The sequence below is a fragment of the Felis catus genome, chromosome A1, assembly GCF_018350175.1.
Source record: "Felis catus isolate Fca126 chromosome A1, F.catus_Fca126_mat1.0, whole genome shotgun sequence".
Lineage (NCBI taxonomy): Eukaryota > Metazoa > Chordata > Mammalia > Carnivora > Felidae > Felis > Felis catus.
This window is the reverse complement of record NC_058368.1, coordinates 137,664,333-137,797,941: the sequence shown is the minus strand read 5'-3', so window position 1 is coordinate 137,797,941 and position 133,609 is coordinate 137,664,333. Positions and strand designations below refer to the sequence as shown.

The following is a 133,609-nucleotide window of genomic DNA, read 5'->3' as shown; positions in this document are numbered from 1 at the left end:
CGCGGTGTGGCTCATCTCCCCCTACCTCCCAGGTGGGGCTTCCGGGACCTTTACCTTCCTTGTTCAATCTCAGTCAAGTTCATAGGTTGCTAATGTTGCATTAGCAATATACTTGTTGCATTTGTAGTTTGTTTTCTTCCCCCCATTGTTGTGCAACCATCATCACCATCCATCGCCAGCACTTTTTTCCTTTTGCAAAACTGAAACTCTCTACATACCCATTAAACAATAATTCCCCATTCCTCTCTCCCCCAGCCCCTAGCAGCTACCATTCTACTTTCTATCCCTGTGGATTTGACTGTTCTCCATACCTCATATAAATGGAATCATATAGTGTGTATCTCTTTGTGACGGGCTTATTTCAGCATAATGTCCTCAAGGGTCATCCATGCTGTAGCAAATGTCAGAATTCCTTCCTTTTTAAGGCTGAATAATAATAATATGTAGATACCACATTTTGCTTGTCCATTACCCACTGATGGGCACTTGGGTTGCTTCCATGGCTTGGTCATTGTTCATAATGCTGCTACGAACATGAATTTACGAATATTGATTTGAGACCCTGCTTTAAATTCTTTTGGGTATATACCCAGAAATGGGATTGCTGGATCCTATGGTAGTTCCATTTTTAATTATTTGAGGAAACACCAGACTGTTTTCCACAGCGGCCTCACCACGTGCAAGCGTTTCAGTTTCTCCACATCCTTGTCAACATTTGTTATTTTCTGTTGTTTTGATAGTGGCTATCCCAGTGGGTATGAGGTAGTATCTTGTAGTTTTGTTTAGCATTTCCCTAATGATTAATGGTGTTGAGCATCTTTTCATGTGCTTCTTGGCCGTCTGTATATATCTTCTTTGGAGAAAAGTCTATTCATGTCCTTGGCCTGTTTTTGAATTAGGTTGTTTATTTGTATTGTTGAATTTTAGGAGTTCTCTGTATATCCTGGACACTATTCCCTTATCAGATATGTGATTTGCAAATATGTTCTCCCTCTTATGATTTTTAATGATAAAATATTTAACCCCTGCCAGAACAAAAATACTATTGATAACTAACATTAAGCCTTTACCATGTGCCTGATCCTGCCAAGTGCTTTATACAAATTCTATTATTTCATCCTTCATACAAGGCTATACAATTATCCCCAGTTTACAGACTTGAAGACAGTAGTAAACTAAGTAAATGCTGGGGTTTCAAACTCAGGTCTGTTGCTTTAAATTCTGAACATAAGTTCTACACTAGGCTGCTTCAAAGGGTTGTGTGTGGCCCAGGGGCTTGATGTAGTAGTAAACATGTTCTAGACCCAGGTTCTGGTCTTGACTCTGCCATTGACCGAGGGGCTGTAGTGGGCTGAATGGCGGCCCCCTGCAAAAGGTATGTCATGTCCTAATCCTCATAACCTGTGAAAATTACCTTATATAGTAGAAGAATGGATATTACCTTATATAGGAAAAGATGTGATTAGTGATTTTGAGAGGAGGAACTTACCTTGGTGTATCCGGATGGGACCTGCATGCCATCACGAATGTCCTTATAAGAAAGACACAAAAGGAGGAAAGACAGATGGCAGAGGAGAACACAGAGAGCCTCACAGGGGAGGAGACCATGGGAAGACAGGGCAGAGAGAGAGGCAGCCACCGTCAAGAAATGCTAACAGCCACCAGGAGCTGGAAGGCACAGGGAAGGAGCCTTCCTGCAGCTTGCAGAGGGAGCATAGCCTTGCCATCACCTTGATTTTGAACTTCTTGCCAAAATCTGGGAGAATAAATTTGTGTTGTTTAAGTCACCAGCTCGCGGCGTTAGTTACAGCAGCCACAGGAAACTAATACAGGGACCGCAGACACACGAGTTACTCTTCCATGAAGTAAGCGTGTGGGTGAGACCACTGTGTGGCTTAGTTGTTGCCCTGGAATCTCCTCCATCGGACTCGCCAAACCTTAGAAACGTTTCGAGGTTTGAGCCTTACCCCAAAGTAACTCCAGTAGAACGGCTTGGGGGTGGGCTCGGAAAACCGCAACGGTGAAAGCTCTTCATTCCGGGGATCCAGCCCCCCTCGTGTCTGTGTCTGCACCCTTAGGGCTCTGAGTCTGTGATTCTCACAGAACAGATCTCTGCATCGTCTGCCCTCGTCTTCCTCCAAAGTCTCCAGAAATCGGCGTGAACTTCCAAGCAGGAGAGAATCAGGACTTTCCAGAATAGAAATGCGCTTCAAGGGAGTCCTCCCCGCACAGCTGAGGGAGATGGAGAACTTAGGGAGAAAGAGAAGAGGCCAGCAGGGCAGCGGGTGGAAATGAAAACGCCTGGGAGGTCTGGGGAGCCTTCAATAACATTGCGTTGGACAACGGAGGGGGCTGTGGGGCCAGGGGGCGGCACCTGTGAAAATAGCAAATACTTGAGCCAGAGACGGTACATCCTGCCCGGCCTCCTTCAGGTTCCCCACAGAGGCAGGGATCACAGGGCGAGGGTGATGTGTCTCCCACGATGTCAGCATCCCTGAGGGCCTGTCAGGAATTTGACAGGGGAACTAGTTCAGGGGCTGCAGTGACATCTGAGAAAGGCATATGAGAGAGATAGAGGGAGCGATAGTCAGATCATCATCCCCAAAGATATGGCTTTAACCTCCGCCCCCTCCTGCCCGCCAGCTCTGGGAGATCCTGACAAGCCAAGAAACTTCTCTACGAGGGGTGGGGGTGGGTGTGGGTTGGGGGAGGGCCTCTGCCAGGCGCCATCATCTCCCCTCCACCACACAGCTGACAGACACTTGAGAACTTTCCTTCCCAAGCCTGTATCCTGCTGGTTCAGGGCAAAGTGTGCAGCTTTCCCACCAGGATCAGTGAGGAAATGGCCCGGTTTGGACTCAAACAGGCTGATTTGTTTTCCCAACATGGCCTCAGCCCAGTTCAGGGAGCCCCAGTAATGCCCATTTTTTTCCAGGGTGCCTCTCCCTCCCTGCCTTCCTCTCCCTGCTCTGAGAACACATCACCTAATGTCTGTCAGGCTTCTGCTTCTTGTTTGACATCCCTTATTTACAAAGCAAACAGAATATTCCTTTTAACACACATCATGCTAAGTTTATTAATGCAGAAAACAATCCCAGGGGGCCGACCCAGGGGACCCTTGAAACCTGCCAGCGCAAACTCTTCAAACGCTCAGTGCGTCAGATCCCCAGGACAATATTTCACACAATGGAGTAAAAATAATATTTTTCTTTGGGCCTTTCCAGCCGCTTTTGTGGCGAGCAGACAGAAATTATTTTCCTACTCTGCCCCCAGAGCAGAAATCTGGACGAAGCTACGTTTATTTGTTTAACACAATGATTTCATCCTAAATGTCTCGACAGCAAATAGCTGGTGGTTTAATAAAGGGCCTTTGAAAGGAGGCCAGAGCTGGGAGATGTGAGGCATGAGGCTGTCGAGGCCGAGTGGCCACAGGCCATGACGATGGAGGCAGAGGAGGACTGGGTGCCCCCCTCAGGCTGCTGGGGGGAGGGGCGGGGGGCCCTGGGGTCATGCCATGTTATTGCTCCTTGATCAGAACAATTTGTGCTGCTTCTAGCCTGGAGCAGGAAGGAGACTGACCTTTTGGTCACAAGTGCCAGGCCTTCCCCAAGACCAGCTCTGCCAACTACAGACAGCAGACAGACACAGACCCAAAAGCAGACACTCAAACATGCTTGGAGGAAAGAGAGGCCTCTTGGAGGAGAGGCCTTGTTGTTTTGTTTTGTTTTTTAAATATAATTTATGGTCTAATTGGTTTCCATATAACACCCAGTGCTCATCCCAACAAGTGCCCTCTTCCCTGCCCATCACCCACTTTGCCCACTCCCCCAGCCCCCATCTACCCTTAGTTTGTTCTCAGTCCTTAAGTCTCTTATGATTTGCCTCCCTCCCTCTCTGTAACTTTTTTTCTTTCTCTCCCTTCCCCTCCCCCATGGTCTTCTGTTCAGTTTCTCAGGATCCACATATGAGTGAAAACATATGGTAGCTGTCTCTCTCTTCTGACTTCTTGCACTTAGCATAACACCCTCCAGTTCCATCCACGTTGCTGCAAATGGCCAGGCTTCATTCTTTCTCATTGCCAAGTAGTATTCCATTGTATATATAAACCACCTCTTCTTTATCCATTTGTCAGTTGATGGACATTTGGACTCTTTCCATAATTTGGCTATTGTTGAAAGTGCTGCTATAAACATTGGGGTGCAAGTGCCCCTAGGCATCAGCACTCCTGTATCCTTTGGGTGGATTCCTAGCAGTGCTATTGCTGGCTCATAGACGAGAGGCCTTTTGTGTTCATGCTTGCCTTTCCCTGACTAACAGTGTGTCCCACGTGAACCAAATGTGGGTTGCCCTTCTGATGCCAGGGCTCTGACTGTGGGGCGAGAGTGGGAGCAGGGCCGGCTCCTACTTATTGACCTGCCCAACAAGCAGAGCCCTCCGCTCTAGCCAACCAGGTCTTCCAACCTGCAAATGCAGGTGTCAAGAAACGCTCAACAAGCCTCTTCTGCGCTTTGCTTCTTTTCCTGGGGAAGAACTGTTAGGGGGAGTGAAATGGAACACATATGCATAGAGGGGAAAGCTAGGAAAAGGTGGTAAATGGTATAAAAACTGTCCAGGTGGTCCCAGATCCCCAGATCCCCAGAGTCCAGCTTCTTCATTTGAGGGAGGAGGAGGGGAGCCCAGAGATGGGCAGTGATGTACCTAAGGATGCACAGCTGTTTGGAGAGACCTGTGACTAGAACCCAGGCATCCGACTTCCAGGAGAAAGGGGAGCAAGTCCAATGTAGCCTGCAGCTGACAAAATCAAGAAGCTGAGTTATGGGTTTCATTTTTGCCAACTGGGACTTGGATGGAACGTCTGATTCAGTTCCTGATGATTTGGTTCCTGGAACAACTGATTTGGATCTAAATCAGTTCCTGAAAGGGATGCAAGAACCAACAAAGAAGAGAATATCCATGTATACACGCACAGATGTATTTCCAATTATAAAAGCCATACGAGTTTATTGAAGGTTATGTGGAAAATATACAAGTATAAATAAGACAAGAAGATTCTTTATCATTATTATGACTATTTGTAATAATGTATTACTGTTAACTTATTGGTATACGTCCTTTCAGTGTTTTTTCCTTGCTTCCACATGCTTTTATCTATTCATTTGTTTTTATTAAAATTAAGATTCTAATTGCCTTATTTTTTAAAAGATTTAATTTGTTCTTAATCATCTCCTTATGTCATTCACAGTCTCCCTGAAGCATGACCTTTGAAATGTGGTATTCCATCATATTATATGACTGTCGTAATTCCTTTTCCCAATACCCCGAAACTGGTCATAGGATAGACCAGTATCTTTGAGCAGGTCTTCAGCCATAGCCACTGAAAGACAGTCAGGCTGTGTGGGAATCAGCCCTTATTCTTGAAGCAATTGAAACCTCCAGCTCAGAGCGGCTTCGGATTGCTTTCAAATCCAAGCACCCCACCCCCAGCTCCCTTTCATCCTTCCCATTTCTTCTCCCTTTTTGCTACTTCCTTCTCAGACCCGAAACAGGCAGATATTAATTCCTTACATCTGCATGGTATTTTACAACCTCAAAGAGTTTTTATAGGAATGGCCTTATTTGATCTTCATAAAAACCCTACAACATGGCCAAGGCAAAATGATCCCAATTGACGTTCAGCAAATGTGGTTCGAGTGCCAACTATTTGTACTTTGGTAGTCACTGAAGGAGGGACACAAATAAGTAAGTCCTTATCTCAAGGATTTTGTAGTCTAGTGGGAGCGCTTTTGAGGCATTCGGTAGGTGATGGCTGCTGTTACTTTTGGCTTAAATGACTTACTTTCCATCACATGGCTACTTAATAGCTCAGGGAAGTGACCCAACACCTCCTCCACTTTCTGTACTCTATCCCCGCTGCCAAACCACAGATTCAGAGTTGGGAGTGGTCAGGGCAGGTGGATGATGGGAAGCCTTTAGAGTTCCCTCCATCCCTTCATTTCAAGCCCTGGTGACAGGTCCTGACATTTGAGGTGCCAAATTTCCCCAAGAGAAGTCCATGGATTGAAGCTCTTTGTGTATTAGAGGTAGATATCTCTGTAATTTATCTTTTAATGAACAAGTGATTATTTGCGAATGAACTACTTCTACATCCCTTAAAGGATTAAGAAAGAGAAAGGAAATAATAGTGCCGAAGCATTTCTGTATATTATTTCATTTAAATCAGAACACACAAGAAGTATTATTCATTTCTGTATTACACGGGATCTAGTGCAATCCTTGACACGCAATAAGCATCGAATAAATGCTACATGGATGCATGTATACCTATATTATAGATAAGAACATGGAGGTTCTGAAATTAGGCAACCAGCACTATTTCCCATAGCTAGGAAGTAATGAATTGGGATTCAAAAGCAGTCTGCCTGCCTCTAGAGCTGTGCTTAACCCACCACTCCACCTTCTCTCCCTTGGCAAGTGGTAAATGCTGTAGGCCATGGAGGGAATATTCAGTTATCATGTGTGATGGTGTGGAGATCCGGTTCACTGTGCATAGATTGCCGTCTGGCTCCTTTTTGCCTCCTTCTACACACTTACCGGCACACGCAGGGGGTGCCTGGGTGGCTCAGTCCGGTGAGCATCTGACTTCGGCTCAGGTCACGATCTTGCCGTTCCCGAGTTCCAGCCCCGCGTCGGGCTCTGTGCTGACAGCTTGGAGCCCGGAGCCTGCTTCAGATTCTGTGTCTCCTTTGCTCTCTCTGCCTCTCCCCCGCTCGTGCTCTCTCTCTCTCTCTCAAAAATAAACAAACATTAAAAAAAATTAAAATACAAAAACGGCACATGCTGTTGTGTTTGCCCATCGACTGTTCTCTTCCTCTAAGTCTTATTGGATGCCCCTTCCTTGTATCATCGCTCACATTGGGAGTCCGCTCTTTGAGAGTAGAAAGCGTGTTATTTTACATACTGTAGTGTTTTTACGCTCTCATCAGAAACTTGAAGAACACTGGCCTCCCTTTGAAGAAGGTATAGCAAAACATAAAGTCAAGTGTTGCACATATCCCCGGGATGTGGTCCTGTCCCATTACTAGAGACCTGTTTGGCAAGGATAGGAAGACTGCTGAAGGGGCTGCCCTTTGAATCTCGGAATGTCAGTGTTTGCATTTGCTTGGACTGCTCGACCCTGGCCAGGGAGCTACTTGTTAGGAAAGGATCTTGCTACCAAGACTACCCACTTGGCCCACTTGGTGTGCATATCTTTAAACCCATTGTTTGTGCCATTGGGTAGGTGTATGGGAACTGACAATCCACACACCGATGTTTTCCTGCACTGCCAAGATGCAGCATTTCATAAGATTTGGAAACTAGCGCCTTATGAAATAAAATCGGAGCCAGCTGCTCGGAGGGTGAACAGCACTTTATTTTTTTCTGAGCAAGTGAGGTCTTTGCCGGTAATATGCATATTGACATAAGAAAACAATGATCTCTAAAGGGTTATAAGCACTCTCTGGGAATATCTAGTTGATGCTAAAACGCTCTGTCAGGACTGTTTGGGGAGGAAAATCGATGTGTGTCAAGGAGAGTTGCTGTCAACTCTGGCGGAACGCACTTTGGGTTGCTTTTTCATTTTCCTTCCCCTTCCCCTGTCCCAGGACTCACACCCTTTGCTCAAGTACACAGGGCCCTTGGACCAGAACAGCACCAGCAAAATATTGACTGGAGCAGTGAGATTTCTTCGTCGTCATCATCCGAGTCTGAGTTTCACCCCGGCAGTCCCGGAGGGCTTTTTTTTTTTTTTTTTTTAAGGTGGGGAGGGGGCCTTTCCAACAGAGACGGTTTAATTTTTGCAACCTTCAGAAAGCAATTGGATCTTTTCTGAAATATTTGTGGGAATCCCAGAATGGAAACTGAACCTCCTGATCATCGCTTTCTCTTCATGGAACTATCTTGGGGGTTCGTTAAGCTATCTAGTCAGCTGTTTGTCTCTAACCCAAGCCAGATGGAAGCCGTTCCATGTCAGGGTGACCTAGGGAACTTTATCCCCCCACTCTTTGAGACTGGCAGTGTTTATTCCTGACACGCACACATGTCAATGACCTAATTGATTGGGGATATGAAGCAGACCACTCAGATGGAGTGTGCCTGGCCTAGAATAACCTACCTTCTGACTCGAAGCATCCAGGCAATAGAATCCTAAAACCTCAAAGTACTCCAAAATATAATAAAACCTCCTTTACTTATATCATCAGATCATCTAAAGCACAGTGATGACCCGGCCCTTTTAATATTTTTTTTATGACATGTCATATCTATCACAGGTCAAAAGTGGTCCCCCAAACAAAACAATAACATTGCGTGAAAACTTACATAGAGTCTCTCTCTGTTAGAAAAGTTAGTTTTGGCCCCCAAACACCAGTTTTATGGGTTCTCATAAAGTCATGACTATTTCTTAGCAGTTGGATTTTCCAAGCCTTGAAATGAAATTCTTTTTTTTTATTTAAAAATTTTCAATGTTTATTTATTTTTGAGAGAGAGAGAGAGAGAGAGAGCCAGAGTGCAAGCATGGGAGGGGCAGAGAGAAGACAGAGAGAGACACAGAATCCAAAGCAGGCTCCAGGCTCTGAGCTGTCAGCCTGGAGCCCGACCCAGGGTTCGAATTCATGAATCGCGAGATCATGACCTAAGCCAAAGTCAGACGCTTAGCCGACTAAGCCATCCAGGTACCCTTGAAATGAAACTCTTAATTTTACTAGTTACTTTAAAATGACAACTGAATGACTTGGATATCAGGAAAGATAGAACAGATGCATTTTTTCCTGTTCCTGATACTAAATGCAACGAAAACCCTGGCATTCTATATGAAACAAGCACAAAGAGACTATGAAAGGTGGAGGAGAAAAGGCAGACCAGCTAGGGACACGAGGACCCAGGAATGACACAGAAGTGAGTTAGCTCAGTTTTCTTATTCCCTTATACATCCTAGACTTGGGGCACCAAAGAAATGCCAATGGGTGCGGACATAAAAGACTCCAACAAACTCCTGCTCTGTCTAGCCAAAGGACCAGGAAAGGTGCAGCCTAGCAAAAGAGAAAACTTGGATAGTAACCACCCGACTCTAGCCAAACAACACAGAAAAAACCGGGGCCCTACCCTACCCAAAGGCCTACACTCCCACTCTTACAAGGCTATATTGAGGCATCCCCCAAACCCTCTTGGATGGAGTCAGAGGAGGCCAAATAGGGAGCTAGGACTTTAATCTCCACCCCTGTGGTGTCAGTGGAGACCACATAGGGAGCTTGGACTTTTACCCCATCTGGCAGTAATGAGACATCCCCCCCTCCTTCCCACTGGGGTGGGGTCAGAGGAGGCCTAGTAGAGAGTGGAGAGTCAGGACCTTCACAATTGCTACAGGCAACGTGGTCAACCCCACTTCAGTGTTTGTAGAGACCACATGGGGACCCAGAATCCCCATTCCCACACAGCAGTGAAGAAGAGGCCTTTCCCCATGTCACTAGAGTCCACATGAGGAACCTGGACTCCTACCTCTATCTGTAAGTAACAGGGCGATGTACCCTCACCTCCTTTACCTGCTGGAATAGTGTTTAAAAAGGCGGGGGTGGGGGTAAGGGGTAGATAGAGAAGAAGGTATCAATGAGACCCAATCTCATAATATAATACAAAAACATCCAAGTTTCCATTGAAAATCATTTGGCATATAAGAGCCAGGAAGATCTCAGACTGAATGAAGAAAGACAAGCAAAAGACGCCAACACTGAGATGACAGAGATGTTAGAATTATCTGGCAACAGCTTCAACTCAGCCATGACAAAAATGCATCTGTGGTAGATATTTGAGGTGAATTTGCCAAAATCTCACAGCTCTAGACACACCAAGTTTCCATCTCAGGTCTAAGTTCTTTCTACAATAGCATAGTGATAGTGATGCCCGAGACTCCTTAAATTTAAGCTTCATAGAGTACTCTGCATTTTAGCCTGCAAGTCCTGCATATGCTTTGCTAAATTTGCATCTAAGTATCTTTTAATATCCAAGCCCTCTTGTTACTGTTCATTATTTTCCTTCCTTTTTTATAGCAACTTGTTCTTGTTTTGTGCTTACAATGACTTCTCAAGTTTCTCTAAACATATGAATATGCAGTTGTAGACGTCCTGTTATTTCCTGCATTTTGTCTGTTCCCTCTGTGTAGATTATTCTATTTGCTCCTTTTGTTCCTCTTTTGTGCCATTGATTTTTTTTCTCCCAAAGATCAGTTGGTTCTTGATGGTCTGTTCATATTTAACGATGAAGGACTAGGTTAATAATATGGGAGAAGAGTGTGAATCTTTCCTGCTGATGAGTAGGCTTGCTGAGAGCTCTTTGTCACCATTTTTTCTTTGACATCTTTATTCATCAAATTGAAAAGTGGGATTTGCCTGTCTCCATGATTTTGGCAATTCATATACTCCATGGTGGTTCAAAGATTACCAACAACCCCGCATGCAAACTGCAAAATGAAGTCAGGAAGAGGTCAGAAATAAAGAAAACATTTTTTAAAGGATAACAAGCAAAAGGATATGCTTAGGAAGAGGTGATAGGAGTAAAGCCTTGCCTCAGATGTCTAAAGTCTTTATTTCTATTGATTATCACGGGAACACAGGCACGGTGGATGGTGCATAAATATTTTTGAACTTGATTATCTCTTCCTAATTATTCCCTTCCATTAAATACGAAACAATGAAGAATATCCACAAGTACTTTGAAATGTATTTAAGTGAAAGATTATTTGAACCTGTTTAGTGTGCGTGTCATCTGGGAGAGTCATTACTCCATGCCAGGCATTGTCCTAAGAACTTTACATGTTTATTTTATTAAATCACGATAACAGCCCTATGAGGTAGGATAGCAGATGCTGCTGGTGCCCTGATCATATCTGCTGTCATTCTCCCCTATCCTGCAGACTATTGCTGCATGCACCTGAAATTCTTTGCTTAAATAATCTTTGTTTCCCCTGGTTTGGGGAGCACACTTAACTCACACGCAAGACTCTGGGGATGCTGAGAGTTAAGATCCTCAGAAACAGCCTTCAACCAATGACCGATGGACTTTTGGTGGATAAACACTCTAGCTTCCTTGCCTATTTATTTGTTTGTTTATCTTGAGAGACGGGGAGAAAGAGTGCAAATGGGGGGAGGGGCAGAGAGAGGGAGAGAGAGAATCCCAAGCAGGCTCCGTGCCGTCAGCAGGGAGCTCGAGCTCACGAATTGTGAGACCATGACCTGAGCTGAAATCAAGAGTCGGACGCTTAACTGACTGAGCCACCCAGGCGCCCCAAGCTTCCTTGACCTTTGGTTGGGAATATCTGGGGTGACGTTCTACACTCTCCCATCTCCCCAGTGCTAAGAAGCTCCAGCTGACCACAGAGGTAACCCTTTGCTAGTTTCCTTTCCTTTCGTGTTTCACTTCTCTATTTCCCTACCAGTGTTCCCTAGAAGCACCTCCCAAATAAACTCCTTGCTCTCAAATCATGGTCTAAGAGCTTCTGGAGACACCCAAACTAAGAGTATTAGGTAGTATTACTGTCCCTGTCTTGCGAAGAAAGAAACTGAGGCAGTGAGAGGGTGGTTACTTGACCATGGTTAGTAAGTCAGTGAGGGGAAGAGCCAGGCTCCTAAGTCCAAGCTCTTAACCACCAAAATGCCTCTGAGTGCCAACTAGATGCCAGACACGGTGCTAGTGTTTCAAACTATTTATTTCACAGGGTATAACGTAAGCTCAGATAGGTTACGTGACATATCCAAGGTCATAAGGTGGTAAGCGGCAGAATGAGGATTTAAACTCAGGTCTATGATCTCAACCAGCCTGCCATGCTGCCCCATGCAGGCCTGCACTGTTGAGCTGCCTTTCACCTAGATGGCTCTCCGGTGGAGGTAAGCAGAGCCTGGGGCTCTCAGACGCAATTCCCAGTCCCCAAATGGGCTGCGTTCCTTGTCCCAAATCTTTGTGCCCTTTCTTCGGTGTGAGGTCCAGAGTCTCCAGGCAGTTATCTTTCCTCTACGAATGCTTCCCAGTGCTTACTTTCTTCTCAGGAGTGTTTCTGGATGCTGGTCTTATCCCTGAGGAATGGATGGGGCGGGGGGGGGGGGGCAGCAGGATGAGGTAGGGCAGCCAATGATGACTGGGCTTTGCATAAGTGACATCATTTAATCCTCTTAGAAATGCCTTAAAGGAATTGCTCTTTTCCCCATTAAAAAAACCAGGAAACAGGGTTAAGAGAGGCTAAGTAATTTGCTCAAGGAATTCATCCAAGGTTAAATAACTCAAAATCCAACTCTTTTGGATTCTAAAGCAGTCCTTTCTCCACTGAGCCAGGTGAGAGTCTGGCAAGTCAGGGATAAGTAGAAAGCTGCCAGCAACTTCCACGGTACTTCTTGTCTAGCACCTGCTGAGAGATGCCAGATAATTTCTGATTATGATGCTTCTGGCCTAAAATCCCTGGTTAGATCACAGTTGGCTGGGATTAGTGCCCATTGTAGGGGCAGATCCGTCATTACCCAGAAAATAAGCCTGTGCACAAAGATCATTCAAATCTTAAACACATTTGTCTTTCCACATAGAAGCTTTCTCCAGGCGTTGGGTTCTGGGCTGTTACAAGATGGGGTGAGAGAGCCGAGGTAAAGCCCTGGTTTCCATTTAGGAGAAGCCTAATGCCTGGTTTGGGAAATGACCACATTTTGATGAGACCGCTAAATACACAGGTGACACTCATACATTAGCTACTTCTGTGATCAGACCAGGAAACAGTTGGGTTGGTCAGTGTGAATTCTAACCCCCTTTCTGCACACTCCTGACTAATCTGTCATACCCAGTTTGGGATCCCACAGCTTGAACAAGATGGGAAAAATTGGAAAGGAGCCAGAATAAATGTGCAATGTGAATTGTGTCATGGCACTCGAATGATAAGAAATGTCACATTTATTTCTCTAAATCAAAATAAACCTGCTATGCACGCACCCACTTGACCGGATGTGGAGAATCCCAGGGCCAGTTGTCAGGGTTCTGTGTCTCCTCCCCCGCACCCCCTCCCCCTCCTTAGGTCAGAACCCTTGGGCTTGTGAGACAGGAGGATGTATCTTCATCTGTCAGTCAGCATTCAAAGGAGGGTGGTTCTTCTTGAAGATGCTTCCCTTTATGCCAGGTTTGGCCTCAGGGACCGTCGTATAGGGTTCCAGAGTCACAGGAATCAGTGTCTATTTCCATAGGCACTGGGCATCCTGATTCTTCCACCTTGGGGTCTGAGTATGTGAGTGGGTTCAGCCTCTACCCACCCTGGATGCTGTTTGTACCGACCCCTTCCAGATCTTGGGAGACAGTCCTGGGCAGAGGGCCCTTTTCTCTTAACCTCAAACTCACAGTCCCTATTACCTCCCTACTGCTAGGCCATCATGCCAAATTGCCTCTCTGGCCTCCATCTTTGAAACCAAAGGCCTGACTATGGGTGATCTCTCGGGCAAGTCTCTGAACCACTCTACACAGAACAAAACAAAACAAAACACAAAACAAGAAGTTGTTTATCACCTCTCTCCATCACACACACGCACACACACACACACACACACACACACACACACACACACCATGAGCAAACCAAATCCTTTGCAAATGAAAGGCTATTGCTTGCCCATAAAGGGCTTTTACAAACCCACATATTGTAGAGGCTGAGAGCATGGCCTGCTTCATTTCATGTCCTAGCCCTGCCATTTTTTAGCTGACTAATCTTGGGCAGATTGCTTAACCTCTCTGTTTTCTGATGTGCAAAGTGGGGATAATAACCACAGCACCGGATGTTGAGTTAAGGCATTTATTTAGCCCAGAGCTTAACAAGCACACACAGGGCAGAAGCGCTAGAACTCACTCCAGCTCTGATGTGAGTGGGGCGGAGCCTTCTCCTGAGGTCTAGGCGAAGGTAGAGGGAATGCCTCTGAGCACCATCAGGGCATTTTAAGCCAAACCCCATCTGTCGTAGGCTGAACTGTGCCTCACACCCAAGTTCATATGTTACCATCCTAACTTTCAGTACTTCAGAAAGTGACCATATTTGGAAATAGGGTCTTCAAAGAGATGATCGAAATGAAGCCATTAGAGCGACCCTAATCCAATCTGGTGTCCTTCTTGTAAGAAGAGGAGATTAGGACAAGCAGACAGAAACTGGGGATGTGCAAGAACAACGGGCTAACTTGGTAAAGGGCAGCAAGAGGGCAGCCGTCTGCAAGCTGAGGAGAGACACCTGGAGCAGGTCTTGCCCTCATGGCCCTTCGAGAAAGCCACTTGATCTCTGCCCTGCAGCCTCCAGAACTGTGGACAAGTACCTTTCTGTGCTGTAAGCCGCCCAGTCTGTGGTGTTTTGCTATAGCCAGCGAATACACCATCCCAGAGATAAAGGAGTGTCAATGTCTCCAAAATGCATCCTTGCCAGTCTTTGACCCTCCCTCAGGGAGGAGGGCGCCCCATGGCTGCAGTCACGGAGGACTTGGGATGCACCACCCAAACCATGGTTGTTTCCAGTTACTCCCCTCCCACAGCACCAAAAGGCTAAAAGAACTCCAAAACAGTAGACGGGCAGAAATTCCCAGAAGGCACTCATGGAAAGGATTTAGTGCCGTCAGCTCAGGAGGCAAAAATAATGCTTCTGGAAATTGACTCAAAAGTTCACGCATTGGTGAGGGCATGGAACCCTATGGAGGTACTCTCTCCACAACCCAAGAAGTTTTAAAAAGTCACTTCAGGGGCACCTGGGTGGCTCAGTCAGTTAGGCGTCCAACTTTGGCTCAGGTAACGATCTCACGGTTTGTGGGTTTGAGCCCCATGTCGTGCTCTGTGCTGATAGCTCAGAGCCTGGAGCCTGTTTTGGATTCTGTGTCTCACTCTCTTTACCCCTCCCCTGCTCTCTCTCTCTCTCTCAAAAATGATAAACATTAAAAAAAAAAAAATTAAGTCGTTTAAGTACTCTATAAGCCCAGTGCCTAGGGCTTTTCAAGCAAAATGTTTCAGAATGAGTGATTAAATTGATTTCAAAATAAGAAAATAAAATGGCCAAGTAAAAATTAAAAAAGGGCGCCTGGGTGGCTCAGTTGTTTAAGCTTCCCACTTCGGCTCAGGTCATGATCTCGCAGTCCGTGGGCTTGAGCCCTGCATCGGGCTCTGTGCTGACAGCTCAGAGCCCGGAGCCTGCTTCGGCTTCTGTGTCTCCTTCTCTCTCTGCCCCTCCCCCACTCGTGTTCTGTCCCTCTCTGTTTCTCAAAAATAAATAAACATTAAAATTTAAAAAATTAAAAAAATGATTTCAAAAGAAAACTTATAAAATTACCTTCAGAATGTTTTTAATGGCATTTATATTTAAGATGGGTTGTGGAAACATTTTAATATAGTTGCTGTCATTGAAGTGGTACCTGTAGAAGTTACATGTCTTAGGACCTACAAAGGACTTAAAGGTTCTGTTCTCTCTCCACACCCCAGAGCCTCATACCAGGCTGGTCTGGGTTTAGAAGAAGGCAGTGACATGGAACTGTGGTCCGTGGTATAGGGTGGAGGTAGGGGAGAGCCTGAGGGTCCCTGAGAAAGGCTGTTATGCCATACAGGAAAGTGGTCAAGGATCCAGCTTAAACCTAGGTTCAAATCTTAACTCTGCCCCTGTGTGATCCTGGGCGACTCGCTAAACTTCTCTGAGTCTCAGTGTCGTCGCTGGCACAAAGGAGACAAGAATGCCTCGCTCATGGGGTTTTCTTGAGAATCAGGTGAGAGGAAGAGTATCACGTGCTTAGCTCTGTGCCTGGGAAATAGTAAGTGCTCAATAAATGTAATTGTGAGCCTCAGCAGTTTCTCACAGGCGAGGGAGAGGGGGGAGTCTTGATCACTAAGGCTTTTACTCAGCTTGAGCACCAGAGAAAATATTTAGTGAGTGGATGTTGAGTGGCTGCATTTTTGTTCTCACAGTTGAAGAAAAACAGCAGTGCAGAGAGGTTATGTGACTGGCTGGCTCACAGGTCCCAGGCGAGGATTATGAGGGGGTAGTGCTGGCCAGGGTGCGGTGGGGCTCCAGGAGGAGCTTTGCATAGGAGCCTCTGTGCAAAGCCCGAGGGACTGACGCCATTCCCAGGGTGCTGTGGGCTCAGGCGCCTCTTCTGCAGCTCCAGGACAGGGGGGAGCAGAAATTGCCAGCTGGCATCCCAGGAATGTGGACTGTTTTGGAAAGCTTGCTGGTGATGGGGGACCAATTTTATCTACTCTGCCAGGAATAGACAGATACGGGACAAAATCCCCGAGGGCTCCAGTCCGGTCACACACCGCTGTCAGAGGCAAAGCCACGGCCAGGACAAAATGAACTCAGGGTTTTGGTTCATAAACTTACAGCAAGGGAACCTTTCTGCGGGTCGCTTTTGTTTCAGCAGGGGTTGAAAGGTAGTAGGAAAGGACAGTTGCTTTACAGAGTAGAAAGAGGAGATACTGAGACAGTCTCTGATTGGCAAGTGTTCTGTTAAGGTGGGAATTTTGGAAGCAAGGGGACTTTCTTCATTTTTTTTAATCTTTATTTATTTTTGAGACAGAGAAAGAGACAGAGCGTGAGCAGGGGAGGGGCAGGGAGAGAGCGAGACACGGAATCCAAAGCAGGCTTCCGGCTCCGAACTGTCAGCACAGAGCCCGATGTGAGGCTCAAACTCACGGACCGTGAGATCATGACCTGAGCCAAAGCCAGACACTTAAGCAACAGAGCCACCCAGGCGACCCTCAAGGAGACTTTCTAATTGGTCTTCAGGTATATGTGGTGGACCTTCATTGGCTCACTTGCTGCAGGGTAGCAAGTGAGCTGTGGGATATTAAAAAAAAAAAAAAAAAAAAAGATTGTTTCAAGTTAGAGGCAGAGGGTTTTTTGAGGCTGGCCATTTGCAGAAAGAGGTTGGTAGGGTGCATTTTTGCTATCAAATTGCAATCCTGACCCTTATGGGGGAGTGGAGGAGGCGGGCCTGCCATCAGGGCAGTTTTCTCTGCAGAGATTCGAACCAGAAGGGCACCAGCCAGGGAGCCAGGAAACCTGGGTTCTGAGGCCAGCTCATCACTGACTGAATGAGTTGTCTCCCCAGACCTGTTTATTATCTGTACATCAAAGGGGTGTGACCACCCAAGAATATCAAGTTGCTGACCCTTGGGACAAATCCAACCTGCAACTGTGTTTATTTTGACCTGTAATTTGTTTATTAAGATTGTTTTGTATGCTATTAGAAAGGGTATGCATTCTCCAATCCATAGCCCCCCCTCTGCTCCAGGCTGTATCAGACCTGCCAAGTTCCTGCTTTTCGGTGACCTACTCTGTCACTGTGGGCGTCTGTATCCGTGGCTCCTGAACTAGGTGACTTCTGCTGCCTTCCTGGTCCCTGGCCTTCCGTGGGTCTGCCATTCTCAATGGGGCCTTCTCACTTTTGCTGCCTCCCACAGTCACCTCACGTCGCCCTCCACAAATATTTGACACTCCGGCTTCTTGAGTCAATTATTCCCTTCAGAAAACTGCCGAGAGAAATGATGTAATTAACTACCCGAGAGAACATGAACAGAGCAACGAGCTGTAACTACGGAGACCCACAATGGAGGCTGAACCCCAGGGCCCCCCTCGACCTTGTCCTGCTAAGAGTGGTCTTGATGTCTCCCTGGTTGGAGGGGACCAGTCTGGCCAAGCCTGGTTCATGCTTAGAGCCGCAGCCTTCCCACAGCAGGGCAAGAAGCTGTCTCAGCTGCCTCTAGGCTCCAGGACCAGCAGACAAGGAAGCAATACCTTCCACCCCTCTCCTACAGCTAGCAGGATCAGGATCAGCACCCCGAAAGGGAAAATCCTTTCCTCACACACTATGCCCAGGAAATGGTTGCTCTGTCCCTAATTTGAGGCCCGGACACTGTTGTGTTGTTGGAGCCTTCCACCCATCCTCAAACCACGGACCAGATAAATCGAGTTGAACCGACTTCAAAGCAAACACTGAGCAGAGCCATCTGCGATTCATTCCTGTGCAGGCCCTTTTCTAGTTATGTAACCAGAGAGATCCAGACAGAAAGACATAGATTGCAAGAACTCTTTCTTTTTTTTTTTTTTAAAACCCCAAACCTTTACAGTATTGGGATAATTATGGCTTTCCTAGCGTTGATTGCTTTAAGCTGTCAGTAATTTGAGTCGTTTTCAGAGTCGATGACCAACTTTTTATAATTGCATTATATCTTCCTACTTCCATCCTTACATAAAGAAAACAGAATCCTGAGTTAACAGGGCTTCCTTCGGAGCACCTCACCCTGGGCACTTTGTCGTTGGAATGCCACAAGGACTCTTGTGGTCTCATGACGCACTTGTTTCCCATTCCACTGTCTCATTGGAGAATGTCCCTTAGTCCCCTACCTGAAAGAAGAGGAAATGTGAACATGCATGGGCCAGGAGTTTTCAATGAGTCGTTCATACATCACCCAAAGTATTGTAGCTTATGGATAAAAGGCAATGAAAAAAATGCTAGAGGCTTTAAGATTATATTTCCTCCCTTCCTTCCTTCCTTCCTTCCTTCCTTCCTTCCTTCCTTCCTTCTTTCTTTCTTTCTTTCTTTCTTTCTTTCTTTCGCAATCTTTACTACATTTGCAATTTTTAAACATTTTGTTTTCTTGGCATAAAAACTAATACCTATTAAAGTGAGAATTCTAGGGGCACCTGGGTGGCACAGTCGGTTAAGCGTCCGACTTCGGCCAGGTCACGATCTCGCGGTCCGGGAGTTCAAGCCCCGCGTCGGGCTCTGGGATGATGATGGCTCAGAGCCTGGAGCCTGTTTCCGATTCTGTGTCTCCCTCTCTCTCTCTGCCCCTCCCCCGTTCATGCTCTGTCTCTCTCTGTCCCAGAAATAAATAAACGTTGAAAAAAAATTTTTTAAAAAAATAAATAAAAATAAAAAAAAATAAAGTGAGAATTCTAAAAGTATAAAGATGAAAATAATTATCCCAAATCCTTGCCTGGATGGAGTATTCAAACAGTAGGTGATGATAATATTTTAGCACATTTCTTTCCAGTCTTTTATCTATATTTATATTTATTTATATTTTTGAGAGAGAGAGAGAGAGAGCACATGAGCATGCATGAGTGGTGGAGGGGCAGAGAGAGAGAGAGGGAGAGAGAGAATCTTAAGCAGTCTCCATGCCCAGCTCGGAACCTGATGCCAGGGCGCGATCTTATGACTGTGAGATCATGACCTGAAATCAAGAGTCAGACACTTACCCAATGGAGCCACCCAGACGCCCCTATGTTTACATTTTTAGACTTGAAAGTATATTGCATTTCTAATTTTGTATCCCGCCTTTCTACTTAAACATTGGCCCACATACTAAAAAACTATATAAGCTTACTTTTTAATAATAACACAATTTCAAATGAAGTGGACGTACCATAATTTAAAAAAAAAAGCAAATCCTCTAATACAGGACAAAGGCTGTGTCTACTGTTCTGCTACTATAAATGCTTCAGGAAACATCTTTAGCTATACGTTTCAGATTGCTTTCCTAAGATCTAGTTCTGGAAGTATAACCAACTCTGCATCAAAGAGCATGAAAAGTTTTGAATATCCTTAGTACATTTCAGAAAAGTTGAACCACCTTTTCACCATGAAGTATGAATATTTTTTTAAGCCTTACTTTCCTGATAAGTAAAAAAGTAGAGTCTCGTGTTAGCACGAATCTACTTCGGTAACCAGTTAAAATAGCTGGGTTTTTTTCAAATCTTTTAAGCAATTTGCATTTGATTCCATCTGAAACATTCAAGGCCAGGGACTGAGGCTCAAAAATTTTGAGATTTTTGGTACAAAGATGCTCCCACCTCAGTATAGACCATCCTATGGCAAGAGCAGCGAGGCAGAGAGGAGAGTTAGTTGACTAGGACCTCCAGAGGAGGAGTAAGTCAGGAGTTGTCTCCATTCCTGGTTATATTAATTATCTATTGCTGCTTAACAAATTGCCCTCAGAACTTGATGGCTTGGGGTGTCTGGGTGGCTCAGTCAGTTGAGTATCTGACTCTTGGCTTCGGCTCAGGTCATGGTCTCACAGTCATGGGACTCAGCCCCGATCTGGGCTCTGAGCTGGGCATGGAGCCCCACTGGGAATTTCTCTCTCTCTCTCTGTCCCACTCCCCAACTCTCAAAATAAATAAGCTTGTAAAAAACTTAATGGCTTAACAACGAACGGTTATTATCTCACAGTTTCTGTAGGTCAGAAATTCAATAGCAGGTTAGCTGGTGTTTCTGGCTTGCAGTCAGGTCATTGACTGGGGCTGGAGGAGCGGCTTGCAAGGTGGCTCACTCCCATGGCTATTCGCTGGTGGCCTCAGTTCCTCGTCACATGGGTTTCTCTACGGAGTATCCTCACAACATGGCGATGGCTTTCCCCAGAGTGAATGATTCAAGAGAGAGATTAAAATGGAAGCCTCTGTACCTTTTATAACCTCGTAGTGAAAATGATATGTCACCTCCTCTGCCATGTTCCGTTGGTCATACAGACTCACACTGTTAGAGTGTGGAAGGAAACAGTAGAAGAGTGTGAAGACCAGGAGGTAAGGATCATTGGAGGCCATCTTGAAAGCTGGCTACCACACTGGCTATGGGCTTTTGCCAGCTTCCTTTGTGAGGAGAGGAATCAGTAGCAGGACCCTTCTCTATGATTGTTCGCAGTGTGTTCACGTTCATCACACATAATTTCGTTTTCATCATGAGGCTTAGTATTCGCCAATTCATTTTGTCTCAGTGAAATCTGTGATTAAAAAACTCTTTGCTTATAGTTACAGATAGAAATCTGGACTGAGTGACCCGTGCACTTAAGAGCCTGGTGTCTGGTTGGGGTTGGGGTGGTGGTAGTTGTAAATCCAAGCAAACACTGCCATGCAGAAGCTGTCTGAGTCTGGCACTCTGGTGTTTGGTCACTCAAAGCCCAGCGGTGTGACTGGTGGCAGAGGCAGAGGGTGCAAGAAGAGAAGGGAACAGGTGGACAACTGCTCAAGTCAGTCACAAGGTGGGATGAGAATCACAGGCAAGATTTAAAAAAAAATTTTTTAATGTTTATTTACTTTTGAGAGAGACAGAGACAGAGCTTGAGTGAGGGAGGGGCAGAGAGCGAGGGAGACACAGAATCCGAAGAGGCTCCAGGCTCTGAGCTGTCAACACAGAGCCCAACGCGGGGCTTGAACCCATGAACCGTGAGATCATGACCTGAGCTGAAGTCAGATGCTCAACCGACTGAGCCACCCAGGCACCCCACAGGCAAGATTTTTAAAGTGGGAGTGGGTAAGCGAAACACAGGGAACCTGTGTCCTGGCAGACGGATGGGAGCTAGAAGGAGACAGGAAATAAGGTGTCATGGCTAAGGAATATGACCTGAACCTGAAAACATGTGTCATTGGCTGTGATCATTAAAGTGTATGAATATTACCCCAAAATGTTCTTGACCATCAATCTAGAATTAAGATGCTGAAGAATTAACCAGATCAGGTCTCTTTTCTCCCTACAGCCTTTCCTCTGGCAGCTTCATCAATCTTATACCTTCATCTACTTCTATTCCGTGGTTGGCTCCTATACATATTTCTTTTTTTTTTTTTTAATTTTTTTTAACGTTTATTTATTCTTTTTTTTTTTTCAACGTTTTTTTATTTATTTTGGGACAGAGAGAGACAGAGCATGAACGGGGGAGGGGCAGAGAGAGAGGGAGACACAGAATCGGAAACAGGCTCCAGGCTCCGAGCCATCAGCCCAGAGCCCGACGCGGGGCTCGAACTCACGGACCGCGAGATCGTGACCTGGCTGAAGTCGGACGCTTAACCGACTGCGCCACCCAGGCGCCCCAATTTATTCTTGAGACAGAGAGAGACAGAGCATGAACGGGGGAGGGGCAGAGAGAGAGGGAGACACAGAATCGGAAGCAGGCTCCAGGCTCCGAGCCATCAGCCCAGAGCCTGACGCGGGGCTCGAACTCACAGACCGCGAGATCGTGACCCGGGCTGAAGTCGGATGCTCAACCGACTGAGCCACCCAGGCGCCCCAGCCTATACATATTTCTAACCTTGCCATGTTTCTCTGCCACATTTCCAACTTCCTATTTGACATTTCAACCTGGTTGACTTAACAGCACTTCAAACTCAGTAAGTGCAAAACACAACCTAGTTTCCTTCAAAACCCTCTCCTTCTTCCCTGTTGTCTATTCTGATCAAGGCACCACCAGGCACCGCACGTTGAGACCTAAGGCTGGGGAAGCAGAGACGTCACATAGATAAGGGGTTTTCTGCGGTGAGTCATTTTAAAACTTTATGTATGAGTAGACATCGACAGTTGGCAACGAGCAAGTTGAACAAATGCGTTCATTGAACAAATATTTATTACACACTTACCATGTTCCTGAAGATACAGTTCGAGGCATGGGGGCTGATTGGTAAACGAATCAAGCAAGGTTCTCTGCCCTCGTGGATCTTCATTTGATATGTACCAGGCCTCTGAGTTTGGCTCAGCTGACGCTTTTACCAGATCATCGACTAAAGCCCGGCAGGAAAGATTCCCCTGCTTTGTCTTGAGTGTGTGCTGCCTATCAGCACTGAGTTCTGGAGTATTAGGCAGGGAGTAACATTCTAGAGAATGGCAAGAAGTAGCAAGATCCCCCGGGAGACGACAAGGCAATTGTATTGGCCTGAATAATGGCCCTCAAAAGATGTCCATATCATAATCCTCGGAATTTGTGAATATGTTCCCTTACATGGCAAAGGGAGTTTTGCAGATGTGATTAAGGATCTTGAGATGGCGATATTATCCTGTATTATCTGGGTGGGCTCGATATCATCACAAGGGTGCCTATGAAATGGAGGCAAGATCAAGGAAGCAGAAAAAGGGATGTTAGAAGCAGAAGTCAGAGTAATGTACTTTGAAGATGGAGGAAGGGGCCCTGAGCCAAGGAAGACAGGTAGCTTCTGGAAACTGGAAGGAACAAGAGAACAGATTCTCTCCTGGAGACTTCAGAAAGAAGGTAGGCTTGCTGACACCTTGATTTTAGCCCTGTAGGATTCATTTCAGATTTCTGATCTCCAGCGCTGTAAGATAATAAATTTGTGTTACCACTGTATTTGTGGTAATTTGTTACAGCAGCAACAGAAGACTAATACAGCAAGCAAGTAGGCTGGCTTGCTACAACTCCATAGGTACTGCAAGTAGATAGGGAGACTCAAGTCAGTTTATCACTGACAACACGCAAACAGCAAGATCTGCAGGGAGTGACTTTCATGGAGCAGATTCCCTACCCCTCGGTCCCCTGGGGAGATGTGATGGTCCCAGAAGGTAGCTACGCATGTAGCCACAGTGAAGGAACCCAGGGCCAGGAGCTCAGCACATTTTACATCGAGCAGTAAGCAAGCCACTCCCCGCTCCACCAGGGAGCAAGTGGACAATACACTAGCCACCCTACGGTCACCTTGACCTACATAATTGTCTACGTGACTAGCTACAGCTACAGAAGTGGCACAAGGTCGGACGACTGTTAGCCTAGCAGTTTGGCACGTTCGGCAAGGACATGCAGGGAAGCGCCGGGCCCATGCTGGACTGCCTCTCTCCAATACAGAGCACCCTCCCTCTCCCCACAGACTGCTCGCCGAAACCTCAGCCCAGCCTTACCAGGGCTGAGAAAATTGCCGTGATTTACTGAGGAAACGTTCATTTTCAGTCTCCAGAAAATGCCCCTTTGTCCTCCAGGCAGTCCATTTCGGCTGCCAGGACTCAAAAAGTTCTTGCTCAAGACTGAGAGTTGGGCAGAGGTGTTCCCACTTGGGACTGCACGAATGCCCGCACAGTTCACAGTGGGCCAAGCAAGGCCAGCGGGCAGTTAGAAATGCTGCCCTGACAAGGCCCGCAACCTGACCAGAGCTGAGCTTCAATAGGACCTCTGTGCAGGGGAGCCAGTTGACTCTGGGCCCCCATGAGGGACCTGGGAGACGGATTAACAGAGCCGGCAGCCTCCGGGGAGGGACTGAGTCTCGGCCTCGTCTCACAGCCAATCACGTGTAGGAGGGACAAGTAGCGTTAAGAGATGCCCTCTAAAATATTTTCCTTACTACAGGGTTTGCATTTCCTCCTGAGAGAACGCTACTGGGGCCTGGACAGTGATTAGCTCATGCTGACTCAAGGATTCCAAGAGTTTACACTCTAGCCTATCGCGGGTTTAAGTGTGTGCACAGGCATGTGCACGCGTGCACACGGTTTTTTCCCTTTGTCATGGAAACATGTGCAACAAGGAAATCCAGAAGGCATTTGTTCTTTTTCTCTAAAACATCATACTCGAACATTCCCATTTCAGCATGTTATCTAAGCCAGCACCGCAGGGCTCTTCGGTGGATGAGAACAGGCATGCTTCCTGCTGTGGATTGTTTTTTCTTGTGGTTGGTGATATGATTTAGGCATAACTTGGCGGTAGGAGGGGATTCCCAACCCCCCTTACAGAACTGCAGCTACACCGTACTGCATGTCAACATCCAATCCCCAAACAAAATATATTCATTAAAAAAAATTTTTTTTAACGCTTACTTATTTTTAAGAGAGAGAGAAAGAGAGTGCGCAAATGGGGGAGGGGCAGAGAGAGAGGGAGACACAGAATCCGAAGCAGGCTTCAGACTCCAAGCCGTCAGCACAGAGCCTGTTGCGGGGCTCAAACTCACGAACCGTGAGATCATGACCCTAGCCAAAGTTGGACGCTTAACTGACTGGGCCACCCAGGAGCCCCAAATAACAAAATATATTCTAAACTCCAAGATAAAGATACTGCTTGATTTCAGTGAAATTCTAAAAAATGTGTGTGATAAAATCCTATTAGCTAATATAAGTGGTTTAATTAAATTTTAGAACTTAACCTACAGTACCCCCAAAGAAGGTTTGTAATCACATGCTTCAGCTAGTAACCAAAATGTGTGTTCCCAAAGGTTCAAGAAGTAGTTAACAACTATTCACATTGAGACACCTGAGTACTGACCCAGGGAAGGCAGCCACAGGGCAGGGACCCTTGCTGTGTGCCTCAAGCCCAGAATAGTACCAGGCACACAGTGAAGCCTCAGTTAGTGTTTGTTGAATTGATTAATGAATGAAAGATTTTTTTTTTTCCTTTGAAAGCTGGCCTGGACTCTGTTTTATCACATGAACTTAGAAAAAATCTCACTAAGATAAAAGCAACCTGAAAAATAGTATGTGTGGTCTGATCCATTTTTTTAACTTCTAATTAAAGAAAAACACTGCATTTAGAAGAGCATAGAAGAGGGGCGCATGGGTGGCTTTGTTGGTTGGGTGACCAACTTCAGCTCAGGTCATGATCTCATGGTCTGTGGGTTCGAGCCCTGCTTCGGGCTCTGTGCTGACATCTCAGAGTCTGGAGCCTGCTTTAGATTATGTGTCTCCCTCTCTCTCTTCTTCTCCTCCCAATCCCCCCCCCCACAGCCCCCCCCCCCTGCCCTTGTGCTCTATCAAAAATAAATAAACATTAAAAAAAAAAAAAAAAGAGCAGACAGAGAAGAGCCAGCCTGGCTGGCTCAGTCAGTGGAGCACGTGACTCTTGATCATAAGTTCGTGATTTCATACCCCACGTTGGGTGTAGAGCTCACTTAGAACTAAAATCTTGTGGGGGCTTGGGTGGCTCAGTTGGTTAAGTGTCTGACTTCAGCTCAGGTCATGATCTCACAGTTCATGAGTTCAAGCCCTTCATCAGGCTCGCTGCTGTCAGCTCAGAGCCCACTTTGGATCCTCTGTACCCCTTTCTGCCTTTCCCCTGATTGTGCTGTCTCTGTCTCTCTCTCAAAAATGAATAAACATTTAAAACATAAATAAATACAATCTTTTAAAGAAGGATCTTCTTAGAAAGAAACTACTGAGAGATTAAACTTTGCACTGCTTGCGATGGCTACCTCTGAGGACCAAGGCTACCAGATTTTGCATAATTTTGGTATTTCCGTACTGTTCTGCCTAGTGAGGATTGCTGTGCTACATTTTTGGGTTAGAAAATAAGAATTTGTAAAAGACCTCTTTTAAAAAACCGTAAAATGTTTAAAACACGTGACCCAATGGAAAAATGTTAACTTGAGAAACCAAAATTTCAGAAGGTTCATCACCTCCAAAGGTCATGATAATTTCCTAGCTTCTCATCAAATGATCTCTAACCCCCAGGAGAGTGGTAAGTTTTGTTTGGTTTGGTTTGGTTTTGTTTAAAGAATGCTATAAAAAAAAGTTAGTAGAATGTTATGAACTCCATCAGGTTCAACATTTATTTATTCAACAAGTTTTTATTGAGTGCTGTGCTTACTCTATGAGCCAGTAAGTACAGCGGGAACTGTGGTACAAAGAATAATCTGGTGGAAAGAAGTCAGGGTTCTAGATGGATTTTTTTTTCAACGTTTATGTATTTTTGGGACAGAGAGAGACAGAGCATGAACGGGGGAGGGGCAGAGAGAGAGGGAGACACAGAATCGGAAGCAGGCTCCAGGCTCCGAGCCATCAGCCCAGAGCCTGACGCGGGGCTTGAACTCACGGACCGCGAGATCGTGACCTGGCTGAAGTCGGACGCTTAACCGACTGCGCCACCCAGGTGCCCCGGATTTTTTTTTTTTAAATCACCTAAAGTCCCTGCAGAATCAGGACCCGAGACTGTGGCATTTCCTCTGTTGAGGTTGGCTATTGCCTATTCTCCATCTTAATACTTTATTCCTACTTATCATCATGTGTAGAATGCCCAGTTAACACAATATGGTCATATGTTGTTTGTCCTGTAAATTTATCATAATTGCAATAGAAGATACATAACAATCTATACATTCAAAGAAAATAAACCTTCTAATGAGGACTCAAGTTAACCACTTTAGGGAATTGCTCTTTTTGATTGTACTTTAAGGCCATTAAAATATTTATTTAGTGATTTATTCATCCTGTAGACAGATGTAGAGATCGGTCTATTTTTCACACTACAGTGGCGTTTTCTTTTTCAATATTCTCTTTAGCCTTGTGGTCAAATGTGCATATGATACTTCCTCATAGTGACACATGCAAAAGCGTCATTCATCAAATGGTATTCTCAGGCATACTTTTCATTACTCTTGCAAATATTTAAACATAAGGAAGCCCTATACTCTTTGTGCAATATAGAAAAAAATCAAAGATGTGATACAATCCGTCACCAGTGTGGACTTGGGTTTTAAGGACAGGGTCACCGTATTTCACATAAAGTTCCCTCTTGTTCTTTTTCCTTCTCCTCCCTCCCCCATACCAAATCCATAACTGTACATGGTCTGATGCTAAATCAAGGTAAATGAGACGTGACCTATTAAAAAGGAAATGAATAATTCAAAAGAGAGGAAAATTGCATTCCTGGCTAGAAGCATGGACGTCATTGCTTGAATGTATGGGTTTATTCTCCCACTTCACTAGATGATTTTGCCTTTTGGGTGGCATGTCTTCCATCATCCAAATTACCTCATGAAGTCAGCAAAGTAAGTCAAACCATGCTTTGCTGCTATCTACTTTGTACTTTTTTCAAGGTTCTTTTTAATGAGTTCTTTTTAATTAATGGATGTATATATAGCAGACCTGTCCCTGACAGGTCTCTGAAAATAGTTCTTATTAAATTCCCTAAAACTTGAACTAAATCAGGAATTAAATAATCTGTGCAAGCAGGCACACAGGTCAGTGTTCCATGGGCAAAATTATTAGTAGAATCTCCCATGTTTTCTCCCTCCTCCACTTCCTCCTCCTCCTCCTCCTCCTCCTCCTCCTCCTCCTCCTCCTCCTCTTCTTCTTCTTCTTCTTCTTCTTCTTCTTCTTCTTCTTCTTCTTCTTCATTTACTTTAATATAATTTATTATCAAATTGGCTTCTATACAACACCCAGTGCTCATCCCATGTTTTTTAAGTACCAGTGGAGCCAGCCTTGTGTCCCATGGTGGACTGCAGGTGAAGAGGTGGGGTGGACTCAGGAAATGGTCCCGGGCAGTTCCTTCACGTCCTTCGGGTTAGCCTGAGTGGGACAGGACTCATCCAAGAAGGCTGGGTCTGTACCAGTAGAGCAGAGTCAGAGGGCAGACATGCTTTGGCTGCAGGGCCAACAAAATATTGTCTGTGATGCTCTCTATTACATGTCAGTGACCAACCATAAAACAGACTCTTAACTAGAGAGAACAAACTTGAGGGTTGCTGGAGGGGAGGTGGGGGCGATGGGCTGGATGGGTGATGGGTATTAAGGAAGGCACTTGGTTTGAGCACTGGGTGCTGTATGTAAGTGATGAACCACTAAATTCTACTCCTGAAATTAATATTACACCATATGTTAAGTAACTGGAATGTAAGTGAAAACTTGAATGAATGAATGAATGAATGAATGAATGAATAAATAAATGTCAGTGACCAATGTGATTTTGATCAGACAACTCGCATAGGAACCAAAGAGAATTTGATAACCTACTGTGGTGGCCAGTTCTTTTAGGCTCTGTGTCCTTTGTCACTGTCTTGCAAATTGCTGCATCTGGTTGTTGCATAGCTTTTCGCTTTCTTTCTTTCTTTCTCTTTTTACTTATAACAAGGGGGAGCAGTGGAGAAAAAGTGTTTTCACACGTTATAATCATCGATATTTTCTCCTTATGAGATGAACAGCTTCTGGTATTTCTAGCCAATCAAGATCGGTGTTGAGAGTAAGAATAAGTAAATCTTACTATGATTGAAGCAATTATTAGAAAACAGACTTGATCATGGAATTTTTTTTTTGTTCATTTCTTTAAAGTGGTGGGGGGTGCAGGCTGGGGGGATGCTGTAGCGGGCATCAGAACACAGCTTGGAAAGCTGCTATTCAGTAAATGCTCTTCTTGATAAGGAATCCGTAGGGCTCTTCCTTCTAAATTACGTAAAGAATGAAATCAAGACAGGAGATGTGTTTGCAGATGTCTTACAAAACCTGCAGTGGAAACACGGGCAGTGAACTGCCTGGGATGGCCAAAGGCACGGTTCAGGTGAACTTTTGAGTTTGTGGTTTTGCAACTGCAGACCATAGTGTAAAGTTTCGGGCAAAGCCAGCTCTCTTCGCAAAAGGACTCAGTGCCACCGAAGGACTCAGTTGTACTCGATTTACTAAGCGTGAACTGATCGCAGTGAAGTTGGTTCTAAAATAAGAGCTGAAAACATCGACAGCAACAGCTTGGTCCTAGAGTATTTATTTGGATCCTTGGAAGCGTCTGTGATCTGGAAGGATAACCACCAAACTGTTAGTCACAGCTACTCCTGGGGGTATGATGTGGGGAAGCCGAATGAGAGGACGGCATTTTGTTTTGTTTTGTTTTGTTTTGTTTACTTTGCGCCCTTCTTGTCAGTAGGTATTGCACTAAGAAGAAGAAGAAAGAAAAGAAAGGAAAAGATTACAGTGCACTGAGAGAAGCCTCTGCTTGTTCTTACTGAGCTTCCCCTTACCGTATGGGTGCAGCTCTGGGTGGGGCTGTCGTGTGGCTAAATTAACATCAGACCGCAGCCTTGCAAGGGGGCAAGCTTCTGTAAGACTGCCCAGTGTGGAGGCGGCAGGCTCGTTCTCAGGGTCTCGAGGTGTGCTTATGGGGGCACAGTTCCCCCCGGGCAGAAAATAATAGGGGGCCAGCCACATAGCTGCAGGAACAGCTGGGGGCGAGGGTGTGCCAGCCCCACAGGGACAGGTGTGTAAAAATGGTAGGTTCGAGGCCTTGGTGCTTCCGAAAGAGTCTCACCGCTTTTATAGAGATTCTGTGTTCCCACCCTTCACACCTACCTCCTGGCTTTTAGAATTTCTTTTTTTTTTTTTTTTTAATTTTTTTTTTCAACGTTTACTTATTTTTGGGACAGAGAGAGACAGAGCATGAACGGGGGAGGGGCAGAGAGAGAGGGAGACACAGAATCGGAAACAGGCTCCAGGCTCTGAGCCATCAGCCCAGAGCCTGACGCGGGGCTCGAACTCCCGGACCGCGAGATCGTGACCTGGCTGAAGTCGGACGCTTAACCGACTGCGCCACCCAGGCGCCCCTAGAATTTCTTTTAATCATGATGGCCTGTCTCAGCTGGGTTCAGAGGAACAAAGCAACTATTTTTGGTGTTTCATTTGTTTTTTCACTGAGTTTCAGAGAAAAGGAGATCCGACTTTCCTTGATAGCCAGACTTTGAGGTGGCCAAAGGCATAAAAAGGAGGAACAAAAAGCCAATGCTGCTTTAAACAGAAACCCCTCCATCCCCCAGAAGGTCGTCTTCGAGGATTTTCTCTGAAAATCCTGGGAAGTGGGGTGGGGAGAGGGTGCTTGGTTATAATAACATATATAATCATTTAAAGATTAGCTTGCACTGTAATGCGCCTTTCCATGTGACAACAAACAAGGTTGGCGGGGCCCCCGTTTGCCAGGCTGATTTCGAGAAGCCTTTGAACACCGACCCTTGTGGTCCGGTAGAGGCCTCTGACTCACTGACCTGTCTGTGTACGGTCCACTTGGGAAACAGAAACTTCCCCGGTGGCATGGGAAAGAAAACACCAACCTAATCCTGAAAAGGGAACTTTAAACCAAAGCCCAACCAAGAGAGAGAGTGGGAGAGAGACTGCCAGCTGAGCCAGGCCAGGAAGAAAAGTCCCATTGTCCTAGCACAGACTGGCCGGGAGGCACACGCTCCCGCCTCGCTTGGCTGGCTCTACACGCCGACACTTCCAGGACCCCAGAGCACGCATTCCAGAGGCGGGCAGCCTTCATCCAGAACTCCGCAGCTGGAGGGAAATCACGCCGGAGGCCTGCGGGTGTCAGGAATGGGGAGGTTATGACATGAAGAGTCATTAAACACTGATGGGGCTAACCTCAAACCTACCAGAAAACAGGAATGCTGCGTCTGGGAGTGTTGGGTCCATGGGAGGAGAGGAGGGGGTGCGTCAAGAATAGGGCAGGTGGGGAAGGGGAACAGTCCCGGCTCGGCTAGAGGTGAGCCTGGAGAGCCCGCTGCAGGAGTCAGTCCAGGTTCTACAAGATGTTAGCTGTCTTCAGGGCCCTAGCAGCTGCTGCTGAGAAGGAGATCCACTTGCCAGAGCAAGGCAGGCACTCGCCCTGGAGGACAGGGGCTGGTGGGGATCTGCTTAAAAACGACAAGCCGGAAGCATAAAAAGCCCCAAGATAAAGATTTTAAAGTAAGCGTGGAGAGATCATTGACAGAACGACAAAGTGGGAAGAGGCTGGGGTAAAAGTCAGGAGGCATGGATTTCAGCCTGTGACCCTGGTTAAGTCACCTGCCGGCTCTGGGCCCGAGGTCAGTTAGAGTGAAAGGGTTGGGCCCCGGCATCAGCCATCCCTTCTCTGCCCGGCGCTCTGAGATCCTCTGAGCACGTACCTCCCGAGTTCAAAGAAAGAGGCTTCCTTACCTGCCTCCTCCTCCTCTCTTGTCATCCCGTCCTTAGGACTGCTCTCACGAGATCTCCAAGGCCTCCCCCAGTGGGAAGTCTCCCCACTCTGTGACTAAAATGGTTCACACCAGAAGTCTCAGCCCCTCAAACCAGACCAAGATGGAGGAGCGCGGCTTGGAGAACTTAAGGGGTCTGAAACCTGGGGAGGGAAGATGCTGTCACCACTGGTGACAAGGGCCTGAGAAGGGGAGTCTGGGCACGCAGAAGACAGCCTACAGGACTCTGAGCTTCCTACCCTGGTCCTCTTTCCTCCTCTTCTACCTGGAAGAGGAAAAATGAAAACTATTTCCAGAATTTAAGAACATTTTATTTTATTTTATTTTATTTTTATTTAAAAAAAATTTTTTTTTCAACATTTATTTATTTTTGGGACAGAGAGAGACAGAGCATGAACGGGGGAGGGGCAGAGAGAGAGGGAGACACAGAATCGGAAACAGGCTCCAGGCTCTGAGCCATCAGCCCAGAGCCCGACGCGGGGCTCGAACTCACGGACCGCGAGATCGTGACCTGGCTGAAGTCGGACGCTTAACCGACTGCGCCACCCAGGCGCCCCAAGAACATTTTAAAATATGTCCTTTGTTATAAATGGGTGGCATTTCCAGATTCTTGTTGATCTAGGTGTGACTGTGAGAAGTGCCTGGGCTTAGATGCAAGCCTGGGGTTGGCCTCAGCTCCGACTCTATTTCTGTAGCCTTGGTGAAATCAGAGTACCTCTCCAGGCCTCAGCTTCCTCACCTGGAAAGCAAGGGACTGTCCACAGCTCCAGGGTGAGCCCTGAGGACACCCAGAAGGACTACAACACTTAGTTAAGGTGAAGGACAAATCCATGGGTGGCTCCTTTCACCTGTAGTCAAATGTGGTCTGAGCGAAGGAGTGCCTTGATGAGGAACTCAGAATCCAGGCCCAGGAGGACAGAGGGTAGGGGCAGATACCCAAAATGTGAGCATTTATCTCTTCCAACCTCACCCCACCCGGCCACCTTTAGTTATTAAACAACAACAACAAAAGTGAAGGGCTGGCTAAGTGACACGACCCCTGATGTCCTTGCAGACGTTTGCTCGTGTTGTGAGCACGAACCACCTTTGGCACGCTCTCCTCTGCCATCCTCTCCAGCTTTTCCATCCTTGTCCACTTGTAGCGGCAGGACCGGCAGGACCCTGAGCTCACACGAGTGACAGTGGTGCAGCGTCCCTGGGGGAGCCGCCTAAAAGCACAGCAGTCTCTGCCCAAACGTATGCCCTTCCCCAACAGCACAGACAGGTGAAGCGGAGGCCAGGTCTGGTTTTATGGAAGGGCCCCATGCTTGGCTTAATGCTCTGGTGTCAGCATCTTGAAAAAATTTTTTTTTAATTTTTTTTTTTAACGTTTTATTTATTTTTGAGACAGAGAGAGACAGAGCATGAACGGGGGAGGGGCAGAGAGAGAGGGAGACACAGAATCAGAAGCAGGCTCCAGGCTCCGAGCCATCAGCCCAGAGCCTGACGCGGGGCTCGAACTCACGGACCGCGAGATTGTGACCTGAGCTGAAGTCGGCCGCTTAACCGACTGAGCCACCCAGGCGCCCCAGCATCTTGAAAATTTTAATGATTTTTTTTTAACATGGGGCCTTGCATTTCTGTTTTGCGTGGATGCCACAAATTGTGGAGCCAGTCCTAACAGGACACCTTGCCACTGGGCAGCTTCTGGAACAGAAGCTAGTGGGGACAGAACTGGTAGAACACCCTGGCCGCAGACTAAAGGGCAAGAGTTGACGGGGTATGTGGACATGGCTAAATATACACGTGTGCAAGCACAGAACAGTGAAAATACACTTGTAACTCTCAGCTAGAAGGATTTTTTTTTCCACCGGAAGCACAAACAAATGCATGTGTCCAATGTGGGTAGATATACACATGTGTGTGTATATATATATGTACATACATACCTACACAAGTGTATACACAGAAATCCTTAAAATGGCCAGGGAGACCTTGAGCAATTTAAGGTCGAGAGCAAATCAAATGTCAACTTGCATGTGGTTTTGCAACAAGCAAATTTTTCTAAATCAGCTCATTCAAAAACGCTTGTAAAACATCTAGAGTTGGAGACTTTACGGGAGTGGCTTTTAAACACAATATGGTGGAGGAGTCAGGGCATAAATCTGGTTCCGGACGGTCACTTGGCCAGAAGTTTATGTCTTGTTCACGCTCAGATCAGAGGGCGTTTACGTGGTCACTAATAAGGAGGGAGATGCCACGTACACTGTTTGGCTACGCACAGACCCTTGAGAATGAGACCTTCATTGGATTCATCTTTGTGTCGTTCACAGAGCCTAGCAGTGTGGCCGCACAGAATCTGTTAAATCCACACTCGCCTCTCGAACGAACCCTCACCTCCACGTGGATGGGATTGTTTTCTTACCACCCACCACACATTTGATGAGGGTGGAGGAATGTGTGTTTAGCTGGGTAAAAATATCACGGATCAGTAGAACATTTAACAACACAAGACCCGTGACTCTTATCTAGTCCGACTCTCTCATTTTAGAGATTGGAAACCGAGGCTCAACCAGTCTCAGTAAGTTATCTGAGGTCATACAGCTAATCTGTACCGGAACCTAGCTCTTCTGACATCTAACCGAGTGAATTTTCCCACTAACTCACTCCGCCTTAAGAATCAGGAAGCATAAATAGTCTTAGGTGTTTACTCACCACTTATATATAGTCTTTGTAACCCTTCATTATGGAGGATAAAGGGCTCAACTGTTTTCATTGCTGCCTGCAAAAAAACTTCACAGCCCGCTGCCGTTGCTTTTTGGCCAGCCCCTGTGGAAGATAATTTGAGATCTAAGGCAAAATGAGAAGGAAGGAAGGTCTAATAAAAGCTTTTTATTTGTAGATGGGCATTAAGTACTCTGTGCCCAGACTGTTGGCTTCCTCTTGACTTCACGGTTGCCGCTTTAACGCTTCAACGAGCAGAAAATTGAAGAGTAAGAGCGTCAATCACTCGGTCCTGCCAAGCGACACCCCCTCAAACCTAAGCGAAATGTGATATTTTGCTTGCTCAGAACAACTCCAAAACCACCTCAGCTCCATTCATACCACGGGCTTGGAGGAAGCTGCAATATTTTATGTCACCAGGGAGCATCCACCCCTTGATGGGAGTCCGTAAAGCTGAATTTCTAAAAAGGATCATCCCAGTCCCGAGGGGCCAATCAGATGCTGTCCCGAAGCCCCAGAGAGCAAAGTGTGGGGGCAGGACAGACATCAGGTCGCTGCTTTTGGGGAGGGTGGAGCAGTGAGCAGACAACATTAAGCTTTAGCCAGGAAATTAGCGAGGTGCAAATTGCATGGTGGTGGCTGCAGGGCAAGAGGAAAATTGTAGGCCATCGCCTGGAGGGAGAGAGAAATAGCAGGGTGGTATTTTGGGGCCTGGCAACAGTGGGCCACTGGGCATGCTCCTCGCTGCCTTCAAACACACACCTACAACAACAACAACATTTCACTGAAGTGCAATATGCAAACAGAAAAGTGCACAAATCATGAAACGCGGTGAACTTTTGAAACCCTAACAGGTAACCTACACCGGGGTCAAGAAAGAGAACAGCCCCTTCTATCCCTTTCCCGTCGCCACCCCCCTCCCAAAGGGGAGCTGCTGTTCCGATTGGGCCTCATCTTTTACATGTAAGCCAAGTGGCAACTGAGGAGGAGACAGTGTGGTGGAGTTGGTCCAGACTCTTCCCACAACTCCATGCTGCAGGCCCGGCCCGGCAGCCTGCTGGGTCCTAGCTAGCTCAGAAGCCTCTCTGGATCTTGACAGGGTCAGGCTGGGAGAGGAAGAGCGGGCAGGGCCTTGAGAGGAGGAGGCCTGAAGACACAAGTTGCAGCAAAGGAGGGGACCAGAAGGCAGGCTGCCCGCACCCCTTGCCGCCTGGCTTCAGACCTGGGCTCTGCCCTGCCTGAGACCGATAAGGGTAATTCTCCAGTCTCTTCGTGGCGTCCAGGTTCTTGGTCTTACTTGACAGCGTTGGGCCATTCATACAAGGCTTCTCTGTCTTTTTTGGTGTTTTGGGGGGTTTTCTCTCATTGTAGGCTCTCTGGGTTGCCTTATCGGGGTCAGCCATGCTGGAGAGGATATCGGCTGTTTTGCTCTCCCGGCTTCCTGTCAGGCAGCAGAGTCAGGCCTCCATGGTGGGCAGCTTCCACACTGATTCTTGTGGCCCGGAGCCGTGGCTGGTTTTGCTTGTTTTGCCCCCTGGCTGCCGCGGACTATGGTTAGACACTGGCTCTGAAGAGAACCAAGCATGTTTTAAACAGGTTCTATGTTCTGGCTCCGAGTTTTGGCTCAGCTTTCGTCTGGCGTGTGGTAAGTACTCTTGGTGCTTGAGGAGGAGTTTATACCTGTGGGAGAGAAACCCATTTCAATTCGGGCTTCAAAAATCACAGCTAGATTCTTCTTCTATTTTCAGTGGAGTGGTGAAGATACCCTTGCACTCTCAAGGAGGAGATCTGTGGCAATCCTCACTGAATCCTTGGCTTGGGGAAAGGAGTTTCCTTGTCTCTCTTGGCGCATCTCCAGATACTTCTCAGTGAACCGCAGTTCAGCTTGCCTGGCCTCACTTCATTTCTCTTCTTGCTCAGGCCACCTGGGACTTCTCAGGGGTCAAGTCCAATGAAGCCTTTCCAGTCCTAATCTTAAATTAGCCTGGTGTACTGTTGACCTCCCTGTCCACCACGACATTCTCTTCTCCCTTCATGCCTCCAGGTGTTTCTCCTGCATCTCACGTTCCTCCAAGCAATCTCTTGGATAATATCCTCTTCCATTGTTGATGCTGAGCTTTCCTAAGGTGTTGTCTTCAGCTCTTTCAGACTCTGCACTCTTTTCCTGAGCAATCGCATACGCCCACCTGGCTTCAGCCTTAGATGTAGATCTCCAAACAGACTTGTTTCCTTAAAGTTCTGTGCTGACCATTGGCCTCTTCATGGATGCTCTATAAACATCTATCACAATTGCTTTCAACTCTGGCTGGATATTAGAGTCATAGTTGCTTTAAAGAAAAAAAAAAAAAAAACATGTGTGAACTTGACCACCTTAGCTATTGATTTAGTTGATCTGATTGAGACCTGGACATGATTATTTTTAAATCCTCCCAGGTGAGTCTGATGAGCCATCAGAAATTAGGAGACTAAGGTGCACCTGAGTAGCTCAGTTGGTTGAGCATCTGACTCTTGATTTCTGTTCAGGTCATGATCCCAGGGTCGTGGGATCAAGCCCAGCATTGGGCTTCATGCTGAGTGTGGAGCCTGCTTGGGATTCTCTCTCTTTCTCTCTCTGTCTCTCTCACATACTCTCTCTCTAAAATGAAATAAAATAAAATAAAATAAAAATAAAGACTTTAGGACCCTGAGGTACAAGGCATATATGTAGAGAGCTGGAGTGCTATGGACTTTTGCCTCTCCACACTAGGCCTTCCTCAAGGAAAATAAGTCACATCTCTGGCTCTTAGACTTTTCAAACATCTTCACAGCCGTTAACGGATGAATCTGTGGCTCCAGTGAGAGTTACAAGTGATCCTTGGGCTATAGATGAAAAAAATTGAGGCTGAGAGAAAGGACTGATTCAGAAGACCAGTTTCTCCACCCCTCCACCCCTTTCCCAACATAAAACCTCCTGTGACCCTGCTTGAATTCTGGGGCAATGTTGGTGTTTTGAAGGCCTCAAGCTCAATTTGCCATTCTGCCAATGCCCCGAGGCTCTCTGACTACAGAATGACCAAGAAGACATGAGCAGAGGGCCTAACAGGAGATGTGTTTCTAGGCATAGTATCAGAAACCACTAGAGAAAGCAGTATAACCCTGAGCCTCATTCAGTTTCCCCGACAAAATGGGGGTAGCAGTTTTTGCTGTCAAAGAAGGTGTGAGAAAGCAAATGAGAGACGGTGAAGAAGCTAAAATCCTGTCATTTGTATTCTAATGTAATCCAGAATTGAGTTTATTCATGGGGGAGGGGGTCTTAAATAACCATAAAGTGTATGTGCAGTAAGCAACTTTAGAGATAATTCTGTCCAACCACTGTGTTTTACAGGAGAGGAAACAGATCCAGTGGTTAAGGGATTCCGCCGCCGCCGGAGGTAACACTGCCAGCCAGGTGTCAGGTTTCCTAGTTGAGTGCTCACTTCCCCCAGACTTCCCCAGGAGTCTATACTGCGCCCTTGTGGTTGGGTTTGAACCTTCACCCATCATCTTTCTGAACAGGGCACTCTGTGGCGCATCTGGTGACCTACCCTTTCCAAAGAACACCAATGCCATTTTTACCCCATTCTGCCCATTGGGCTTCCCTCTCTACTCAAGATTCTGAATATAGGCGGTCTGAGGTTCTTTGCCTAAGGCTTTGCAATGTCCATGGCCTTCCAACCTCTGCCTGCTGTGACTTGAGGATATCTCCTCAGTGAGGTAAAATTTGGGGGCCAGGGAGGTGTTAAAGTTAGAAGGGACTCTAAGAGGCTGGATACCTGCTGTCTGGCAGCAGAGAAATCTATGTTTGACTCTGGGCTGACCTCGGACCATATATAGATTCTCTTTAAGCCTCAGCTTTCTCACCAATGAAATGGGCATCATCATGGTATCTACCTTGTGGGGGTTGTTGTGAGAATCGAAGGAGAGAATTTCCCTAAAGCAGCAGTACTCAGTTATGACTGCGCTTCGGAACTACCTGGGGAGCTTAAAACACACATATGCGCTGATGGCCGGCTCCCACCCCTAGTAATTGTGAATTAATTGCTCCAGGCATCTGGATTTTTAAAATTCCCCCAAGCGATTCCAACTGTGCAGCCAAGATGGAAAACATGGCTGTCTGTAAAGGGCTCGGCGTAGCACTGAGCAAGTGATTAGCGCTCAAGTAATTCGCTTCTCATATGAGTACAACACTGATGATCATTCAAATCTCCCTTCCCTACTAGACCCTCACAGCCCTCTGGAAGGAAGACATTCTTCCTTTTGGATTTTCTGGAAAGGCTCTTTCTCCCCCCCCCCCCCCCCTCCGTCCCCAGTTCTGCCCAGAAATCCCATCCTGAGTTTTCCTGAAACACTGCCGCTGGGGAAGTGAAAGGCGTTCTGATGTCAGGTGACCGTTCACAGATACATTCCCATCCCTGGCGCCTCCTGGCTGTATCTACCGGGAAAGATTGTTTAACCTCTCAGTGCCTTCCTCCTATAAAATAGGGGGAAACTGTCATGTATTAAGTCCCCAGAGGGGCTGGGCACTCTGCTAAGCAGTTAGGACAGTATCTTGTCTAACTTCTGTGTTGAAAATTATTAGCTGTGAGGAGGAAATGAGACAAAAAAGTCTCCAGACACACCCGACCCTCAGGCTGCGCCGGTAGAATGGGACTAGTGGTCTCAGAAGGTAATCTCCGTGGCGCAGAGTCTGTAGTCACTGCCTGGAGCACCTGGCAGAGATGGGGAAGGCTTCGGAAGGCGGAGGCGACTCTCCCCCGCCCGCTGGCTTTACCAAGGCACAAACACCATCTCCAATCCGCCCCCTCCTGGCCCATTTCCGGCCCCTCTTTCCACCCCAGCCCTGGTGGGCCGTGCTCGGACTTGAGTTCGAGTCCCCGGCGCTGGAAGCGAAGGCCGCTGCGAAGTTCCCCGGCCCTGACCCTGTGGGACGTGGTGCGCCTCCCCGGGGTGCGCGCCGCGCGTCAGCGAGAGGCGCACGCCGCAGCCCCCGGGCCACGTCGTGTGGCTGGAGCGCGGTCGGGTCCCCCAGGGAAGTGCCAGCTGAGCCCCTCGCGCGCGCAAAGGCAGCTGCGCGCCCACCCCTGGGCGGCGGGCAGGGCGCCCCCGGCCAGCTGTGGGCAGGCCCCTCCGCTCTTCTCTCAATCTAGCAGGCCAGAGCCCCGTGCCCCCCGCTCCTCGCGCTCGGGGGCGGTCGCGCCGGGGTCCAGGCGGACGGCCCTTCCTTGAGGTTCCCCAGCTGTGTCTCTGAGAAAACAAACTGCTGCCCAGGCCGCGGAGGATCGGGCGGCGCAGGAAATCGCTCAGTGCCCGGCGGGCCACATCACCCTTGGCCCTGGCTCCCGGGCGGAGCACTCGGGCCACGGGCAGGCGCTGTGGGTTCAAGAGCGATTCACTGTCCTCGGCGCACTGCTTGGGGTTCCGTGCCCCCTTTGGGGGTGGGGGCCCAACCGAAATCCCTGTTCGCCGCGACTTGGCTTCCAATCTCGGCTCCTCAGGAGTCTTCGCTGGAACTTCAGCTAAAGCCTCAGTTTCTCCCCGCCCGGTCCCTCTTTACGTGGTGTCGATTTCCAAGTCTGGGTTCCAATCCTTACCTTGCCATTTATGGCCCTGTGAGCTGGGACGGTTTACACGATCTCTGTTTGCCCCAATTCCTCAACTGTAAAATGGGGATCACATTCCTATCCGAATGGGGTTGTTGGGAGGAATAAATGAATGAATGTAAAACACCACAGTGCTAGGCACATAACCACTGTATAAGTATTAGATAGTATTAATAAAGTAGGAATTATAACCAACGTTGCTATATTATATATAATATGGAGTGTTGCTTTATTAAATGAGATAACGTGCGTAACTTGCCAGTATTAAGCAAGAGGCGGATAAATAATGCATATGAGTGTTACTGTTACTCCCTGGGAATCAGATTTCTCCTCCTCCTCCTTCTTCTTCTCCTTCCTCCTCCTCCTCCTCCTCCTCCTCCTCCTCCTCCTCCTCCTCCTCCTCCTCTTCTTCTTTTTCCTCTTCTTCTTCCTTTTCAAATAGAAATATCTTGGCGTCGTCACGTGTTCATCTGGGGTTAAGAACTGCACGCATTGGCGCTACAGGCTCTATATAAAATGGACCCTGAATTCGTGCCCAGTTTTAATTTCCTTGGGTGTTTTGAAAAGGGCTCATCAACCTTGCCAGGCCAGTGCCGCGCTTTTGTTTGCAAGAGGGCAGTGAGTAAATTATATCCTGGGCTGAGTAAAGCAAGAAATAAACACATTCACAGTAGGACTCTTCGGATGAACTATTTTATTTCTCTTTTGTGTTTGTTCTTGGTCGTTGATGGTCTGCTGCAGACTAATGCGAGGCTGATGTGTCTTAATATTAATGGTTTGGAGCTGAAGACAGCCATTCTCCTCACGCCTTCGGGCTCCCCCGGCAGGGCTGGGAGCCGCCAGGAGGCCCAACCTCCGGCAAGGCAAGGTTCTTTTTGCCACTTTCTCCCTCTTGCCCAACACGTCATGTCTAAGTTCCTGGGGAAGCCTCTTCTGGGTTGCGAGTGAATTTAAACATTTCTTATTCTGTGATCATCATTTTCTGCCTGACCGAAAAGCGGGCGTGCCCCTCGCGTGCTGGGGTGCCTCTCTCCGCCTCGGTTGGGAGTATTTAACCCTTTTTTATCCGGGAAGGTTGCCTGGGCCAGCACCCACATTCCAAACCACCATTCCATTCCCCCACTCAGGGCACCTGCTGTGAAGTATGAAAGGCGAGCACAGGCAGTCCTTGGCTGGAACGTTGGTGAAGGCAGTCTCGTAAAATCCAGCCAGGGCGGGTGAGGAGGTCCACATCTGGGGCTGCCCTCTTCCTTACTCCCTGGGGCGCTGCTGGCCTGACAAAACACCGACGGTAAAAGTAGGTGCCACTGAAAAAAAAGATAGTCACCAGCCTCTACCTGTGCAATTCAGTCGGAGATTTCTGTCCCTAGCATGGTTCCAAATTCATTAGGGACTTCGTGTCCAGGCCCAAACCTTCCTCCACGGGTTTTCAGTGAAGGGCACCCGATCAGGATCTGAACAGGAGAAGGACTAGCGTCCAGGGCTGGGTTCCAGCATCTTGGGCTGTGTTGAAGTTCTGGGGACAGAGGGAAGCTGAGGAGAGAGAGAGAGAGATGCCCCAGGGTGAGCTCTAGGTGGAACCAAGTTGCTGCCTTCTAAAGGAAGACCTGCCTCCACCTCGGCCTCACCGGAAAGACAAACCCCAAATTAAGCTTCATCCGGGCAGCTTTCGGGAAGGGGGGGCCTCGGACGAAAAAGCGGATGCTAGGCAGAGTGTGCGTCCCGGGAACCAGGCGCACCCGGAGCTGTTCGCGGGCGCGCTGGGTTGCCCGCGCCACCGACGCGCGGTTGTTTATAAACTCGTTGCGCCCGCGAGGACGCGGTCGGTGCTGGATGCCTTTCCTCGTGGAATGGAAGGGCGAAAAAAACCAACAACAACAAAAAAAAACAAAACAAAAAACCAATCTTTCGCAACGCTCAACCTCCCCCTGGCATTCCGATACCTGACGGTTTTCAACGTACACGAATTTCTTAAATGCCACAGCAACGACTCTGTTTATTTGTTTTGGTGTAGGAAGGTTAGCAAAAGCACCAGAGCCGTCTTTCCGGCTTCTCTTTGATTCTGTCTCAGATTTACGGGTTTCTCCTCGGCGACACGGTCCGGGCCACCCGCCTGCCCACCCACCCTCCCTCAGACTGGGCAGCGCGAGCACCAGGCCCCGGTCACAACCGAAGCCCAGAGGAAGGCGATTGCAAGATTTATCAAACCCCCTCCCCAGGACCTCAGATTTCATCTCTTTCTTTTCCCCCTGCATGTTCAGTTTGTTTTCTCAAGACCTAAGCAATTTTTAATGTACTCTATACTTCCCGCTTAATCCTCATCGTTTATTGTATAATTATAGTTTCAAAGTGATTATGTAATTAAAATCATGTCTCGTTGCAGCAGGACTTCAAAAGGGCGGCAGACCCCCGCTCTGGCATTATTTTCTGGTGATGTAATAATTTCCCTGTGATATTTAAAATAAACACATTAGTTCAAGAATTCTAAACATGTCTCAAAGTATATAGTAGGCTTGATTGGCACGAGGCTGGGTTGTAAAGAAATGGTAAAACCTATCACTAGTTTAATATATTTCTATGCTCCCATGCAGGGTAAATTATAGGATAATGGGGCGCAGGCGATGGTAAGCTCTGTTTATATAATCCATTTCTTCACACGAGTTCCCATTGCTTTCCCTTCCCTTTGCTGTATGTGGTGGTTCTCTGATCCCCTGACCTCAGCCATGTGTTTTCACTTTTTCTTCTGATCTCAATTCCATGACCAGCGGGGAATAAAATACAAATTGAATAGTAACCATTCACAGGCCGCTCTTTTCAAACTGTTGTTAAAACCTCTTTGTCTTGTCTAGCGGTTGATAGATAAATGTGTTGTATTTCGCCTTTTTTCCCCCCTTCTTCCTCTTTTTTCCCCCTTGGTCAGCGAAAAAATAACCCTCCTCAGCCCAATTATGCTCTTTAAAAATTAAAACCCACACCTCCTTTCAGGCCCTCTCCTGCGCGCCCTGCTCTCCCCGGGTCGGCCCATTGGTTCCTCGGCGGTAGGAGCCGCGCGGGATTCACCACGTGGAATAAAGAAGCCGCGGGAGCTGAGCGCGGCTGGGGGAAGGCGCGGTGCCCCCGTGTGAGGTCCAGGCCATTGTGCCGCCGCCTGAAGGTTCATTTAGCATCGAACCTGTATTGCCTCTGATCTCTGAGCGGCGCTCCCAGAATCGGCTCCGGGGACTGGGGGACGCCCCTCCTAGAAACCGGAGGGGGGCTGGGGTGAAGGAGCCCGGGAGAGGGAAGTTACGGGGGTCTGAAAAATAAACCTCCTCCTTCGCCCGCCTTTTTCTTTTCACGGTCGAACCTGCTTTGAGGGCGAGGTGGACAAGTGACCGAGCTGTTAGACAGTTTTTCTCCCAAACGAGAAACAGTGGCTCCTGATTTCTGGGCCTGGCTTTTTCTAGTTCTCTCTCCCTCCTACCTCCTCGGCTTCTTTTCGGGAACGTAAAGGCAACGTTTAAAAAAAAAAAAAGTAAGACACGTCTCCCCTACGCCTACCCTCTTCCTGCATCAGAGATTGTTCGGCGTCAGCGGCGCGGCAGCGTCTTTGTTACTCCCCTGCTACCCACCGGGGGCGAGAGGGGAGGCAGAGAGACCGTCTGTGCGCGCGGAACCCACTGTTTTATGTCTGCATCTCCAAACTGCAAAGTGCTCCTCACTCAGGGTTATTTTAAAGCGAGCTAACGCCGCCCTTCCCGGGAGGGAAGAGCGCCACCGCAGGGTGGCTTGGCGCGCACCGCGCCCTAGGCGCACGGCTCTGCTGCCGGGCTTTGCTGGCCGAGCGCCCTGGGCCCGGCTGGGCGCCTAGTGGCCGAGCGGGAAGCTCGCAGCCGCCCGCGCCGCCAGGCTGCTCGCGGCGCCCGGGTAGGGTTTCCCGGGAGGCGCAAAGCAACCCGAAATCCACGAGGCCGCTTGACAGCGCTCCTCGGCGTCGGCCCGCGTACCTGTAAGCTGAGCCCCGCTCACATGCTTCATATTAAACCTTCGTGCCCGGTGCCTTTTCTCTTTTTTTTTTCTCCGAGAGGGTTCTTATAAACTTCCCTTCGTTTATTTAGCCTGGTTTTCATTGCTCCAGTTTTGCATGGGTTGCCTTTGTTTAGTTTATTAACCCACGGGGTTACTTTAACTAAACATTTGGACTGAATACTTCGGGGTTGAATTTCAACGTTTTCTAACGAAATTACCGAGTTTTTTGAAGCCGCACAGAGAACGCTGTGTTGAGTTTATTAGTCAATTTAACAGACTATAAGGGAGGGGAAAAAAATGAATTTAGGACAGCCCGGGTTCGTACCCACTGGGCGGAAGCAGCTCGCGAACCCTCGGGGTTAGGGCTTCAATAGCGCGAACGGTGCGCGGGGACGGTCGGGGCGCGCTTCCCGCTACAGCACAGCGTGCGTCCTGGGCCCCGGGATCTTCTCCGCCCGCGGGCCAGGCTCCAGAGGAGAGGGTCCCAGCTGGCCGCACAGCTTCCTATTCTGTCTGGCTCCGGGCCGGGCCGCGCCAGAACCACCAGCACAAGAAGAACTGGGGACAAGGGAGGGGGCGGGGCCCTGATACTGGGCTGCGCGTCCCCAGAGGGGCCTCTCGGGCGCTTTCTTCAGGTTCTTGCCCGCCAGATGAGTTTTATTTGTTGGCAGCGGAGGGTGAGCTCTGTGGCCCCCCTGGTGAAGGTCAAGGGGGAAAAGGCTGTAGTGGAATCTGCCAGAAATACTAGAGGTGAGTGGGCGACCGTGCAGAGCGGGACGCGGAGCAGAATGGCAGCTCCATCCTCGGGTCGGGTGCACCCCACAGGCCACTTGGAGACTTTGAGGGTTTGGTTCCAGGCTCAGGAAAGCTTGGGAGAGCCACGGGAGCTGGACACACGGGGAGGTGCGACCTATCCTCTGCCAGGCGGCAGTCTGGGGACAGAACCTTTCTCCATCCACCTCCCGCTTGGCCTAAGTGAGCAGGCATGCTGAAGAGGGAGGTACTGACGCTGCTTTCCGGGTCGCCCAAACTGGGGCAAGGGCAGGGACCTCTCCCCGCCAGCTTTTTTCCTAACCACCCACCTCCCCCACTTCTCACACACTCATCTTCTGCCAGATTTTGGTACAGTGATGATCTAGCTAAAGCGCCCTTGACCCCCTAGGCTTCTGAGACGAAACTGAGATCTTTTCATATCTTCGGTGAAGATAATGAAGTGGAAGCCCAAACACAGGAAGAAGGGGAAAAAAAAACAAAAAACAAAAAACAAAAAAACCTTCCACTAGCTTAGGGGAGATAGGATGAAGGGTAGGGAGGGATGAAACACTGAGATTCCCTAATTGGTACACCGGGCTGGTGGAAAACAAAACAAAACAAAACAAAACAAAACAAAACAAAACAAAACAAAACAAAACACGATGAAAGGCAGGGTTTCTTTACTGTAGCACACAGCCGCCAGGCCCTGGATCCCCACGTTTTCAAATTGAATTATGATGGGTAGGACGTACCAGAAGTTCAAAATTCGAAAGATACCAAAGGGTGTAACAGGCAAAGGCTCCCATCTCTCTGGGCCTCCCAGTTCGCCTCCTGAGAGGCAACCACTTGTTAGTAGATGCTTGCGAACTGTCCTGGAGAAACTCCCAAGCTTTTGAAAAGCCCCACTCACTTCCTTCCTTGCTCTGCTTCCCGGCCCTGACACTCCCTGTGCACTTCGGATGCTCAAAGGCTCTGAGAAGGCCAGCCCGCCTCAGCAGGTGTTACCTGTCACCCGCCCTTTCCCTGGCATGGCTCAACTCATCTGCCTCGAGTTCTACTAGTCTGTCCTACTTGGAATTCACTTCTGTCTCCTGCACACAAAGGCGAAGCCCAGTCATCTCTCTCGCTCCTCTCCAAGTCCTGGCTTTTCTGCTTCTGCAGCATGATTTTGGCCTTTTCTTTCCATTTCCTCTGTTCTGTTCCAGAACAGGCCCTTATTTCTCCTAGTTTGGACCATTGGGACTGCCTGCCAGCCAGCTTCCTGTTCTTTCCCACCTTCCCTCCAACCCATTGTACACTCATCACCACGTCAGTTGCCTAAGGCCAAACTCGATGTCCCTTATCTGATGAGAAGTCTCCATGGCTTTCCACTGCCAGGCTGCAGACTGCTGCTAGAACAGGAACCCATCAGATCCGTTCCAGAGAGTCACATCCTTGGCTTGTCTGACTCAGACCCCTGCTCTCCCCACTGCCCTCCTGCCACCCCTCCCCTGACAGCTTTTGTCCCACCCTTTCCCAGCAGCCAGATCCCTCCAGCTCTCCTGTCCCTGGACCTTTTCTCAAACCTTCTAATACTTGGCAGACCCTTGTCCCATCTCCACTGATCAAAATCCTTCAGTCTTGCTCAAAACCTGCTCAGTCTCCAGCCATTCACAAGCATTCCCTCCCCTGACCCTCAAGGTAATTTGTTTTGGTACCACTTATAGAGATGTACTGAATAGTCATTTGGATGGGGCACCCGAGTGGCTCAGTCTTAAGCCTCCAGCTTCAGCTCAGGTCATGATCTCACAGTATGTGAGTATGAGCCCAGCGTCAGGCGCTGGCTGGTGGTGCAGCGCCTACTTAGGGCTCTCTCTCTCTCTCCCTCTCTCTCTGCCCCTCCCCTGTACACATTCTCTCTCTCCCTCTCAAAAGTAAATAAACTTAAAAAAATTCTTTTAAACAGTCATCTGGGGGGCACCTGGGTGGATCAGTCAGTTAAGGGTCCGACTTCGGCTCAGGTCATGATCTCACAGTTCATGAGTTTGAGCCCCGCGTCAGGCTCTGTGCCGACAGCTCAGAGCCTGGAGCCTGCTTCGGATTCTGTGTCTCCCTCTCTCTTTGCCCCTCCCCTACTTGCAGTCTGTCTGTCTCTCTTGCTCTCAAAAATAAATAAACAATGAACAAATTTTTTAAAAAGCCACTTGGATGTTTGTCCTAGTTCCTCTTCTAGATTATACACTGTTAATTCCTAGTACATACAAAACAATGATTTTCTTTTTTTAAAAAAATTTTTTTTAACGTTTTTATTTATTTTTGAGACAGAGAGAGACAGAGCATGAACAGGGGAGGGGCAGAGAGAGAGGGAGACACAGAATCGGAAGCAGGCTCCAGGCTCCGAGCCATCAGCCCAGAGCCCGACGTGGGGCTCGAACTCACGGACCGTGAGATCGTGACCTGGCTGAAGTCGGACGCTTAACCGACTGCGCCACCCGGGCGCCCCTAAAACAATGATTTTCTTTAAGTTGATAACAACTCCTTCACTATTCCTCCTTTCTCTCCCCTGCTAAAAAAGAAGAAAGGACACTGCAAGTAAACATTAAAATACCTTTCTCTTTCTTACATACCCATTATTGTTAGCTGTTAGATTATCTTGTTGAAGTAAATCTCACTGAGGTATGACTAATTTACAAAATTAACCCTTCTAGAATACGTATGCATTTTAAGAGAACCGGTTATTACCGTGAATCTCCACATTAGTCAGGGAGGCCGAGTGGCCACATTGGGCCACTGTTTGTCACAGAAGAACAGTGAATGATAACTTAGGGGTCTACTTCTGGAGGGCCATAGAATACTTGGTGAAGGTGCTCTCACGGAAGAATGTGTAAACATCATAACTTCTGCATCAAGGTGTCTAGCTAGATTAAATTTCACAGATGTTTCTCCTCATGCTCTCTGCTCTTCAGGGGTAGGAAGGCTGACTCCTGGAAGTGGGAGGGAAATCTTTCCCAAGTTCCCCGCATCTTTTTGGTCACTCGACCTCAGACTCCCATCAGCACAACCCTGGTTTGTTTCTGAGCCAGTAGGGTGCCAGGCAGACGGAGAAGAAGGGAAGTTCGAGCCTCCCCTCCTCCCTTCCCCATAGACTCCATCAGGAACCCTGAAAGAGAATGTGATAGAAATACAACTGTGTTGGCTGTGGCCTCCATCCCTAAGCCCCAGCACCTTGCCCTTCAGCCAGATTGCTGTGCTTAAGCTCCTTGGAGAGCTGAGCTGCCTCTTGTGCGACTAGTTTTAATGCTTGACGGCTCTGCTTTGCACAGAGAGTCTATGAAGTGCGCCCTTCCTCTACCCCCACCCCCACCACAGTAGGAGGCATGGCAAAGGGGAATTCATTACTCAGGACGTATTTGCTGCCCACCCGCTATCATGCCTGCCAAGCAGGTGCTGGGGCTACCTTGGCGAGCAAGATAGACACAGGCCCTGCTCTTTGTCTTACCTTTCTATTGGAGAGACTACAGCAAAGGGATTTGGGGCTTAACCCCATGGAACCCAGCCTTAGTTGATGGAAAGAACACAGAGCTGGGAGTCAGCCTTGGGTTCCATCAGTGCTGTTTATGTCCCGAGAATGATGAGCTCCTGGATCAGTTTCTCACTTCTAGACTTGGAAGGCTTTGTTAAATTGACCAAATCAATAGACATTCAAATCCTCTAGACACAAAGTATTCGTATGATCGGATCTGGAAGTTTAATTGTGATTATAAAAGGAAATCTGATCGGTTCTGTGTAATAGCAAAAACAGACATACACTCCTCTCCCACTCCCCACCCCTAAGGAAAAAAAAAAAAAAAAAAACAAACACCCTGGAAAGAGTCTGAAGTTAAAATAAAAAGCAGCTGGCAATAGGCCCATCGTGTGTGATGATAATTAGACAAACATTTTCCAAGTATGGGATGATCTTGTGAAGACAATGGCTTGTGGGGGTGGGAGGGCAGAAAACTTAGGAAAGGGAATTTAGTAAAGAAGTGATTTCTGCCTGCCTACAAAGAGGATGTCCCACACTCTCCAGTTTGGTACCTTTTATTTTGTTTTCATGCATCCTGGAAAACATGTCTTCAGCTAAGAGAGTGAAGAAAAACTTGAGGCTTTGATTTACAAAAATTAAAGCCATGACTAGGCTTTGGATCAAGGTTGTGTCCTGGGCCTGGAAAGCCTCATCCTTCATTGTCTCCAACCTTTCCTGCCCTGAGGAAAAAGAGCTGAGTCTTAAGCTGAAGCAGCTCTTTTGCCATCTGGGGCTCTGACTTGGTTGACCCTCTCCCAAATTATTGTAATCCTGGGTCTGGAATGGATATAGATCTGGTCTGGGTGACGGCAGCTGCCTTCTGCTTCTGGGTGGCTTGGGATCTTCTGCGTAGGCCCGGGAGGAGGCTGGGCCTGCAGGGGAGGGAACACAGGTACCGTCAGCAACTTGGCCAGCTCGGGGCGAGATCTGGGCCTCTCGTTCCCGATCCCCATCTCCCAACGAAATCTGTCTCTTCAGAAATTACATTAGACACTTACACCTCAGTGTGAATATTGAGGTAACGCGTTAAGTCACCGAGGGTCACTCCCATTGGAAGCTTGGGCTTTCATTGTAGAAAAAAGTCATTTCTGCCCATTAAAAGAATTTCACGTATGTGAATGTGTGGAGGAGGCTCTTGGTGGGAAAGGAAGTTGAGGAAGAAATAAGAAACTCTACTAAGCTAGCTTGTCCAGCATTGGGGGAGAGCGTAGTGGAAACCCCTCGCCCCGAGTAAAAGAGCGATAGCACTGTGGGAGGCATGCTAGATTAGGGGCAGAAGAAAGACAAATGGTAGAAAGATTGCTTTCCTTTAATAAACGGACCCGCCTGCTCTCTGCTTCAAAGGGAAGAGGAACAGATCGCCTGAAATTTCTACAGCATTTACCTGGAACTCTCAGAGACTCGGACCTCCCCCCCTTTGCCCACTCTGATTTTACCATGGGCTTGTGTTGTGTGTTGCATGAAGGACGGTGGCTCCTGTGTTCAGAACCAGCCCTGGAAAAGCTCACAAACCGAGGCAATTGCAAAGCGTATTAGAGGCACGCGGCGTACGTTATGTCCCCGGTTGATAGCCTTTGGCACCTGGTCATTTGCTTCTAGGGAAAGTTAAAAGCAGGTTATAATTTTACTTTTAGTGAAGGAGGGGTTTTTAAAAAATGAAAATCATTTTCTTATATCAAATCCTACAGATGCTGTGTAAAAATCCAAATAAATTCAGAAAAGTATAAAGAAGTGGAAAAAAATAAAAGCAACCTTAAAATCTGACCTAAAGGTAAGCGTTGTTAACATTTATGAGGAAGTAATTCTCTATGCATATAGGTCCTTACAGCTTGATATCCACACAAGTCAAATATACCACATGAGCTTTACCTCCCTATAACAGGGTCTGCACATCTTTCCACATTCCATGTCAATAAATGTAGGTCAGTCTCACTCTTCTTTTTCCTTCTTTTTTCTTCTTGGTGTTTAACGTGAGCACAGAAAAGTGCACAAATCCTATGTCTGCAGTGCCACAAATTCTCACAAAGTGAACATACCTATGTAGCCAATAGCCAAAGCAAGAAACAGAACATCTCCGGCATTCCAGAAACCTCTCTTGCCCCTCTCCTAGTCACCACTCCTTCCCGAGATAACCACTGTCCCGACTGCCCGGGATTAGCTATGCCTCCTTCGAACATCACGTAAATAGTATCATACAGTGTGATTCTTCCTTTTCAGCTTTCACTCAACATTATGTTTGTGAGATGCATCCATATCATTGTGTTTATTGTTCACCCACCCCCATGGCTATATGGCGTTCTTACTGAATGCCTGTAACCACATTTTACTTACCCAGCCTCCTTTTGACAGACATTTGGGTAGGTTCCCGTCTGGGACCGTTATGAATAGCGCTGCTGTGAACATTCTTCTGCACGTTTGTGGTGAATATATATACACGTTCCTGTTGGGTATGTACACAGAAGTGGGATTGCTGGGTTGTAGGGTAAATGTATGTTCAACTTTCGTAGATATTGCCAGATGTATTATCATTTTTAATGGGGAGGCCACATGGGATTCCATTGTATTCATGCATCACATTTACTTATTTATGTAACCAGACTCCTACTGGTGGGCATTTACTCCGTTTACAAGTTTTTCTTTTTCTTTTTTTTTTTAATTTTTTTTCAGTATATGAAATTTATTGTCAAATTGGTTTCCATACAACACCCAGTACTCATCCCAAAAGGTGCCCTCCTCAATACCCGTCACCCACCCTCCCCTCCCTCCCCCTACAAGTTTTTCTATCACAAACAATAAAGGGACCAAAGCAGCAGAAGGCTGAGAAATAAACTGCTCTCCCCCTGCTTAACCGAGGGCTCAGACCTACCCAAGTTTGTGTAGCTTAGATGATTTTTCACCTGTCATGACATTATTCGTGAGAGAAAGAATAATTAACCTTTGTCATTCTCAGTGCAGTCATTTTAATGATTATGAAGAACAAAACCAAGTCAGGAGTCTGCCTCCAGAATTGGAAACATCACCTCGGTCCCCAGTTCTGTTCATCTGTGAATACGTGAGTATAATGTCCTCTCCCATTTGTACTCTTTACTCTAAGATGCCTCCCCCAGCTTGAATCTTTAATATCACCTGTGCCAAACTTTGGTGAGGTGATCATTGAGCTTCATGACCCAAATGGCCATCAATGAAATGCAACTCAAGCAATTTTATTTTTTCTAAGAGTTAGTTCATTCACATAGTTCAAGAATTAAAACAGTATGGAAAAGTATGCCGTGAGAAGTCTTGCTCCCATCCTGTGCCTAGCTATCCTGTTCCCCACCTCACCTGCCTCAATATGTAACCACATTTATTACCTTGGTCTGTATCTCTCCAGCGTTCACGCAAATCTAAGTAAATTCTTCTTTATTTCATCCTTTTTATGCAAAAGGTAGCATATGATTTACATTGCTCTGCACCTGCCTTTAAAAAATTTTTCTTAAGGTTTATTTATTTTTGAGACAGAGAGGGAGAGAGAGTAGGGGAGGGGCAGAGAGCAAGGGAGACACAGGATCCGCAGCAGGCTCCAGGCTCTGAGCCATCAGCACAGAGCCTGATGCAGGGCTCAAAATCACGAGCTGTGAGATGATGGCCTAAGCCAAAGTTGGGCATTTAACCAACCAAGCCACCCAGGTGCCCCTGCACCTGCCTTTTTCATTTAACTCTATATTCTGGAGCCCCGTCCATAGTAGTACACAAGTTGCAACAGGGATTGACTGTTGTGTTAGTGAAGACACGGGACAGCTGCCACATGGCAGAGAACTTGAAGATACTGGAGCACATGCTCACTACTTTTTAGTTCTTCCCTTCATTAATGTTTTCCAGTTTCACACCTGTACACAATCTTACTGGAAGCAACACTGGCTTGAGCTAATTACCCCCAAATTGGACTTAAAGAGTTTGTGCCTGCTTTTGGCTCTTTGGATTACAGTCCGGACTCACATCTTCAAACTGCCCCACTTCCCTGAGCTCAAAACCCACATTTTCCACTGTGAGCTGAATGTTGCCACCTGACGTTTCCACCTGAACGCGTTGTCTGTGCCTGACACTCATCCAGGCTCTGCGAATGCAGTGTGGTTGAGTCGAGGAAGATGTTTCTGCTCTCTTGGAATTCACCTAGAGTTGAGGAGACATAGACCACAAACAAATACGCAAACAAGAAAACTTCAGGTAGTGCCGAGAGCCTTGATGAAAAGAAAACACAGAGAAGGGACAAGACTAGATGGCCACTTCAGGTGTGAGGTCAGTTCAAGAGGGCCTTTCTGAAGAGGTGATGTCGAAACTAAGCAAGCCACGGGGGCATTTGGGAGAAGAACATTCCAGAAATAATATTCTTTCATTCATTCAAATAGATGAAGGTGATGTGGTTTGAAAAAAAAACTGAAAGTGGTTAGTAAGGCCAGAGCATAATGAGCTTGTAGGAGAGTAAAATTCACCATCTTTCCTTCCAACTGAACTTGACCCCTCCATTTCTCTGAACTTTCATTGATGCTATGGGTGTCCTGGAAGTCCTGTCAGGAACCCTTATAGGCCCTCATCCAGCTAATCACAAAGCCTCGACGCCAGTCCTTTCTAATTTCCACTGTCACCACCATATGCCAGCTGTTACTCCCTCATACTCCTGTAAGGCTATGCTGAATTTTAAAAAGAAATAAACCATCAAAGTGACTGGAGAGAATGACTTTTTGACAGTAATTAGGCCTAAAAGTCTTGGTTTTGTTTTCATTGCTTTTACATGGTTATGACATAGGGCAAAAAAAAAAAAAAAAAAAAAAAAAAAAAAAAAAATCCAAATAATTTCAAATAATCATTTTGGGACTTTGTGTGTTTTGTTTGGTGGCAGACTGTTTTCACAGAGGAAGGATTGAAGGAAAGGAACAGACAGGGAGTGGGAAGCCCCCCGGCCCTCCCAAGCTGAAAAGGACAAATTTGGCATCACGCTGGGAACCTAGGTTTGCGACACATTTCTCTTTCTAGTATTCTGCAGCAAGTGGATTTAAGTCAAGCTAATTAGAGTGGTTTTTTTTTTTTTTTTTACATTGTTTTTCTCATGCTGTTAGCAATTCTTTACACTTGATGGGCACTTGGTGGAGGTTTGCAGGTGAGATTTCACTTGTTCGTTCAGTAAATATTTTATTGAGCACCCTACTGTGGGTGAGCCAGGCACTGCTCCAAGAGTTGCTGATACACCAGTCAACAAAACTGGCAAAAGTCCCTGTTCCCAGGAGCTCCCTTTATAGTGGAGCTTACATGTTTTAGAATCGTTGGGTGTGGTTCCAGCTCACCACCTTCATAAGGGGATGATCCCAGGAAAGTATTTTCTTGACTTCAGTTTTCTTATATCTGTCAAAGTCTGGATTAAGGCCTTTGGAGACCACTGATCTGACCCCAGACTCAGCCCTTATCAGCCACTTGTCCTTGCTACTCTGTTTGTGTGTTGGTTTTCTCACCTGAAAAATCGACATGAAATTACTATGCCTCATTAGAGGTATTACGAGTATTAAATAAATTGCATACATATAGTACTGTCTGGTATACACTGAGTGCTTCATAAATGGCCACCATTATTATTACGTGCTCTCTGGACCTAATAGATATATATAAAGTATGGTTTCTGCCCCACTGGGGTTCAGTATCTACTCAGGAGGCCAGAGTAAAATGCAAGATGTAATCACTACCAGTACCCAAGAGGATATAATTAAGTGATTCAGTAAATTGTAGGGTGTTAACTATAAATGCCATAGGAATTCAGAGGAGGAAAAGATAGATTTGGGCTGGTGGAGGCTTGGATTGGTGCCTGGTTTTGCAAGAGAGGCATAAGGGAGGATTCACAGGGTCCCAAGCCCCCAGGCCCAAGGATGAGGCAAGAGAGACTGAGAAGTTGGCTGGATGGAAAGGTAGAGTCCAGTCATAATGGGTGTGGAAAGGCAGGCAATGGAATTTAGACTTGGTATGTCAAGAAAGAATGAGGAACAGCCTTAGAAATCCCACTCAGGTCAATCTAGCTAGGTCAAGGGAGGAGAGGAGAATGACTACTCCTCTCCATCTGAGTTCTCCCCCTGAGGAGGGAAGGCTGGTGGGGGTGGGGGGGGCTTAGTGATGGGAGGTAAGACCCTCTTGACAACTCCCCACCACACCAGTCAGGGATTAAGTTGTGAAAAGCACTTCAAAATAAGTAGTTTGGTTTTTAATGTTAATTTCAGGGTATAATGTAACCTACAAGTTTTAGCCTAGGAGGATGGCGTGCACTATTTGGTGTGCCAGTTAGAGGCAGGGTGTTATAACAGTATTTGGCAGGAACATCCAGAGAACACACACAGCCTTTTGTGCATCTGTCCTGCCTCTCTGCCACCTTTCTCAGGGAGCTGATGATGCTGGTGAGGCTCAGGGTACTGTCACTGCTTCTGCACTTGAGGGCCGACTTCACGGTTCGGCCAGAGGATTCTTTGCTCTCTGCTTTCGTCCCTCCTTTGTGTAGGAGTAACCATCACAGTGTTCACAAGATATACAATCAGGCATGCCCACTAGTCAAAAGGACCCTTTATACTTAGCCTTATTTAAATCAAGGGCTCAAAGCATTTTAAACACGCTAACTTGGTAGCCTTCTTCTAAGCCTGGGGAGAGGGGAGGTCGTAAAATGAGGTTAGACAATCCAAGAGGATTGGTTTTATCATAATGGTTGGGAACCTGAGTGGAAAAGCACTGATATATAATAATCCAATTAAGGTATCAGGGTTGGGAAATCGAGTTCCTGCTTTTCAGATTAAAAAAACGAAAGCAGAGAGCAATCAGATAATCTGGATTTGCAATCAGGTATTTGGGAAATCTGGGCCAGGGAGAGGCCGGGCAGAGAAGCAGACACCTGAAATCCTCCAACACGTTACACTACCAGCTGCATTCAGAGCCGGCAGAGGTGGGGTGACGAAATCAATCTAATCCAGTAGTGGTAGGATATAGACAACATAAAATTTACCGTCTTAACCACATTTAGTTGCACAGTTGTATAAGATTGTATAAGCAATCTCCAAAATTCTCTTGATCTGGCAGAATGAAAACTCTGTACCCATTAGACCACAGCTCCCAACTGCCCCCTCCCTGCAGCCCCTGGCAACCAGCATTCTACTTTTTGTTCCTGGGAATTTGATTACTCCTGGTATCTCGGGTAAGTGTCCTCATGCAGTATTAATCTTTTTGTGGCTGATTGCAGTTTGCGTAATGTCCTCAAGTCTCATCCATAGTGTAGCATGTGCCAGATGTCCTTATTTTTTAGGGCTGGATAATATTCCTTTGTATGTGTGTGCCACATTTCGTTTATCCATGCATCCATCAAGGGACAACCAGCGTTCGTTACCTTTTTAAGGCAACTATTTTTTATTTAATGTTTTGTGTAGCTTACACATTCACATGGTTCAAAATTCTAACTGTACAAAAAAGTAAATAGAAAGAGTTTCCCTTCTGCTTTTTGTCTCCCAGCCACCTAACTCCTCTCCTCAAAAGGCACCAATGCAAATCCTTTCTTCAAGGTCTTCAGCATTGTTTATACGTGGTAGCATGCTAAACCCGCTGTTCGGCAACTTACTTTTTTGACTTGACAACATTTGTTGAAGATACTGACATACATATAAAGAATACACACACACACACACACACACACACACACACACACACATGCATACAACAGCAGACTCACCTGGTATTGTCATAAACACAGACAGCTGAAGGAGAGAGGGTGGTTGGGACCTTGACTCTCCCTTCTGGCCGTGCACATAGGAAGGGCTTATGATTAGATATTCCTCAGGTGTCTCACCCTGTCCTCATAACCACTCTGCGGCATATTCTTCTGCCTGCTCTGTTATCAGAATTCAAGAGAGGCAAAGCAACTTGTTCCAGATGATAGAGCTGATTGATAGGAGGGGTCTGGTTTAAAAGTTGGTGCCATGCCTTCTTGCTGTGGTCTTTGCTAATGCTGTGTCTCCTGCCTGGAGGGTCCCCATCCCCCACCGCACCTGCTGTGCAGCCCATCCGGTGGTGTCTTCTTCAGGCCCAGGTGCATCTTCGTCCTTGGGAGCCTCTGAGGCAGCTGAAGGAAGAGACAGACACAAGGACAGTCCCACATAGTGTTCACAGAGAGTGTTGGGGGTCCAGACTACACTTCGAGGACTTCCTTCTGTCTGGAACGCCATCCCCCCTCCACCCCCCACTGCACCCCCCTGGCCCTGGCTCCTCCTCGTCAGCTGTGAAGAGTTCTGACCTCTCTCCGCCCCTGAACCAAGCCCTCCTCCTGTGATCTCATGGCAGTCACTCTCCACATGTTGACTTGGGGAGCCGTTCCCTTGCCTGTCAACAGACCGGGAGCGTCTCGAGGGTAATATTTGATATTGTTTGACACTCACCTTTGTCGCCCCAGCTCGTCACTCAGAACAGACCTGAACTGAAATCTCTCACATGATCCAATAGCATGTAGACAGACGCAGGAATCAAAGATGAAGCCAAAAAGACCAGGTTGGGAGGTGAGGTGCAGGATGGGGGGGACGGTAATACATGTGTCATAGAGGGCTTGGGAAGAGAGGCCTGAGGTCTTCCTGATGGGTGGTGGCCCCATATTCATGGGTGATCGGAGTAGGTTAGAGGAAAAGGGTCAGTGTAGACCATGCTTCAAGGTCATGAATCAGGACCCACCTTTCCCTAGAAGTCCATCCTGCCTACCTCAACCCCATAGACCCTTGGTTTTTCTCCAACCAACATATTCTCCCCTAATGTCCTCACAGATGACCTTGCCTTATAGGAGATGACTTTTGACTTGGGTCTTGTCTTGCAAGTGATAATAGCCCACCCTCATAGAGCACAGCCTATGTGTCCAACCCTGTTCTAAGCCTGGGTATATATTCAATTATTTAATCCTCACAGCGACCCTATATGGAAGGTGCTATTTCTCTACCCTTTCTACCAAGAGGAATTGAGACACAAACTGATTAAACAAGTTGCCCAAAGTTCACACTGTGGTAGGGCCCAGATTCAAACCCAGGCACTCTGGTGTCAGAATCTATGCTTGTAACCATCCTAAGTGGAATGGAAGCCCCTTAGAGGCCCCGTTTCCATCTACCGCCCGCACCCCCCCCCCAACTAACCCATGGAAAATCTCAGAATCTTAGTGTCATCCCTACAGAACTGTGGGCGGTAGGACTGCTGACCAGAACTGCCCTGTCCCTGGCTATGTTACAGTTCAGGTTAGGGGCACTTGGGCTTCATAAAGGTGTTATGTCCCCTTACAGGTTTCATGGCCAAGGCCACTTTTGTGGTCCTTCTGTGCATGGCCTTTCTGTGCAACTTATCCTCCTGCGGTGAGGGAAGAAAAGCACCTCTTTCTGCCAAGGAGTGTTGGTGTATCTGCTCGCTCTCCAGGAAAGATGTGGCCAGAGCTGTGCACGCCCATGTCACCTGCAGTCTAGACGTGGACCCCAAACAGAGGGTGGCAGGGCAGGCAGGTTTTCCCAGGGCCGGGGTGTCCCGGGGGTGCTGGGGAACTGGGAGATGCTGTCCCCACCGCCTTAGGGGGGAGCAGGAAGGCAAGAATTTAGCTTCGCAAACAGATGGAGATTTACACGGTAAATTACTGCCCTTTCACTGCTGGTTTCTTAGGAAGGAGAGGAAGGGAGAGGGGGAAAAACAAGAGCTCGACCTCCTCCTGGGGCAGCATGAATTAAGCGTGGGTGACAAGAAGTTCTGCCCAGCTCAGTCTCCCGAAGTGCACTACCCAGAGCCTTTCCTCACACACCGGGCATTTGGGGTTTGATTTGCGTCAAGCACAGAGTTAGTGCTGGGAGTGTTTTGACTCTCATCTGGAAGTGAGTCGTGGCATTCTACTGTCACGAGGGCAAAAACCAGCCCTAAACTCTACACGGAGAGCAGCAAGGTTATCACTTAGCTGCTTGATGCTGGGGCCAGCCCAGTCACTCCTGCACATTCTAACCCCCTCAAAATCGAGTCAGGGTGATTTACGCCAGGTTAGAAGTAAAAAGGCTGCTTTTAGTTATTTCACGCCATGTGTCTCCTACAGGGTGGCCAGCTGGGGAAACACCTGTGTGGGCTGCTCAGGTTTTTGTACTGATTTGCAAAGGCTCCCACTGATCCAAATGTCATAGCCGGTCTGGTATTCAAAGTTGAAATTCCTTGATGCGGGTCAACTATCTTGTGCAAACGGAACCTGATGACAGTCTCCGCAGAGGAGCAAGTATGAAGTCTGATTCTAAAGTGACATGACAGATCTCCAAACAAAGAAATTAGAACTTGCGTGTTTGCAGTGGTTACCTGTGAGGTTGACGCTGACATTTTTCTTGCTCACAACAGCTTTGGAATCTTTCTCTGCAACTCCAGAACTTACAGTACCTTCTTTTTTTTGCATGCCTGCGAAGCAGCAAAGGCTTGTTTTTCTGAAGGTGGGTTTAAATTTTGGAAAACGTCAAAAATAGTTCAAAGCCACGTCTGGCGAATCAGGCCAATAATCAGGGTGAGTGATCTCATTTGCTACTTGAAGCCAAAAAGCGTAACTATGAAGTCATGTATCTGATGTCCCTCCTGGACTAGCCCTGAAGACCTCCAAAAGGAACAGGGCTGTTTTTAGGCAGTCATAGCATTCTGCATTATTGATGTCAACTTTGAAGGGCCAGTATTTACTTGGCTAAATAGGTTGTGAATTACTTTTTTATTTAAAAAAAAAATCAGCCTTATTACTTAAAATCATACATATTTATGTAAAACCTCTTCCTCTCAAATAACCATGTGATTCTTGTTGGTGTATAAGCGTATTACCTAGCACTGTTTTTCCTGTATTTATCATAGGCCATTAATTTATTTCAATAGTCCCTACCATTGCTCCTGAGTTTTCCTTGGCAGAAGTCCAGTTCCTGAATGTACTGCCGAGCAAGGAGCAAGTAGTTTATCATAACAAGGGGCTGGGATTATTGTTGAGAAAAGCAGAGGGAGGTCACGTCTACACTGCACACTCCCCCCGCCCCCCCCCCCGCCCCAGCCCAGGCCAGCTGAGCTGCAGTCAAGCGGCTGGAATTTGCTTTGGGCTTCTCTTCTATCCAGTGCAGTCTTTCAGGGAGGTCATCCCATGCTGTTCCGTTCTTTGTGGTTTACTGAGTCCTCACCTGTGCCTGGTGTCCGGCTGGGCACCTCCGAGAAGGGGAACGTGGTTGTCCCCTTCGAGTCAAGGTGTGGGAAAGGCAAGTACCGTGAAGGAGGCACAGAGGATGCCGTAAGGTTATGTGAAGGGAGAGACCCGACCGTGGAGGCAGAAGAAGGGGCAGAAGGGGGGTGACATCTGAGACACAGCCATCAGAGGGTGGTGATGGCAGGTTGGCTGGAGCGGGCTTGCTGCAGGACCCGAGGCCACCAGCCCTTCCTCGGAGAGCGGAGTCCCCAGCCAAGCCCTGACAGCTGGGCCGGTTCTGCGTCTGGGATTACAGCATTCGGTGAGAAGTTAATCACAAACATGAATCAGCCTTGTTTTTTCCTTCCCAGCTCGGCTCCCGAGCTCTGCAGGGGAGTGGGCAGGGCCCCTCACGGATGTACAGGAAGTCATACTGGGGGGAAACATGAAGCCAGCCATTTCTCACTGGAGCCAAGCTGTTACCTGTGTCTGGGGATTGCCCGGGGACTGACTACGCTACCTAGGGGCAGAATCCCCTCAGCATGGCCGGCACGAAGGAGAACTGTTTCACGGGCCAACTGACTTGTTCGTTTCCACCCAGGCTGGTGCCCACTGGGCAGTTTGACGAGTCAGGGAGCCCCACCCCAGCTCTGCAGCTCCCCCTGGGCTGAACTACACCTAGGTCAGAAACCCTCCCTGGCTAAGGTTTCTGTTCTCTCTTCTCCCATCCCCAGGGGTCAGTTTACATAGAAAACCCACTTCTCTTCCAAACCAGCAGGACTGGGTTGAGACCCTCGGTTCTGCCAAAAACCCCTCCCTCCCCAACCCTCTGTAGGAATGTCCCACGATCTCCCTACCCTCACGTTCCCTCACATTCGCACTGCTTCAGCGCTGCAGTCATCCCACGGGCTGATATTTGCAGGCTGGTTGTCACTTACAAACACTGGTGACGGGGTCAGCGTCCTCTGTGCTGGCACCCCTTTGCCCTCTGTTGACAGATTTGGTAAATGCCGCCCGTGGTTGTGTCCATGCTGACCCTACAGGGCAGCCATTTAGCGAATGCTGTGCTTGGCTCAGAGTGATGCCATCACGAAATATTTTCCTTCCTTCTGAATTCCGTTTGCGAAACCCTCAGCTGCCAGCAGTTCTTGACAAAGCAAAGGCCTCAATGTCATCAGAGGGAAGTAATCCTCCCCAGAATCTTAGTAAATCTCAGTAGGTTGCCGGGACTGCGAAGTATTTCATTTCTTTGTTTCTTTTCGTTTTTTTTTTTTTTTTTTTAAGGCATTAAAGTTACTGCATACAAGAAGTTAATCAGAAAGCTTTAGTGACTTGGACTTCAGAGGTGATTACACAAGCCCACAAATGTTCAAGAAATTCTCTGAGTTTGAGTGTCGCATCTATTTATGTAGCAAAAGGAATCCGATTCTTTTTTCCCTCTGCCCCAGGAAAGTTCCATCTGGGAAATAGGCACTAGGGAGTGCTAGAACCAACAGGGTTTCTTACTGTCAAAACCTAAAGCAAGTCAGTCCCACCCCTGGCATCAAAAAAAAAAGTGGATTTGAGTGGCTTGATCCAGAAAGGAGAACTTGCAAAGGGGGTGGCATGGTCCAGAATCCAGTGAGACGGGTAGATGGAGATCAAGATGTACCGGGAGAGGCCTGAGTAGGCGTGGGAGGAGCACACAGGAAAAGGCATGAAAAACATTCAAGGAGCTGTTCTCCCTTCCAAGCGCACTGAGTGGCTACAGGAAAGGGTCAAGATAATGTGTGCGAACAGACATCAGTGTGTCCTTTCAGCCTAGACAAACATACACCAGAGGTTGTGCACACACTGTGACCTCAACGTCAAAGTCACTCGTTATCAACAAAGCCCGCACTCACATCTGGACAAAGGCCGAAAGATCGCCCACAGATGCGCTCGCCCACCCCCACCTGAGACATGAATAAACAAGCATGCTGTCCAAAGCTGTCCCCTCTATCTGTAACAGACTGCAGGGATCTTCTCTCGGGCTTCTCCCGGTGTCTTTCAAAGTGAATTGTTTGCTCAGACCTCCGTTTTGACTTTCAACACAATCGAACACATTAGCAGACCCGCTTAGGTGGGGTTTGCCAGGCTGTGGGTTGGCATCCTTTGGTGGGAGAAGGGGCGTGGTGGAGCACTCGGTGATGATGTTGGATGGGGCGGTCCTACAGGCAGTTTCCTGTTTCAGATGAGACTTGAGACCACGCCCCTGGGAAATGGAGGTCGTCTGGGTTCTTCAAAAACCCTGTAGCTTGGCCAACTTCTAACCCAAATTTTTATTCCTGTCCGCCTGAAAGCCCCCAGAAGCTTTCACCTGAATGAAGCCCACCTCAGGCACTGTTGTTTTGCATGTTCCACAGCTAAGGAGTCCCAGCAAGATGCAGCTGGCTTTCCAGGTAAAGGAACAAGGTCGGTTTTTGTTTTTTTGTTTTAATGTATCAGATTTCCTTCATATGGATTCAAGTGAAGAAATTCGTCTTTTAATTCTGAAGGATGATTTCAAAAAATACTAACGGACATCTCTATAAGGAAAATAGAAATAACTTTTGTGAATTTTTCAGCCACTTTTCCTAACACTGCCCTTTTATTCATCTGGTCTTTAGACGTAAAGCACACATTTAAGTGCCCTCGTTTACAGGGGACTAGATACACAGACATCCCCTCAGCCCCTGCTGAGGGATTGTTGGTGTATGGAACCAACATGTCTTGAAGACTCGTGTTCAAGGAAATGTCAGAGTGGAGGAAATGGTGTGCGGTACGCAGCCTTCCAGCAGCTTCTATCACCATCCATTCTGTCCATCACGCTCAGTAATGGGAGAGGAGCAACATTCCACACATGGGGAATCAGAGGCCTTTCCAGAGAAGCTAGAGTGCTTATCCACCGAGGGAGTGATCTGGTGCCAGTAACTGAAAAAATGTTGCAGAATGTTCAGTACAAAAGTGATCCGCTAATGGGCCTACAACCCCCAGAAGACCCAGCACTTTTTCAGATGTACAAGAAGCAACTGAACAGCTCAGAGGTCCATCCTCATCCAAAATTTATAACACAATCAATCCATTCCATATGTTCCTGCAACTGGAAGAGATTTTGAGTGTGTTTAAATGCTGATGAAAAAGAGCTAGTCACAAAGAAGAGAGGTCAAAGATACAGGAAAGAGGAAGACCAATGGGAGGAAGACCCAGGAAGAGGCAGGGCGTAGAATCAAGAACAGGCACCAGGACTGGTCATAAAGAGTTGGAAGGCAGCCTCTTTTACTGTCCCAGGAGGGAAGCTACCGGTGGGTTTGTAGCTTTGCAAGGAGTAAAGGATTCTGGGACTGGACACCATCACACCCATTTCTGTGTATAGGGAAGAGTTCTCCCAGATCACCCCAGTATTTTTGCAAGTGCAACACTGTACTGTGCCTGTCCAAGGGGGAGAGAACAAGGGTGAGAGGTCCAGGCTCTAAAAGGAGCAAAGTTATATGAGCAATTCCTTACATTTGTAGGTTGGGTTGTTTTTGGTTTTGGTTTTGTTTTCCCTAAACATTTCACTTTGGAGTGCTTGGGTTTAATCAGAGAAGCCGGGAAACGTTCTGGGGATGTCATCTCACAGACTGCCCAGAGAAGACAGATTCAGGAGATTCGGGAGCGGAACCCCCAGAACCCCCTCTAGGGGCTGTGAGGAGCTATCAGTCTGGGCCTGGGTGTAATGCCCTCCCTCTCAGGAGGAAGGATGCCAGGGGGAGCTGCTGCCTAACACATACTGTGTTCGACCCGGAAATAATCCTTTCAGTGTGAGTATGCAAATGATGTCCTTCCTCTATCAGTTTGAAAATGAAATCATGTTGGGGCGCCTGGGTGGCGCAGTCGGTTAAGCGTCCGACTTCAGCCAGGTCATGATCTCGCAGTCCGTGAGTTCGAGCCCCGCGTCAGGCTCTGGGCTGATGGCTCAGAACCTGGAGCCTGTTTCCGATTCTGTGTCTCCCTCTCTCTCTGCCCCTCCCCCGTTCATGCTCTGTCTCTCTCTGTCCCAAAAAATAAATAAACGTTGAAAAAAAAAATTAAAAAAAAAAAAAAGAAAATGAAATCATGTTTACCCAGTTTGTTTCAGATGAGAACTCCTTACCCTTAGGGTTTGTTTTTAACACTACTTTTCACAGCCCTGGCACACAGCAGTCACATAATAAAAACTCACTGAACGAATAAATGACCTACTATCTAAAGGACAGTTAAGTACCCATAGAGTAAACATGGGGAAATAATTTGGAAATGACTGAAACCCCGTTGATTCAACCCTTAGGGATTAAAGGGTTAGTTTTACATTCGACCTAAGGATTTTAAACCCTTAGCTCCACCACCTGTGCCCTGTTAAAATCTTATATAGCCTTTCAGATACCCTAGAAAGTGGGCCAACAAAGCATGGAAAGATAGTATCACAGAAATAAAGAAGGAGAAAATTTCAAGGGAGAGGAAGTAGCCAGTGGCTCAAACACTGCTGAGAGGTTTCAGAAGCTAAGGGCTGAGAGGCAGAATTTGATTCGGTAAAAAGGGAAGTTGCTCGCTTTATGATTTCCCACCTGCCTCACTTCCCTCATGTTGTGAAAGGAGGAAAGAGAATCTTGTTCTACGAGCCGGACAGGAGCATTCCTTGTGATGGTGCGAAGATTGTGCTTTGAAAGAGTATTGGTTAGCAGTGCGTTTCGCTGCATGTAAGAGAAATCAAAACACAAAGTCTTAACCAAGTGGATTTCATTTTGCTTAGTTAAGGAGAAGTTTTGAGACAAGCCATGAAGAGCTGTTATAAATGTTGAAGGTAGGCATCAAGGACCTCCGGACCTTTGGCTGTTTATTCCACCATTCGTCGTGTGTGGGTTTCATCCTCATGGTTGCAGAGTGGCTGCCCAGCCTCCAGCCATCATTCCTACCAAGAAGAAGAGAAAAAGACATGCAAAATTCCCATATTATCCGAGTCTATTTTCATCAGAAGCCCCCATCCTGTAGACTTTGCTTACAGGTCATTAGGCCAAATTGGGTGACACGGCTGCTCCAATGTGTAGAGGAGTCTGGGGATGTGAGTATTTTCACCTGAGCACATTGCCAGTCATTCCTTCTGGCAAGGGAGCAGAGAACCTATACTGGGGAATCAACCAGCAGTATCTTCTGTGGGGCGATTATGTGAGAAAGGTTAGGCTTGAACATAGCAGCATGCAGCCTTCTTAGACTTATTACTTTTCTTTGTGAGAGACAAAAATATTAAAGCAATCCATTTGATTCTAATTCTAACAGGAAGTAAAGAATAAATCACCATCAGCCCCGGGCTAGTTTTCCTCATAAAATGGGGGGCACTTAGAGGGATCCACGTCCTCTAAACCTCTGTGTTCCAGCCCTTTTGGTCTTACCGACAGGGCCTCCTATTTTTTAAAATTAAATTCCACCTTGCAAAAGTAGTTGGAAAAATCCAAGCTCCGCAAGTTGCTAGGAGACCCGAGGGGCTTTATTGGGTGAGCGGTCTGGGGCCTGCGTGGCTGAATTTCTCTCTCCTGATGACAGACATGCCTGAAACGTGTTTAATCTCCAAAGCTGTGTGGAGGTGGGCAGAGTTTCAGCTCCGAGCAGAGGGCGATCCCCCCATCACAGGCTGTGGCAAGTTCTCCCGAAGAGAAGCCACAGGCCGCCGAAGTACAGAAAAGGGTTTGTGACCTTCCTCCCATCAGGCGGCGACCCTGCTAGAGCAGTGCCATCTTCAAGAACCCTCTGCCCTCACCCTGTTAAGGCTTGCTCCCCGGGTTGCTATTCTCAGACCAGCGAGCTCCTGGGGGAAAGGGTCTGTGCGATGCAGCCTGTGGTCTCCGAGACCAGCCGTGGATGCCAGGATGGATCTGCTTTTCCTCCCAGCCCCCCCCCCCCTCCCCCGCCATCTTTCTGCCCTGTCTCCCTGCCCTCCCCCCCCCCCCCCCCATTGCTGGAATGATATCTTTGTTAGCTAAATTGAGCACGTGCCAGATGCCCTTCATCTAAATGAGCAAGTGCTTTCTGGGACGCGGCCTGATGAAAGCATCGCCGAGCAGAGCTCCGTGAGCGCGCCAAACCCGGGCTGCCGGAAAGGAAAACCGTGTTATTTTAAGAGGACTGCGTGTGCCGGCTCATGGTCAGACACCAGGAAGAGGCAGAGTCGCGTAGCAGGATCTTCATTCCTGTGCAGCCCTCCCGGCCCGGCACCCTCCGGCTGCAGATGAGAGATGGCTCTGGGGAAATTCCATTCTGTAATTCATTTAAGCAGGATAAACAGAGCTCCCGCTCTGGAAGATTCGGCCCAGAGCTCAAGGCGCTCGGCGTCTGCATGGGGTCTCGGATGTCCACGGGCACACGGGAGTCAGGCGACCTGAGATGCAGCCGGCCCTGACACCAAAAAGCCATCGGACCTGAGTAAGTGACTTCATCTTGGTCTGTCATCTGTGAAGTGATTCGAGCTGCGTAGAGCCCTGAGGGCTGCAAAGGCTTTTAGAGTTTCCAGACATTTGATTTAAATTTCATTAAAGTGTTTTTCCAACTGTATATAAAAAAACAGACACAATCAAATATGACATGTGCCAAATTTTAACCCGCTAAGGACTGCCGACGTGTTCATTATGAGGCCATATAAACACCTCTTTGCGGGGAAACCTTGTAATAAAGCTGTCTTGCCATCTGTCTAATCGAACAGTACCCTGAGGTTGCAAAGAAAGTTATCTTTAAAAAAAAAAACCACACCCAATTGTTACCATGTGCAACTACTTATCTGAGTGCACATTTTTTCTTCTCAATATTGTGCAACCAACTAGTCCAGAGAGAGACTAGGTGCAGAGGCAGACCTGACTGATCCTATCCACCTAAGTTCAGTTTGGGGGGGTGGTTAGAATAGCCTTATTATACTCACAGGATAGCCTATAATTTAAGTTCTTTTTAACTTCAAAATGCATTCACAGGAATAAAACACTGCTCTTATTTTCTGTGGAGGTGTCCTAAACAGTTTGAAAATTGTTAGAGCAGAGACTGAGGAAGGGGCCTATTGCTTTCTGAGTTTTGGTGGCTGTGTGCCCAGCTGTGGGTCAGGCAGTCACCAAGACAGGATTCCTCAGGCCATGGGCAGCAGTGGGCAGAAGAGGTTGGGGGGCTGGTGGTTAATGAAACTTTGCACGTATCCAGTGTTCACTGGCAGAGCCCAGCCTTGGAAGGGGGTGCTGGTCATTTCTAGATTGCTGGAGATTCAGGAACCTACAAATGGGTACAGGCAAAGGTGAAGCTGTGGCCTAGACAGGCAGTGAGCGCATCAGACTGGTTGCTGCAAAGTGGTTGTGGGGCTGGGGGCGCCGTGGGGGGAAAGAACAGAAACTTGGGGACTTTTAAGAGAAAGCTCCCAGTGGGTAAAGCTTGGTCTAAGGACCAAGCTGCTGATTTTGAATAATTATCTGTGTAGGACTTCAGGCAGACTTGCTGTCTCTTCGGCCAGGAGAACCTTGTTACCTGGGTATTTGATTCCCTCTCCGTTGGGAACTACAAAGAGCACAAATAATTCCCCACCACTGCCCCTTCTTTCATTCAGCTAGCAGTTGAGACAGTGGTTCTCACAGTGTAGGAATCCCCTGGAGAGCTGGTCAACCTCCAGATTTCTGGCCCCTCCCCCACTCAGGGATTCTGATTTAGTAGGTTTAGTAAGAGACCTGAGAATGTTCATTTCTTGCAAGCTCTCAAGTAAGCCTAATGCAGCTGATCCCTGGACCGCACCAAGTAGCACTGATTTCAATAGTGATGCGACACTCACTACATTCAGCATGATGCAGGGGGCCACAGAAGACAAAACAGGAAATCCTCAGTTGAATAAAGGGAACTGGAAGCCCTCTTTCATCATTGTGATCAATCGGAGATTTAAAGAGAAATCTTCAGTTGGGATCCACAGAGGATAGAGGGGAGAAATCGCAGGGACATGGAGAAATAAGACAGGGTCCTGGCCTTTGACCTATAGTCCATATAGTTGTCTACCCCAGAGAACAAAATGAAGATGAAAAGCAAATCCAGGTCAAGAGCACACTCTTGCAAAATGAACACAAAAAGTGAGAGAGAAAGCAAAAGTGCTTCGAGAGCATTCTCCAAGTTGGGGCTAACAGGCCATGGTTATCTGAGCAGCGTGATGAGGCACTTTCTTGAAAGCTCTGTTGGAGGAGGGGCGTTCATGTGATGCCAAGAGCAAATCTTACCCAAAGGCTGCAAAGAGAGCCAGAATCTGTCTCTTCGCAGACCACTGACTCCCTCCATTTTCTTTACACTTCTCTTATTATTCCCACAAGGAATACCTTTCTTTGGCCAAAGAGTTGCCATGATATCTCCCTGTCCCCCTCATTGGTTTAAATGGTATGCTTAACAGGATCTCATATGCAGCTGCTGTTCTTTGATATAGCAGCTGAGAAAGAAAGGGCTCAGGACAGATCTTTTGCCAACATGGTGGTGAGTGTGGCTCTGTTGTTTTCAAATTTGCTGCTAAAATGCCATACCCAACCTTTTGAAAGAGATGCACAGATGGCCTGTAGTTCAGGATGCTGTGTGTTGTGGCTACAGTTGGGGAAATCATATGACTCATTTGTATAAACTTAATAAACTATTTTTTTCTCTCATAATGTAGCCATAAGCATTAATTACAGCGTAGAAGTATATGTATTTGGACCTATAAAATCCTCCTAACCAGCCAAAGCAAAAGGAAAAACTATGGAGCATTTGGAACTTTAAAAATGAATTTTTGAAATGACCCTATTGGAACGGAGTATTTTTGCTTCAGCAGAGTTGGACTCCAAAAAGGAAAACAAAGACTAAGACATAAGCCAAATTGCTTTTAAGAATTATCCTGTGGCAAGGTTATTTATTTTACTTGGAGAAACCAACATAGAATGTGTTTGCGCTGAGTGATCCATATTTACATGTGGCGGAGATAGTACTCAACTTAGTACAAAAGCTCATTTGAAGCCAGCGGTAGGAACTAAGAATACATTTTCTCATAGAAAAAAAAAATTGTCATACATGGTGGAAAAAATGTGGGATGGGCACACATAAGGCTACACAGCCCATGATTAAGCTAAAGAGCAGGTCAAAGGATGCTCACCTGGGTAATGGAGCCCCAACCTTCTGAACAGGAATTATGGGGACAGGAGACTAGGCAGAGAAAAGTGACACTTCCACCTTTGCTGGGTGCCTGAGTGTTGGAAGTGGATGTTTCATTTCCTCAAGAAAATGCGTTTTTAAAAAATGTTTATTTATTTTTGAGAGAGTACAAGCAGGGAAGGGGCAGAGAGAGAGAGGGAGACACAGAATCTGAAGCAGACGCCAGGTTCTGAGCTGTCAGTGCAGAGCCCGACGTAGGGCTCAAACCCACGAAGTGTGAGATCATGACCTGAGCTAAAGTTTGACGCCTAACTGACTGAGCCACCCAGGCGCCCCTCAAATAAATGCATTTTTTATTGAGTATCCTGTGTGCCACACATCATGCTGGGGTGAAGGGTTGTCATGGGCAAGACTGAAAGAGCCCTGCCCTTGGGGAGCAAATATTTTAATGGGGAAGATGGATGATTTAATAAAGAATTCTAAGTGGGAGCTTCTGAAATCATAGGAGCCCCTGACTCAGACTTGAGGTATGAAGGAAGGCTTCCCAGAAGAGGTGACATCTAACATGAGACCTAAAGGGTGAATAATGGTTAGCTAAGTGAGGGGGATCAGAGGGTCAAGGGGGAAAGAAGCCCTCTCCAATCAGAGGCATCTGTGTAGACAGAGTCCACAGTATGTGAGACAGCAGGCTGATGGGGGTAAGGGGGAGAATGTGATGGCTTCCATTTTGGAAATGTTGACTGACAGGTCTGTGAGATGTAGGTTGTTGTGTAGAGAGTTGGGTAGGGATATGCAGCTCAGGAGGGCGGTCTGGGCTTAGAGTACAGACATGGGAGGCATCTGCATGAGGCTAGTGAGAAGGGAGCCAGTCACCCAAGGAGAGTAGGACCAAAGAAGCCAAGAAAAAAGATCCAAGAAAGCAGAAAGAGCTCACTAGGGTCAAGGGCTTTAGAAAGGTCAAATAAGCCAAGAACCAATGTTTCCATTGCATTTTGTCACAATGTCGCTCGAGCTAGACTGAGGTCGCTTGGAAGGCAGTGGAGGTGGGATCCAGCAGGCAGAAGACTTGGCACCAGATGGAAGGACACTGGGAGACGTGGGTAGACTGGGTGGGCAGGGTTCAGGCGGCCGCAGGGGCAGGGGCAGGGGCAGCGTGTAGTGAGGGAATAGTAGTGAACAGCTGAAAGAAAGCTAAGTGGAAGGAGGAAGGTGGCCTCGAGGTTTGAGGCGAGGGGGGAGTTGCTCCTTAGCTCCCTAAGCCTGCCTCTTTCTTCACCCCCAGAATGCCCACCTGCTTCCTTAATCTTCAAGCTGTGTCCTTCTAGCCCTCCCTGCCACTTTGCTCCCTTTACAGATCATCACAATTCTCACTCCTCAATCTAGCTGTTTAGGTATTAGACACCTGATTGAACAAATTTGTGATCAGGTCAGAATGGCGGATGGCTCGTAACCCTATTTGAGGCATTTGCATTTCTGTGGAAAGGATCTTGGTCACCTAACTAAACCTCTGCTTCAAGGGTCTTCAAATAGAGGAACAAATGCAGCACACAGTTTTAGGCAGCGGGCCAGGATAACTATCTGGAGGCTGCCTCCAAGGGTACCTTTTACCCACAAAGCGATCCAAAGGACACATGCCAAGGAAACAGAAATGTCTGCAGAGAAGACCTTGTGCAGCCAGCTTCCTGATGTGGATGGAACAAGATGCCTGGAGCAAATTTCTGGATGCTCTCCCAGCTCTCCCTCTTCCAGGCGTGAGAATGGCCCAGAATCTGGAGATCACGGCTCCTGAAACAACCAATACAATGAAAGCCAGCAACCTTGCACATCAGCTTCCACTGGGTTAGGCTCACATTGGGTAGCACACATAAGGTATAAAGCAATGTACCGTGACAGTTGGAATTGACCTTGTAGACAGTGTCCACTGATGACAAAGTAATAATTTGCCATAAGTCAGCAGTAAAGAGCCCTTTATTTTGTCATCCGTTACTGCAGCCTGGGGCATTGGAACTGTGAAAATATGTTTAGGACGGAGAAGTCTTTATTCCTCCCTGTGAGCTGTATACAAAATGTGTGGGAGTGTGTGTGTGCTCCCTGATCCTTTGGGCCCCAGGGATATACTAGCACAAAGAGAAACTCCGCTTTTAATAACCCTGAAGTCTGTCAGCTTATGTCTTCAGATATGGAGTTCAAGATCTTTGTATCTTGAATCAGAAGCAATTTTTTAAACATATTTTATTGATTATTATTTATTTTTTTTTTTTTTTACATTAAAGAGAAACATGCTCATTGGAAGGAGCTTGGAAATCACAAAAAGGCCCCCAAACAGAATGAAAGTTATCTCTGATTCCAGTTCCCAGGGCTAGTCACTGGAGTCTATTTTGATCCATTTCATTTAAGTCTTTTGCATTTCTCTTTCTGGGTCTCTGGCTCTCTCTGGTGCGCGCGCGCGCGCTCTCTCTCTCTCTCTCTCTCCCTTTCATTAGGGATAGTATCTCTATATAATTGTGTATCCTGCCATTTTAACTTAACTAAATCAGGAAATGTAAAAGCAGTAACAGACCTTTATATTTCCACATTTTCTCCTTTATTTCTGTCTCTATCTTTCCCTCTCCCTTTGCCAGTATGTCTTTATTTTGGAGTATTTCCATTTTTTTCAAAGTTCAATTCAAAATGTAAAACAGTTTATGCTTTTTGAGTTTTATTTCCTCCTTACACTTGTTAAAATAGACCAGTAAAAAGAAAAGTTTTCCAGATTATGATAGATCCCCCTCCAACTATATAACTGGTTCAATTTAGAGTCTTAGGATAATGATCTGCCACCATATGTGGGTTATAGCTTGAGGTTTGCATAAAAATATGTCTTGGATTAAGTGACTATGCCACAGTGCCGGGGAACTGGCTTGTTTCTAGGAAGTTCAATATGCCTGACTTTTGCTTGATGCAGTCGCTAGAGCTTTCTGATGAAGGCAAATAAAACAATCAATTAGGGCTGTGACTTCAGGTGTGGTCTCTTCCCAATCGAGGTGTGCTCTGTGTTCAAAAAGCTTTTCTACAAAGGAGGCATAATGCCTCGGAAAGCAATTATCTTATTAAAACCTACACTTGTCTGGGGAGCTGAGGTCAGCCACAAAGCCATTGGAAAAAAGAAGTTGTCTGCCATAGAAAGCAGTTTCTTTGCGGGGGGGGGGGGGGGGAGGGTTGGTATGAACAACTGTGCTTTTGAATTGAGTGACCATCCGAGACCACGAGCCCATGTCGATTAAACACAGAGCAAACCTCGGACGTGACCGCCCCCTTTCCCTTCAAATCACTCCCGTTTCAAAACAAAAACAAAAACAGAAATACTTTAAACTTAGCTTTCCAGAGCCAGTGCCCTCCCCCCAAACTGTCTGTTACTGCTTCTGCTTGGATTATTTTCATTTGGGTTGTGTTTTTCTGACCGAAGGCCAGGCCCTTGTCTTTGTGTATTTGTAAAGTGCCATGTCTACTTACTAGTCTTTAGAAATTACAGACAAAACCAGGAATGCAAGAGACACTGGCAGCTTTTCTGAACTGATACTCTGCCCGAGAACCAGAATGGAGTACTTTCATAAGGCAATATTGAAACATTCTCATTTCAAGAAACTAAATTAAATCTACATTTGCTGAAAATGAAACCATTGGCAAAGTGTCTGCCCCCCCCGCCCCGCCCCCCCACCACACACACACATGGTTCGTTGTGATGTCATGTTAACGAGCTGTTGTTTTTCGATCACTATGAAATGGAGCACATCCTTTCTGGCGAGTGAGGCTCATGACAATTTCATGACAATGATGGTTGAGTTTAGACTTCACGCCACCCTCTGTCCTTTTTGGTGCCACCTTCCTGGAGATCCGGAAGTTTGTTGGGCATGATGGTTTTCGTCTTATGAGATGTATCTGGCTGTGTTCAAGTTGCAGAATTTAGGAGCTGTAGGAAACAGAACCCATCATTGGAGAGACACAGAACTGTGAGTATTTGGGTTCAGTTGATAGGTACTATGAGGCCAGGTCAGCAGAGCAGAAACAACATGGAGGCAAAGTGGACAAAGCAGGATTCCTTCCTTCGTTCCTTCCTTCCTTCCTTCCCCCCTTCCTCCTTCCTTCCTTCCTTCCTTCCTTCCTTCCTTCCTTCCTTCCTTCCTTCCTTCCCTCCTTCCTTTTATCCTTCCTTCCTTCCTTTTCTTCCTTCCTTTGTTCTTTTCTTTCTTCTTTCTGTCCCTCCCTTCCCCTTCCCTTGATGGAATTGGGTATAAAACATGGGGTCTATAAAATCTTTGTTTCTTAGAAATTTACTTCCTAGTTCTGTAGAAACAGTTGCATTAGATATTGTCTATGATTTAATAATATGCTTGTGAACTCAAAGATCTAAGCGCTGTACAAAATCAGCCAATTATGCTAAACTAGTATGTCTGCTTGTATTGTGCTTGTCATTAGCCTGCAAAGAAAGGCCTTTAAAATTGATACTTTAGAAAGCATTTGAGTGCATTTGTTTGGTATTGTTTTCTTTTTCAGTAAAGTTTAATTAGTACAAAAAGTATCTTTCCTTCCCTTCCCTCTTTTTCTCTCTCACTTCTTTCAACTGAATTTTGTAACAAATTGACTTCCTCACGTTGACAATAGATGTGGCTTCAAAAAGGCAGAAATAACTTGAAAATAACGTTTGAGATCTCCATGTCATGAACTTTCTTGCTCAACCAAGTTTGTAAAGCAATTCATATATCCGGTGTGGGTTGAACAACGGAATAGACCTTGAAGGGATTTGTGCCCAAACGTCCCCTCTTCCAGAGCACAGTGATGACCCCAAAGTCCACAGGGAAGCAGACCAGCCTAGCAAAACTCCTTGCAAGCTGGACTGTCCTAAAATGAGCTGGCAGCTTTGGGGCAGCCTATGTTACTAGAGTGCTCGACCAGGCCCAGTTAAGGCACAAGGAGGCCAGGAAACTTTTAGTTGGAAGAAGTGTATTGAATTTAATGACCCAGGCAGGAGCAGAGGTCACTGCAACAGAACTCTGAAACAAAATCATCCCACATGGAACACTGCTGTCTCTTTCTCTTTGAAAAAGCCCAGGAAAGTCACAGGCAGAGCCAGAATATAAACTTAGAAATTTTACTTTTCATCTTAGGGATCGATAACTGAAATATTTAACAACATGCCCACCTCACAAAAATCAGGTTGGAAACTTAACGGTTAAGCTCTCATCACAGATTTTGTTCCAAATGTGCACTGTTGAGGAAAAGCAGTTAAAATATACGTTTTCAAACAATTGTGACTACTACAAGAGGGTTTTTTATGAGAACATTGTTTAATATAGTCACATTTCATTTCTAAAAATAGACAAATCACAAAATGACTCGCAGATGTTGATTTATAAGAAAAATAGTGAACTGTATAAACTGTAATGTATATGAAGGAAGGGTAGGGGCCCTCATTAAAAGCCCCTCCATAAAAAGTGCCTCCTGCTCTCTGACTTCCCAGGAAATTCCCAGTCCTGGCTGGACCCCCGCACGTGACGGACACCGGGACAGCAATTGATGATGACGCCCGCGTCCAGCGTAATGCTCTCTGACAGGAGGGAGCACAGGTAAGGGCAGATTTTCTGAGCTGGCAATTCTCACTAGGTGGTCTACATCAGAATCACCTGGAATGCGGCTTAAATGCAGATTCCCAGGCCTCGCCCCTAGAAACTCAGATTCCCTTTGGAGCCCAAACGTCTGCATGTTGAACTTGCACTCCAAGGCCTTCTGCTGCAGGAGGAACGTGAACCACACCTTGAGAAACGCTCCCAGGGAAGCCATTTGCCCACTATCAGAATTGTGCCCGCAGTTTGGGGTTCACCCGGCCTTTCCAGTGGTTTCTGTTAACAGCTGAGGGAGTCTTTAACACACACGCTTTGGGGAGCCTCAAAGTCATTAGAGATGACCAAACCCACATAATGCGTTGAGTCTGTAAACTGTTTACAATTAACATAAGCGTAATTATCTAGATCAGACTGCCATTAATAAAGTGCCATTAATAAAGTGGTCCTGGAAACACACCTAATCCCTGCTGAGCTATATTGTAATTACTGTCAACATCTTCAAGGCCCCTCCTGACTCAGCCCCACCCTAGTGTTCGTCCCTGGGAGATTGAACTTCCTGCCCCATTGCAGGAGGCGTTTGCCATGTGTGGGTGGAAGTGGTGGGTGCTATTGTGAGCAGAAGCTTTACAAGCCACCGTGTGGTTCTGCCCTCTCTCTTCCCTCCGCCAGTCCCACCCAGGAAGTGCTCCTTTAGTCTGCACCCGCGGGGAAAGACAGACGGCGGAACCCGCAGGTTCCAGGAGTGAGAAATAAACCCAACCTGCTTTACCTCCTGCAGCCTGAGGAGGTGTTTGGTACCACAGTGTAGCTGGGTGAAACCGGCCACTAATATGTCATATGGCTGCTCATTAGCGCTGGTGAAATACTAAGCCGGGTGTGGCTAAGGGAAAGGTCTTGGTCCTCAGTGGGTCTGGGATTTTCTTTTGTCATCCGAATTCTTTGTGTTCCGCACCAGTGTGTGTGTTTCCTTTTAATGGCATATTTCGTATTAACTGTGGAAAATTAGGAGTCATCTTGTAACGCTCAAAGTTCAGGGTTGAAATACCAGAACTTCATCAGCTGTATCTCTGTAAGTTAATCCCTAATTGCCAAGAACCTAGGAAGTTTCCTCCACTTCCGATATACTTTGCGGAGGGGCCTGGCACCAAATACCAATGAGCAGGACCACTTGCTGTATGTGGGGTTTTGCAGCTTCTTGTCTCACTTTCCGCGCCGAACGTGCTGTGCCTGTCTTAGTGTCTCCATGGAGCTGTGGCCATGAGAAATAGTGTTTACTTGCCTCCCTTTTGTGGTGAGAGGGAAAAAATAATTCCACTTGAGACCATGCTTTGAGAGCTCCAGTATGGGCTTCACAGTATGTTCTGTATAACGTTATCACAAATATCTCTGTGAAAACTGGTGTGTTATTGCGTAACCATTTCACGTCTCACCGTGTTAAGCCAGTGTCCTTGTGTTATTGTCAGAACACGCCTGTGAGTTCCGAAGGGTGGGAGAGAAAGGAGTGCGCTGTGCTAGCTCACTGAGAATTTTCCAGAGGCCACAACCCATCTTAACTCTAGGGCTTCTGGTACTGAGGGACCAATTTTTTCCGCTAATCACACCTATATTTTGCCAGGTCAGCTTCCAGATTTCCTACATTGTGTTGGGCTCACGCCCTGGGGCTAGTTTAAGCATAGACAAAGGAATTTATTCAAAGCTAGTGGCTTGTATCTTGGCCTTAGAATGGCCTCGTAGCAGGAATTAGGGAATTGTTGGGAGCCAGCCCAAAGCCTCACCCTCCAGACGTCTCTCCAAGTGTCAGTCATCTCCACCTTCCCCTGCCCTTCAGCCCCTACGATGCCTACAGCTCCAGAATCCACAGGTTACATACAGTTCCAGCCTCAAGCACAGGAGGGACCGTTCCATTTAGTCTCAATTCTCATGCTCATCAATTAGGCAAATATTTATTGAACACTATGTTCTAGTCACTGTTGTAGGTGCTTGGGATATGTGAGGGAATGAAGAAGATCCCTGTCGGGTGGGAGATGGGAGCCAGAATCATGTTCCATAAATATGGTTGTCAAAGGCCCAACTCCATAGATCTCAGTAAGAAGAGGTCATTGTCAGCTGGGCAGACACCCCAGAAGGTGACACTGGCACAACCAAAAAGACAACGCCAAATGGGAAGATTGTACCTTTTTAGTTCACCCACGAGGACGTGATCTCATACAACGTTTTTCGTTCGCGCTCTAGCAGTGCGTTATAAGCCTTATGCTATCACTCCTTGTTGGTTCTCTTTACTCAAAGCCGGGTTGGTGATTCATGCTATTAACTTCATTTCGGAGAAAAGCAAAAACAAGCAAAACGAACGGGGGCAATACAAGAAAGGAGTTAGATGAAGTCCATGTTGGTTGGGCACCACTCCTAAGAATTCTCTGGAAGCCGACGGATTCCTGAAACATGGTCCAGTGACCACCAGAGTTCACTTCTGGAACGAGTGAATAGTTTTCTTGCAGTGTCTCTCAAAGCTGTCCCAAAGCTACGCTGTTTTTCTAACACATTCTATGCAGCTTTGTTTGCATTTTTGTGAAATAGATGGGGCCTTGGGCCACGGTTCTCAACCTTACTTCTTCTGCTCCTTGTGGCCGTGCAGCAGGCCTCCGGTTGGAGGTGTACAAAGCTATGGCATGAAGAGTTATTTTGTAACTGAAAATGGGTATTCGGCTTTGAGTGAAAACGACCAGACCCAGAACCTGAAAGGAGCTGTTTCAGCCGGACTGTGGGGACAGTGCAGCCAAGAGGCCAAGGAGAAGCAGGAGAGAGACTAGAAACGAGGGATTTACCTGACACTGCCACCGAAGTTGCCGAGAAAATCCTGGAGACTCGTCTCACTGGAACATGCGGTGACTTCGTCCCCTAACGGGTAGTTCCATTTAGAGAACGAAGAAGACGGTTGCAAGTGGCAAATTAGTCCAGTAAAAAGTGAGGATTTGCTGACCCCTGTCCCCATAGACAAACATTAACCCAGCAACACCCAAAGTGCGTGTGAGTCTCGGAGGTTCCTTCACAGAACATCACATGAATGATTTCTGGGGAAGGGAGGAGGAAATTCCGGCAAAGAAGATCGCCCAGGCAAAGACCTAGAGGCAAGAAGTAACACACACAAACACAGTTGGAGGGGCTGTGCGTTATTTCCGGCTCATGTTGTAAGGTAGGGAATCCGAGGAACGAGGCTGGTAGAGGTGGACAGTGTTGTTTTTGTAGAGATTTGATTTTATTCTGTAGGTATAGGAAACCCTCAAATGGCCTGATTTGGATTTTGGCTGTTGTTGGGAGACAGTGTGAGTTTCTCACTTTTGTTGCGTGTATTGCAAATGAAGTACTAACTGCCCTTTCAAGGATGTTTGTTCCAAGAATCCTAGCTTCCCAAGCAAACTTGGAAGATAGACGTAGTGACTCTCTGGAGCGAACAGCAGGCAGCTTTGCTTACAGCCTGCTATAAAAGATTCACCTCCCCTTGGGGAGACTATGTGGCTCAGTCTTTTAAGCATCCAACCCTTAATTTTGGCTCAGGTCAGGATCTCACAGTCATGAAATCAAGCCCCATGTTAGGCTCTGCGCCGGGTGTAGATAGAGCCTACTTAGGATTCTCTCTCTTCCTCTCCCTCTGCCCCTCCCCTGCTCGCATGCTCTCTCTCTCACTCTCTCAAAAAAATAAAAAAAATTTTCAGCTTCCCTAAGCTTAGGGTTTCTCAACTGGGACAGAATCCCACTGCATATGTAGCATCTGCCTGGGTCACTCCATGTTGCCCCTCTAGTTCTTGGGGAGGCAAGGGGAACTGAGATGAATGTGGAGTTCAAGCTGCTTGCCATGCTGGGAGTTATTAAGTCCTGTGCATCTGACCCAGGAATCTTGTGTATTCTGTCAGCATCCATGAAACTGCTAGAATCCAAGCTAACTTGTTAGCTCACAAGTAGGGTAAACCCTAGAACCTTCATGGCTCTCAACAGCCGTATGTTGGTCCAATAGTATGGGGGCTGTTGCAGGGACCCAGGTGAGAGATAAATTCCTTAGCTGGGGCTATGAAAGTAAGTATGGAGAGGAGGCAATAGATCCCAGAAATACTTAGAAAGCAAAATTGATGGGACCTGTGATGGTTTGGGATTGGAAGAGTTGGCGAAGGAGAGAGGTCATAGATGATTGCAACTTCTAGCTTGAATGTTTGAGTCACTGCTGGAGCTTCTGACTACGAGGGTGTTAGAGAAGGAATCTGGCTTTGGGAATGGAATGAAGAGTTCAGTTTTATACAGGTTGCCAACCTTTGAGGTGCTTGGGGGACCTTTAGGTGCTTTGAGGTGCTGATGGCCAGAGGACACCTTACCGGTGCATGTCTGAAACTCAGGGAGAGAGGCCAGAACTGTCCGAGACTTGGGAGGCCCCAGCATAAGACTGGTGTGGTAGCCAGCCTCCAAGATGGCTCCTAATGGTCTCTGCCTCCTAGTATTTGTTCTCTTGTGTCGTTTGTCCTTCATTGTATCAGAACTGGTCTGTATAAGCAGTAGCACACAGCAGAAGTGATGGGGTGTGACTGCCAAGCTTAGGTCATAAAAGACACTGTGGTTTATGCCCTGGTCTCTTTCCCGATCACTTGCCAGAGGGGAAACAGGCTGCCACATAGAGAGGTCCCTGTGAATGAGCGACTATGGAAGCAGATCCTCCAGCCCCAGTTGAAACTTCAGAAAACCACAGCCCTGGCTGACACCTTGACTGCAACCTCCATGAGAGATCTTGAACCAGAACCACCCAGTTGGGCCAGTCCCAGATTCCTGACTCTGAGAAAGCAATTATGTGAGACATTGAACGTTTGCTGTTTGAATTGCTAAATGTGGGGGTAATTTGTCACGCAGCGATAGAGAACTGATACAAGTGGCAACTAAGTTGTTCATCCCCTTCACTCGCAGCAGATGATCCCCATCCCTGGATTCATAGAACCAATGATGCCAACAGGCTGTAACTTTCTCCGCACCCCCCCTTCATTACTCTCACCTCTAAACATATTAGCTCTGCACTACATTTCCCTTCCCTCTAGTCTTAAAGAAGACTCACCTGTCTGCCCTTGCAGCAAAATAAAGGCTTTTGCACTCTACTCTGTATATTAACTTCCCCGGGCTGCCATCACAAAGTACCACAAACTGGGGTGGCTTGCAACAATAGAAACTTATCCTCTATAGTTCTGGAGGCCAGAAGTCTGGAATCAAGGTGTTAGTAGGGTCATCCTCTCTCTGAAGCATCCAGGGAAGGATGCGTCCCTGGCCTTCTTCTTGGCCGGAGAGTTGACCAGAAATCCTTGGCCTGCACCTGGACCATCTGCACGTGGCCGCCTTCTCTCTACACCTGCCTCCTCTCTTCTTCCAGGGACACCAGTCGTACTGGACGAAGGGCTCACCTTACCCCAGTATGACTTCATCTTAATTTGTGCCTTATTTATATCTGCAACAGCCGTGCTCCCAAACAAGGTCACATTCTGAGTGTCCAGGAGGTGAGACTCCAACATCTCTTCTTGGGAGCACAGTTCAACCTATAACACTGTACAAAGGGGACCACAGACCATTCCTAGCTCTCGTCTAACTGGCTCCCCTGTAGCCGAATCTGACACCGCTGACCACACTCCACTCAGAAGCTTCCCCCTGCCCTCGCCCCGGTCCTTGGCTTTCAGGGCACCGCGCTCTCCATCCCACTGACATGGCCACTCCTCAGTCATCTCTTCTGGCTCCTCCTCTTCCACCTGTCTCTGCCATTGAGTTCTCTGGAGTTCAGTATTTGGCCTTCTTGTCTTCTAAAGCTGTACTCTATGGCTGGGTGAACTTATAGCCTCAAAAATGCAGCAGAACCTCTCTGTTTAGTCCGGGCAATGATTCTGAATCCCAGACCCGTGTGTCCAAATGCCAGTGAGTTAGAGGAACCTCAGAAGCCACCTGTCCCAAACTGACCACGCTCTTGATTTCCCCCTCTATACTTTTTCCCCTCTTGTAACTCCCTTTCTCTGTGAATTGTTCCCCTGCCACTGGGCCCCCAAGTGAAATGTCTGAGGCTTTTTATTGTTTTCCTGTCCTGTGCCCGAGTCACATGACTCTTACCTCCTATAGAACTCCTGGATCTGGTCCCCCTGGGTCTCCTTCGGCCTGGATTGGGCCCCCATCACCTGTCATCAGACCAAGGCCATGCTCTCCTTACTTGTCTCCCACGCCCCGCCCTGCCCTCACTCAGTCTTCCACACTGCTGCCAGAATCTCCTCATAACTGATCTCATCTGACCTTCTTCTCAAACTCCTCAGTAGGGCTTCTTTGCCTTCAGGATACGATCCAAAAATGTCTCCATGGCCACAGGGCCTGTCGCTAGATTCTGACCCTGGCTGTCCTCTGAGGCCCACCTCACACTAATCTCTTGTCCCTTCTACCACTTAGCCCAATCCCTAGCCACACCGGATGACTTCATTCAGACATGCTGAGTTCCTTCATGCCACGGTGGGGGGGGGGGGGGGTGCTCTGCCTTCTCTCTTTGCTTCAAATCTTGGAGAGGCGACCTTGCAAATGCACCTCTCAGACCTCCCACTACAAAATAAAATTGTCTTTGTTTGCAGATGACATAACTGTCTATGTAGGAAATCTCAAAGAATCAATAAAAACGAAAACGAAAACCAAACAAACAAAACCCCTTGAAACTAATAAGCAGCCATAGCTGAGGGGCAGAGCATAATGGGACTGTATAAAAGGTTTATCCCTGGGGCGCCTCGGTGGCTCAGTCAGTTGAGCATCCAACTTCGACTCAGGTCATGATCTCATGGTTCGTGAGTTCAAGCCCCGCGTCAGGCTCTGTGCTGACAGCCTGGAGCCCACCTCAGATTCTGTGTCTCCCTCTGTCTGTCCCTCTGCCACTCATGCTCTGTCTCTCGCATTGTCTCAAAAATAAATAAACGTTAAAAAAAAATTTTTTTTTTTAAAGTTTATGTCTGAGGCTTCCTTGTTCACTATCAGGCAGTCCTAGTAACTCCTCCTCTGGCCCTTTAACATACTTGTACAGACCTGTGTTCCAGCACTTTCCACACTGTGAGGTCATGACTTGCTGACTTGTTAGCACCCCGCCTGGTCTGCCAGGTCCTTGTCTGAAGAGATGTGGCTGAGACCCTTCTTTGTTCCGATCCTCCACGCCTTTCCCAGTGCCTACAAACCCTGAATTGTTGGTTCAGTGTTGGGCTCCTGAAGAAAGAGAGGGCTTCCAAAAGCCACTTGGTAAAAATCTCATTTCACCTACTATTTTCTTCTTCTTCTTCTTCTTCTTCTTCTTCTTCTTCTTCTTCTTCTTCTTTTTTAACGTGTATTTTCTTTTTGAGAGAGACAGTGAAAGACAGAGGCACAAGCAGGGGAGAAGCAGAGAGAGAAGAAGACACAGAATCCAAAGCAGGCTCCAGGCTCCGAGCCGTCGGCACAGAGCCCCATGCAAGGCTCGAACCCATGTACTGTGAGATCATGACCTGAGCTGAAGTCAGACACCCAACCGACTGACCCACCCCAGTCCTCACCTACCATTTTCCAACAAAAGCTCTTTTTGCTAAAGGAAAGGGGCAGTGCATATGATAGTCTCAGTGGGGTCCCTTCTCTCTTGAGAGACGTTCTTTTACTTCATTCTTCAGAAACGTCAAAACCTGTGCTAGAACCAACTGTGCTAGGCCAGTACGTTTCCATTTGCTACGTCGAATCATCTTAGAGACGGCCGGCAAACGATTAGAATTCAGCCCCCACTGTCTATATGACAAATAGATGACATCACATCACATCTGGATTCAAACAGCCTCAGTCCTAATGTCAACAACAGTGGCTTTTGATATGATTTCATGCTGTATGGAAAATTGTTGCCAAGTGCCATAACAGACGAACCGCCAAATGGCCTCAAGAAGAGGAACGTGACAGCAATAATGAGTCTGTGTTGATGTGGAAGAAGCGTCGTGAGGGGAGCTGGAGAGGGGCAGCCGTAGGGCCCGTGGGAGCAGGTGGTACGAGGAGAGTGAAAGTGGAAGTGTGCTGTGTGCAAAGTCATTCACTGGCCCTGTCCTGGCTGGGGCTCTGAGTCGGCAAGCGGCAAGCATATCTGCTATGCTCACCACCAGGGGATTTACCTTTTGCAATTCAAGGTGGTAGAGGGGGAAGAGAAGGCCTGTGTGGGGATCACCCTTGTGAGGGGGAAGCTACTTTTTGGCTATCTCCCAATTTCCTCTCCGTGGTATTTCAGGCCAAAAGTAAGACAAGTCTGTCTCCTCCTTCCTCCTAAGTCACTCACTTTTGTCCTTTTTACTTAGAATCGCTTTTTTTTTCCCCTTAAACTCCCACTTTGCAGTACTTATTAAGCATAGAGGAAAATGAGCTTCTCACCAAATGAATGGATACTTTTTTAGAGCAATGACCTGAAACACAGTATTGTATGACATCACACATTGCCCCACATCGTGTCTACCTGAGGTGAACTCTGAGTGCTGGGTAGTGTGTGCCGGGGCGGGGGAGGGAGGGTGGTCTTATTCTCTCTGGGAACCGCATTACCAATGGCACATAAGCGAGTGTTTCATGAATTTTTGGATGAATAAATTGTGTTCACTTTTACTTTACCTGCAACAAACTTAAAAATTAAGACTCGTTTTTGGAGTGCCTGGCTGGCTCAGTCAGGGGAGCATGTGATTCTTTTTTTTTTTTTTTTTAATTTTTTTTTTCAACGTTTATTTATTTTTGGGACAGAGAGAGACAGAGCATGAACGGGGGAGGGGCAGAGAGAGAGGGAGACACAGAATCGGAAACAGGCTCCAGGCTCTGAGCCATCAGCCCAGAGCCCGATGCGGGGCTCGAACTCCCAGACCTCCCAGACCATGAGATCGTGACCTGGCTGAAGTCGGACGCTTAACCGACTGCGCCACCCAGGCGCCCCGGGAGCATGTGACTCGTGATCACAGGGTCGTGAATTCGAGCCCCATGTTGGACCTAGAGCTTACTTAAAAAAAATAAAGACTCCCTTTTCATTGGCCGACTGGATTATATCGGAGACACTTCCCCACCCCAGAAGTTTATGAACACCCAGCAATGAAAATTAAGTTGATTTCAAAACACAAAGACTGCAAACCTGCTGAGCAAAATAAGACTCTTTTCCCCACCCAAATGTAAATTTTCATCTTACTCAATCCTTATTGTCTGACAGGGATGGTTTTTCCATTCCCGTTGGTTGTCTGTAGCACACTGCTTGCCCCTTGGTGTATCTTTGTGTATCTTTGAGAGTTAACTAAACCCTTTATTGGTAGGTTTAGACACATATCTTGTTCTAGACCTTGCAAGAAGATTTGGCCCAATTTAAAAATTGATTGTCATGAAATAAATGAGTTTTTGGACAGCTTCTTCTCTCTTAAAATCCTAATCCACCACTTTAAAATGTGAAAGGACCTCACATCAAGAAGTCATGGGAGCTCCTTAGAGCCCAATTTAAACTTTCTGTTAGCGTCAATTAGGAGGGGTTGTTAATGCGTCTCTACAACACTGATTTATTTAGAGAATATCATATGTTTGAGAGCTGCCTTGGCAAGGAACTCTGCTAAACACAGAGATACACGCTCCATGCCCACTGGGCTCACATAAAAGGGAAAAAATACGCAATAGGGGTTTACCTCAGTGGGGTGAGGCTTGATGTTTTCCAGATGGTGACACCACAAGTGAGTTCAATAGAAATATCTTTAGAAAAAGATGCTCGAATATTAAATAAGCAATGAATATACATCAAGCCCTGATCTGCTGCGTCTCATGACATCTGGGCTGGGAGTGCCTCTTGTCCCCAGCTGCAGATGGGGTGGTCTCCTCTGGCAGTGGGAGGCCCCATTAGATTTCCCATTAGGAAGATTATTCTGGCAGGGTAAATTCTAGAACTGGAACACTGTCCACAAATAGATTCAGGACTTTTCTTGGGGTGAGGAAGGGGGAAAGAGAAGAAAGCTGCAAAGGAGAGATGTTTCTTGGTTGCACGAGTGAAACTGTATGCCTCGTGCGTGAAAGATCAGGCACTTCCTTCTAAATTTAGAGTAAGGTCAGTAAATCCAACGGTCAGGAAACATTAAATGGAGTTGGTCAAAATGGTGCTTATGAAATAGCTCGGAAACACGCTGACCAAGACTCTAGAGAGTCCTTGATAGGATAGGAGGTAAATGATGAGGAACACAAGTGACCTCTTTGGAGGCAGGGACAGGCAAGACGTCTGCCTTACCTTAGGCACTTTATAAGTCTACGTCCAGGGAAATCGAGGCCATGACCAGAGCCTCACCGTATTACCTGCTCTGCCACTCCGTGTGTGTTTGTGTGTGTGTGTGTGTGTGTGTGCACGCGCGTGAGTGCGCGTATGCTGTGCCCTGGCAGATGGTGGTCAGGAGGCCCCGGAAGAGGAGGTGGAGGTGGGGAGGTCCTTGGCCTCCAGCACTGCTGCCCTGGGGCCTGCTTGATCCCCTTCCACCCTTACTAAGAAGGCATGAGGCCTCTTCCAGTTTGGGCCAAAGTATATAGAACGTTCAAGATAAATGAGTATGGCCAAAATATTGGGTTTTGGTATCAGACACTATCAGCGGATGGTTTTAGAGATGTGTGCTAGTGAGTGCAACCAACGACTCCAGCCCTGTTCCCCTCAGAAGCAGTGCCAATAAAGTTTTAAGCCTCATCCACGTGAGACAGAGCCAGAAATCTTTCTGTCTTCATACCATCACTGATGAAGTGACATTTTAAATTTGTTTTTAATTCTTTTTCTGTTTTTAAGTTTGTTTATTTATTTATTTAGAGAGAGCTGGCGGGGGAGGGGGTAGAGAGAGAGAGGGAGAGAGAGAGAGAGAGAATCCCAGAGCCTAAGGTGGGTCTCGAACCCACCAACTGCGAGTTCATGACCTGAGCCAAAATCAAGAGGTAGAGGCTTAACTGACTGAGCCACCCAGGCACTTGGATATTTTTTTTTCCTTGAGAGACAGAGAGAGAGAGCATGCGAGTGAGCGTGGGGGAGGGGCAGAAAGAGAGAGAGAGAATCCCAAGCAGTCTCCCTGCTGACAGTGTGGAGAGCCCCATGTGGGGCTCGATCTCACAAACCATGAGGTCCTGACCTGAGCCGAGATCGAGTCTGACCTTAACCGACGGAAGTACTCAGACACTCTGATGAATTGACATTTAAAGACCTATTGAAATGTCTTTGAAATCCTGATGTCTGCCAGTATTTCTCAAACTTGCCTTGAAACGAAAATTACCTGGGGGCATGTGGGTGGCTCAGTTGGTTGATCATCTGACTCTTGATTTTGGCCCAGGTCCTGACTTCAGGGTGGTGGAATGGAGCCCTTCATCCGGCTGCATGCTGAGCATGGAGACTCTCTCCCTCTCTCTCTTTATCTCTCTCTCTCTTTCCCACTGCCTCTCTCCCCTGCTCGCTCGCTCACTCTCTTAAAAAGAAAAAGATGAAATTTACCTGGACTGCTCCTTAAACCACAAATTGCTGGGCTCCAACCCTAATCTAGTGAGATAGAATTTTCTGGAAAAGAGACATGATCATCTACAGATTTTACAAATGCTCCAGGTGACACTTAGCATCAGGGTTCTCAACCCTGAGGGGTTTTGAATAATGCCTGTGCCCAAATTCTGTGCTTCAATGGTCCAGTGGTTCACATGTGGGACAGGGCCCAGCAATCGGTGTGTTTTCCTTGGGTGATTCTGATAAGCAGTCAAGGATTACTCTGAGGCACAGTGTTTGACTTAGCTCCAATTTACAAGCCGTGGAGTCAGATTACCTGTGTTTGACTCTGGTCCATGTGGTAGCTTGCTCCTGTGCAGCTCCGGACGATTCATGCAACTTCCCCAAGCTTCGGTCTCCTCCACTCTAACGTAGGAGCCACAATATGACTTATTTCCTGCCGTTTATTTTGAAGATTAAAGAGATAATTGTGTAAAATTCCTGGCACATTGCAAGCACTCAGTAGATTTTAGCTTGATGAATTTTACACGTGCCTCTGTGTTAAGAACTGGCGACCCAGAGATGGATAAGAGGCGACCCCTCTGCCCTCAGGGAGTTCGCCATCTCTGGGGAGAGGCAGGCATATGCCATAGGAGCAATGTGAACAAAGTATGTTGAGCTCAGAGGGGCTGGTCAGTTTCACTGGCTAAAGAAAGCAGCATCAGGAACGTGCACGGGAGGTGACATTTGAAGAATGAGGACTATCTAGCTTGACTGAGAAGGTGACAGGCAAGCAATCCCAGTGAGAGAGCAAAATATGAGAGCAGAGAGGGTGCATGGTGTCTCTGGAGATGGGGCTTCAGAGTGGCTGAGCTTAGTGTTCAGGAGATGAGCCTAAGAGGCAGATTAGAATCCAGTTATGATGTCCCATAAAGGCTGTGTGGAGGGCTTTGTTCTTTTGTCAACAGGACCAGTCACCAGAGGATTTTGGTTTGATCAGTGATATAACTGGATCTCTCTTTTAGAACCGTAATCCTCACAGAAGCATGCAAGATGAGAATGCAGAATAGGGGATATGGGAGGCAGGTGAAGTCTGAAGTGGAAATGTCATTAATTCATTCAACAATTCATTGGAGTGCCTACTTCTGCCAGATACTAGATGCTGATCTACAGCAGTGAATAGGCCAGGGTCACTGCCCTCACCATTAGCGGGTGGTTACAATAGTCCAGATGTGTGATGGGGAGGTCTGCTGGGAACAATATTTTTTCCTTGGGGGAAAAGTAATCCAGATGAGACTAACACATCAGAAGAAGAGGGAGACTGTTTAGCATCACATGGCACCAAGGGGACATGCATGGGAGACCACAGATCAGTGGTTCCCATTCTAAGGCTCCCAATGATAAGGAAGGTCTATGAACTATTTTCAGTTGTTTGAAAAGCTGAATATAAATACTCACTAGGTGATTCGTATTAAGAATGCAGATGCTAACTATGCTGGCTACATGTGGCTGTGTAACAGACTAGCCCCAAACTTGAGCAATAACTACCGACCTAAACAAACAACCATGTTATTGTATCTCACATCATGTGGAATTTAAGCTGGGCTTGGCAGGGCAATTCTTCTACCCCAGGTGGCATTAACTGAGGTCATGAGGTGGTGTTGAGCTGGGCGTCAGTCTGGCCTAGAGGCTCCAAGATGGCTTCATTCACATGCCTGGCACCTTGATGAGGACAGTAGAGGGTGGGCCCTGCTGGGCCCCTAATTAGACTTCTTCTGTGGCAGCTGATAGTTCCAAAAGGCCTCCAGGAGGAAACGGCTGGTTCTCTTCAAGGTTCAGCTGAGAATTTGCATTGCATCACTGTGCTACATTCTGTTGGTCCAAGTGTCATAGGACGGTCCAGATACAAAAGGAGGGGAAATGAGATTATCAAAGAACGTGCAGCCATTTTTTTTTTCTTAAACTTTCCATATACTCTTTTGCTTCTTCCTTCATTTTATTTTTTAAAAATTTTTTTTTCAACGTTTTTATTTATTTTTGGGACAGAGAGAGACAGAGCATGAACGGGGGAGGGGCAGAGAGAGAGGGAGACACAGAATCGGAAACAGGCTCCAGGCTCCAAGCCATCAGCCCAGAGCCCGACGCGGGGCTCGAACTCACGGACTGCGAGATCGTGACCTGGCTGAAGTCGGACGCTTAACCGACTGCGCCACCCAGGCTCCCCCGTGCAGCCATTTTTAATCCAACCCATCAGTTAAAACTGGTTGTCTCTTTGCCTTTAAAAGCTGGGATTGGGGCGCCTGGGTGGTTCAGTCTGTTAAGCGTCTGTCTGACTTCGGCTCAGGTCATGATCTCGTGGTTCGTGGGTTCGAGCTCCGCATCAGGCTCTGGGCTGACAGCGTGGAGCCTGCTTGGGATTCTGTGTCTGCCTCTCTCTCTCTGCCCCTCCCCTGCTCATGCTCGCTCTCTCGCTCTCTCTCTCTCTCTCTCTCTCTCTCAAAAGTAAACTTAAAAAAGTCATAAAAGCTGGGAATATACTGTCCTAAATTTTAATTGAAGCTAGATACCCTAAGTTATATAAGCATAAGACAGTATCAGCAGTAATGTCTGACTGATTCAGATGGACAAAAATTTATCAAAATGTGAGGTCCTTGGAAATATAATTCCCCACCATGGCATATCAGCCCCTGCCTATCTCCCCACAACTTGTGCTACTTGTTTCTCACTGTGGCCCAACCAACATACCTTCTTTTAGTTCCTTGATCTCTCCAAGCTCTGTCCCACAATGGGGCCTTTGTGCATGCCTTCTTTTCTTGACCAGCCCATCTAGGTAGTCTCCTCATACAATCCTATGATCTCAAGTCATTCTCTAAGACTGCCCTGTGTACGCGCCTCTTAGTTTTTATCACACCTGCTCCTTCCCACCCACTCCCCCACCCAGGAAATAATTCCACACAGGTAAGAGATTTGCCATTCAGCTCCTGGCTGTATCCCCAGAACCTGGCACAGGGCCTCGCCAGAGCAGGCAGTCAATAAATATTTCTTGAATAAATGATCCTCTGTCTCAAGCATCCCTATAAGGTTCTGCCATCACCTGTCAGGAGCAGAGGAGGAGACTGCCGTGTTGGAATGATGTCACTCATGGTTTAGCAGTGACCATGCTGAGGGTGCTGAGCCCTGATCATTGGCCCACAGAGGTTGGAAGTGAAAAAGACTAATGGGAAACGCTATCGGAAATGTCAGACTGGAAGTTGGGCACTTAGAAGCCATAACACATGGCAAAGCTCTTCATATATCCATTTCCTATGTCCTGCCTACCTCCCGTCATGATCCCTGTGTTGTCCCCTGGGCTTTTGAAGCCTGGGTGATTTGGTGTGATGCTGAAGGGGTGGGAACTGTTTTGTAGCCTGGACTTGACGTTTGGAATATGGAGTTACCTTCACCTGAATCAGTTGGGCTGTGAGAGGAACCTACCTAAAGAGCTTAATAAAATGAACAAGCAATCTCACAGGCATTCAGAACTAGCAAAACCAATGTCATCTGGCATTGGGGTCTGACCCAGGAAATAAAATACTGGGGCTCCTCCCTCCTCTCATGCCTTGTCTGCTGTCCCACTTCTCTGCACAGGGCAACTTCTGTTTCCTGTGGTTGACCACCTCATGACTTCAACTGGCATATGGACTGACTCCAACTCTGACTCCATATGACCTTTGGTCCATCACCATCCATCAACAAGCTGACTCAGTCTCTGCCTCCCAATGCAAATGCTCTTGGGAGGAGATTGGCTCAGCTGGTTTATAAATTGACTCCCCATTGGATCAGGTGTCTGTCCTGGGTCCAATCATCTGAGGCCAGACCTCTGAGAAAAAGAGGCAGCTGGGGCTAGGAGTGCAGGCAAGGGGTGCGGGGGTGGGGAGAGGCAATGGACCAAATAAAACAAAGTTTTCTTGAATGTAACTCTTGTACCGCCTCACCTCCAGTTGTACAGTTAAAAACAGCCTCAATGATGTGAGAAGAAAGTAAAAAATAGCATTACCATCATTTGAGAACAGTTCCCAAATATCACCCAGATTTAATAAATCCAATGAGGTCTTAGCTTAAAATAGTAACTGAAATTTATGATTCAACTGCCTCTAATGCAAGCAAGTCCCATTTTAACCTTCTGAAACGTCTTTAAGACTATTTATCCTAAAATATCTTTAAACTCCCTGAATCACTCAAATGGAAACAGGCCAAGTAACATTTCATTTGCCTTAAATATTACATTAACTCTAAGTGATTTTTATGTTTGAATTTTAAAATGAAATATATTGCATTTTTACATGTATTTGTTCAGTATGCGTATAGATAGATCATGCGGTTTTGTAGAGTTAACTAAAACCCTAACGATTGAGTCTGGCGATGAGTTTGTATGAATCTGTTTCTCAAAAACCACCTTCAAAAAGAATGAAGTTATACATTGAGTTAAACCAGAAAGATGCCACAGTCACGGAATCCAGCGGAGATACAAAGCTGAAGGGTGTCCTAGTTTCTGCCTCCTTAATGATACATCCACAGGAAAAATAAAGAAAGTTATTAAGAAGGCGGACTTTCGTCTGGAAGACGACATAGGAAAATGTCAGCGTACTTTACCTGATTCTAAATGAAACCTCCAGAGTCTATAGTGGGGTGCCTGTCTCAGATCTCGCATACTTCCTGGGGCATGAACTGTGACAGAATGCCCTGAACGGCAAATGGCAGCACACTCTCACCACTAATCAACTCCTGGGAAACTCACCATCAATCACCATTCCACAGCCTTGACGTGGGTCTGATGAGTAAACCAATACTCAGGAAAGGAGGCAGTAACCAAAACAGGATAGCGTGGCTGGTGGAAACACATTTTGGAGTTACACAGGAAGTGTAAATCTCAGTTTTGCCGCTTGCTGGTTGTGTTTCCGGAAAACACCTTGTACATAGGAGGTACTCACCAAGTGGTAGTCATTACTACTATGAAAAGGCAAACACAGAGGTAGTTCCAGCAGGGTCCCAGTGTTGTTGATATTAAAACCCTTTGGATAATGGTTTCTGTCAGGTTGTCAGGTGGCTGAATGCCTGTGCCAAACTTCTTTCATCCCAACCCATGTCTTACAAGCACAGAACCACCACCCCCACCCCCGCGGCCTCTGAGTCATCTTCACTGCCACCCCGTGATCCCCTTTATCCAAATACTTTCCCACCCGCCCATCCACCATCTTGTAAAACTCAGCCCAAGCCGCATAACCAATGGTCTGCTGGTACCCAGCTCTCCAAAAAGAACCCCAGTTAAAGAGTTCTGCTGATTTCCATGGTGTACTCTCATCTGGGCTGATTTCAAGCTACTGAAGATTTGACAACTGGCTAATACAATTCTTGAATATTCTCTTTAGCCGTGAACTGTGCATAATGACCTCCTTTCAAAGAGGAAAGGATGGAAAGAGAGGAGAAAGAGTAACTCTCCAGTGGGGAAATCCGACAAACGCTGTCTCAGCGAGGTGGTCAAGGTGAACACCAACAATGGTAACCCATTTTGATTGTATATACCTTTGATATGATGTGGTGAAAATGGCACTTTAACTCCGTGGCCTTCTTCCAAAAAATGTAAAACCCCACATTAATCATGAGAAGAATATCATATGAATCTCAGCTGAGGGACATTCTACACAATAGCTGATCAGAACTCTTCAAAATTGTCAAGGTCATCAAAACCAAGTAAACTGTCACAATCGAGAGATGCCTAAAGAGAAAAGACAAAAGGTAATGTGGTATCCTGGATGGGCACCCGGAATAGAAAAAGGACATTAAGTAAAGACTAAGGAAATCTGAATATAGACTTTAGTTGTTAATAACGTATCAATATTGGTTCATTCATTTTAACAAACGTATCCTGTTATGTGAGGCCTCAGGGACGGGGACAACCGGGTGCAAAGTAGATGGGAACTCTGCGTTATCTTTGCCTTTTTTTAAAAACCTAAAAGTATTCTAAGATAAAAAGTTGATTTTAAAAATATTCCTAAATATCTTAACAGTTGGGTCTCAGAGCTTAGAACTCCACTAGATCCTCTGACTTCAACTGAGCCTTGCATCTAGCCAGGGCATGAGACCCTGGAGAGCAGAGCACAAACTTTACCCAGCTGTGTGGCCCTAGGGCTCCTTACAGTCGAGGGCACAGAGTAAGTGCCCTAACTGTTGAGTCCTTTCTCTAAACTGAAAGGCACCTGGGAGTATCTAACCAAGAACGTTCAACTTCACTCTCCTTTTTCCTCTTCCATCTGCTTTCTTCTGACCAAGTATTTGGTGTGTAGTAACATAGGAGCTAATAACATGGTTTCTAACTACCATGTCCTGTGAAAGCCCAGCTCTCTGGCTTCCTAGCTGTGTGGCCTTGAGCCAGTTATGTAATCTGTGAGCCTCAGTCTCTTTGTGCATACAACCGGAGCCGTAATATCTTCATCGTAGGTTTTTACGATGACTGACTGAATGAATCCATGTGAAGTGCTTAGAATAGTATTGGCTGCTTTTATTCCATTGCCTCCCTCCTCTCCCTTACCTGAGCTGAAAAGGTTTTGCCCAAGTGAATAACCTGCTTTGGGCACTTGCCTCAGCTTCATTCGACTTTGCTCGAGCTAACTCTTGTGTTGCTAACACTGGTATCCTGACTTGTCCCCCCGTTCAATCAATACATAGGCTCTGGGCATTCTCTTTTAGACATCTTTGAACCTGCAGACTGCCAACTTCCCTTCTATTTTAATATTTTTAATTTTTTTTAACATTTATTTATTTTTGAGAGACAGAGAGAGGCGGAGCATGAGCGGGGAGGGGGAGGGAGAGAGAGATACAGAATCCGAAACAAGCTTCAGGCTCTGAGCTCTTTGTTAGCACAGAGCCCGACACGGGGCTCGAACTCACAAACTGCAAGACCATGACCTGAGCTGAAGTCAGAAGCTCAATCGACTGAGCCACCCAGGCACCCCAACTTGCCTTCTATTTTAGTTTGAAATCACTATGAGGGATTAATTGATGAGAGCTGTCACACAAACCTGTCTCCGTTTACTCACGAACTCTAATATTTAGATTCTAAAGGAAGTGTGACTTTTTCTTGCTGTCTCTCTTTTTAACCACCTTGGAGGACTGGCGGAATGAAGAACCTCACAGAAGACAGTAATCCCAAAGAAACAACTTTAAGAACTGCGATGAACCAGAAATTCAATATATTTAGGGCTCCCTTGTGAAAACACAAAAACAAAAATAAAAATGCCTCCCACTGCTTCAACATCTCTATTCCCCCCACCATTCTCTTTAAAAACAAATGCCCCCCACCATTCTCTTTAAAAACAAATGGAAAAAGCCAAGTGTTGATGACAGTCGCTGGGGGGTTCGAATATGTCCCAGTAAAGGAGAGGAATGCTTTCACAAAAGATGAGCTCCGTCTTGACTGACAAGTCCTGGAAAACAAAAACCACAAGTCAACTCTGGTGTGTGTGTGTGTATGTGTGTGTACACACAGATAGGTGGGAGGAGGGCTCCCCAAGAGTCTGGATTTGATTTGCAGGACTATAAATTATCTTAAATGTTTTAAGAAAAATTTGAGGATTTGGTGGATATTTGAGAATTAAAAGTTTTATTTGAGAGACATTTAAGTATTAAGAGTTGTTTTTTTTGTGAAACATTTAGGGCAGACTCTGTCCCTACCTACTTTCGTGAGTCTTCTTTGTTTCTAGGAAAGTTTGAAGTTCTTTAAAGGAGAAATTTGCTCCTGAGATTCAGGAGTGGTGACGAGTATGGTCTGAACTGTAAAGAAAAGAAAAAGACAAATGAAAAATCTCAAATGCTGCTTGAAATTCTTGCTCTAGATGACCACTATCTTCCACTCTGAAATGTGAAGATTCTGTATGTTGTATACATATTTTTAAAACATCATACTAACTCTTGGACTATGTGGGACAGTGTTTCTTTTCAGAATTGTTTTAATTTAATAAATGTGATTGGTGGGGCACCTGGGTGGCTCGGTCGGTTAAGCGTCCGACTTCAGCTCAGGTCATGATCTCACGGTCTGTGAGTTCAAGCCCCGCGTCAGGCTCTGTGCTGACAGCTCGGAGCCTGGAGCCTGTTTCAGATTCTGTGTCTCCCTCTCTCTTTGCCCCTCCCCTGTTCATGCTCTGTGTCTCTCTGTCTCAAAAATAAATAAACGTTAAAAAAAAATAATAATAAATGTGATTGGTATCTCATTTTAGTCAACTTCTTTGCTTACAAAGGGGCTATACATCTTTTTGTGTGTGTGTTTCCTGTCCTACAAATTGTTTGTTCCTGTTGTTTTTCATATATGTATTTTGGAGTTTTATGGAGTTTTTTCTTAGCAACTCCCCATTTTTTATTATGGAATATTTCAGACATAAGGAAAATTACATATATTTAGAGCTCCTTTATAAACTTCCCAGATCCTACTTCCCACCCCCTCTGCCAGAGATAACCACTTACACTTGCTGTATATCTTTCCTTTCCACATTTTAATATTTTTAGTCTTTGGTTATCACACACACACACACACACACACACACACACACACAAAGTGTTGATATTGTAAGTTTTTATATTTTATCGGAGTGATAATATACTAAACTTAGCATTCTGAAAATGGCTCCTTTTAAGCTCAATGTTGTATTGCTAGGTTTATCCATTTTGATTAACTATGAGATCCAGTTCGTTCATTTAAATGGCCAAATTTAATTCCAAATTTTGGTATGAATATAGCCAACTGTGTTTTCCATCTGAGGAACTCTTTATATGATTATATATATTAACCCTATTGCTGGTTGGGGTGGGTAGGTGTGTGTGCCCCCCACAAATGTGTTTCTCCGTGTTTGCTTATTTAAATATTTTTATTTACACAGAGGTATAAAGTGTTCATGGAGTTAAATCTGTTGATTTGTTTTGTCTCTAATTTCTTCTGTTGCTTCAAAGCATACAATGTGTTCACTCTTTCAAAGACCTAAGAAGTATTCATATTTTCTTGTACTTTTTCTGTGATTTTTTTTTCTTTTTTTCAGTTAATTTTTTGGTTACACTTCAAACTAGGGGGAGAGGTTTGGTACATAAAATACATGTACATAAATTCCCCTCTAATATAGTCATCTATTGTCCCCACAAGGCTTATTAAATGTTACAGATCTTTGGTTATAACTTTTTTATATCACATATTACATTTTTATGTATGATAAGATATATTTGGAGGCGTTCTATTCGGCTTAACTGATACCTGTGTTTAGTGTTACTTCAGTATCTGGGTCTTATTTTATTATTGTTTTAAAATATATTTTCTGAGCTGACAGCCTCCATTGCTTCTGTTCCTCAAAATATTTTTGATATTCCTACCCAGTTATATTTATTATCAATTTTATTAAAATTTCATAGAGTTTCCAGGAAAATTGTGTTGGATTTTTTTTCTCTCCATGATTGGGTTAAAACTAACCATTAATTTGGGGGGATTGACATTTCCTCTGTTTTACTCTTGACTCCAAGGCAGTTTCCAGTTAATTCCTTTGTCTTTTCTTTTTAGACAGTCTACCAAAACTGACACTTTGACTGATGAAATATTTATTTGTCCTATTTTTAATCATCTTGTATTATCCAAAATTTCCAAAATGATATTAATGTTATGGAGGACAACTTTGTTCTGAATTTTCATGTGAACATGTCAGATGCAGCGTTGTATAAATTGGAATACTGGCCTAAGAATGTATCCTCTTCTGTTGTCCTTCAATACTTTTATGTGAACCTGTCTTAAAAATCATCATGTTTTCTCTTAGTGACTCTTATTAACATACATTTATATAACTGTATTCAATATATTTCTCTAAATTGTAACGTCCTGGAATTTTTGAATAAATACATTTTATGCATTATTTTTGTATTCAACCTATAATATTCAATTCTTTTCCCCAGAGTTTTGCATTTTCAAAATATCTATAGTTTTTGGTTTGTGTATATGTATTGGGTTTGGTATCAGAATTGTGTTTGCTGCATCAAATAATCTGGGTAGCTTTGCATGCATGTGGTGGGACATCAGTCAGTGTGATAGTGTGGCTTCTGCCAGAGTGACCTATCTTACTGGTGAGTTTGGGGTAGAGCAGGACCCTGCCTCCTGCCCTCCTCTTGGGAGCCAGCCTGCCCACAGAGAACATGCCTTCTGATCTATAAGTCTTGAACACACATTTTATGGGGCAAGTTCCATGTGGGGAGCATTTGGTAACCCAGTGCTGCCTGTGGCAAAGGATGTGGATCATTCTAACTCCAGGGTTTAGTTCTGAAAGATCTAAGCCATCTCCTTCAATACAGCATTTATTAGCAATAGTGCTGTCATTTTTATTTCCATGTGTTTAGTTTCCTTGCCTATCTCTCAGTTCTGACTTTTGGTGTGAAAGGAGTATTATAGATTGGGCCTGTTCAAACCGCAATAGCCCATCATACATTTAAAAGAAATTCTTCTCTTTTTTTATTTAGAGAGAGAGAGAGAGAGAGTGCACAAGTGTGCATGCAGGCAGGGGAGGGGCAAAGAGAGAGAGGGAGTCTCAGGCAGGCCCTGCACCCAGTGTAGAACTCAAAGAAAGGATTGATCTCATGACCATGAGATCATGACCTGAGCCAAAGTTAAGAGTTGGAAACTTACCCAACTGAGCCACCCAGGCACCCCTAAAAGAAATTCTAAAATGAGAATAAAATGGTTGGAGGAAAAATAATATCAAAAGATAATGGATAGTGATGGTTGCACACTTCTGTGAATATACAAAAACCATTGAAATATATATTTTAAATGTGTGAATTTTACAGTATGCAAATTATATCTCAATGAAGATGGTTTTTAAAAATATAATGGCTGAAAATGTTTCACAAGTAATAGAAGTCACTAATTATTTCAGAAATTACAGTATAAATCAACATGAAGGCATCCCCAGGCAAATCATAATGAAAGAGAGAAACCGTTAAGACATAGAAAAGATCTTAAAAGCTACCAGAAAAAGAACAATGGATAATCTAAAAAAAAAAAAAAGTATGGCAATTAATGTACTTCTCAACACAAGCCAGAAGACAGTAGAATAATACCTGCAAAGCGCCGACAACTAGAATTCTATACCCAGCTAAACTGTTGGGTCAAAAATCAAGGTGAAAAAACAACTTCTTATCCCCTCTTATCTTTCTCATTCACTGCAGCACTCTGAATTCAGTAAACCCTTTGACCTAGCAGGACCTCCGTTGTATTCATTCTGGCACCTTTTCCCCTACCTCTCATACTCTCATATTCTCCTCTCTTTCCACCTTACCCACCTGAAATTCCTCCATGTCATCATCTCTTTCTCCTTAGTCCTACTCAGGTGGCAAAACCATGATCCTAGTTAAATCCAACTTTCCACCTACTCTGAGCCTACAGAAGGGAGACACAACCAATCTGACTGGCCCGTTTTAAATTCAGGACCACCAACCCCAAATGAACCCTTGATGCTCCCTGGAAGATACTATATTTCTCAATTCATGTATCTCATATTATCATATTTGACTATTGTATATCTTTCCCTTTGTTCTCAAATTCCCAACACCTCTTCCCACACCCTCACTCACTGAAAACTTTGCTTTCCACTTCGCTGAGAAAATTGAAGCAATCAGAGGAGAATTTCCAAACTCCCAACACTACTTTTGCCCTTCTCACAACCTATGAGTCCACGTATTCTTTCTTCTTATCTGTTACTATTCATGACCCAGCCCTGCTTCCATCCATAGTCAATATCTCAACTTCAGAACTAGGTATTATTTCTTCTTGCTTACCTAAGGCTAGTAAAAGACATCTCTCCAGCAACTCTCTCTCCCTCTCTCTCTCTCTCCCTCTCTCTCACTACTGGATCATTTCCATTATCACATAAACATGTGGTTATTTCTTCCATCTTGAAAGAAACTTTCTTTTGACCTCACTTCCCCCACCAGCTCCCGTTAGTTACTCTGCTCGTCTTTATGGCAAAATTCTTTGAAAGCGTTGTCTGCATTCACTTCAGTTCCTTTCCATCCATTCTCTTCGTTTCCCACCTCCCATGATTATTTCCATTCAACTCTCTCTCTCTCTTTCTCTCTTTTTAAATATTGTCAAATTGGCTAACATACAGTGTGTAAAATGTGCTCTTGGTTTTTTGGGGTAGATTCCCATGGTTCATCGCAACACCCAGTGCTCATCCCAACAAATGCCCTCCTCAATGCCCATCACCCATTTTCTCCTCTCCCCTACCTCCCCCCAGCCACCCTCAGTCTGTTCTCTGTATTTAAGAGTCGCTTATAGTTTGTAACTATTTTTTTCCCTTTCCTTTTGTAACTATTTTTTTCCCTTTCCCTTCCCCCATAGCCTTCTGTTAAGTTTCTCAAGATCCACATATGAGTGAAAACATGTGATATCTGTCTTTCTCTGACTGACTTATTTCACTCAGCATAATACCTGCCAGGTCCATCCACATTGCTGCACATGGCATGATTTCATTCTTTCTCACTGCCAGGTAGTATTGCATTGTATATATAAACCACATCTTCCTTTAGCCATTCATCAGTTGATGGACATTTAGGCTCTTTCCATCATTTGGCTATTGTTGAAAGCGCTGCTATGAACATTGGGGTACACATGCCTCTATGAATCAACACTCCTGTATCCCTTGGATAAATTCCTAGTAGTGCTATTGCTGGTTTGTAGGGTAGTTCTATTTTTAATTTTTTGAGGAACCTCCACACTGTTTTCCAGAGCGGCTGCACCAGTTTGCATTCCCACCAACAGTGCAAGAGGATTCCCTTTTCTCCACATCCTCGCCAGCATTTGTAGTCTCCTGATTTGTTCATTTTAGCACTCTGACCAGTGTGAGGTGGTATCTCAGTGTGGTTTTAGTTTCTATTTCTCTGATGATGAGGGACGTTGAGCATCTTTTCTTGTGTCTCTTGGCCATCTGGATGTCTTCTTTGGAAATGTGTCTATTCATGTCTTCTGCTCATTTCTTCATTGGATTATTTGTTTTTTGGGTGTTGAGTTTGGTAAGTTCTGTATCGATTTTGTATACTAACCCTTTATCTGGTATGTCATTTGCCAATATCTTTTCCCACTCCATCGGTTGCCTTTTAGTCTTGTTGATTGTTTCCTTTGCAGTGCAGAAGCTTTTTATTTTGATGAGGTCTCAATAGTTCATTTTTGCTTTTAACTCCCTTGCCTTTGGAGATGTGTCGAGCAAGAAATTGCTGCAGCTGAGGTCAAAGAGATTGTTGCCTGCTTTCTCCTATAGGGCTTTGATGGTTTTCTGTCTCACATTTAGGTCTTTCATCCATTTTGAGTTTATTTCTGTGTAAGGTGTAAGAACATGGTCTAGTTTCATTCTTCTGCATGTTGCTGTCCAGTTCTCCCAACACCATTTGCTAAAGAGACTCTCTTTTTTCCATTGGATACTCTTTCCTCTGTCCATTCTCTCTGAAATGCAGATTTTCATCAGGTTTTCATCCACACCACTCCACTGAAACTGTCCTCTTCAAATCCTCTCAATTACTAATTTCAGCATACTTGTCCTCGATCTCTCCACAGTATTTAAACACAGTCGGTCACTCCCTCCTGTTTGATACCCTTTCTTTACTTGGCTTCCGGGATGCCTCACTCTCTTGGTTACCTCCTACATCACTATTCATTCCTCAGTCTCCTTAGCTGGTTCTTCCTATTTTCCCTAACTTCTCCATATTGGAGCGCCACCGTTGCTCAGCTTTGCATCCCCTTCTCTTTCTCTATCTATACTTATTCCTTCATTGTTCTCACTTAGTCACATGGCTTTACATGCTGTCAATATTCAACAATTGACAAACTTCTATTATCAGACTATACGTATCCCGTGTGTCCCAGACTCCCAAATCGAACTGCCTAATAGACATCTCCACTTGGCTATTCAATAGAAACCTCAAATTTAACATGACCCAAACTGAAATTCTGACCTTCTCCCACTGACCTATTCCGTCCTGGTCTTCTTCATCTCATTTGTAGGCAATATCATCTTTTGGTAGCTCAACCCTAAAATTTTACAGTCTGAAACTCTTTTCTCCCGTGTTCCACATCTGATCCATCAGGAAGTTCCTGTGACTGTATCTCAAAATATATCTAAAATCTGACCATTTATCACTACCTGCGCTGCCACTACCCTGCTCTGAGTTTCTGTCTCCCACTTGGATGCCTATAATAGCCTCCTGCCTGTTCTCCCTGCATTATCCTTATCCTTTTGCAGCCCAGACATTCTTTAAAAAGTAAGTCAGGCCATGTATTTCCACCACTGAAACCTCCCCAGGCCCACAAGCAGAAGGCTTACACCATTCACACACTCTCCCCCACACCTCCCCTCCCCTTCGTCTCTGACCTCATCTTTGAGCCCCTTCCTCCTCCATCACTCTACTCCAGCCACGGCAGCCCACCCACTGGTCTTCAAATAGCCAGCCTCCCACCTTGGAGCTTTTGCTGTCTCTGTTTCCTCTACCTATAATGCTCTCCTCCAGATATCTGCATGGGTAATGCCCTCATTTCACAGTTGTGCCCAAATGTCACTTCTTAAACATGTCTTCTCTATTAAAAATTGCGAGCAACCCCCCCACCACTACACCCCAAATCTGCTTTTTTTTTTTTTTTCAACGTTTATTTATTTTTGGGACAGAGAGAGACAGAGCATGAATGGGGGAGGGGCAGAGAGAGAGGGAGACACAGAATCGGAAACAGGCTCCAGGCTCTGAGCCATCAGCCCAGAGCCTGATGCGGGGCTCGAACCCACGGACCGCGAGATCGTGACCTGGCTGAAGTCAGACGCTTAACCGACTGCGCCACCCAGGCGCCCCAGCAAATCTGCTTTTTAAATAAGCTTTTTGAGCTAAAATTCACATGCCATACGATTCACCCATTTAAAGTACATCATTCAGTGGTTTTCCTCAGACTTGTACAACCATCATCAGAATCAGTTTTAGAACATTTTCATCACCCCAGAAGAAACACTGAACCCATTACCTGCATAGCCTGTATCCCCCAATTTCCCTCCTCCTCCAGGCCTTGGATATTTTTTGTGTCTAGGGATTTGCCTATTCTGGACATTTCATAGAAATGGAGTCATATAATATGTGGTCCTTTGTGACTGGCTTTTTTTTCACTTAACATTAAATTTTCAAGATTCATCCATGCTGTAGCATGTATTAATACTGCATTTCTTTTTATGGCTGAATAATATACCATTGTGTGGATATACTACATTTCGTTTATCCACTCTTAAGCTGATGGAAGTTTGGGTTGTTTCTGATTTGGGGCTATTATGAATAATGTTGCTATGAACATTTGTGTATAAGTTTTTGTGTGAACATGTTTTCATTTGGAGGGGTATATACCTAAGAGTTGAGTTGCTGGGTCATATGGTAGGTCCATGTTTCACCTTTTGAGTAACTGCCAGACTATTTTCCAAAGTGGCTACACCACTTTACGTTCCTACCTACAATGTATGAAAGCTCCAATTCTTCCGTATCTCCTCCAACACTTGTTTTTGTCTTTTTGGTACTGGCTTTATTCTGACAACAGCACTTACACTTTCCAACATACTATCTCATTTATTTCTTTCTTACATTTTTTTAAATTGTCTCTCCATTACAATGTGACAGCCATGAAGGCAGGGATTTTTGCCATTTTTCATCTGTTTTGTTTACCGTTGAGAGTGTCTGAGTGCCTATGTAGGAAGCACTCAATAAATCTATACGATTTTATTTTTTTGTAAGTAACCTCTACACTCAACATGGGACTCAAACTCATAACCCCAAGATCAAGAGTCACATGCTCTACCAATTGAGCCAGCCAGGCACTCCTACTCAATAAATATTTGTGGATTGGAATGGAATGCATTTAGTATAACAGAGTGAAAGGGGGAAGTATAAGTGAGTCTCGGCAGAATCAAAAATTTAAATAAAATTTTAACAATGAAGTAGATTGATATTATAAAAACCATGCATGGGGCGCCTGCGTGGCTCAGTCGGTTGAGCGACCGACTTCAGCTCAGGTCATGATCTCGCGGTGTTGAGTTCCAGCCCGGCGTTGGGCTCTGTACTGACAGCTCAGAGCCTGGAGCCTGTTTCAGATTCTGTGTCTCCTTCTCTCTCTGCCCCTCCCCCACTCATGCTCTGTCTGCCTCTCCCTGTCTCTGTCAAAAATAGGTAAACATAAAAAAAACTTAAAAAAAAAAAAACCATGCAGGGGCGCCTGGGTGGCTCAGTCGGTTGAGCGGCTGACTTCAGCTCAGGTCACGATCTCACAGTCCGTGAGTTCGAGCCCCGTGTGGGGCTCTGTGCTGACAGCTCGGAGCCTGGAGCCTGTTTTGGATTCTGTGTCTCCCTCTCTCTGACCCTCCCCTCTTCATGCTCTGTCTCAAAAATAAATAAACGTTAAAAAAATAAAAAAAAAAAAACAACCATGCATACCTCAGACAATATAAGCTAAAAAAAAAAAAAAAAAAAGACAAAGCTAGCTACAGATTAAGCAGCCACTGGACACATAGGGCCAAAGATTTCATGGCAGTGTAATCAAAAAGTCCTAACTGAATTTTGCATCCTACAGGGCCCATAGCTCATTAACTATGAAAGAAGCAGAAAAACAAATCAAGGGTCATTTTATCCTTCAGGAAGCCAGCAGACCAAATAGGTGCCAACTTGGCACCAAGTTTTGTTATAACTTGGGCAGACTCGTGTGCAGGCTTCTGCACAGGCGCAGTGGGTCTTAGCAAAGCTAGAGTGGGAAGGAAAAGTAAACAGGAAGGAGAGGCAAGGGTGGGGAACTATTTGCCTAGAAGCTCAGTGCAATGCAGAATTCTTGTGAACTTTAGGTAGCAGCTTACATATGCCATGGGGTCCAATCCATTGTGGAGCGTGGATATTGAGTCAGGCAGTCAGCTCTCCCAGTAACCAGTTCATTCCAGGGCCCCAGCCACTGGGTAGGGTACAAAGAACATGATCCTGTTCCTAGGGTTCCTGGCAGGATCCAGGCAGGGGTCCAGAGCAACCAAATGGATGGAAGGCAGGGTTCCAGTCCAGGGGTTGGGGGAGGGGGGTGTAGGGGAGGGGGGGAGGGGGGGAGGAGGCGGGTAAAGGTCAGGATGGCCAAGAAGTATAGCTGTGGAAATTGACCAATATAGTGTGGTATATGGAATATATTGGAGGTGGGAAGGAGATGACAGGGGCCACAGCTTTACATATCTGGCACTTGTTTTGTTTTTTAGTATCTTAGTTCCCCCCCTCCCCCCGCTTAAGGGGAAAAGTCTATCTAGTTCCGATAGGACTTTTACAGTCCCCATCTAAGTTTTGCATTCCCCACTGCTTCCTAGCAGGGCCCCTCAGAATACCCAATAAGCCTTTGTAATTTATAATTGAGTCCTGAATAAAGAGACTTTCCACAGTGCAGAATTTACATCCACACAGCCCTCCCAACACTCGCTTTCTTCCTTTGCGCAGCCCCAGATCGCCCCCAGGGCAGGATCGTGAGATTCACGGGACATCTGAACTCTGCCCACAACACTGTTTAACCCCACGGCTACCCCTCTGACTGCGCTGACCTTTGGGATGGGGGGAGGCTAGAAAACCACCCTTCCTTTACTCCTCGTTATCCCACCCTGTCACCTCCGTTTTCTACAAAACACATGTACGTTTAGGAGGGGGGGGGAAAAAGTCTTTCATCTGGGATGTGTTTTCTTTACCAGAACAAGTGTATGGGGGAGGGGAGAAGGGGGTACCAATGTGCCCAGCAGCCGGAGCACCTACAAAAACAATCCTCACATGGTGAGGCACGGAGGGAAAATCTTACTAAGGAAAGTGTCTTGCAAACTCCGGGATGGCTGGGCCGCTCACCGTGGGCAGTCCCGGGCGGCGAAGGAGGGCGGAGGGATGAAGGGAAAAGAGATGGAGAGGGGGAAGGGCAGGGGGAGGGGGCGGGGGCGGTCCCGAGCAATTCAATGGCGCTTTGATTTAACAACTCCAAGCCCTTTGAAAACATTTTGCCAAGAAAAGCTTGCCATCAACACGTATAATCTCTTATCAGAGGCCCCTGAAAGCCCGGGCCCCGGGGTTAATTCCCCCATCGCAATGAGTTTGAATCAGCTCTAAACCCGCAGTGACATGAAAGCGCCCGAGCTTCGGGCCGCACAGAACCCACTGCGATCCGCCGACCGGGGAGGATTACGGGGCCCGTTCCGCGGCGAGCTCGCCGGCGGGACGGGCAGGCTCAAAAGAAAAAGAATAATTAGGGATAATTGCTTGTGTCCAAACACAAGCATTAAGGCCCCCTGTTCCCCTTTGGGACTTTGTGAGCCAGAATGAAAGAGACACCCCCTGTTTTGACAGCTGGACCGGCGGCCTGGATCCGTGACCGAGCGAGGAAGCGCTCCCGGCTGCTGGGAACGCGGCCGAGCCGGGCCGCGGGTGGGCAGGCGGCCGGCCGGGCGGAGTCCACGCGCGGGGCCCCGCTATCGCGCTCAGGCGTCCCCGTTCTGGGAGGGAGGGGGAAGTGGGTTGTCCCCCCCTCCCCCCTCCCTTCTCTCCCCCATCCCCCGCCTCCAGCCTCCGAACCCCCGCGGCCTCGGAAGCCTGCTGCACCCCGGGGGCCTGCGGCGGGGTTGGGGTAGCCGAGGCCCGCGCCCAGCGCCCCGCGGCTGGCTGGACACGAACTTGGCGCCCCAGCCGCCTGAGGCATCGATGCAGCAGCACCCCGATCGTTTCTCTACTAAAGTTTGCACACGGAGCCCCACGTGGTCTCTTGGGAGCCACCACCGCTCACAAACGGGAATATCTGATCCCTCCCCGCTCGGCGTGTGGCGCCAGGAGCAACAACATTTGGAGACCCACGAGTCCCAGGGTGGTCCCTGCTCCAACCGGCTGCGCCCTTAAAGCTGATGCCCGCTTAGGAGGCCTCCCTTTGTGGCTTGGAAGTAACAGAACGAAACGAAACGAGGGAAAAGGGATGAATGGACACCGGCTGCATCATCAGGGCCCACAGTCCTGAGACTACCCTGGTGTTAGGGTTTAGGGCCACGGCTTTCCGGAGAGGAGACTGCAGAGGCCTCGGCCAACATCATCCAGGGGCTGAACTTTCTGGAAGCGTGGCCAGTTTGCCCTGCGAAGTCCAGTAAACCACACCATTCGGGAAGGCCACGTCAGGCCTGGAGGGACCATCCTTGAGGGAGTGGGGTGGGAATGGGGGGCAAAAGGGGGCTTTTGCCAGCAGGATGCCAGCTCCTAAAGCCGCGAGGGGAGGGGAGGGGAGGGAAGGAGGTGGAGAAGGGAGAGAACCTGACGGAAACATGGTCTTCTAGACCACCCGGAACACCTGGACCACCCAGGCCGAGGCTTGGAACTGCGTGGCCAACTGGCTAGAAAGTCCGGGAGGAGGGAGTGGATCTTCCAGAAAGCCTATCTTAGAAAGTACCACGAACTGGGGTCTCTCAGGACAGCCGGCAGCCCTGTGGCCGGCGGAGTCCACACCCACGCCGCCCCCACTTGCTCGGCCTGTGCTCTCGCTTCCAAAAAACGGATCATACGCGGGGCTGGAGGAAGAGTGGGGAAGCTGCGCTGCGGACACGCGGGCATGAGTGATTAATTAAAGGGAAACCACATCCGACAAGAAAAGAGTTTTCTGAACGAAGCCGAGTCTGAGAGGAGCTCCCGATCCTGCAGCTGTGGGCCAGGCGGATCCACCAGCTGCCAGGCTCTCCCCACGCAGCAGAGGACACGCGCTGGGGCCCGCTGGTCTAGAGGAGAGGACCTGGCTTGTGAAAAGTGTGTGCTTAAAAAAAAAAAAAAAAAAAAAGCTCAAGGTTAAATGTTTTCCGGGTTAGGCCTGGAACTGGGGGAAGTGGCTGGGGTGATCTCTAGGCTTTCCCCTGGCTGCGGTCCTCCACAGGGGCGTTAGGTATAGCACCTGCCCAGCAGGGATCAGCTAAGCCCACTTGTGGTTCTCAGTTTATACAGCAGAAACCCAGGTTAGTAAGCCAAGCACAGCCAGCTTTGAGTCTAGACATGATTGTGATAGAGACAAAGATTTAAGATCAGGAAGTTTCAGATCCAAGCAAAACGCACACTTGCCCACATTTTTCTCTTTCCTTCCACCCCTATGGTTTTGGAAAAATCCTATGAGAGCAACATTGCCAACAAATAAAGAAAGAATGCTACTTGCTTGATATCATTTTTTATTAAAATACCCTCAGCCTGTTTAGGATTAAGTACAAAATGCAGTTTATAATTGTAGGTAGTTTTTAAAATTCTTGTAATTGTAGGCTTCTGACAATTTCCTTGGCCAGAATATAGTTGGGAAGATTCTAACCGGGAATGATTTGTGTTTCTTTGCCGTATAAGAACAACCTATCCCACCTCCCCTCTCAGTGAGTCAGGAAATTTAAAAGCCTAGATTTCAAAGTACCGAGCTGTTTTCCTTGCATAGAAATGGGCAAAGCCGTCTGAATTTGCAGACTGCTGCGACATTTTTTTGTTCAGGCTGGGCCTCAGGTTTAGAGGCAATCAATGCTTTATTTATTTATTCTAGAAGTGGGTGTGTATAATATTCTGATGACAAGCACGGGAGACCTTCCTGCTCCCTTCTGGTGATCCCGAAATCCTCCCTCTTCTCTCTCCAGCTGCTTATTGAGTGAGGCAGCCCTAAAGAGGAGGCTTTGGTTTGGGGTACTGTTTTGTTTCTGAGATTTAACACTGCCTAGATTTCATCTCACCACACTGGTTTCAATAACATATAAAAGATATGATACTCAATAATCAAATCCATTCCCTTGACCTAAAGATGAGATTATTATACGAAGAAAATAAAAACGATGCTTAGGAGAATGAGAAGTTCCATCGAATCTACACATCCCTCGGAATCGTAACACTTTGGCTTAAGCTGCTGTGTGGGCCTGTTCCCTAGGTGGGCTCAACAGACGCGAGACAATCCGAGAAAGGAGGTGTGAAAATGACGTCATAAGTCTGAATTTCTGCCCCGCGTGAGTCAGCTTGGCGTTTCGGAGTTACTCCTTGGCTACGCCTTCACGGCGCTCCCCTGTAACCCGCGAGCGCGGTGCCCGGGGAGGGCGGTTCCGGCCCCGCGGGCGGCGGCGAGGCGGGTGGGCCGCGCAGGGAGTGCGGCCTGGGCTTGGAAGGCGGGGGAAGGGAACTTTAACCGGCACAGTTCGGAATCCGGAATTGCTAGCGCCCCTCTCTGGGCTTTAGGAGGGTCGGGCCGTGAAGGACCCCGGAGCTTAACCTTCGTGAGTTTTACGATAAATTCACTTTGCGGTGTTCGGCGTTGTCTGTTTTGCTGCACAGGTCCCTGCTAGGGCGGCCACCAAACCGCTCCGGCCTGCGTGGAAGCCAGCTAGCTCTACGAGGCGCGGGGTCCGCGTGGACGCGCCCCTTGGGCAGGGACGACACTCCGCGTCATCACGAATATCCTGGAGTTTAGGACTTTGTTTTTAGGAAGATTTCCTCGAAGGTCTAGGTGGCGAGACCCGGGCGTAAGCGCCTCCAACCCGGAGCCAGGGGCTTCGACCGGCTCCCCCCCGCTTCTCGCCCCGCGGCCCGGGAGCGCTGCTCGGACCAGGGCCCGGAGGGCTGTGAGGACTGCGCGGCAGGCCGCGCCCCGCAGTCCCAGTCTCCCGGCGCGGGTCGGGACCCGCTGCAGTTGCTCTTGTGCCCCACGAGTCTTGGCAACAAGGGCGCAATGTCAAGATCGCACTTACAGCCCAGCCCTCGAGCCGGGGCCTGCTCCCGCCTCCCGCTGGGGAGGCGCCGGGCGCTGCGGACTCAGGGCCCCCGCCGAGGGCGCGCTTCTCCGGATTCGCGCCGCACGGTTAGCCTGGGGGTTGGGAGAGAGGGTAGTAAACAAGATCTTTCCCCGGACGGGAAGCCCCCCCCCACCCCCCACCCCGCGCCGAACCAGGCCGGGTAAACAGGGCACGCAAACGCTCTAGGGAACAGGCAGCCCAGGGACTTTGCTGGCAGCCGCCTACGCCGGCCAAATGGAGTGAGTTCCCGGTTTAAACCAGATCTCAAGCTTGGCTGTTTAGCTGATGGACTCAGCTTCCACTTTTAAGAAGCAAATCAAAATTCGGGTGGAAAAGGCTAAAGGAGTCTCCCTCTTTCTCCAAAGAGGGGGCTGTACACCCCCCAGACTTCACACTGCCTGCACTATCAATGAAACGTTTATTTTGTGGAATATGTTAGAATAAATCACAACAAAAGCTGTAATTGAAAAAAAAAATCGAGATATTTTTGTCACTGTCCATATACACATTATGTGCTTGCGGGCTGTATCAGTCTGTGAACAGATAGATATATAGGTATAGATACAGATACAGATATAGATATAGATATAGATAACATATATTTGCTGGAGTGTATACTGTGGACTTAAGTTTGCATTCTAAAACTCAGCGAAAATAGTCATAGATCCCATCATATATGGCCTGTTTGAGCATGCTGGCCTTCCCAAAGGCCCATTAAAATGCTATTTTCTTTAATTTAGAACCTCTAAAACAGGAGCAAAGTGTGCTTTTAGAATGAATCTACTCTACCTGTAAAAAAAAAAAAAAAATGACGTGTGTAAATTGTATTTACAATGGAGTGTTTACAATTCACTTCTTTCTCTAATGTGACCTGACTTTGGGGCATGGAGGTCTCTCTTTGTGCAGGGGCCTTTAGGCAGAGTCATTCTTGGCTCTTAGAGTAGTACCTGATACTGTAAAATGCTAAATCTGGACAGATTTACACAAAACAGAAGCTGTAATCTCACCCTTAAAATTCCAGCTGAACAGCTTTAGGGATTTTTCTATGTTCCAGACCCCATGAATGTTTTTCCAGGTTGAGTGGTTGGGCCTTAGACTATGACGGTTCAACCAAAAATCGTGACATTAGACACAGAAACGAGATGTGTCATCAGGTTGTTGGTGTTTTGTTTTGGTTTGGGTTTTATAGTATCCACACTGTGGAACAAAGGTATTTTATTTTGAAAGATACAGCTACTATCACTTTGATGAAACAGTGCATAGATACATGATGGAAACCCAGAAATGAATTTACATGTAAGAAAGGTGTGTTGTTTTATGTCTGGTCCTTGACTTGAAATTGTCTTTATGGGGTTTTCTTTTCCCTAAACAATATTTTTATGAAGACAAGAAATAAAGAAGGTATTCAAGACCATTTTTCCAGACACCATCTGAATGAAACTTATTTCTTCCTGTTGAGATAGGCATGGATTTTCCTCTAACTTGAAAATACATGACTACTATTTACTTTGGTAGAAAAACCACTCAGAAAACTGCTTTCCTCTACTGCTAGTGAAAAGTATGTTGCATTCCCCGCCGCCCCCCCCCCCCATCCCGAATGAAACCCAGAATTCTTTAACTGTATTGCCAGGTATATCACCATTAATACATAGCCTGTAAGTGCCTTTTGGGGATATGGGAAACTCCTCGGGTAGGTCCTGGCTGCACAGAGTTATTCTTTAAGCAGCACAAATATGCTTCAGGACACAAAGTGTGAGAAAAGACTCAAGTCAGATACGTATGTACATTATCAGAGTTAGGGCAGAGAATAGACTAAAAATAATGCTCCCTGTTGCTAAATCCATTCATAGCCGGTAAGATAATTAAAGACCTTCCGTTCTATGTAAACGGAGTCACATTTATGTATAAAACTTGGTGCAACAATGGCACGCCCCTCCCAAGCACCCAAGAAGCCTGAAATGGTTACGGTACGCCCTATATCTCTCTTCCCCTATGGGTCTTGCTTATGGAGAATAGTGAAAAGTACAATGTACTGAGTTAAACAAATATTTAATTTGCTCCACATCCAAAGCAAATCAGGTTTCAGGCCAACATATGGGCTCCAGCTTAGAGCTGGAGACATAGCCTCAGGTTGGGTCTGGGGGTGAGTGATGTCTATGGTCATTGTCAGAGGTTCTGGCTGGTCTGAAAAGACTCTGGGTCACCACCTTCCCAAGGAGTGTGGAGAGACTGCGTTCTGCTTCATTCTAGAACCCATCACAGGTTAGAGCTCTCTGAGGTAGGCCCAAAATGGTTGATCTAGATTTAGAATTTAACTTCTTATTTGTCTGGCTGAGTTCCTTTAGGGCAGGCATGGTAATTTACTGATTTGGGGTTCCCCACATTTAGCACCGTGCCTGGAACACAGTAATCACTTGATACAGATCTGATCAATCACTTACATTGTAAATGAAGAAGATCCCCTAAGTTAGGGTCTTTGGGTCTTTAGGTGACTGCAGAGCATCTAGAGATGTACCGTGCTAAAGTAGCCACTAGCCATATGTGCCCAGTGGTGTTTGGAATGTGGCTAGACCAATTGGTTGGAACTGTAAGTATGAAATACATACTGGATCCTGAAGACTTAGTGTGAAGAAAAGAATGTAAGATATCTCATTAATAATTTTTATGTTCATTATATAATAATACCATAAATAATACCCCAATATATTGGGATAATTAAAACAGACTTGCGGTAGGCTACTTTTAAGATGACCCCCAATAACCCATAAGTGTAATTCCTTCCCCTAGAATGTAGGCTGGACTTAATGGGCCAATTCTAACAGAAAAAACGGCAAGAGTGATAGAATGTAACTTCCAGGATTAGGTTACAAATCTACAAAATGCAGCTTTTATCTTGGGTGCTCCTTCCTCCCTACGTTAGCTTGTGCCCTCTCTACTTCTATCTCAGAGCACAGTCACCAGTAAAGAAGAGACTCCCATGCAGAAGATGCCAAATGAAGACAAGAGTCCCTGGAGGATGAGAAGTCACGTGGAGGAGAGGTGAGGCACATCACCCAACAACCAGCCATGTGAGTGATACTTCTTGGAAGCAGACCCTCCTGCCCCAGTCAATGTAGCCCAGCTGATAGCCTGACTACAAACTGAGGAGGAACCCTGAGCCAGAACTCTCCAGCTAAACCACTCATGCAGAGCAACTGTAAAATAATAAATGTTTGTTTCAAGCTAGGTTTGGGGGGTAATTTGTTACACAGCAATAAATAACCAATGCACAATTATGAAAATTAATTTCCCTTTGTAATTTTTACAATGTGGCTACTAGAGAATTTTAAATGGCACGTGTGGCTCACGTTGCGTTTCTGTTGGACAACACTGGTCTCTGTGACTCACATGGGACACAGGTGCTCCAGATTTAATTTAGGATTCTAGGGAGCTGGACTCTAATTTATGATATAGAAAACCATGAAATAATTAGGTGTAAATCCTTTTTTTGTTTTGTTTTTTGAGAGAGAGAGAGAGTTGGTGGTGGGGGTTGGGACAGGGCAAAGGGAGACAGAGAGAGAGGGAGAGAGAGAGAGAGAGAGAGAGAGAGAGAGAGAGAGAGAGAGAGAATCTTAAGCAGGCTCCTCCCTGAGTGTGGAGCTTGGTCTCACGACCCTGAGATCATGACCTGAGCCAAAATCAAGAGTCAGACACTTAACCGATTTAGGTATAAATCTTACAAAATATGTTAAAATCTATAATCCGTTGGCTACACCAATTTGTGATCTTTCCTTATTAAACAACTATGGATTGAGAGTTAAGAGTTAATCTATGCTTGATTTAGCCCCTACATAGTTAGAAACTGTACCCAGAGAGACTGCTTTAATGTCCCTTCCAGCTCTAACATTCTAGGATTCAACACCTGCTCATTTCAGCATTCTCTTGTTACAAGGAGCAATGGTGATGCTGCTGATAGGAGGTTCAGTGTTTCTTATGGTATTGAACCAACATTAACAGCTCCACTTCTCCAAAATAGGAAAGAATGTGGCCAGTGGATCACGGTGGGGAGTAGACAGTCTGAGACAAAGGAGCGCTCGCCAGCACCCCTCTGGTTGCTCCCACAGGCCTCTGCACCCCTCCACAGCCTGTCCTGGAATACTTGAACCTCTGTTCTTCACCACTCCTGACTTCTATAACACCAGAAGAATTGTGTTTTCATTTAGGAGTTTTGTAGCTAAACTGAGAGTTGGGAAGAAATGAACTTAGCTTTCTATTTATTTGTATTTGCAGAACCACAGAGAACCAAGGTGATAATTAGAAAAACATTTTAGAAAACCCTATTTTCTACTGGATTTTATTTTCCCAGTACAGTGACAAGTTCTCCTAAGTTTTCAATGGCTAAACATATCAGTTTCCATCTTTTGACCAGAAGGCCACTCATTTGAGTCTCTTTTTGCTCTGGCTATTTATAGATAATCACGGAATAAGAGCATGTTACAAAATGAACATCATCTTCTGTGCTTCTCTTTTACATTCAACTAAGAAAGGCTTTTCATAGGTCTTCTTTGCATTTTATTTTGACACCGTGATTGCAGATGTAATTAATAGATAGCACTTCAAAGGGAGATGATTTTCTATAGCAACATTTTGAACGAAAGTAGATAGTCTTTTAAAAGGCTATCATTGATAGTTTACATCACTTAAAAGTGACCTTTGATGGGGGCACCTCGGTGGCATAGCTGGTTAAACGACCAACTCTTGATCTTGACTCAGGGCATGATCTCATAGTTTGTGAGTTTGAGCCCCACATCAGGCTTGTTCTGGTGGTGTGGGGCCTGCTTGGGATTCTGTCTCTCTACTGTTTGTCCTCTCTCTCTTAAAATAAATAAGCTTAAAAAAAAAAAAGCGACCCTTGATGAATGTTGCTGAAAATATTCCAGGTTTGGATTTATTGGGTGATTAAGTGACGGGCAGGGACTACTACACAGGCCATCATTCCATAAATATCCGTGATAGTGGCTGCTCTGAAGTTTTGTATAATAAAGTCAAACAGGCTGCTAGTATATAAATTAGCAATACTTTGGCAGATGGCATTTATTGTTTTGTTATATTTATTTCTAGCGGGTCTTTAATTTCCAAATTTTTGTAACTATTGTAGTGGATTTTAGATTTTCCTTTAGAGGTGAGTTTTGATCCTATGAAGGACAAATTGTATTCAGGCAATTACAAATCAGAGCTCTATCTTAAGTGACAATTTCAATTCTAGATTATGATTTTCAGTTTTCTAAATCTACATAACTTTTTCCTAAAATTATTATTAGTGTTTGTCTAAGTATACAAAATAAGAAAATCAGCCTTTTCAGATGACACCAAAGCTTTACCAAGTTTTCAAAATAATGGGATTAAAATCGTGTGTGTGCTATTCTGTTTTCCATAGACGCTAACTCAGACATTGTTTCACAGAACTAAGCAAGTTGGCTTTCCAAACATACTGAACAGATGCTTTTGATAACTTTCTGAAATCAGTAATGAACATCACAGCGTGTTAGACTATGCTTATTTAAGTGAAGGTCTTAGAAGTGATGGTTCTTAGTTTTGTGTTTTTATTCTCATTTATTCTCATTTTAAAGCCAATCTTCTGTGCTTTGGCATTTCATATTAAGCAACATTCACCCAAATCTTGGAGAGCTTTCTTCCCCCCCCCATGTGCAGGCACGGTGTAAAAAAAAAATTTTTTTTAACATCAGATTTGCCATTGTTTTATTTATTTATTTTATTTTATTATTTTTTAATTGTATTTTTTTATTTTTTTAAATTTACATCCAAATTAGTTAGCATATAGTGCAACAATGGTTTCAGGAGTAGATTCCTTAATGCCCCTTACCCATTTAGCCCATCTCCCCTCCCACAACCCCTCCCGTAACCCCCAGTTTGTTCTCCATATTTATGGGTCTCTTCTGTTTTGTCCGCTTCCCTGTTTTTTTAATTATTTTTGTGTTCCTTCCCTTATGTTCATCTGTTTTGTCTCTTAACGTCCTCATATGAGTGAAGTCATATGATTGTTGTCTCTCTGACTAATTTCACTTAGCATCATACCCTCCAGTTCCATCCATGTAGTTGCAAATGCCAAGATTTCATTCTTTTTGATGGCTGAGTAATACTCCATGGTATATATATACCACCTCTTCTTTATCCATGCATCCATCGATGGACATTTGGACTCTTTCCATACTTAGACTATTTTTGCTAGTGCTGCTATAAACATGGGGGTGCATGTGTCCCTTCGAAACAGCATACCTATATCCCGTGGATAAATACCTAGTAGTGCAATTGCTGGGTCGTAGGGTAGTTCTATTTTTAGTGTTTTGAGGAACCTCCATACTGCTTTCCAGAGTGGCTGCACCAGCTTGCATTCCCCCCTGCAAAAAAAATTTTTTTTTTTTTTTTTTTTTTTTTTTAAGTAAAGAAGGCCATTACTTTACCAGTGAGATTCTATTACTTTCTTCAGGGAATGATGATTTATATTTTAAAGGTTTAGAACCTGGAATTTTATATCTTTGGCTCTTGGAAACCAATCAAACCATTCTCAGGCCTTTGCCTCCTCTTTAATCCTCCTCCTTCTCCCCCCCTTCCTTCTCCTCATCCACCTCCTAGGCCATCTCCCATCCTTCCCCAGCCACACACGATCTCATTATTCTTCATGCTCTGTAGCTCTCCCTCCAGGGCAGACCCTCTACCTTTGGTGCTTCTGCAACATCAGCAGACCTGTTCCAGTTGCTGAGCTTTAGACTAATCCAGCCTCTGGTGAATAATCCTGTGCCTTTCTCCTTGCCCCCTCCTCCCTCTCCCGCCCATGCCATGCTCAGCTGCTTGATGGGATGCTCTCTCTTCCTCTCTTCTTTGCTGATGCCAAAGAAGACTCACAAGGGGCTGGCCAGAGAGACCCAGCTTCGGCAAAGGAAAGCGCTTACAGCGCAAGGAGAGGAAGAGGAAGCTCTTCTTAGGACTTATGTTAATGTTAGAAAGAAGGAAAAGAGTTGACACGCAGTTTTCAATGTGTGCAGGATGCTTCCAGTTGTCTTTCCTAAGCCCTGCCTGCTACTGCCCCAGTGTCCCCAAGGCACTCCCACGTAATTTGCTGTTACCAGCCATGCAAATATTTTTCTAATTCCCAATTCAAACTCAGCTTCACAAACAGGTGCCTTTTAGTCCAATCAGGATAAAATACACATGTGGCTATTATTCTCTTGCTTTGAAAAGGTGACAAAGGGCATAAGGGGCTATCAGGCCAGGCTGTCACTGGGTAATTTGCCACGAGCCTCTGTGTGGATCCAGACCCTCCCTTTGTTTGGGATCCAGCACGTGATTCCTGCAGATGACTGACAAGGGCAGACTTGTAACAACGTTATTTCAGGAGGATAATAACCAGCCCTCATAAATTCCTTTTTTAATAGTTAATTGCAGGTTGTAGGCTATTAACAATGACTTTATTTTACATCACAAAAGAAAATAGTTTCTTGTTACTGCTAGTCTCTAAAACCACTTTGAGACATTATAGTACCCTCGGAGAAAACCTAGCCTTTCATGAAATGAATCATAAATAGTTGAGTTAAGAAAATCACTGTGAAATAGGAAAAGAGAAGAAGGGAGGAGAAAAAGAAATATCTGTCTGAGATACAGAAGAGATGTTCTGGGAGGAGCTGCTTCCATGCAAATAAAATTTTAACCCAACTTTCTTTTTTTTTTAATTATTTTTTTATTTTCTATTAACCCAACTTTCATGGCCACCCTTCTAAGTCTTACTTCCCTGGGTGATAAGTGAAATTAAGCACAGAAATATCTAATAGCTTTAAGCCTTAACTATGTAGAGAAAATGAAAATGAGTCAGGAAGGAGCTCATTCTGAGCTTTGTATCAGGAGCCCTGGGTTTCATTTCATTTCTTGTTCTGTTGGGGGTACATCACTTCGTTACTGATTCCTGGCAGTGAAAGAGAGACATTACAATTTTCATTAAAACTCTCATACTCTCTTAGGATTTTTACATCTTGACTTCAAGTTATGCTGCAAGAGATTTTCACCATTGTGAGCTCTTTTAAGTTTCAGACCATGCAGCAATACCTATGCTGTAAATGGCCATCAAGAAATAGAAAATAATCTTATAGACATTTAATTAGAGGAGACAGTTTATAGGAGCATGTATGTCTATTTCTCTTTTCCTTTAAAAATACGTTGGCTTTAATAGGAAAAATGCATAAGCCCAGAAATATCTTTTTGAAAAGCAATTCTTGTAAAACACACATAGAGTTAAAACCATGCAAGTCAGGTACATATGTGACTAATCATATTTTTGATATATCTCTCTGCCTAATCATTAACTTTAAATGCCATATAAGAATTTGTAATCCACAGTAAATTATTTCATAGAAATAATTTAAGAGGGCTGCTAATGTGAAACATTCTAGTTTCCACCAGCAGTTTGCTGCCAAACGTTGTAGAAAAAAAAAAAAGAATCCCAGATATAAGTTGACATAAATTATAGTGAATATAAATCTCTGATGATCAAGTGGTGGTTAGAGATTATTGCATTTAGAAGATAGGGAAAAAACATATTAAACACCATGAAATCTTTCCAGGGTCCATTTTGCTTATTAGGAAACTGGATCTTTAAAAATCCCCTCAAAGCCTTTTAACTTTTTTGTTTAATGCCCTAGACTCCATGTTGTACATTTCAAAATATATTGTAACAGTTGAGTTTATTGAGCATAGAAAATAGAGGGGAAATTATATTTTAATTACCAGGGAGACTGCCTAAGCTCTATTTTTAAAATGTGAGTTAGAAAATTTAGCTTTCAAAGTAAAACCTTTAACTTTTTTCAAATGTTCTTCTCATAGTATCCGTTTTGCAGAAAAAAAAAAATCAGAATAACTGAAAGTGATAATTATCCAAATAGTGGTTATGAGAGGTTTCCCCCCGCCTTTCAGATTCCTAGGTTTTTTGCAAAGCTGGAAACATTTGAGTGGAAATAATGTTCAGATTATAAAAAGCAGCAGCACATGAGTGAAATCAGGCAGAATTGGCCTGACAGGGGGTCAGAAACCAGAAAGAGTGACATGTAGCCACTCAAATGGCAACATTAGTCAGGTAGAAATCCATAATTAGCTGAAGTTTTTTTGAGTTTAAAGGATTACTATAAAGTACAGAAGGAAAAGAGTAAGTCTGGTTTTGAGAAAATTAATTCCCTTTCCAAATCTTCATCCTTTCCTTCAAGATGTGACTCCAAAGAAAGACAATTACGTCAAAGAAGGTTAGAGGCCTAATTCTGAACACTGCCTTTTAAGCACATTCTAGAAACCTATTAGACATCATGTAAACTGTAGACCGCGGCATTTCTACGACCCCAATACTAAACATCTGTACACCAGCTTCTTGGGAGCAGAAATGGAGACATATGCATTTAACATATTCCAACAATATAGTCACAAGGGAAAATCTACCTTTCACCATATATGGCCATTGTGCAACTCTATCCAAGAACTCAATGCAGATATTTATGTAATATCTCTACTCCTTCTCCCTGCAGGTTGGCAGAGATTTAAGGAAATTCTTTGGGGAGGCCCCTGCAAAGTCCGTCTTCTAAAATATGAATGGTGTTGATGGAAAAAGCTGAAAAGCTTTTTTTGAGCCTGAATCGGACTACCACCATGTGGGTATGTCAGAGGATTTTTTATCAATCTTTCTAAAAATACCTATGGATATAAAACGTGTAGTTATTACGCATACATAAAAACCTTTGGTTTGTGCTGGAGTTGTTTGTTTTCGGTAACCTGTGATCTTGACCCATTCCTTTGGGGAGTAGCTCAGTATGCACTCAGATTCTAGTAATGGAAAAGAAGAGCCATGGGATAAAGTGAATTGTGGGTGATCTTTTATAAGTCAGTTTAAGTGACTTTGGGAAATTGTCCAAAGTGGCTAGATTAACACCTTGCTGATTATTAAGGGGAGAAATACAACAGAAGGACAGAAATACAACAAAAGTAATAGTATTCCAAAGGAGACAGGAGTATTCCAAATGGTCTCTTTTTTAATAGAGACTACTATTAAAAAAGAGACCATTTTTTCATGAGTATAATTTGCACAATTAAATCAATATAAAATTATCATGCTTGAGTGCAATGTAGTTAATGAACATATAGCAGGCGTGATAATGCAGTCACATAAGAAACTGTGATGTTTTATTATAGAACTTTAATGGTATAGAACCTTAATGGAAGGGTGTGTCAGAAGGCTGGATTCTAATTCTACTCTGCTCTTCCTACCTTTCTGACCATGGCTAAATTCCTCGTCAGAAAGAAATGGAGGTGATAATATCCATCCTACCTCGCGGTTATTATGAAGATCAAATAAGAGAACAAATACAAAATTGCCTTGAAAACTGTCAAACGCTACAGAAGCACGAGATACTATGATTACCATGTTCTCAGCCGTCTGCCATAATAGGATGCCATTTTCATGTCCGTGCTAATGTAGGACTCCCACTGGGAAAAGAAAAATCAAAAGAACGCTATTGCCTACGCTCACAGTCTCTGGAAGGAGCCCTCCGAGCTTGGAGGAAGGGCCATGCTCCCTCTGTAAGCATCACCCACTGCTCTGGACAGACACTGTGTGTCCAAGGTGTTCTCCAGGAGGAGGGGTGGCACGCCCATGCTTACAGAGAGGGCATGGCTCTACAAATCGTCCTCCACCTGCCGGTCTCTCATATATGTTAATAATCAAAATCTTCTCAACTTCTCAAACTGCCCGGATCGGAATGTACTTTCGGATGATAGAGAAGTTTCAAATCGCCAATGCTGCCTGGCCTATTCTCTCTGAATACAACGGTAGTGTATTTACTGCGTTTCTACTCTGCTCACCCTCCCTGCAAAATATATTATATTTAAAATGTTTTCAGTGACTTGTTACCCAGTAGTGACGTTAACCACAGGGTGCAGGGAGCAGGAGCAGGAGCAGGGAAAGGCCTTAAAAATGTTAATTATCTGGAGCATAGAGCTTAACATTCTAGACTCCAAGATGGTATTTAAGCCTATTTAGATTTTCTCCAAATTCTTTAAGGCTAATGCAACTTCTCAATGTATCTAGTAATCTCTAATTACTTGTGGAAATGGTAGATGTGAGAAGACCAGATTAAATCCATGGATAATCCCCAAATCTCATTTTAGCCAACAGCGTGGCTCTTTTCCCACCAAACCCAGTACCAGAAGGACCATTAAGAAGAGCTGAGGGGACTTTCAAGCTCCCTGCCCATCCCTCTGATGGAGATGTTAATGAATCAACCAAACTGCCAGAAAAGAAGACTGCAGGAAGGAAAGTGAAAACTCAGGAGCCTGGGCCACTGCCAAGCTAGAAACGCAGACGCTGAGGAAATGGAAGGTACTGGAGGACTAACGTAAAGGAGCAACCCACAGACCCACGCCTTGGGAGCACTGCGCTACGGTTTCCAGAAGGTGGAGGGCCGTCTCATTTGGCAGTGCTGCCCCACCCAGATCACGTTCTGTCCCCAGTGTGACCAGCTGGGTGTTCACCTGAGCTGAGCAAGGGTGAGCTGGAACCAGGAGCCTGGCTTTCTGGCTCACAGTACCGAGGAGCAGGCAATGGACTCGTCCAAGCACTCTCTCCTTACTTGAGCACGATTTGCTAACAGGATGAGGAAAGGGAGAAGAAGACAAAGACTTTGTTTTTTAGGACAACTTTGTAAATCCCACTGGCCTACATTTTATTGGTTTCCTACTCATGCTGCTTTCTATTTGATCTTTATCTATTTTGTTGGTTTTTTAACATCATAACAGCAACAGCAAGGTCTCACAACCCTTTTGAACCTCGGTGTAGTTTTAATGAACATAAAAACTGTCCATGGTCTCTAAGGGTTATTTGAAATTCCAAAATAAATAGCATCGGTGAAACAAATGCGCAAGTCATTTTAGAATAAAGTTTCCGAACAGATGAAATATTTTACACAGCAATTTAATGTCCATCGGGTTAAAAAGAAGAAAACACCACAAAAATGCAGTTTGGTTTTTTGATAGCCCCGTTCCCTGACCCCACCGCCGCCTTTTTTCCTGGGCCATTTCTGTGTATGTTGGGCTCTCTAGTCTAGAACTTTTGGGGAGTTTTGCTCCAGATGGGTCAGGAGTTAAATGTGGAAGCAGAAAGTAGAGAAATGGGGCGGATGTGATGAGGGGAAGAGAACCTGTTTACTGTAACGTCTTGGGGTGGAATGATCGAAGTATACGGAAGTCTGTACTAGGAGATAAAATAGTTGGAATGGCCTCGGTTGGAGAAAACAGAAAAAAGAACGGTGTCCAGCCAATTAGATGTAAAAAGGTGGCTCCCGGATTTAAAGTATCTGAACCACAGAGATCAGGATTAGCATAACTGATTTATGCCTGTGTCCCTGAGGCTCACAATACGTCCAGGCCTCGGTATCTGCAAAGCGAGAGTAATGCTCAGTCGCCAGAGGCTGCAGGGCGGGATCTTGAATCTTGGATCTTGGGAAAGAGGGGACGCAGGGAGCAGCTCGCGTCTTTTCTTCCCAGCGCGGCTTTCCTCCCGGAGGCTGCAGTGATTGTCTCTGGCTCTTAGGGACGGCGGGGCCCCTCGGACCCCCGGCTCCCTCGCGTCCCTCGGACAGGCACCCGCAGCGGCGGGAGGGTGCGGCGCTTCCAGGGCTCCCGTCCCCGAGTCGCTGCGGACGTCAGAGCCGGGTGTCGAGGAGGCTGGCGGCGGGTGTCTCGGGCCGAGCTCCTTCAGTCGGGGCGGTTCCTACGCCCTCCGCCCGTCGGTGTCCCAGCCACCTGCGCCGCCCGGGCTCCGCGCCCCGCTCTCCGTGCTCCCCCAACCCCTGCCCCCCAACCCCGCACCCTCCGCGCGGCCGGCTCCTCCGCTGGCCTCTATCCTTAGTCCTTCTTTCCTGCCCCCCTGCGGCCATCAAGGGGAAAGCAGAGCGACCTCTGGGCCCTGGCTGCCAGGGCCGCCGGCGCTGCCACCTCCACGGTGGGCACCTGGGTCGCCCGCGGGTGCGCTGCGCTTGGGCGGGCGGGAAAGGCTGCGCCCCGAGAGGGGGGGCAGGGGTGATTCCTACAGACCGAGACCCCCTGGGATCTTCGAGAGGGTTCAGGCCGCCCCTACCCGCCCATCGAAGCGCAGTGAGGACCTGCCGGGGGACACCCTTTCCTAGAGCCAGGACTGGCCGTCTCATTGACAAAAACTTGATGATCTGTTGGCGGGCAGTGGATGTGCAGTGTGGAGGAAGGAGATGGAGTGTGAGGGGATCGCAGCCGGGGGTTCAAGGCAACAAGAGTAACTTCCGTAGCACCACCTGTGCCCATGGGGGCTTAGGTGTTTACTTCTCTGGAAGTTTCCCTTTCACTGTCAGCTAGCCCAGAGGGAGTTCTCAATGTTGTCCACATCCTCGTAGTACGTGGGTGCGTGGCCTTTCTCTTAGCCAACCCAGCCAGCGAGCTTTTGGCTGCCAGAAAATGTGTTTCCTATCCAACATCTCTCGCACAAGGACAAAAAATAATGCGTCTAAAAATGGTGAATTTCCTGTCTAGGCTTCCCTTACCCAACCTGGTTCCCCACTTACGAATAAGACCGGAGTAACAAAGATGAGTTGGAAACACTTTATCCTTTGTACATCCCTGATTTCTGCTGGTTCAGTGTCCTGTGTCAGGTGAAATTATTCATGAGGCTCTGAGCAGAGCTGGTAAGTCTCACTCCTTCCTCCTAGAAATTCCAAGTGGATTTAAATCACTCCCTGGTTGCTGCAGAGAGTCTATGTTTTATTGGAGTTCTCTAGTGAGCTTTGAAGTATGTGCTTACCAAATCTGTTTCTCAGCTCCCAGCTCCTGAATTAATTCTCCCCTCCCCCCTTCTCTTTGCTGCCACTCCGGCCACCCCCCTCAAGTGTGAACAGTGGAAGTTTTCTCTGGACAACAGCTTGGAATCAGACCTCAGGGGGTTATCAGTCAGCCTCCAGTCCTGGACACCCATTTGCTCCATGCTTGACTGAGAGATTTCAAATGTCTAATGGAACGTGCAGGGAATGGGGGCCCTCGGACCGTATTCTGTGCACGGACTTATCCCTTTCTCGCGGGATCACTTAACTAGTGTCACCATTTAGTATCTTGAGCCTGGTTGCCTTGTCAGGAAAGTGGCCATTAGTATACTCATACTTTACTCATACTTTCGAGAACACAGGAAAATCCTCGGGCTGAAAACATCTTGGAGCTTTGTGAGGATTGCCACTTGCCGGAGGTTAGTGTTAATTGATGTCAGGCAGGTCTGTTGCAAAGACTGTAGACTTCTATTTATTTTTTTGTTTGTTTAAGGGCTAGAGAGGGTAAAGAGAAAACGGGCAGCTAAGGCCCTTTGGGGAGTCAGGAGGCATTTTGCATTATCTGCCAAGCTACTTAAAGAAGCACTGTCATCCAGCCTTCTGGGTGATTTGGATGGGACGTGGCTAAGTTGTCCATTTCAATGCCTGCTCTTATTGTCCCCATGACTAACATGCCACTAAAATCACCATTTCGCTCACTCACACAATGTGTTCAAGAGGTAATTAAAGACTTCCCAGGAGATTCACAAGCAGCCACTTCTGGAGTTGAGATTGGTCACATTCCTATGAGTCACCTCACCAGGGGCCTCAGCTGCACAAGGACTCCTTGATTCTCCAGCTGGGCCTTTCCAGGAAAGGACAAGGACTCTGTTACCCTCTTCTTATTTCGAGTTGTACTAAAACAACATCATCAACAACAACCAAAAGTAAAACAAACAAGAAATCAAAATATACAAAAGCATGGACATCTGGCGTGTTTGCAAAGCACAGATTTCTTACCCTAAAATAATTAAAGCCTGTCAGACTTGGCTGATGGTGCCTCTGGCTGGACTCATGGCTTCAGATTCCCTGTCGCCCACATCACTGCTGATTCATCAGAGGAAGGAGCTCCTGCCACTCTGCTCCCCGGTCTTCTCCTTCAGGGGGCCTTCAGTTTGGCTGGACTCCCACTGTTGAGTATGTCTCGGTCCAGAGTCGACGCGCCTCCCCACGCCTGTTGGCAGTCCCAGGATTTTCCTGAGCGGCAAGCAGGGAAGCTCAGAGCCCTCACCTGTCACTCTCTACTCTCAGGCAGCCAGCCCAGGCTGCAGGCCCAGCCCCACCCATCCAGAAGCCTGCCTACTTGGTATTCACCCCTCCCCTCCCCACCACTCCCCAGCCGGGCCTGCACTGCCGAAAACCACCTGTTTTGTGTTTTGAAAGCCTGGAAGCAACCCCCCCCCCCCCCCCCCCCCCGTCCTCCACCCTCACAGACCTCCCACTGAGTTCCAGTTTCCTGTCCAAACTCCAGACTTAAGTTCTCGACTCATTTGAAGAACATAAGAGCTTGTTGCACACTCAGGCCTTTCCTTCCTGGAGCAGGAATAAAAAACCCATGGGAGGAGTTGCCAGTGGTCCCCCTCCCAGGGGAAGGGCGGTCTTGTAAAGTTTTAAACCTGGCAGCCCCTACGGACAGTCCTTAGACTTGTCAGGAGTCAGAGGTCCTCAGACTTGTCAAGGTCATCTCTGCAGGGCACTGTGTCACCGATCAGTCCCCTCAAATGTGCTAGTAACAAGTTTACAAGTGAAGACTATGCCTCTGCTGTGGCATGTACTAGGAAATCACAACCATCGAGACGATTCACATGCAGGCACAAAGGAAAACGGTTGAATTTCCTGACTGGCAATTTCTGAATGTTCTGGACATGCTAATGGGTTCAAACAAGTTTTTAGCCTTCCGTAGCAGTTGCTACCAGGTGAGTGGGAGCAGGTGTCAAAGACTGGAGGAAGACTTTTAGAAGATAAAAAGCTTAAAGGTGACAAAGCTGTCCCCATGGAGTAGGCAGAACAGTGGCCATCCAAAAATGTCCGCTTCCTCATCCACACACCCTGTGAATGTGTTGCCTTGCATAGCAGAAGAGACTTGGCAGATGTGATCCTTGATGGGGAGATTATCCTGGATTATCTGGCTGGGCCCAGTGAGATCACATGTGTCTTTATAAGTGAAAGGGGGAGGCAGGAGAGTCAGAGTCAGAGAAAGATGCTGAATTGCTGGGTTTTTGTTTTTTGTTTTGAGAGAGAGAGAGGGGGGGAGAGAGAGAGAGAGAGAGAGAGCAGGGGAGAGGGGCAGAGGGAGAGGAAGAGGGAGGATCTCAAGCAGAGCTCCATGTGGGGCTCAACACCAGGCTTGATCCCACACCCTGGGATCATGACCTGAGCCAAAATCAAGAATCAGACACGCAAGTGACTGAGCCACCCAGGAGCCCCAAGAACTGCTGGCTTTGAAGAAGGAGAAAGAGGCCAAGAGCCAGAGAATGCTGGAAGCCTCTAGAAGATGGAAAAGGAAAGGGAATAGATCCTCCTCCGGAGCCTCCAGAAGAAATGCAACCTGCCCACGTGTTGATGTTAGTCCAGTGAACCCCATTGCAGACTTCTGACTTCCAGAACTAGAAGATAATAAATTTGCGTCATTCTAAGTCACTCAATTTGTGGTAATTTGTTACAATGACAAGAGGAACTCAGTACTCTCTGTCCAGTAACTTAATTGTTTACGTGACTTGTGCATAGAATACTTTTTTGGGGGGATTTGATGGGAACACTGGTACAACACAAAGAATAAAACAGCATCCGCGTTCCTTTTTTTTTCAATAGCTGTCATTTGTCATTAACTTACCACCAACGCTAAACCAGGTCCAGTGCTTGGTCACTGATACACTCGCAAGAACATCTTGTGCCGGGTATTGTTACGCACTTTGTAAAACTGAGGCTCAGCGTAGTCAAAAAATAACTTCCCCAAGGCCACACGTCAGTGCTGACAGGAGGAGAGAAAGAATACATGCTCTACGTCAGCTAATTCCAAAACCCTTGCTATATCCTCCAACCCCTTTTTTGCCGCTTCTCAAGGAGGAACTTGCAAGCCAGGGTGTTCTTCGTCCCCATCCTGTTCCATCTACGGGAATACTCACTCTCACACAGTAGGACAGCTGCCTTTTTCTGCCGTTGTAGATGGCACTGCTGTTTGGAAATCTCCTTTCATTTGCAAATAAGGTTCAGGTTGAGCCTCCAGCTAGGGGCATAGTGGGACACTCCTTGTGTGCAAACTCAACTTGGGTCTATCGCTTTACAGGATAACGTGTCCATTTCAAAGTCCAAGAGTGGGGAGATTCAGTGCTCCTCTCTCTTGACGTGACCTCCGCCATGTTGCCAGCTATGTAAGCCCCACACACACTTGCAAAGGGTCAGGAAGGCACCAGGGAATGACCTGGCTGAGGTACACTTTGCCTGGATTCAGTGACTCTCAATCCTGGCTGCAGTCAAATCCCCTCAGAAGCTAGAGAAATCTGTCAGGGCCAGGCCCCATCCCAGGGAGTTAAACCACATGGTGTCTGGTGGGACCTGGGCATCAAGGTACAGTTCAAAGTCTCCCAGATAATTCTAATGCACAGTAGAACCACCGTAGGATCCCTATCCCATCAGATTATATACTTGTTTTTAAATTTTAACTTGTTTTATTTTTTTTATTTTTTTTTTAATTTACATCCAAATTAGTTAGCATATAGTGCAACAATGATTTCAGGAGTAGATTCCTTAGTGCCCCTGACCCATTTAGCCCATCCCCCCTCCCACAACCCCTCCACTAACCCTTAGTTTGTTCTCCATAGTTATGAGTCTCTTCTGTTTTGTCCCCCTCCCTGTTTTTACATTATTTTTGTTTCCCTTCCCTTATGTTCATCTGTTTTGCCTCTTAAAGTCCTCATATGAGTGAAGTCATATGGTTTTTGTCTTTCTCTGACTGACTAATTCCACTTAGCATAATACCCTCCAGTTCCATCCACGTAGTTGCAAATGGCAAGATTTCATTCTTTTTGATGGCTGAGTAATACTCCATTGTATATATATACCACCTCTTCTTTATCCATGCATCCATCGATGGACATTTGGGCTCTTTCCATACTTTGGCTATTGTGGATAGTGCTGCTATGAACACGGGGGTGCATGTGTTCCTTTGAAACAGCACACCTGTATCCCTTGGATAGATGCTTAGTAGTGCAATTGTTGGGTCGTTGGGTAGTTCTATTTTTAGTGTTTTGAGGAACCTCCATACTGTTTTCCAGAGTGGCTGCACCAGCTTGCATTCCCAAGATTATATACTTTTTTTTTAAGTTGTATTTATTTTGAGAGAGAGAGCATGCATGTGTGTAAGCAGGGGAGAGGCAGAGAGAGGGAGAGTGAAAGAGAGAGAGAAAGAGAGAGAGAGAGAGAGAGAGAGAGAGAGAGAGAGAGAGAATCCCAAGCAGGCTCCTCTCTGTCAGTGCAGAGTAGGACACAGGGCTCAATCCCATGAACCGTGAGATTATGACCTGCGCTGAAATCAAGAGTCTATGCTTAACCAACTGAACTACCCAGGTTTCCCCAAAATTATATCCTTTACCTGATCTATGGAGACACCTGCTGTCGCTGTGAAGACTTGTCTAGATGAGTCAGCTCTGCCAAGTCAATAACTGTGGGGCTGTCAGAGCAAGTGTGCCTGTCAGGAGAGCGGGCAGAACATTATTCACAGGACACTGCATGGCTGGGAAAGCGCATTGGGTCTCTTCCCGGGCAGATGCTTTCTATGGTGACTAGCCATCTCAGTTTGCCCAGGACCCTGGGGGACAGGGTGTTCCCAGACATGAGACTTTAATGGCTAAAAACAGGAACGTTTCGGCCATTTTGATTTTTTTTTTTAATGTTTATTTATTTTTGAGACAGAGACAGAGCATGAACGGGGGAGGGTCAGAGAGAGAGGGAGCCACAGAATCCAAAGCAGGCTCCAGGCTCCAAGCTGTCAGCCCAGAGCCCGACGCGGGGCTCGAACTCACGGACCGTGAGATCATGACCTGAACCGAAGTCCGCCGCTTAACCGACTGAGCCACCCAGGCGCCCCCGTTTCTGCCATTTTGACAGGGAACTCGAGGTCTGAAGCCCACAGGATCAGACTCTCATGGTTGGGTGGTACATTCTGGCATCAGAAGAGGGGTGTGTGTGTCTCTGCGTGTGACAGAGCGTGTGCATGAGCGTGACTGTGTGTGAAAGCTTGTGTGAATGTCACTTGAGTGTGTGTAAGAACATTGCACGTTTTGTGTACAGGAACGTGTGCAAGTGTACGAGAGGATGTGTGTGTGTGGATAGGAGTGTGTGATTGAGTGTGTGTGTGTGGGGGGGCAGTGTTCAAGTGACAGTGTTAGGCATTCTGGGGACGGGAGGCCTCACCAATCCGGAATCACCCACGGCAGTCGCTGCTGAAACATCTGAGCCTGGGCCAAGCCAGCTGGCCCTGGGTCCTGCCAGAGAGCAGCCCAGAAAAAAAAAGTTTGCCCTGAGTGGTTCACTGAGCTCAGGGGTAGAAATTGTACATTTATTTTGCTCTATGACAGTATAATTAGCTTTTCCTCTTGTGAGGAATGAAAGGGCAGTGCTTTCTGACAGCTGTGGGAGCTGCCTTCCTGCCTGGATAAGTCTAGTATCCCCCAATATTGTTACACCTGTTTAAACAAGGAACAAAATAGGTATTTATTTGAAGTTCAAGAGGCCATATGAGCCATGGCCTAAATATAGGCCTGGATATAATTATAAAGATACTTAATTCTTTGTTCTGAGAGATTTTTTGCAGCCCGCTGTTCCCTCAGAGGCTCTGGCCATTTCCTTAAACACATGTACTTCTCAGAATGAGTAAAGGCAGGGGTGACAAAGCCTCGTGGAGTGTAGGGTACAAGCCTGGGGGGCAAGGGAGAGCAATGACTCCCAGACCTTGTTGATCATCAGAACCGTTAGGGAGGAAACTTGATAAAGATGTAGATCTCTGGAGATTCTTCTCTTTGGGTTTGGAACAGAGGGCAGGAACATGTATTTTTAAAGCTCCCCAGGTGATTCTGATGATTACCCAAGTTTGGGAACCTCTGACCTAAGTCATTGGGGTGGGGGACTCCTTCCTATGAGTACTTTCTGGGAGTAGGTCAGAAATGCTAATAATTGCCATTTCCTGACCACCCCTCACATGCAGGCGCCCATCATTATTCCCATTTTGCAGATGAGGTGACTGAGGCCTTTCCTTCCTTTCTGTGCTGTATGCCAGAGCACCTCCGGGCAGGAGTTCATCACGAGTTTTAGGTCATAGGCCCTTTGTGACTTTGATGAAAGTATAAACCTCACACCATAAAACAAAACTGCACATGCACAGAAGATTTTGCCCAATTTTGGAGGGTTCCTGGAGCCCCCTGAAGCCTATCCAAGGACCTGTGGTTAAGAATGTCCATCCTGGGGGCACCTGGGTGGCTCAGTCAGGTACGCGTCCAACTCTTGATGTCGGCTCAGGCCATGACCTCATGGTCATGAGATCAAGCCCTGGTTGAGCTCTGATCAAGCTCAGAGCCTGCTTGGGATTCTCTCTCTCTCTCTCTCTCTCTCTCTCTCTCTCTCTCTCTCCCTCTTTTTGACCCTCCTCTGCTTGCTCTCTCTCTCTCTCTCTCAAAATAAATAAATAAACATTTTTTTAAAAAGAGAATATCCACCCTAAAGGACATTCCCCTAAGGGGAGTCCACAAACAGGCATGATGAGCTGGGTCCTCAATAGCCTGAGTAAAGGCTTACAGGCCACTGTGGGATTTATGGGACTTCAGGGCACAAGGAGGGAAGCTGGGGATACAAGAAGTGAGGGTGGAAACAGGTCCCACTTCCAGTTTAGTTGGAAAGACATGACTGCATAGGAAGAAAGATATGAGTTCAAGGTACTTTATGGCAGGCCCACACAAGGGTCCAGGCCGTGCTGCAGTTCAGCGAGGTGAGGCTGTGGACTGTGGGAGCGCCAAGGGTGGGGAGGCGAGGGCTGAGCCTTGGAGGAGCCTAGCCTGAGCTCAGCAGGGAGGAGAGAATTCTAGGCAGGGGGAGCTTAGTGATGCTTTGGGGCGGGGGGGGGGGGGGGGGAGAGACGCACCCAAGGCAGAGACCAGGAAAACCAGGCCTTTAAAAAAAAAAAAAAAAAGAGGGGCGCCTGGGTGGCTCAGTCGGTTAAGCGTCCTACTTCGGCTCAGGTCATGATCTCACGGTTTGTGGGTTTGAGCCCCGCGTCGGGCTCTGGGCTGACGGCTCGGAGCCTGGAGCCTGTTTCGGATTCTGTGTCTCCCTCTCTCTCTGCCCCTCCCCCGTTCATGCTCTGTCTCTCTCTCTCTCAAAAATAAATTTAAAAAGTTAAAAAAAAAAAAAGATTCTGCTTTCTAAAAGATGAATTTCCCTCCCCACCCCTAAACAGGAAGGAAGAAAGAAAAGGATAAGAGAAAGAAGTGCTCAACAGAGCGATAGCCCTTGTAATCATTTTAAAATATGTTACACTGAACAATTAAGCCCTTTAAACACAAAACGTAATGCTAGATTATTATGCTTTACAGTTACAGAAAAAAATATAATTACAGAATAATTACATACTTTACTTAAACGATGTTAACCTACAGTTCCCCACAGGTAATGTGGCCCAGGAACGGGACCTCAGATAAAGTTGCACGGGAACCTCTGTCCGTTTCTCTCTGAGACTCTGTGCATAGCACCATTTGCAGATTACGTCAGGAGTCTAAATTTGAGGCTCTTTGTAAAGGTGAAGTTTGAGCCAAAGGCATCCCTGCCCAGTGACAGACCCTTCACAGTGTGCTTGAAAATCTGCAGGGAAAAGTGAGGCGAATAGGTATGTGTGGATCCCATTGGAGCAGCCCCGCTGAGTTTCCTCCTTTGTCCTGTAGGGGGCGCCGCGGCAGTTTTAAGGGAAGTAAGGTGGAGTCCCAGGAGGGCAGAGGGCAGAGGACTCTGGGTGTGGGAGAAACTGGAGGCTGGGAGACTGGCCAAGAAACAGGTGCAGAGAGGCAGATGCAAGGAGAAGAGCCCGGACAAGGGCCAGGGAAGGGCAGATTCCAAGAAGGCAGGATCATCTTCCCCAGCGGCCTGGAGGACAAAGAGGAGGCAGAGAGGAGCTCTGGTTTTGCCTGCGAGCGACTGGGCAACGGTGGCTCCACAGACAGAATCAGGATTCACAGGGTCTGCGGTGTGAAGTTCTGGCAGGAGGCAGGGAGGCTCACCCCATAGATGATCTCACGTGTGCTTCCTCCCAGTAGGAATGTCCTGATAGTTCCTTAAAAGACAAATTCTGCAAGCGGGGTTCCCTGCTGGCCTGACACTGTGTTCCCTGAGGGGTGTGCCGATTCTGGGGAGCACTGCTTTCCGGCTTGGGAGGTCGCTCTGCTCTGCCCAGAACCTGACACCATAACGTGAGATTCGGGTTCTTTAAATAGACAAGGGATTTCAGCAACTCCAGGGCAAGATGCCTTGCAGGTATCTGCAGAACGTTTTAATGACAAGTGGACATAGGGAAATTAACAATAAAAAACAAAGTCAAGAGTGAATCTGTAAGGTTAGGTGGAGGCAGAAATAGGGAAACGTGCAGGTTGAGATGGACATTTACTCTTGGGTAGTATCAGGAATTAACAGTGAACTAAAGCTTACCAGAAAGTAGAAGGAAGTGTGGAATCAGATAGCTATTTCCCACAGTGGTTCAGTTCTGTGCAAAGAACCATGGGTTTCAGAAATGCACGTTGCCACTGTCTGGGATAGTGAAATGATTTCTTAGACAAATAAAGTAGCTTCCTGCTTCTGAATGCAATGTCTTTACATAACGACGAGCTTACTAAACACACCCAGAAATCGTTACAAGATTCTTTAACCCATTAAAAAAAAAAATGATTGAAAACATGTTGGGAATCTGATTTCCCATGTTTAGACAAAGCCACACATGACTACTTTTAAAGAACAATTGCAACATAAAGATACATTTAGCTGTATTCTAATTTAAAAGCACCCCTCGCAGGGACATGTGACCAGTTATAGCCAACAAACTGTGAAATGTCTTCTCTCACCAGATACTGAATCTGCTGGTGCCATGATCTCGGACTTCCTGGCCTCCAGACTGGGGGAAACAAAGGTTTGTTGTTTATAAGCCACCAAGTCTAAGGTCATTTCGGTATAGCAGCCAAAAGGGAGCAAGACAATGGATGTTTGCATTGTTTCTAGTTCTTCCCTGTTGTTTACAATGCTGTGGTTGACATCCCTTTGCACATAATGTCTTTGTGCTCATGCCTCCGAGTTTCTTCCAAGAATATAGCAAGAAGTGGAGTTACTGAGTCAGAGTGAATATCCATTTTCAGTGTTGCTTACTGTTTGCCAAATGAATCTGAAAGAGGGTGGACCGGTTTGTGATGAGAGCAGCTATTTTTAGAGCTTACATTTTTTTTTAATTCTATTTTTTTTAATTTAAAAAAAATGAAGGTTGGGGCGCCTGGGTGGCGCAGTCGGTTAAGCGTCCGACTTCAGCCAGGTCACGATCTCGCGGTCCGTGAGTTCGAGCCCCGCGTCGGGCTCTGGGCTGATGGCTCAGAGCCTGGAGCCTGTTTCCGATTCTGTGTCTCCCTCTCTCTCTCTGCCCCTCCCCTGCTCATGCTCTGTCTCTTTCTGTCCCAAAAATAAATAAACGTTGAAAAAAAAATTTTTTTTAAAATGAAGGTTATTTCTTTATTTTTAGAGAGAGAGAGAGAGAGGGAGCACACATGAATGGGGAAAAGCCAGAGAGAGAGGGAGAGAGAGAAGCCCAGGCAGGCTGCGTGCTGTCAGTGAGGGGCCCTACGCGGGGTTCCATCTCACAAACCATGAGATCGTGACCTGAGCAGAAATCAGGAGTCGAACATTTACCTGACTGAGCCACCCAGGCGCCCGGAGAGCTTGCATTGTATGCTCGTATCTTTGCCCTGTGTCCTCAAACAGTGTCATGCATTCACCTTTAGAAATTTTCTAAACTAACCACTCTCATCCTAGATAATTGCGTTTTACAACATTTTCAAGGTTTTTTTTGTATGTTTTTTTGTTTTTTAAGACATATTCTTTCAGCGCCTGGGTAGCTCAGTTGGTTTAAGCCTCCGACTTGATTTTCACTCCGGTCGTGATCGCTTGGTTGTGACACAGCCCCACGTCGGGCTCTGTGCTGACAGCGTGGAACCTGATTAAGATTCCCTCTTTCCCTCCCTCTTACCTTCCCTGGCGAGCACACGTGCACGCTCTCTCTCAAAAAAAACTAAATAAACAAAATAAAAAAGACATATTCATTGCAAAAAATTAAGACGATTTATAAAGGTACAAAGGACAAGGTAATGATCACCTGAAATCCAAGCCCCCAGAGAAGACCACTATTAACATTTGGGTGAATATGCTTCCAAATATTTCTGGTTCAAATGGATATGTGCGCAACATTACAGAAATGAAATCAGGCGGGATGTTGATTGCCTGCCTTTTCACTCAACGGTCTGTTATGAACATCTTGAGACAGTTTTCCAAATCTGTAAAACTCCTTGATCTCCTCTGGCTTGGAGTTGCTTTGGGGTTAGCAGATGAGAGAAAGGGAAGAGAGGAGAGAGAGCTAAACATGGACAAGGGCTGGGTACGTGCTGCGTCTGATTTCCCCGTCCCGACCATCCCGGGCAGTGACAGGCCTGTCACCCATTCCCCGGATGGGGAAATTAAGGTCATAGCAACGGAAGGAGTGGAGTTGGAATTCAGTAAGGTCTCCCCCTTAGTCACCTGCATTTACTCCACCCACCTACCCCTCTCCATCTCCCATGGGTCTCCGCAGTTCTCCACAGGTGCAAAAGGTGAAAGGCACTTGAAGACCCAGAAGATGGGAGGCCGTCATCTCACCACGACCTTGGTGAAGCCAACAGGGGTGAGAATATTCGAAACTTGTCTCAATGCGGTAAGCGTCTGTTTTCCCCTTTCCCACCTCAGGCGGAGGGGCAGCAGGCCTTCGGAGGGGCATTAATCTGGAAACATCTCAGAAGGGAGGGTGAAGAGCCATGCCTTGACTAGATGGAAGCAGCCAGATCTGGAGAAAGGGTTCTAACTTCTCCCAGGCTTGCAAGGCGTGGGAGGGTCGAGGAACATGGGGAGGCAGAGATTGGGTGGCTAGTGGATGCCAGGTCTGTGGTAAGGGAGGAGGAGAGCTCTGAGGTCCTCTCTGAGTTGCTGGGAGGGCCCAGAAGACAGATGGTGAGGGACTGGGATCAGCTGTAGCTTCATGTAGCCAGAGGAGCAGTGGTAAAGAGGGATACCACCAGGGCCCAAGGACACAGCCTCCCTTCCTACCCCTGCCATTGGGTAGTGCCATATAAGCCCACATTTCTTGTAGGCTCCCAGGATAGGGGAAGGGAGCACCCTAATTTCTTTGGCTGCTAAATTTCATTTTGGAGAAATAAGGGAATGTGACATTCCCTGAATTCGATACGGTGGCCTGAAATGCAGGGCTAATGCTATGGCTCTGTGACCTGTCCAGTCACCCAGGACCTCATACTTAAAAGAGCCCCCCGCACTTCAATGCCCTGCCGTCTCCATCTTGAAACTCTTAATACGTTTTGGACGAGGAGCCCCAGTTTCATTTTGCACTCACGTGCCGATTGTATAGCTGGTCCTGTGAAAATGCATGGCTGCTGCATCCCCATGTGGCAGACACTTCAAAAGTCTTGAATCTTTAGGAGCACTCCTCGCCGAGGGCTGGGGAACTTACTGAGAATGCTCACCACCAGGCAAACCCACCGTACGTCCACATGCATCATGACCCCCTCATGCCTATTCATGCTGTTGTGTTTCTATAATGCTCATTCACCAAAGGAGTTGGTTACGTTCGTCTCTCCCGTGAAAGTAGGGCTAAATATAAACTTAATATGTATTATTATGACGCTATATATGAAAGCCATGGTGGTGCATAGAAGGGGTAGCCAAGATGAAAGCAAAGCTGCTGGGGGTGTGGGGTGGGGTGGGGGCATTTTGTCAGCGGGTTCCAGTGGAGCAGGCTCCAAAGTCACATGTGTGTGTCAAGAGTCCCAGCCTGGTCCCAGGAACCAGCGCTTGCCTAGTGCTGACAGTTTGGAGTATTTCTCCCTGCACAGCCCCCTCTTGTTTTTCGGCCTGAAATTTGCACAGATCTTCAGAAGCTGTACATCAATCTGGACTCTTTGTATATATTTGGAGCTGAATAATGTGCTTTTGAAGCCATCAGATCCTGACGTTTATGATGTCTTCCAGTTGGTCCCCAGGTTCTTGGGACTTAAATGGCTGCTTTATGGAGTGA

The 133,609-nt window shown here is 46.4% G+C and overlaps 4 long non-coding RNA genes across 6 annotated transcripts; 2 read left to right on the top strand and 2 right to left on the bottom strand.

Annotated features, from left to right (window-relative positions):
- Window positions 1-39,989: 39,989 nt before the first annotated feature.
- On the bottom strand, window positions 39,990-43,751 carry LOC123386619. Its single transcript, XR_006600804.1, has 2 exons — window positions 43,342-43,751; window positions 39,990-41,334 (listed from the first exon to the last, which is right to left on the bottom strand). It is a non-coding gene; the product is annotated as an uncharacterized LOC123386619 (long non-coding RNA).
- Window positions 43,752-48,974: 5,223 nt separating this feature from the next.
- Window positions 48,975-63,231, top strand: LOC109501756. Its single transcript, XR_006600803.1, has 6 exons — window positions 48,975-49,877; window positions 50,456-50,553; window positions 51,057-51,158; window positions 52,983-53,091; window positions 55,187-55,301; window positions 56,547-63,231. It is a non-coding gene; the product is annotated as an uncharacterized LOC109501756 (long non-coding RNA).
- An 801-nt stretch (window positions 63,232-64,032) lies between these two features.
- Window positions 64,033-77,008, bottom strand: LOC109501751. Its single transcript, XR_002160015.3, has 3 exons — window positions 76,852-77,008; window positions 70,031-70,214; window positions 64,033-64,221 (listed from the first exon to the last, which is right to left on the bottom strand). It is a non-coding gene; the product is annotated as an uncharacterized LOC109501751 (long non-coding RNA).
- Window positions 64,215-133,275, top strand: LOC102900561. 3 transcript variants are annotated; one of them, XR_006600800.1, is made up of 6 exons: window positions 64,215-65,726; window positions 73,927-74,032; window positions 110,298-110,418; window positions 116,911-117,037; window positions 130,359-130,420; window positions 132,119-133,275. It is a non-coding gene; the product is annotated as an uncharacterized LOC102900561 (long non-coding RNA). The 3 variants fall into 3 exon arrangements; XR_439525.5 differs by lacking the exons at window positions 130,359-130,420; window positions 132,119-133,275 and adding an exon at window positions 118,547-120,134; XR_002743993.2 differs by lacking the exons at window positions 64,215-65,726; window positions 73,927-74,032; window positions 130,359-130,420; window positions 132,119-133,275 and adding exons at window positions 105,381-106,834; window positions 118,547-120,134.
- Window positions 133,276-133,609: the final 334 nt, after the last annotated feature.